Here is a 142,111-nt window from a genome sequence, read left to right on the forward strand (position 1 = left end):
CGTAGTTCAATAAATCATTGTGCATTTCAATACACACGTGTCTGTTTTTCGAAGGTATAACTCGTGTGACCTATTGGGCTGGGTTAGGTGGGTGTTCCCTGGGCCCTTTGTAATTCCTACGGTCCAGGTTTATGCTGAGGATGATGATAGTGGAGTGGTAATGGGAGAATTGGAAAGATTCCCGCCAGCTGGCTGCTAATGTTTTCAATCCGGGCTGATTACTGTGATCTTAAAAAAGTTTGTAGTTCTTTGCTGTACCGTCCAGAAGCCTGGACTGTGCGATCGCAGCCCCTCACTCTCACTCCCCCGTGGGCCCTCCCCACAGGCCTGGTGATACCATGGTAACAACTATGCTGACCTGAGGCTATGAGATACATATGAAACGGGTACAGACTACTGAAGATGTCAGATGAACATTGACATTTTAGAAGTAGCCACCATTTCTCTTTTTTTTTTAAGTATATATTTTTGGGCTTTTAGGCCTTTAATGATAGAGATAGTGGAGAGTGACAGGAAGTGAATGGGAGAGGGCGCAACAGCTGGGGCCAGGATTTCTCAAAATAAGCCTCAGGGCAAGATGAGTCAGACTCCCATAAACACCGCCGTCAGGAGGGGCACACCGGAGCTTGAAATCTCAGGGTTATAGCTCGTGTCCAACTCCGCCCCTGTGACATGTTTATTCGCTAATGCATCCTCGGACCACATTGCAATAGCTCTGTGTGACACAGGAGATTTGCATAGTCCAAGTGAACAAAAAAAAACTCTCTCCTTGTCAAAACATTAAAAGTGAGCGGAAATTGCAATTTCCCTTGGCAAACCACCTTGATCACATGCTCTGGTAGCAATTTGTGGTCAAGACTGTTGGAATGTTTGAAATGTTGCCAGTGTGTAAAACATTTGGACTATTAAAAAAAATGGATTGTAGGCCTATCTAGTCTTTTTTTCTGAGGTATCTAGTCTTGTCAAACACAACAGACCAGGTGTCGAGCAATGTTTCCGCGTTTAGCAGACCACAACCTCAACAAGGCTGTGTTATCACAGTACATAATCTAGGTTGTTTAGCCTGGAAAGCATGTGATCTTCTCACTTGCAATTATTTTTAGGGAGGGGTGTGACCGCTTAAATGGGCTGATCTCTACAGAACCTCTGATAGGGCAAATTCATGTGGTGCTGCATATGTTTTGTGTTGCAGTAAAGACGTAGTGCTATAGGTCAAATAAATAAAAAAGACGTTCCAGGTTATCAGATCTGAAAGAGGGAGAGAGAGAGAGAGAGAGAAAAAGAGACAGTGTGTGTGTGTGTGTGTGTGTGTGTGTGTGTGTGTGTGTGTGTGTGTGTGTGTGAGAGAGAGAGAGAGAGAGAGAGAGAGAGAGAGAGAAGACTCTCCCAAAATGGAAATCTTCTATCCTAACTCAAAAGCATTGTATAGCCAAAACAATAACAATGTCCTCATTGCCAGGTGGCCTGTAATTTATGTGAGATTCAAGTATGCAGGCTATATGTCCCTGTGCATGGATCATGCCTGGAAGGGATGTCCTGACTTGGGTGTGTTTGTACACTGGATGTGTTGTGTGTGAGTGTGTGATGGCTGTGGAATATCTTGATTGTCATTTGGGCACCCATGGTAAACAGTTAGATTTTGCACACTGCTTTCACGAGGCACATGATTGAGGTGTGACTTTTGATGTTCATGAAAAAAGAAGAAAAGGAGCTGTTAAACTAGCTGTGGGTTTTCTGAGGTAGAACTGCGCTGAGAAGCAGTTGAGAATCAGAGTATTTTACTCAAGAATATTTGACAGATTTGGAGACATTCAGACCAAATGAAAAGCCGGTTATGTAGCCTGCCATTTGAGAGGCATGTTGTTAATAGGACTGTTTGGTTTAATCTAAAAAAATAAATTAAAAAAATGTCTTGATTTTAGGAGAGAAAGCACCCTTTCCAACTACCGTTAGAGGACAGGCTAGTCGGTCACTGAGCACAAGTATCTGAAGGTCACAAGCACAAGTATCTGAAGTGGGCTTAATGTACAGTACTTATTCAGAAAAAGGGCAACAAAGGCTTTATTTCCTTAAAAAAATAGTTTAATTTGACAGCACAATGCTTAAGATGTGCAATGCCTTCATCGAGAATGTGTTCATTTCATGCATCATATGCTGGTTTGGCAGTTCAACAGAAGTACAAAGCACTCTCTCAGGAGGGGTCATGACAATACTGCATTAATTGTTACAGAAATGGAACTGACTGTTGGCCAGCGATGTGCGTCTGTATCTGAAGGGAGGTGGAGAGTTGACCGTTCAGCCACTGCCTGCCCAGCACGAGAGACACTGTTAAGAGAGTGAAAACAATGATGAGTCACAAGCTACCAATCATTGTCAGAACAATATAACGGTAAACACTGTAGACTGTAGACTGAGTCACTGAAGTCTAGAGCTACAGGTGTTATGTAGTCATTGGGAGGAGAGGTACAAACGCTCACCAAAGTCGAGGTGCAGGCAACCATGTTTAAAAGTAATGGAGAGAGAGAGAGAGATGCCGCACACACCAAGTTATACGTAAATCTTTAATAAAGCGGTAACGTTTCGCCCTATGGCCTTTATAGTTGCCTGCACCTCGGCTTTATTAAAGATTTACTTATAACTCAAGAGTGTGTGGCATCTCTCTCTCTCTCTCCATACAGTAAGTTATGTAGTCATCTAACAGGTTGGTTGAAAAACATTAATGGTCTGTCATAAATGCAATGATCATTGCATTATCATACTGTGGGTTAAATGAAAAGTAGGAGAAGAAAAGTTGTCTGGCAAGACGTGGTAGTTCTTAAGAGAGCCTCCAAGAACCGGAGTAACCGGTGTACATGGACAGCTTCCATTACTCAACCCAAGGAAATGCCCTCCTCTGCGTTTGACCCATCCCATCCATCAAGTGAGCACACACACACGCGCACACGCGTACACACACACACACGGAGCAGGGAACACCCAGTGAGTAGTGAGTGAGTATGTGAAGGCATTAGGGAAAGCTCTCCTCTCACTCTCGCTCATTAACTCTGACAAATATCCCAATGTAGCAGTGCTTAACACCACAGACCACAGTGTTACCAAACACCACAGTGTTAAACACTGCTACGTTGGGATATTTGTCAGATTTCACTGTGTGGGTGTTTCTTCAAACTCTGTATTAGCGTTTCAAAAACAGTGTCCCCACATCTCCCACTTCAAAACTACTTTACCCTTCAGTAGATCACTGCTGTGGTGAGAATCACACAGACCACTACAAAGAGGTAGTAGGCTGGATTAAAATACCTCTAAATTACATCTGCTTTGCGTTGTGGTCGCATTACGACCTAGAACGTGCATTATGTTCTGAATACTCGAATGCCGAGTCGTCCATTATTCCTTAATAGCATCCTGAATTCCGCTAACCCCAGAATATGCTCTGGAAACGCATCCCAGAGAGAAATTGTGTCTATATCTTTCAGAAATACAGTAATTCTTGAATTTCCCCTTGGAGATCAATAAAGTATCTATCTATCTATCTATCTAGTAGCCTAAATCAGGATATTATGGATCTCATGTCAGTCCTCCCATGACGTGAGAGCATAATGGCCACTCCATTTTATCACATACCGGTATGTTATCTTATCACTTTTTTCCACTTTATGATAAGCATCAAATCTGACAGCCGTATGTCATAGCGGCTTGGTGGTGATTGTTACTCCTTGCAAAAAAAAGCTAAAAGAAAACTAAACCTATGACACATGAGTGTAACCTATAGATTTAGGTATTATTCTTGATTGATAGAAACATCAAATATCATGATGTCCACATGTATTATCGATTATGTGTCAGGTGTAATGTTAACATCAGAGCAGAGACACATCAGAGGAGAGATGCCCAGTGCTTACAGACTGTTTTCTAAAGAAGACGTGTTGCTTCAGCTTTATTTTCAATTTAATATTAATATGAATATAACATAATTAATGATACTGAACTGCTGTTTTCTATCTGATGTTAGAGTACAATGCTTATAAGAAGTACAACAGATAATGTTAAGTATAAATGAATATAAAAAGAGCATATAAAAATGCTGCACAGGCCCGTGTAACATAATATTTGAAAGGTCATTAGGGTTGTCAATATACAGCCGTCTCCAAATGCTTGTCCTTTTATGTGGGCGTGGTTCCTGAAGGAATCAGGAATTTGTGCTGATCGTATTTCAGTTAGAGGAGGGAGGGCGGGGGGGGGGGGGGTTGACTGGGGATTCCCATGCTCTGACAAGATGTCTCTCTGGCACAGTTCATAACACTGTCCGAAAAAGTCTAGGCCATGACATGAGGGGACAAGTTTGTTCAATTCACTTCTAACATGAAAACAGATGTTTATAAGATTTAAGATGGGAGTCTGAAAATTTGAGTATGGAAAATAGTATGGAATTTTGAGATGGAAAATGTGTAGGAACCCTGTTTATAAGTTGTCTCCAATTAAGATAAAACTTCATTGCATGTGATGATATTAGGCAACAATAATCACTAAACCACTGGGCTTGTGTAAATGTGTACAACACAGTAGTAGGCTATCAGTCTGTGGCATCTTGGAAAAAGTGACTCATGCTACCATAACTGTAACCGTCTACCATAAACTTACTATGTCAGTCAGTGTACAATGAACTACAAACACAAACTAGAAGCATTGCAAAATGCACATAATATCGTTTTTGCATTGTTCAGGGTTGTGCCACTTACAGTCACATATTATGAAACCCAACAAAAACAATTCATATAAAAAATCTGCTATTTGCTTCATGACAGCTCTGTTCCAGTAAAATGTCTCATCTGTAGTATACTGTAGTAAAACAAAAGCAGACGCGTTTAATTCCCTGTTAATGAAACAACACATGAGTCTACTGCAGAGGGTCGAATGTGGTGACATACAGTAAGGGGACACAAATATACTTGGCTTGGTCTTAGTACGCAGACATCTGTGTCGCACAACAGGCCTGACGTCTGTGGACCATCGAAGTTTTCCGCACATACATATTTTCACACTGCCTGCATGAAAATCATTGCAAATCTGTCATCACGCACTAGCAATGCTTCCAACAGTCTAGGATCTCAGCTAGAAAAATGAAAAGCAGAGCCTTTCATTTAAGTACAGTGCATTTGATAGATTTGGATAAGATGTGTAGCTACTGTATCTGATTATGAGTTTCAAACTTTGTCCAGGCTGTTATGTGGAAAATGTACGTTTTTGCTGTGTCATTCTCTTTGAGCCTTGTCTGCAATTAGGTACTTTCCCAGACAGGCAAGCAAGGTGTGCACGTGCATCAGGCAGTGCAGCAGACCAGTCACCCCACCCACACTCCAGGGCAAGAGCCCTTTTGGTGCAGAGGAATGTGCATGTGGAAAATAAGACTGACAACTTTGGACCTAAGGAGTTGCATAAGCTTTAGTTTGATTTAATATTGAAATTACTATTGCAGAATTGATTACATTGAACTCCTGTTTTCTATCTGATGTCAGAGGGCAATGATAAGAGGTACAACAGATTATGAAGAGTAGAAATGAGTATAAAAAGAGTACATAAAATGTTGCACAGGCCCATATAACACAATATTAAAGCTCATTACTACAAGGCTGTCAATGTACAGCCTCCTCTAAATGATTCTTCCTTTATGTGTCAATAGAGACCTGAGGTAGCAGAAGAGGTATCAGTAATATGATATGCTGGTTCTGGGGGCATAGTTCCTGAGGTCATAACACACAAGTTCATAGAATTCACTTCTAACAGAAAAGGAGATGTTTATACGATAAAGGAAGTGTGCAATGAGGCCTCACAAACACTTCCCAGGGCTGATAGACAGGAAAATATCTGTGCCTGAAATTATCAAATACATTTAAAGACAATATGGAGAATAGCCTTTCTTGACATCGTACGTGCCGAGCTCAAGCCTGTACTCAGGCCGCACACCTGAACTCAATCAGGCCTGATTCCCTCTGCAAAGAGAGACAGATAAACAGATAGATAGAAAGATACAGTAGATAGAGAGATGGAGGGATAGATCGACTTTATTCATCCACAAAGGGTGCCATGTTGTAGCCTTGGCCTACTGTACAGTATGTGACTTCTCAGCTGGAAGCAAATGAAGGAGAGTAAGGTGTACCTGACGAAGACCAGCTTTGGTCGACACATTGTGTAAATAAATCACTTCGGGAGCAGCAGCAACAGTGTGTGGGTACTTAAAGTGAGCAGGTTATTAAAGTGTGTGTGTGTGTGTGTGTGTGTGTGTGTGTGTGTGTGTGTGAAGGGACAGGAATATTGATCCCATTGTAATGATGTCACTTTTCTGAACCAATGAAGGAACAGAAAGTGGTCGAAGGAAATATTCGTGAAGCATCCGCGCACTGTTGGAAAATATCAATTGATTATAAACCCCTGTTAAACCTAATAAATCTGACTCCGCTGAATATGGAAAGTTTCAGTTTAAAGTAAAGTCAATATCCATAGTAGGTTGATAAACCTACAGTAAGCTTTTTAATTAGAATGCCTAACTCGTTTTCTTATGACTCTCGTTTAGTCTAGGAATAATGTTTGTGGGTGTCATCCTCGGCCGGTTAATTCGGGCAGTTCCCATTCTAACACAATGACTCGTCCCAGTTCTGAAATAAGGCAGAGGCTACAGTGCTGACTCGGGCCGCTTTAGGATGCTATACTATACACAGTGTGGTGACCGGTCTACGACACCTCATGCTACAGAGGGTTTAGGCTGAGCTGAGGTGAGGCCGTCTCGTTCAGATCATCACTGGCAAACTGCCCATCGCTATCTCCCGGTACAATAGTCAGTTCTGCTGTAGTTTACTACTTCAGTTGATTTAACTTCTACGGCGGCGATGGTTAAATCCTAGTCATTCATTGCGCCAACACCGTTACCTATAACTACCACTCTGGTCTATAAGTACATAGAACGGCTATGCGGATCAGAGCATAACAATTTATTGGACAGGTACAAGTTATTCATCCAACACATTACAGAAGTACATCTAAATGCATAGTGTGAAAGTTACTTCAACAGGTTAAAGGAATTACTTAGGCTATCGTGCTAAACAGTCAGAGAATGAAAATACATTACCAGCTCAGAGGATTGAAGACTAACACACCTACGGTGTGGGAGCATCTGAATTACAGAATGACTCCAAGAATTATGGGTAGATTTCCCTTTTATAGGTTACCCAGTTTGCTACAGGTTAAGGACATTTGAGAGTAGTCACATGTTTGGAGGTCGACAGGTTAAGGGTTATTCCTTTAGGGATCACATGGGGGATGCTATGGGTGAGACTGAGTACCATTGTTTCCTTCAGTGCTAATCAAATACAACATCACAACGTACACTGCATTTATATTGTCTGTGGGACAGAGACCATTGTGTTCCTCAGTGGGTATGTGTTCCTCAGTGGAGACAAATACATTGTATTTACATTTCTTGCTTCCAAGTTAGTTTCTCATGTGAAAAGGTAAAAGGTTACTCAAAGTTGCTGTATAGGCCCTAGTGACATTTTTCATAGCTAATCAAGAGTCCACATTATGATTGAAAGAAATGTCATCAGCCTGAGAATTGGGATCCTTACACCATGATGCTCAAGAGTCAAGACTATCTGAATCTGTATCTGTCCTGCTCGTTCCGTTCCTTTTTTGGCTGCGTGATCTTTTCAACCCCACCACATGCCTCAAGCATAGGCATGCCGCCGTGCAAAGAGCGATATCTAAGAGACAGCCCGTTCTGCAGCCTCACAGCGCAGCGCAGCACAGCACAGCACAGCACACACCTTCCTCCTCGCCGCAGTAATAAGGCCCGATCAGATTACAGGCGGCATGCGCTATGAAACCCATTCATTTCAATGGGTTGAGAGCGCAAAAGCGGCTCTGCCGCTGTGCGCAGCAAAGCGCAGCGCCGGCGGCATTTTGCCTCTTTGCCGCTGTTGCGCTTGCCGCAGTCAAAGTTGAAACATGTTCAACTTTGACCGCGGCGCGCTGTAAGTGAATGGTCTTTTGCGCGGAGCTCAGCAGTAACCATAGAAATAGGAGCGGTAACAACAACAAAAATCGTAGAACGATCAAGGCAACTTGCAAACGTACCATAGGCGCAGTGATATCATACGCAGCATCTGAAAATAGTCCCCATAGACAACAAGCAGTAGTAGTGCCAGTAGTTTGCAAGTTGCCTTGATTATTACGCCAGATGAGAGTGTAGTTCCATGTCAAATCAGCCTAGAAAAACGGCAGGTTTCATTTTCAGTTGGTCTTACTGCACTTTCTAACTTGAGAGGAGACACGTTTTAAATGAGAAAATTACCAGAAATCTTTGTCACTTTTAAACATGAAGCTAGCAGGCGAGAAGCTAATGGTCTAATCCGATTCAATAATCTATGCTAGGCTGAAGCTAAAAGTTGTATCGCCAGACTCACAGAATGGCTGGATGAACGGGAACAAGGTAAATATCGATTGTTTTGCTCGAGGGGAGGTGGAAAATGAGCGTATTTCCAAAAATGGCGGAATATCCCTTTAATGCTTTTTAAAACATAATTAGCGAGATCGTACCGCATTGAACGCTAATATTTTGTCACTAGCAACCAAATCTGTCATCTGTCAAATAGCCTACAGTTGCATGTTCAGCTCTGAACAAAAACATTCAGGAGTTATTTCAGCAAAACCGAAACGTGCGTCCCCGTCCCGCCCGGTCGGGATGAATGAAACTGGCATGGGAGACAAGAAGCTACAGTTGAAGTTTAAACTAGCCTGTGTAACCTCAGACAATTTCAGTAGGCTATTTTACAACACGTGAATGAATAGCCGTCACAAGTTGTTGTTAGCTGTAGGCTAGATGGCACAAGTGTTTGTCACAACAAATTACAAGATGCAGTGGGCTATGCATTCATAGTAGACGAATGATAAAAAAAAAGATAAAGCGCTCAAAAGTGTTATGCCATTCATCCCATACATTTGGTAGATTCACCGGAGAACCATTCCTGTGAGAGTCGTCAAATCTAGCTAGGTTTAGGCTATTTGTGTTCGCAGTCACTCTGAGATATGCGTGGCAGTGGCACCTGATATCAAATACTCATGCTGAATGAGCGCGTCGCCTGTGCGCATAGGCCAACTCGATTTGAAAAAGTTTCTTTTTTTATGCGTTCTACAGAGAAGGGAGACTAGCGGCTACGGTTTGGAATGACAGGGAGAAAACATGACAGAGTAATACGGCGAATATCACTATACATAATATATTTATTTATTTATTTATTGAAGACGCTAGTTAAGGCGGCAGCCCTGTGTTGTTAAAGGCCGTGGCACAGTCCTCCGTCTGCGTCACGCGGCACTGGTGAGCGCGTGACGAGAATTGCGTCATTTTTACGGCATGCGTCGCGTTTTTGAGTCGACCAAAATTTAAGACCGCGCGTCTCTTTCACGCGTAGACTGCGCATGTGTGAAACGGAACTGCTGTAAAGACGCCGCTCCAGTAGGTGGAGCACGTACAGAAATAGCGCTTAAAACTCAGCAAACAGAGACAGAAGAACACTTAAACTGGCGTTTCCTACACGCTAACGTTGTTATATGATGACAAAACATTAGTCTTTGAGTATTTTAATAGTCAGTTGTAAACAAAGACCTCCTATGTAATCCAAGTTGTGTAAATGGACTGAAGTTCGCTCTAAATATATACTTTTATCGATTATGCTAACCGTTAGCATCTCTATGGGATTTCCCATACACATTAGCCATAAGCTAACCCATTAGTTTAGCTGTAACTTGGAATGCTAGCCTACGCGTGGTGTACTGTGCCTGTTCTGGTGGATGATAAATGGAGAGATGTGAAGAACCAACTCATCAAACTTTTCAGCAGACATGAGAAAGTACTCGTGGTGCTTCTCCTCATCTAACAGCTGCATCTTTTGTGTTTTTAAGTGTGGAACACTCCTTCCCTGGCTCTTCCTAGTTCAGTGGTCGCACATCCCAGAGTATCACAGTTAATTCGTAGTGCGCCGGCGCTAACCTTGATCGGCTGGCGCGCATTCAGGACACAGACATTGGAGTATGCCTCGTATACGCGTCTAAAATGACGCACGTCAAACGTCCAGTGCCGCGTGCGCGTGACGCAGACGGAGGAGCGTGCTAGAGCCTTAAGGCGGCCACTTAGCAGGAAAGCGCTGCGGGAAAGAGGGCTGGGGGGAGGGGAGAGGGGACTTAAGCGGTGGTTTCCTAACAAGCTGAGCCACCTCCCTGACCGACCGACCAAACCAACCAACCAACCACTCCAACTCTGTTCTCTCTCAGCAACACCCAACACACCACAAAATCACTCACCTGCAGCAGTTCTACCCAGCTCTTTTTTGAAAGTGTGTGAAGGCTTCTATTTCAACCCCCCGTATCTGCCATTGCCTTCACAGACTGAACACCACCACCCATCACTGCAGTCTCATACCAAACGTCTTCCATTGTGAGAATATGGCAACAAGGAAAATCTGACTAAAGACTGTGTCATTACATCCTAAAGATCATACTCTCTGTTACCTATTGAATTCAGGCCGTCAGCAGAGGTTTCCTGTACTGTAATGCAATGTATGCATGTATGTATGTGTGTATGCATGTATGCCTCCAAGCTCCGTCAGAAGTTGGGATTTTTATACAGAAACAAGTCCAGCTTTCCCATGATCAGTAGGAAGAGAGTTGTTGAGGCTGTATTTTTATCAGTTTTAGACTATGGTGATGTCATCTATAGGCATGCAACAGCATCTATTTTAAAGCAATTAGACTCTGTCTATCATTCTGCCCTTAGATTTATCACTGGGGATAACTATAATACACACCACTGCACTCTTTACAGTAAGGTTGGCTGGCCCTCTCTTTCTTCGAGGCGCAGTTTCCATTGGCACTTGTTTGTTTTTAAAGCTATTAGTGGTAAACTACCGCCCTATATCTCCTCCTTATTGCAATGGAACCTTGGATCTTACCAAACTAGATCTAACAACTGGCTCACTCTCAGGGTCCCTAGTGTACACTCAGAGCTTGGCAAAGCTGCTTTTCTTTTCGATGCCCCTAGCACCTGGAACGCTCTGCAACAAATTTTAAAGCTAGAGCTATTGCCTTCTGCTAATGTATTTAAGCAATTAGTGTCACATCTCTGCTCATCAATTTGTAACTGTTTTTAGTTTTTTAGTCATTTACTTCTTTTACTTCTTTTATTTGTTTTATATATTTGTTTTATTCATTTTATATATATATATATATATATATATATATATATATATATATATATATATATATATATATATATATTTGAAATGATGTATTTTTTAAAAAATTAAATGTGTTTATATGTCCCTTCTATTGTTTTATTTTTTATTAATGCACGACCTTTTCTTGTAAACTCGTCGTCATTGTAAATGAGGGAAACCTCAATGCCCTACGAGTATAAATAAAGGTTTGAAATGAAATGAAATGAAATGTATGATTGCACTGTCAGCACTTTCTGGTGTTATGTTATGTGATGTAGCAGCCTGTTTGTCCACGACAAATTTCCCTTGGGACATAATAAAGTAATCTAATCTCTATGTAAACATTAGCTATGTCATGATATGCTATTTGAGATTTAACAAAACACACTGAAATTATGCAACATCATTAATTGATGTCCCTCGTCTTTAGGTTCAATTTCCAAAAAGAAAATGAGACAAGATATTCATTGACGTCTATGCGTCTATGGATTTGACGCTCAAAAGAGAAGAATTTTCTTAACTTTGCCGTCATTGTGGCAGACATTGCTGGAGGGCTTTCCGCCGTTAAAAATTATGAGAGGGCTTTGAGCTGTGAAAAGAGAGTTCTAAACGATGCCTTCACTTCACTCGCGTCAAACGCCGCCAATGGGCATTGGCCTTAAGTTTTGACAGTTGACAGATGTCATTTTTTACAGCTTAAATACAAGTATGTACTGTATATTGAGTCATGTTCTGTGATTGATGTGCTTATTAGTTGAAGAGACTTATCATGAGATTAGTCTTTAGATGTTCTGAATATAAAATATAAATTGGCATTAATGCTGTCATCTTTCTCTCAACCACTCCACATTTTGCAATGTCTGTCTCTACGCCACAGTCACAGTCAGCTTCAAATGAGTCAAACACCACAACATAAAAACCAACCCCACACATGGGATGGAAGCAAATTCCAACTTCACCAACTTCCACATAATGCTTCTACAGCAGACACAACAGCCTGGACCAAATACTACAAGTTTGAAACTCATAACCAGATAACTATACAACTTCACCATTTGGTTGATAAAGTTGATAAAGCAGGCCTCAAAGTAATCATGTCATGTCAGCTGAGAAAACATCGCGATGTGGGCAGAAAGCTCTTTCACTATGATTAACAAACCAGTATGCTCTAGGGCTTTGACTTTTGGCCAAAAATCATATTCGAAGTTCGTTTGTTTATTAATGTCAAACTTCGAATGTATTCGAATATGTGTTATATTTTGACCATTATTTTTACGCTATTGAAAAACACGCAGCATTCATTAAGCTGAATTTCCTTTCCCTGCTCTCCCTCCGTCTCTCTGTCACTCATGCATCTGTGTCTCTCTCTCTCTCACACACACACACACACACACACACACACGTACACAGCCCCTCCACTCCGTGCACACCGCGTCTGTATGAAAACAAGATCCCTGGATAGGCTATAACGCTGCTCGGGTGGAGGCACTATGCGTACAACTTTACAAAACAGTATTTAAGTAGCCTAAACTCATTCTCCATGGCCCGCTTTCTCTCGTCCTCCCTCGTGCGCGCTTCCCTCGACATGCATCCTAAACATTCACAATCGTGAAAGCAATGACGCATAGAAGACAACATGCTAAATTATCCGGTTAGCATGATTAGCATGCTGCACAGATTAAAACTCTTGCATTCAAGTTGACTGACCATCTCAATACCAATGTCTTCCAACTCCAAGACTTAAAAGGGCCTGTCCCAATGAGGAAGTTACTAGCTTACCTTGAAATTTACACACACGTGGGGAAACTGAATAGGCTAGTCAAACCACTCGCTAACATCACCTACGAGCCCAGATGACTAGTAATAGCCTAATGAGATGATTCACGACTTTACCAGATGTGAGAAAGCCGCTGAATCTGAAAACAACGTTTGCATGCAAATACATGCACAAAAAATAATGCTCATAACAGGTTCGAATATTAAGAGCTGCCTAAAATTCGTTCGAATATCATATATTTTTCAAAAATTCGAATTATATTCGAATAACGAAGTTCGGAGTCAAAGCCCTAGTATGCTCAACAAGTATGCTCAAGCTCTTTAGCCCTTTTACTAACCAATATACAGCGTAGATATGAATGAGAGTATTTAAGTATTGGCATTTCATATTAAAACCACTCTGAATGTACATTTGGGGGCTTGAAGGGGAATGGAAGCTATGTGTGTAAAAGAGAAAAAAAACAGGTGGAACATGTAATGTAGAAGTTTGATGTACAGCATACTAAACTGTGATTTTGATCTTTCATCTTTACCTTTAATCTCTGTTCTCGTGGAGAAAGTTACAGTTAGGGCAGATGGAATAACAGATCAGGTTTATTAACACCGACAATAAGTATGTGTGTGTGTGTGTGTGTGTGTGTGTGTGTGTGTGTGTGTGTGTGTGTGTTCATTACTAATGGAAGGGCAAAATGCAGAGAAGAAATGAATGTGTGTGTGTGTGTGTGTTCATTACTCATGGAAGGATTAAATGCATTGCACAGAAGAAATGAATGTGTGTGTGTGTGTGTGTATCATACTGGCCTCTGAGACACAATTGAAATTTTCATTGAGCCCAGTGCCTGGTATCACTAAGTTGAAAGGCAAGAAAACAGAGGAAAACATCATGATTCTGCCAAAGATTTCACAAGCTTTACTAGAATTAAACATGCTTGTTACTGTTGTTTGAGTGGCCTGCAGAGAACACACTTCTACATGGGAATATTGACCAACACTCCAAACTATCTGAAGCTAGCATCCACTGAACACTACCCACTATAACCCAGTCACTGCAGTCTCAGCAAATATCTTCCATTGTGAGAATATTCCCCCAAAGAAAATCTGTCTTGAAAGATTTGGCTTGAAATACCGACAGTAACACATTGTCAACGGCAGGCTGGGGGAGGAGGCATTTCCTCACTGACTCACAGCTGCTACTAACATGGAGTCACATGCATTTCTTGCCTCGTACTGGCTTGCAAGTCAAGGGGCAATAAGGACAAAACTGCTACAGAGGGAGACCTACTGAATTGACACATCTGATGCAGTGATATATCCAGGTCTAAATTAAGAAATAAATAAATAAATCTTTATGAATTTCTTCAATGACCTAATCTAATTGTTATACTGTTGAGTGTATTGCTTTATTTCTCTGCATGTTTCTATGGTAGTTATATTGAGTGTGCATGTTTTTCAGCAAGGGACTAATGTTTACAATACATACCAACGTAATCATACCTAGTGATAATTTCACTCTCGAAACACACCCCAGTCATTCAGGTATTCCACACAAACGACACGGCTGAGGAAGGCCCAGAGGACTGTGTTTTTACTCAGTGTCCCCATCTTAAATTTCACAGATACAAACAGTGTCAGAAACCACACGAATAACAGCATTGACTAGAATAGAGCCATACTGTTCTTGCAGTCTATAAAGACAACTGATTCATGTGTTGATGACTCATTTAGAAGACAAATCGAAATAGCAAATTAATTGAACCTAGTGCTGGGCGGTATACCGGTTCACACCGAATACCGGTGTATATTTTCGTTATGATATGAATTTTTAATATACTGCCATACCGGTGTATTTGATTACACTGTGGGCGGAATGCTGCGTCGCGCGTAATTGTTTCAGACGGGACCTTTTTCAGTGTTGCGCTTCTAAACACGCATGGTGAAAGTAAACAGTGGAGCCTGTAGCACAAGACACCTCACGTTTTCCCTTTAATAATGATGCAGAAGGCTTATTTGTTCCTTTGGTAAGGGATTTATTTACAAGTGTTGCACAGAATACCTTAAATTGTTCCCCTAGTTAAAGAAAAGCGTTACTGGTCCTAATAACCTACATTGAAAGGGATTTTCCAGTAGGCAAACAAATAAAAAGATTGCTAACCGATGTAACTAGCTAGCTGGCTAGTAGGCGAACCCACCGAACACAGGAAAGCTTTATGATCTTATAATTAATCTTACCTTAATAACATTCGCTGAAATTATCCAAGTAGCAAGTAAAGCATGTTACAGACATGAACTGAACAATACTAGCTGGTTAGTTAGTCATGATCTTGACTGTCATCAGTGCACTGAAACGAACTTTTGTGTTTATATTTTGCTTAGCGAACCGTAACTTGATAGGCTAACAAGACATCCACGTGAATTCTGTAAACGTTAGCCTACCACTAACGTTATGTGTAGAGCACACAATAACAACACATGATTCTGATGGGCCTATTTGACAGAGTAGGCATATTAGCGGAGCAGTCTCTTCACTTAGTCACACTTGTTTTATATTTACTTGAAAACAGTGAACTTGGGCTTGAACTTGAAGCATGAGTATTTGCACTACTTTTTGTGTAGGTTTGTGCAATTTGCATAGTAAAAGTTCTGTATTTTGACTGCAATTGCCCATTAGAATCTTTGTAAACAGCATCATGGCCATGCAACCTGTAATACTACTACTAGTGTGGAATTATTCTACAATATTCACTCATCATGACAGTAAAATAGGCCATCCTAAATCAATCTACTGCAGTAATTCCTTGGTCAACCCATAGAAAATGTTGCGAACACCTGATTATGCATGGAAAAAAATACCGTCATATACCGTGAAACCGTCAGAATTTTGAAAAATACCGTGATATACATTTTTGGCTATACCGCCCAGCACTAATTGAACCAACTGCCTAAGTGAACCAAGCTTTATTACAGTATATCACTATCTCACAGTTAGACATGAGCAATAACACAGTAGATCAACATGAACAACCTCAGTGATAAAAGAAATAAGAGAAGGGCATAAAGATCATACGCTATGTATTAGGATATGTTATGTTGAGATTTGACAACAAGTTTTAAATTCTGGGATCCCCCAAGGTTGTGTTTTATCCCCAATCCTCTTCTCCGTGTACACCAACAACAGCTTGTGTACCAGTGAAGGTATGGCACCTTTTTCTTTTTCTTTAAAAAAAAAAAAAAAAAAAGTATTTTGGGGGGATTTTTTTGCCTTTCATATACAGTGAAGAGTGAGACAGGAAGCAAGTGGGAGAGAGAGATGGGGTAAGATCAGAAAATGACCACTCAGAAATGGCACTTTTTAAATATGCTGACGACATTGCTTTGGTTGCACACATGTCCAACATTGATGCCCTAACCCGCTACCAGGAGGTAGTAAAATAATCTGTCCCAAACTTCTGTTGACCGTTCCTTACAATATACAAAAAAGCACAACAATGTCTCCATCTGCTCAGGAAAAGATTGCCGCGTATAGTGGACCGTGCTGCCAAAATAACTGCTCCCCCCCCCCCCCCATCCCCCCCTTTCTGAGCTGTATAGCCCTGTGAGCTCAGTGATCAGGAAAGTCAACCTGATCACAGATGACTCCTCTCACCCCCCATGACTCTTTCCAGCTACTACCATCAGGCAGGCATTTTAATGTACCATTGGCCCGTAAAAAAACTTTTACAAGAAATCCTTCATCCCTTCTGCAATAGCCATACTGAACAACACAAAATGATATCACGCCACAGTCAGCTGACACCTAAACACCCCAAAATCTCTGTAACCCTGTGTAAAAGACAAAGCATTGTCTTATCTCATCTTATAACCTAATTCGGATCCGGCTCACAGGCTTTAGTTTTCCCAGGTATATTTGGCTGACAGGTTCAAAACTGAAGTGTCGGATCATTGACCCTCTGAATGCATGTTCAAAGGCAAGTTTCATGGAATTCCATTAATGGGGTGCCATATCAGCTGCACACGCACACACACACACTGAATCCACATGCAGATATAAAAACACACACACACATACACTCATTCATACACAAAAGTAGAGGATGGAGAAGGAGATGAAGACAAATTGACAAGAGTGATTTATTTATGTTGAGAGAATGTAGGCTACAGGACTGGGCGGCAGACATATTTTGAACATTACATAAGTGAACATAAAACATGTGTCTCAAATTCTAACCAGTTAAAGTCTTACGTCTTTTTATAGTTATCAGCAGAAATGTGTTAATTCAGTGTAAGCTACCTCAATTCAACAAGCTATAGCCTAACATAATCTGTAGCTCAGTACAGTATTGCGGTGTTTAGAAGAATGTTGCATCATCGCACTTCCCTGTCGCACCATTCCTGCCCAGAGGTTACTATGTTTCAACTTTTTTTTTATGAATGAACCTCGGCTGACACCCACTGCGTGCTCGGAGTGGCTTATGTAAATGATGGGGAGACGCTACAGCCAATGACGCAAGACGAGTCCGTGTTCTTCCTCTCTTTCTTGCAGAAAACTTCGCATATGCTACGCTAATGTATCGTTTCTGAATGTGAAAGGGGCTAGTGACTCAAGACTGTTTTAAACTAGGACTTCCTATCACCCTCTCAAAGAACTACCGTGTCATTCACATCTTGAAATCGGACAGATAACTCAATATCAGGTTCAAAAGACACACCAAGATGACCGCTGATAAACTTCACATATACGCAGTCACAGGTAGGCTACAAATGTCTTCTTATCGCTAGGCAGAGGACATCATTTTGTGGATAAAATGCTAACTGACTAGCCCACACTCTAAACTTCAGGTTAGTTTGCATGTTGCTAAAAGTTTCAATGTGTTTTCTAACTTAGCCTACCAGATCGTCAGAGAGAACGAGAGAGAGAGAGAGAGAGAGAGAGATAGAGAGAGAGAGAGAGAGAGAGAGAGAGAGAGATAGTGCCGCTGCTCGCAAGTGCATCACTCACATCACGCACTGTCTTTAGGGCATCAAAGGACAGGGGGCACCCACATTACCAATAGCCTAGTTTCTTTACTGCAAACTGCTTTTCTCATGAGCGTTTACAATGACGGAATACAACAAACACAATGTTTCATGCAATGATGATCGTTTCTTTAGGCCAGTGTTTCTCAACCTTTTTTCAGTCGCGGCACCCTTTACATGATTGAAAAATCTCAAGGCACCCCAAACTTTAAAAAAAAAAAAACCCTCATGGGCGCGCGCGCGCGCGCACACACACACACACACACACACACACACACACACACATACACACAGGAGTGTGACTTACACTCAGTGAGAGACTTGGGCCTGCAAGGATGAATACAGCTGCTCTATTCTCGCAGGAATGAATGACAGACACACTAGCTCCTGGTCCACAGCTCTAGGACGCTCTCTGTACTTGAATCCGAACGTGAGCTAGCATAATTGTCATCATACCGACGTTTCTCAAGCCGTTTTCAGACAGACGTGTTTTTCGCAATGTTCACGCCACATACTTTTTACTTTTTTTTTTGTGCTGTCTGAATTCTTATGTCCGTATATCTGCTACCGGAACTTTTCCTACTGCTGACCTAGTAATTTGGCCGTAATGTTGCCACCACAGCATGTGAATGCAATCGTGTAAAAATTCTGCACTTGTCAGTGATGATCGAGGGAAGTATTACGCGTATAAAGCGCCCTAATGCCACTTAACAGTTTTGCATCTTTCTAACACGCTGCTGGTAATGCAGCAAGGTTATAGCCTCCTCCATACTCCCGGTGTCTATGGTAAAAACTACAGTACACTCTTCCGCATGCACAGCAGACAGCGCGGCCGCATTTGTCAATATCTGCCCAGCAAAAGAAAGTCCTTGCTGACGGTCTCTACCTCCTTCACTGAATAACCACACGATGAAGAGAGGATGACGTTGAGGGCACAAGTTCAGATATTTTTTTCAAAAACCTGGCCATGTTGCTAATTAACCGCTACACAATAACGCTATGACTTAACAACTCATCAGATATCGCACGCAGTAAACAAAAGTAACCAATTTATAGACGTCATACAGGCTACGGATTGCAGCTTCAGGGTTAGAAAAAAATATCTATTTTCTCTGATGTGTCCGCAATTTACTTATCTGCGTGATAAAGCTAGAGGAAAGATTCCGGAAAGATTTTTTTTCTTAATTTGATTAGCCTAGTCAGACACGTTTCTGCGGCACCCCTGAGGAGGCCTCACGGCACCCCAGGGTGCCGCGGCACCCCGGTTGAGAAACACTGCTTTAGGCTACAAGTCATTTACAATATTAATGATGAAAACGAAGAACTTTTTAAGTGACTCCAAACTTTTAAACGGTAGTGTATATGTTTTTTTTTTTTTTTTTTTTAAACATCTTGGTCTGTTTTAGTGTTTATGCTTTCTGTGGTGATGGTCTACACACATCCTATTCAACATTCCACATGTGAGGGCAAGCAGCTGGCAGACAGCTTCTTGTTCAATCTCCCCACTAATCTCTTGAGGTCCCATTGTGAACTTCAGCTCAAAATTAAGGTAATGAATTTGTTCTGCAACATTACAAAAGAAACAGTCTTATTTCTGATTATTTGTCTCATGGCCTGTTTAGAGTAGACTATTGAGATGCACCATTGAGATACTCTGTAGCTACCTGAAGTGCTCTTGTCTTTCTGTTTTACCAAAGGGCGCTATCCGGGCTATTTACGAACACGGTAAAGCGCCAGTCGACGTGCAGCCACCAGTCCTGAGTGCTACACTTTCCCACTTCATCCTGGCCACCTGCCCTGCATCAGTTGCGTTAGACCTGGAGTGCCCAGAGATACCGGTAGAGTATAGTATTTTGTTAACTCATCTGACCACAGATATGACTTCTTAAGTAACACAACTGATGTGATTTTCATCTTTATTCTTTTCTAGGACCCAGTCATAATATATTGTTCTTGTAAGTAAATCGTTATGCCTTTCCTTGTCTGTTCTTTTTGTGCGAACATATAGTTTAGCAAAGAGCTGTTTCCCAGAATACAAAAGTCAAAAACATGATGTGTCTACATACACCTGTGTGTGTGTGTGTGTGTGTGTGTGTGTGTGTGTGTGTGTGTGTGTGTGTGTGTATACAAAACAAGTCTAGTGTAAAAACACTAGCAAAGTACCATTTTTGCCATAATCAGTGCAGAGAGCACAAAGCACTCTGTGTTTGAAACAGAGAGAAGGTTGTTACTATTTAACCTTGTGTGTTGTTAACTCTTGCTGTAGGTCTTAACTCTACTGCCCATCCCACCAACTCGACCTCCCTCCTGACAGGTGAGTCCTGTCCTAATGTTACATCAAACTAGGATGCTATGATAGTCTATAGCAGACTAGCAAAGTACCATTTTTGCCATAATCAGTGCAGAGAGCACAAAGCACTCTGTGTTTGAAACAGAGAGAAGGTTGATACCATTTAACCTTGTGTGTTGTTAACTCTTGCTGTAGGTCTTAACTCTACTGCCCATCCCACCAACTCGACCTCCCTCCTGACAGGTGAGTCCTGTCCTAATATTACATCAAACTAGGATGCTATAGCATAGTCTATAGCAGTGGTTCCCAAGCTTTTACCCCCGCGTACCACATTATGCCATGACTCGGCTCGTGTAGCCCCACCATCCGACACATTAAAAAGTTAAACATTCTATTGACGCATTCCAGGCATCATATTTAATAAGCTGAAAACGTAGCCTTCTAGAGTTTACAAATTATGTTCTTTAATGTCATGTTTCTATATCATTATAACCCGATTCAAAATGATGAATTTATTCATGAATTAATTACAGAAAAGTTGAAAAGTTAATTAACACCTTTCCGCCATAGCCCTTTTCATCTCGCGTACCCCCTAGAAGCAGCTTGTGTACCACAGTTTGGGAAACCAAACAGCCAACCAAACAGCTGTTTTAAACTTCTAGACATTGTAGCACACCAGATAAAATGATTTGTGTTACTGTACACCAAACAGTAGGTGTAACGTAACTCTTTTTGACATCTTTTTGTTCAGACCATGACACTCCGAAAGACAACAGTCCCTCTCCTGGTAGACATCATGCTATATACATAACTGTGGCGGTCATTGGCATTGTGGCCATAGGCGGCCTCATCATCGCTCTTGGATTGGTCATCTACAAGCGGAGGTTTGAGTGTTTTCTCTTCTGTTTTGTGGCTAAGTGTTGTTTTTTTTTTTTTTAAATATATATGTTTCAATGAGCTTTTGCTCAGTGAACTAATCCCACTCTATTTCACATTGATTTTGTTATCACAGGAAGTCAAAAGATTCACCCCGCGCGCAGAATGACAGCCCAGGCTCCTCCACCAAAGGGTCCAACGACCACCTCTTAGAGGTGCAGACCTTCATACAAAATGATCCAGAGAAACAAGATGATTCTTCATCTTGAATATGAATCACAAAGGGAGACCAGAACGTTTTTGACCACCCAAACCTGTTCAATGTAAATATAATTACATTACAGCACAAAAGCACCATGGGGAAAGGAATGTATTAACATGGTTTGGGTAGCCCCAGTGAATATAGGTCATTATTCTTTATGGGGATCCTTGGGCATTCCCTAACTCTGAATTTGGTGCTGTAGCCCTGTACTGCCCCCATAAATAGTTATGGATGTAAAACGAGCACTGGGGGGTCAGTGATGATATCAACGTTGAAAGGACACTTCATTGTCTCCAAGTTACCCATCAAGCTATGGTGCTTATGCAACCTGTACTGTGTGGACAGCCTAGTCCTGCACTAGACTGACAACCTCTGACATTAGAGGCGGGGTGCTACCTAGTGGGGGACTAAACCTCATGGGTGCTAATGTCTGTGGGTCGTACATTTCATTATTTATAATTTATTGTATTTATGAAATTGAAGGGAATTAAAAATGCAGTAAATTAGGGTCTTGCCACTTTGCATGAGAGTAATAGAAAAGTATATACTATAAATACTTGGAGTACTGCTGGGTGGGACTCTATAAGGAATTGGGTGTTTTTTTGTGTAAATAGTACCTTGCATTATTCATTTGTGTTGCTTTATTTCTTTGCTGTTTTCCTGTCATTGTCTTATAATAAATTGCTTTGAGTGAAAACAACATGTGTACTTGCTTGTGGTCGTGTAAGTTAAGCCCAGGCTTACTGCTAAGACTGAGGTATAATAGAATTGTCTAACATAAACAATCACAAAGATGTGTGAGACAAATCCGAATCAATATTTTAGCAATACAATTATATGACACATCAGCCTCGGGGTGCATTCCAGACAGACAGATAATGTAGCAGGGTAACCTTGCGGTCCAAGGTTATTGACAAAGGCCCTGACGATCAAGAGAATGGTAACACCAATGCAGCCTTCAATTTGACTGATACAAACGGTTCCAGAAATCACTTCATTCAAGTGTGACCCGTAGAGTCATACAGGCACTTTTCTTGCGGTCTAAAAAACAACTAATACAGTATGTGTGCGGTGATTCATTTAGATGACGAATCCTAATGACAAATGCACTGAACCATATGTCTATGGGTTGGGTATAGTAGGGGGTTAGGGCACAGGGACAACACTTTCTCACACCACCAATCCAGACATGTCTCTGCCTCAGGCAAAGGCCTTCCTATATCCCAGCTGCCAAGGCCAGTTTCCATTGTGATGCAATGCTGCTATTCCTTGGGTGTGGGAATGGAAAAAAGGGGAGTCTTACTAGACTGCCAAGAATGCAAAACCTGAAAGTCCAGTATAAAACCATTTTGGATCATCATGGGTGAAGTGTTTGTATGGCAATAATACATAGCTGCCTACATAATGTTTTGAGACATGTTTTCTTGATGGTATGTTTAGGTAAAATAGGTGCATGCACATCCCACCTCAATGGGGCCAGGTGCAGGACACAAAACATGTAGTCGTGATAAAACGAAGTAGATGTCCGCACACTGGAGACTCCAAAACCGACAAGGTTTATTAAAAACACATGCTAAGGGGCTAAGGGGCGAAACATCTATGAGCGGTGGTCCCCAGCTGATGACCCTGTACCTAGTGAACAAGGCACCGGTGGAGGTGCTGCATGCCTAGAGCAGAGCAGGAGAACACCTACCTGTATAAACAAAAGGGTAATTTGGAAATAGGAGATAAGAGATGTGTCAGTTGAAGTAATACCGGCATGTGGGCAGCAGGCCCAAGCTGTGTCAAGTCAGTCAGTGTAACAGTGCTTTCCACCGCAAACCACAAAGCAATGGATGAGATAAGAGTTCACAGCTTAGGGATTACTTCAAATTTTGTAAAAGCAACAAACAGCAAAAAACAAATAAGCTATCTAACTTCCACAGTACATGTCCCACATGTTTTTCTTCTTTTACACACAGAGCTTCCATTCCCATTCAAGGCGCTAAATGTAGCCTATACTCAGAGTCAGACTGGTTTTGAATAATGGCATTACTTTGGTCCTGGAGACAGTCACAGCCAGGTCTCTGAATCCCAGTCTGCCAAGATTTTGGAGTTGAGTACAGACTTTGAGAGCAAACAAAAAAGGGCGGGGAACAGCAGAGCAGTTGTTGAGATTACTCTACTACTACTACTACAGACCTCAAGACCAAGACCTTTCACATTAATATAACCTTTACGAAGCCAATTTGATGGTAAACCAACAAGTCACCACTGAGACAACCAGCCATGCAACTTCAAGAATGGTGGCTCGACAAATCTTGTGAGATTTGTGACAATCAACAAGCAATTTAACAGTGCACATGTATGTATGTTGTGAGAGGTAAAACCATGGCAACCATGAACACACACAACATGTGACAGCTTTGAGGTGGGTATGGAATTCACCCCAGATTACAGGAAATCATCCTTGGACATCTGTGGTAACTTCTAGGTCGCATCTAGGGTGTGTATGTTCTGTTGTTGCGCTGGCTGAGTTGTGTGTGAAGGGGCGTGCAAGGTGAGCTGTCTTCCTCCACTATGGAAAAACTTTGCTCCGGATGGTTTGTTAAGCAAAACTTGTGTCGGTTCTGCCCAAGTTCCTCTACCTTTTCTAGCATATTCCTGAACAAATTACTAATTTGTTTTGTCAAATTAGACAAATGTTTTTTTCTCTGAACCAGTAAACCAGTCCAAATGCAGAAAATTATCTTGGCGCTTTCCTAAACGGGGGTGGGGGGGGGCTTTACGGCAGAGCTAATATATAAAAACGTATATTTTGACGATGCACTGTTGAGCAGCCTGGCTGGGTCTTCTTCCATTCAGATCTCACTACAGTCATGGTTGTGTCATCAACGTCTCGTGTCTGCCACTGCTGTCAGTACTAACCCAGTAGTCCAAGAAGATTAGAAAGCATTTTGTCTTGCAGGTTTCCTCTACCCTTACCCAGTATTCCATAATCCCAGTTTCAAGCCAGCCACTAAACTCTGCTTTTCAACTTTGGTATACAGTCATAACATCCTACCCCAACCACCAAGGAAATGGGGGGTTTGGGGGGTTATGACTCACGGCTGCCCACATCCCTTTGCAATGATTTGTGACGTACACAATTATAACACCTAACTGTTAAGATCCTGAATTGCAAGAAGTGAGAGAAAAACATGAGCCTGACTCACTTATGTTTCTTATTAAAAAAAAAAACTCTCATCTAATTCTGTCAGATTACAAATCTCCCCTTCATCCTATCAGTAGCCTAGGCCCACTACTGCAAGGCATTTTGGTGCTACTTATGACAAACCTAAAATATGTTACTAGTGTACAGTACTATAATTCCCTTTCTACAGCAAAGACTGTGACAGTGTCTTAAACCACACCAACTTAGACCAACAGTCTAAGTTATGCAGACACCAGCTATAAATTTCTTGTTCTCATTTCACTGCGTATGAAAGAAAAAGGAGGAGCATCTGAGGCTACGCCAAGCGCGACAAAAACAATGACACGCTGATGCAACCATGTGTTTGCTTCCTGTCTCATTGCCGTTTGAATGCAACAGTACAGCAGATCTCTTGCTGATCTCTCAAGTTTTTCTCAAGATGAATAAATACACCAAGAGGATTTGAAGATGGTCTACAAGCAACGCACAGGTAGGCAAAATACACTTGTGCATACTTTGTTCCACAATCTAACTTCTGGAGAAGGCTTTATACTGAACACTACTGTGTACACGGTCACCTGTTACTGCTAATACATGTTAAATATCATTACACCAGGAATTTGTTTTTAGTCAAAGGAAACTTGTAATGTAGAAAATGATTCAGCATTCGTCAGATATGTGTGACAGCAATCAGGTCATCATCTGTGGTTAGTTAACCATAGCAATAAAATAAAAGTATGAATGAGTCAGGAAACAGGGGAAAGTCAGGTCAGGTGTGGTTTGCATGTTACAGTACTAGGTCACAAAAACGTCTGTTAATGACTAGAGTAGGTGTGTTTCAGCTGGTGGTGTCGCCAGAGGTTACTATGTTTCAAGCTGTGGGATAATGCCCACAGCGTTCACTGGCTTAAAATGATAACAAGCGAAGTTAAATTTCATAACTGATCTGATCAACACCCTACAGTCTACAGTGGGCCAGTCAGTACGGTAGTTAGAGCATTGTGTTCAAGAGTGCCGAGTCCTCTATTACCTACAGTATGTTAAGGTTAAAGCTTAAATCTATGTTTAAACATATAATGGAATTGAATTGAATTGACCATATCAGCAGCAACAAAACATCAATTTCAAAGAGTAATTGATTATCAATACACATTAATTAAGACACATTGGACACCGTTTTAACCAATCAGAGCTGTCCTGAATACCTCTACCGTGGTAATCACAAAACAAAATCTGAGAAATTAACACACCAGAAGATTATTGCTGATAGACTCTGTGACTACAATGCATAAAATGATAATTGACTCCATCCTGAATAAATAATAATATAAAGAATAATAATAAAACTGTGTGTAGGGTTAGAGCTGTATAAACCTGCTCTGAGCTGGTTTAAAGTTAATACACCTTGAGGTGTTTTTGGGTGTGGTGTGAGATGCTGCCTTGGCAGAGAACGATGTTGGAATTCCCATTTCCATCAGTTTGCAACACACTAGAAACCCATTTAGCGCTAAGGGGGTAAATTAATAAATGTAACTGTAACGAATTCATCTAAAACTGATCAAAAATGTTACCAGAGGCAATGTCAGTCAGAGACTCCACTCCCCAATTCGAGTACTATATCAGTGAGTGTTGCATCAAAAGGAGTCTAAAAGCTGTTATTTTAAGGCAAAAGAAATTGCCTATATGGTGTTTAAAGTTGTTATAAGGATATTGCTCAAAACTCTCCAGATTACTGAACTTTCTCAAAACTTCATGTTTGACTATATGAACATTTTTAAACGCTAGAACACTGTTTGTGTGTGTGTCACTGTCACAGCCTTCGCAGTGTTGATGTTTGCCATCTGTGAACTTCCTGCCCATTGTCTGACCTCTGCGTGTGAGGGGAGAGTCCAGCCCGATGGGTCCTACATCTTTGCCATTCCCCCCCATATCTCTGCTGTATTACAGCGCCCCCGCTGTGAGGGGCAGATCATCACTGATGTAAATATCTATTGGCCCTGATCTATCTGTGTTTTACTCTTTAGTTTATTTAGGAGACATCTTTTCCACACCAGCATATCTTTCCATTCCAGTTCCTATATCCCAACAGCTTACATGTATAATACTGATGTTCAAGACTTAACTGTTCAATTATTATTTTTTTAAGTATGCCAACTAGCCCACATTCTGATACTCTAACATGCCAGATAGAAAAGCCTAATTTTGGTGATTTTTTCTCTAATTGTTTCCTGATTCTTTAGGGACAAGTGAAGGCTCTATATGAATTTGGAACTATGGCAAATTCAACACACCCAGTGAAATTGGCCTTAATGGACCAGTTCATTTTGAATATGTGCCCTGCCTCGACATATATTCTTGCTGAGTGTCCAGAGCAAGACGTAAGTTATTTACTGTATTTCCTTCCCAATGCACAAAACAAAGCATTCGCTCATCTAATTATTCATTACTCATCTTCATTGTTTTTTGTTTGTTTTTGGCAGATCTTTCACAATGTAACTTGTGTCTGTAAGTAAAACCTGACCTTTAAGTTATTTTTCATAGCTTTATCTCGCTGTGTGTTCGTAGGCTACATTGGGCTATGGCAGTAAAAGGCCCCTTTCAGCTTAGCACTGACATTTGTCCAACGATCACTTTCTCTCTGCTGAGTCTCGTTCTGTCCTGTCCACAGGCGTAAACACTACTGAGCTGACTAAAGGCCCAAGCACTCTGACCCCTCCTCCACTGACTGGTGAGTCCTCAGTCATTAGGCCTACATTCAACACGCAAATGAGCCGAGGGGGACAACAACAACAAAAAAAACGAATCACCTCATCGTTAGGTTATGTCTTCGGTGCGGCAGTAAATCAACTGTTTGGCGTAAATTAGCCTAGGTATCGATACGTTGCTCTGTTACGATAGCCAACCGTAGCTTAGCTAAATTCTAGCCTACCAGATCGGATATGTGCCTTGCAGTTTGTGATTGACAAGTCACAGAAATACATTTAACCAGGTATATTTCAAAGAACAACAGACCGTTGGAGTTTCTTACTCTTTCACCCACCCCAAATATAAATCAGCTTTAAAACTTACCAGAGAGCGCAACCAGGCGGGCTTCTGGATTTCCTGAATCCTAAAACAGAAAGCTAAACCTAAGAAAGGGCCTCTGACGTGTCAAGGTCACGGTCACCACCTCGTTTACGGCGGATGGGAGGCTCCCTCTAGTGGATTTTGTCGTATCGTCTATCTATGATTTTGACTGCCAGTTAATCAGTTTAGCAGAATCCGTGCCCCTTTACTTGCTCAATAAAAAATGCATCAAATGATGCTTTTAACACACTTTGAATTGTAAAACCAGACTAGGGCCACAGACCACAGCCAAGGGGTCCTCAAAATTATTAGCTTAGAGTTAAAGTTGATTTTTTATTATTATTGCTTTGCTTAACATTCCATATTGTTATTGATTGATTGAAGGACTTGATTGTTTATTTTACTATTCTCCCATGTATAATTGTTTATTTTCATTAGGTTTGCTTGTACTGATATTGTTTAGGTTTATGATAGTCTGACCAAGTTTTTTCATTTGTTCACTGCTAAATTGATTATTGTATTTTTTGTTTGTAGGCCTATGTCGCTTTAGACAAAGGCGTCTGCCAAGTAGCATAACCAATAGCATAACCATAACCATAACCATAACCATTCCTACTGTTTAAAAAACAAAAAGTCCTCCGCGCTCCTGGGTAACTCTGGTGCGTCAACGGGAGAGGACAACTTAGTAGAGAAAAAAAATCATTCTAGACTCTGATGAAGACGTAACATAACGTCGAAACGTTAGTCTCTTGATGTTGGCACCTTAAATAAATATTTAAAAATCTTAACTTCTGAGTTGCTCCGGTGAACCCCTTTTTTTATTCCTACTGTTTATTTGGCAACTAGCTAGCTGATGAACGTGGAGAAATGTTTGAGTCAGATAATGTTGTAAAATAATGCAAAATCAAATGTTGACCAAAAGGTCACAATTTCAGAGAATACAAATTATGCTTAATTTTTGCGATGGAACCAAAACAATTTGAAAACCCCTGTCTTAGGCTAAGGTTGAAGGTTGGGTACGGAATTAGCAAAACGGACGGCAGAGTTTGAACATATACAACCTCAAGTCCCGCCCTCCATGCACGAGCGACAATTCAAATGCGCAGCGCGAGAGCGAGCCAGGCTAAATGAAATGCCAGCCTGGCGTCTACAGCACTATGAGCTCTAGTCTCCATACAATCACTCACATCAACTTCCCCAATTACATTCTTTATTCACCTCCAAAGGGTTGTAGTACATATGGTTCAGTAGCCATAGGTGTGTATTGAACAGAATCTGGTTTGTTCTTACCAGGGCGATTATCTCCTGAAATATCCAAGTTTAGTGCTGGCCCGTTGGTTCGCCTATTCCACCGTAGCTCCAAGCTGTTAAGTTTCGATTTCATGTTTACAGCACTCTTCGTGTCACGGTAAAATGTAATTTTTGCTACATAGCTTATTTATTGCGTGGGTGATTGAGTTTCCGTAGATATCCGCTGCCTTAGTTAGTTTGTATAGAAATGAAGTGACACATACAACAAGAGGGGAACATGGACGTGCAGCAGCAGGCAGTTGGTTTCGTTTCAGCACTGACTCGCGGTCACCAGCTTTCGAAAGGGTCGCGCGCGGTGGGGAGGAGGAAGAGGAGTAAGACGTTAGATTGACGAACGAGCTGTGAAATGATGGTATGGGGTGAGGAATTCTATTGGCTGGAGTTTTTCGAGCCCTGCCCGTTCCGCAGATGATTGACGTGTTTAATTTACATTTCAGTGCTTCCAACTTAGTGGCTATAAGTGGGTTAGGAATAGGATTTCAAGTGATTTTGCAAAAATGGCCAACAAAGCTCATTCCATACCCTACCTTTGAGGTAGTCACACTTTTGATTCTTGTTTTTGTGTGAGTGTGTTGTGTGCCATTTGGTCAGCAAAGAAGAGACTCTAGGGGCAAGAGTATGTCTTTCTTTCTTATTTGTGTTGTGCCATTTAATTATCTAATTGTTCTATCATATTTTGGTCAAAATATTCTATAAAAATAGTTATAGCTGTAAAGTAGGCCTGAATAACTTTTCCAGAGTCTCTGTAATGACTAATCTAGGCTTATCTCTCCTTTTATAGCACTTGAGATTTCAAGCAAAATCTCTGGTCTTCATGATAGGCATTATTTTATAAGTGGCACTATCATCTTGGGAACCTGCATCTTCGGTCTTATCCTCATGAGGTATGTGTCTCACATTTACAGTATTTGTAGTATAAGCTTCTACAGATTCTAGTGACTGTGCATTTAAGCCATGCAAGTAACACAGTGTTAAATCTGTGTTTTACTACAGGAAGTACATTGTCCACAGAATCAGGAGGGATTTGAATCCAGCCTAATCCACATCAAGCTCCACTGAACATACAGTATGACATCCATTTTTGCTTCATGGCCAGCAGCCTGCCACTGCATTGTGGGTGACTTGGTGGACATGACTTTGGGGCAGGGCAATCATTTTGACAAACACTGTCTGTGCACTGCAGTGCTGTTACACTGTAACTGCCTGAAGCTGCACTCTATTGGTCAGCAGCCCGATCTCCTCCCTCAGCTGCCATACCTCCTGCTGGTATAATGCAATGGAAATATGGACATTTGGCCGACACCCTCATCTAAAGAGAAATAAAAAATTACATGTAGGGAAACAGTTTATTTTAGATGTCAGATAATGAAAAGTTATTTTATTTTGAAGTTGTAAGAAGTTGCTGGGAAGTCTTCATCTGTCTCTTCGATTTTTGGAAACTGCTAAGCACTTTAGTATTCTCAGTGTGTGGATTTTGTGTTATGATGTAGCATTTCTCTCCATGTTTGAGTCAGCAGATACTGTAGGTCCACGAGCTGCAAGAAAGTGTCAGGGCCACTCGCCAAAGTTGTTCATTATGTATTTACCACACATTGTATGTTGCAAATGGTTTTTATTATTATTATTATTTTATATTTCATTTTCATTTTCATTTTCATGCACTTTGCCCACAGCAAATAAAGCTTCTCCCCCCCCCCCCCCCCCCCACAAAGTCTGTTCTTGCCTATCTTTTACTGTCTATGGTTCTTGCACTGCTTACGCTCGCAAAATGGGAGGGGTTACGGCTTGTTGCCTCGCAACAACCTGTTGTTTACCAGTGTATCTGTTGGTCCTGGAGTAATGGCGGGGTCAAGCTTCTTGGAGAATCTCGATATTGATGCACTGAGTCCGGAACAGCAAGACAAACTCCGGCAGTTCAAGGTATAAGTCAAACAAATTGACGTGAACGTTAATTCTACTAACATCACTTGGTTAGAGTAACCTATTTCGTCTGGTTTTGCAAAAACAAAATAGCTAACCATGCTTGAAGGCTAAGCATACTGCTAGTATGATAACTAGACTGCTTGGCATTTGCAGACAGCATGCTTGGATTATGGAATATCTTCATCGATGCATCAATTAGCGATATTGAAAATGTGAGTGGGGAGAGTAGGTAACGTTATCGGAAGAAAAGCACTCCACCTAGTGGATAAGTGCTAGACATTTGGGGGCCAAAGATCAAACCAAAACGCCACGGTACGCCCCTATACCAAAGATCCTTCATTACTTTATTTTCATGCCCATATCATGTTTCTCTCAGTGTGTTTGAGCTGAGAGGCATATGCTCAAATGATGTTGATTGAGCTTTTTAATGAAGAAGCTGTGTCAAAATGTATTTAAAATAGCCCGCTACATATTTCATGAGTTTGTAGCAAAGATCTGCTTAGCTCTAGAATCTTTGGTTTGTAGGCTATGCAGGGCTCGACATTAACGGTAGCCCAGTAGCCCCGGGCAACCAAATTATGACAAGTGGCAACCAATTCCTCACTCCTGGTTGCCCCTGTGGCAACCACAACATTGCCCCGTTTTTCCTGTAGTTTGATTATTATTTTCTTTTTTTTTTGTTATAATTATCAGTACATTTCAGCATTTCATACATGTGGTGGGCAACGTAAACTTAATTTCCTAAAACTCGGGATGGCCCGGCAAATGAACGCAGGTAACAGTAAACAAATTAAACTTTTTTCAAGTAGGCATGAAGATTATAGTGTTGCACGGTTCACCGATACTAAACTAAAAATGTCACAATGCCTAATGTTAGCCTACTTTACGATACTATAATGACCATGTTCTTCTGAAAAAGCCTAACATGCGTGTGCACAAGGCCTCTCCCCTAGAAGCTAGCCTGTGCGTCTTTTCCCCCTCACACACACACGCGCAGCAGTGCCATAAACAGCGAAACATGGCTGCTACTAGTTTAAGAGATGCTATTGTAACACATAATTATAGGCTAATATCAAGTTGATTTGCTCTATTGCATCTCTCATTTGTGTTGCTAACCTGTCTAAGCTATGGGATTTAGGCAATTTAGGCAATTTAGGCCTACTTTTGGGTTCATTTAGAAGGCTACGCAACCTTGGCAAACTTTTACATCTGGAGAGAGCCCCTGCCGCTAGCTCAGGTCATCGTCATGTATGTCCTTCGTGTAGTGGTCACTAAAATCATTAACATTAAAAGATACTTATCTCTTCTATGATCCCAAAAAGATTGTCTTCGACTTGTTTCATTTTCAAACATTTATTTAACCGAATGTTATAGAAAACAATGAATTGCACCTCTGATTGCATCCGTATGCGTTATGCGCAACTATTATTATTCACTAGTGTAGACTGTGTTGGCTAATTACTCTCACCACGTATTTCTTAAAGTGACAGGCACTCAATTACACCGACTGTACACACAACCAATGTGCACTCAATTAGCCCTACACACCATAATTAAACATATTGTAGATACAGACAGTATGTATCCAAGGCATTAAAGATATGCCTTATTTTAGTGCACATAGAAAACTGAAATAACAGGCCTTTAATAATGGGGCAACCATTTTTTTGTATTTGGCAACCAAAACCTCATGCCTGGTTGCCCAGTTGGCAACCACTTTTAAAAGCTAATGTTGAGCCCTGATTGGGATCCTCAAAATTCCATGGCCACCAATCCGCACTTGCACACTAGTGTTCCCCAGCATAAACTAGGTTGAAAACCACTGTCCTAGGTTAGGCCCATGAACAGCAGGGTGTGTCTCTGGAAACTCTCACCCTTTCAGCCTGAGTGAACCTTTTCAGTGATATGAATAATACAAATCCTGATACTAGTAATATGAATAATACAAATCCTAAGTTAGGACCTGATTGTGATTGCGAGTGATATTCTATGATAGGGACTGTTTTGTATTGTTTGTTTGATGTTATTTGAAGATAACCCTCCTATTTTAGCTATCAATTTTGTCATTTTAGGTGGGGTATTTGGCTGGTTCAGTGATCAAGATGGGCAAAGATAATGATTGACATCTAGCCTAAATCATGCATGTGTTTATTGAATGCATTTTGCAAATGTGAATTCCCTCCAGATACAGACACGAATTGCGAATGAGAAATATTTGAGAACTCATCCAGAGGTGGAAGTCTTGCTGAGTCACTTTTTGCGGTTGGTATTTATCTATCATCTTTGTTTAAAGCATCCTGACTGTCTACGGTATAGTATAGTGCAATAATGATAATACACATACATTTATGTGGTATAAATTATACAATGAATAAACAATAATAATAATTGAAAAAATATTTTTTGCCTCTCATATTTAGGGATGTGTTTTTGAAAAGACCTGCGGACATTCGTGAGTTTGCTGCAGGTTGGTCATCTTCACTTTAATCTACTGGGGCCCACAACAACTTTCCATTTCATTCTTCCTCTGTCCAGATGTTGCCTTCACAAAAGCTTTTGGGGCCTACTGAGCTTAATATGGAGGCTCCCAATAATAATAGATGTTTATGGTGATATGGTGATTCTGGCTGGATGGGGTCATTAGACTCATCTTAGCCTTGTATCCCATCTCCATCCATATGCAACCCAGGCTATACCATAGAAGTTATACATGTTCAACCTTGCCTTATAAACAAGTAACTTGGGCCTGGTGTATAGGCTGTCATGTTGAAATATTTCAGATACCGATATTTAGGGATAGGACTTGTCAAATTCCTATTGGTTTAAGAGGTCCAGGAAGGAAGCCTATACCTCACTGATACTCACTGGTTTTCTTTTCTTTCACAGAACATTTCACAGATCCAGACCTTCCTCAGAAAATTCAGTCTGAACTGCAGCATGATGACAAATGAAACATCTCAATAAAGTATTTAAAATATCTTCAACATCTGTAATATCTTTGTGTGTGAGCCACACGGCTGCTGTTCAGTCATTAAAAATAGGTTCCTTAATTGGCCCTATTAGATAATTATGCCAATTTACACTGTGGGAGTCTCAGGGGAAATAGGTTGGAGCTTGTTTGTCTGACTGGAGTGTATAATGCAGGTATCACCTTGCTCTCTAGGAGGCTGGGCATAAGACTTTGACTTTTAAAGCTGCCTAAGGCTAGGTTCACACATTACATATTTTTTTGACAACATTTAGATGTTTTAAAAAGTGTTTTTTTTGGGAACATGGTCTACTCCATATAAGATATATAATAGGATAATAACAATCAAGATGCCAGGTGTGAAGGTAGCCTAACTTCTGCTAGTGTTCCACAGCGTAAGAGACCACCCCTTACCATGTGTTTTCATGTGTTATCATGGATTTTTCTGTTCAAAGTCATTTCCCAAGGATGACAATCTCTTTTATATTTGTTTTAAAGTCACATTTCTTGAAGGTACTGTCTGTAATTCTATACACTTTGAGATCTTCCATGAAGCACTCCTCACTGTCCTGTGGCTCAAAAATGAATAAAAATAATAATTATTTGTACACAATTCTGTTAATGGGAAATAAACATAATGGCATGTAAGGAAAGGGTTTAGTTTGATTAGATGTTTTGCTCAAATGTGTTTTAATGAAATGTCAGACTTAATCACAGACTTCAAATTGCTATATGCTAGCCTCAGAGTAATGTTGTTAACTTAATGAATTGCATCTCTTGAGTAATGCTTGTCCTTTGAAATGGTTTAAGTTAATTGGCGAAAAGGTTACTGGTTTTCTTCAGTGGGGATGTAGTAATTCCACAGGGATCTTATTCCTTTATGGCTACTTGTGACATGGATGGTCTAATCAAAGTTCCATAGGTTGATTAAACTGTGTCACATCTCGTACGTACCCTTTGAATATATTCAAGAGTAATGTTAACACTATGTACAGTATGCCATTATTATATATTTGGATTTTAGATAGACACAGCTTGTGGTTTTGCATTGAAATTCCTTTAATTCACTTCTCTCTGTCGTACAGTACTTGGAATGTTAGTGTTCCAGATGGAAAATAGAGGTTAAACTGTGCCATCATGTTTTTACATTTTAATTACCACCAGGCCCGTCGAGTGATTGCCTACCAATTGACTTAACAATATAATCATATCATTTAATCTGCAGTGTAGCTATAGTAGTAGTGTAGCTGTAGTACAGTTTTCCCCACTGCTGCATGTCATTCTATCTATTCTATTATTATCCATTATATCATTATATGCCATTGAGGGTTGAATAAATTATATGAGCATAAATGTATGCATTGGTATAGAAAATAAGTCCAAATAATGTGGCCAGTGCTTAGCAAATATTCAAAAAGCGCAGCATTTACATGTCTGGTCTGCTTAAGCATGCCTTTGTGTGGCTACCATGGCTGTGAATATGTAAATAATATTCAAACCAATATTTTAGATATCGGTAACTTTGAGGTCAGAAAGATCACATTCTTTTTGTTTTCAGAACCTGATTCAATATTTGATCAGGACTTAGTTCATCATACAGAGGAGGACCATGTTCCTCACTTTGATATTCACCTGTTCTGCCACACCTGTTCTACCCAACCCATTCAGAGGGAGAGAGAGAGAGAGAGAAAGGTACATTGGAAGAGACATGCACACTCATCCTCTCAGTCCTCTATACACCTGCTGAGGCTCGAGGTGCTCATTCACTCACTCCTTGGACCCACAGCAAACGGTGAGTCTCCTCTGCTTCACTAGAGAAGATGGAAACTAAATGAATTAAGTGTTAGGTGCAAATATCCAATTTGAGCTCTAAATGCCTTGTTGTATAAATCAGAGATACAGAGAACAAACTGACAAAATGTGCATTTAAGTCACATTTGTAGAATTTGCCCTTTATTCTTTATATGCTTCAGCGAATATTAACAGTGTGTGTTTGTATTCTTGCATATAGTATTACTTGAGCACTCAATAGTTTGAAGAGTAAAATTCTGTTTTGATTATGAAGCACTGCACCTACAAGATTATAAGACCATCATCCCTCTGGATAATCTTACTGAGAGATGGTATAATGTTCATATGAAAGCTGACATGTGACGTGTTCACTGGGAAAGCAAACGAGTTTATTCTACTGAAGTTTATTCAGCTTTGGACGTGCATGTTTGTAATGGAACTGTACTTTTATGGTGAGCAAGCAATATAGCAAAAGGATGGGGATGTCAGAGAGAATAGAATAAGATGACCATGCCACCCATGAAAGAAAGAGATAAACAGATAGATAGAGAGAGAGAAAGAGAGAGAGAGATTCTAGGAAAGACTGTTTTTCTCGGTCTGCTCTCACTGGCTCCCACGGGGAGGACTCCCGACTGAGCGGTTACCCGGCAGCCGGCGTCCCAAACGCTCCAAGCTGCAGATGGGAGACAGAATGGGGCAACTTTTAGCCTCAGTCGACATGGGGACCAATACCTTGGTGACAGTGGAACAATTCTGACAGACATGGTTTTAAATGTTGCTACTTTGACATGATACATGAAACAGGCTCCTAAAAGCATGTAGGTGTGGTTTAACCACCTTCTTTCAGTAAAAGACTCATGGAAATCAGTGTGTGTGTGTGTGTGTGTGTGTGTGTGTGTGTGTGTGAGAGATGGCGTTTAGCCTATAAAAGACCCATGGAAAGCAAGTGCCTCTAATGCTGTAAGCTGACACCATAAACACTCCTTCGGCCCGATCTGAGCCACTCCCAAACAGGTCCAGCCCTACAGCTGGGATGATAGCTGGCTGAGTTACAGAGCATACATGGAGACAGAATAAACGCACAGGCTTGCGTTAGGATTGATGAGCCTAATGATCACTGTAGACTGTAGAGAGTCTGTTTGCTATTGTAATTTTGTCCAAATGTTGTTTGTTTAGGTCCCACTCTGATTTCTAAGGGGAAGTTGGAGTACACGATGCAAACTCAGAGGGGAAAAGCTCTGCTCTTTGTCCTTTTGGCTGACTTGGTTATCACAGGTACACAAGATACACATCTCTCATAGCAGAGCTCTACTGTACCTCTGTGTATACTGTAATTGTGTGGAAATGACGAAGTGTGTTTGAGCATGTCCATGTCCTCGCTCCACAGTCATGCCACTGGAATTGATGGTCAGTGTGATGCCAGGGGGCAACGACACCACAATGGGTATCCCCCGCATGACCCCTGAGTTCAAGGAGATGGCCAAGAAACTGGTACTCTGTCAAATCAACCGCTCAACTAACTTTTTGCACTATCTCTGAGTAAATGTATTCTAGGTCCCATTCAAAATTCAAGTGTTAAAACTTCACTTGTTGAGTGTGTGTTGGTTACTGAAAGGTTGGTCATTTAACACTAAAATAACAATAAAAATAACACTAATATTTCAATAAATCTAGAGTACTATAAATTAAAATGAAAACAGAATATTACCTTCAAATTTTACAAATGTTATGACCTATTTTGACCAGATCCATTCAGTTGAGTCATGAGCTCCCTGATGTGAAGGTGTAATTGAGACGCACAGCAGTGATTAGCAGTGGCCTCAGACCCCTGCAGAGGCTAATTGAGATAATTGGGAAAGAGGGCAGCTCAGATCATTACTCCTTCATGTCCCCCTCTGCTAATTAAGCTGTCCAGGCTAATGAGGAGCCATGGGGCAGCCAGTGAAGTGTGAGGTGACCACTTCTCTTTTTTTTCTCTCTCTTCTCTTCTTCTCCTGTCTTCTCTTACCTCCTTTTTAATAGATGCTCAAGTGCTCTAAAATGGGTGAGAAAATACTGTCTACACACACACACACACACACACACACACACACACACACACACACACACACAATCAAATTGTATTTTGTATCACATTGTATTTTTTTTACAAACTCCTTACTGCAGGATACCAGCCACCAGCTATCCCAGAGCTGGCACACGACAGGTACTTCACCGCATTCCCAGCTCCAGTTCTGCATACCCATGACTGTCAGTCTTTTCCTTTTTCACTGGTTCTTTCATTCTGTTCTCAGCTCGGCGGAAGAGGAGGGGATGATGCCACGGAACCCGTTCTCTCTCTTCCCCTCGCTCCTGTCCTCCCTCCCCCCTCCTCCTCCTCCTCCTCCTCTTCTTACGTCCTCACGATTGGCACGCCTGTCCAACAGTTCAGTGGACGGGCCTGACATGGAAGCAGATTGGGTAAATGGCTCTCTCTCTCTCTCTCTCTCTCTCTCTCTCTCTCTCTCTCTCTCTCACTCTCTCTCTCACACACACACACACATGCATGCACCCACTCCCGCAAGCACGCATGTGCGCACCTACGCAAACGCAATTATAATACATAGTTTAGCTTCAATAGCAATCCACAGGGATCATCACCATCACTAGAGGTTCACATCTTCTGTATCATCTCCTCAGAATGTCACTGAGCAGCTGTTGAACGTCACCACTCTGCCCGAGATGATCGACATCATGAAGAACTCTACCGTCAGTAACTTAGGCCCATTCACCTCATTAAGTTGTGTGTCTATTACTCTCAAGCCTCCCCCTCCAAGACCTTCTCTAACTGACACATGTCCATTCCTCCTCCCAATCTATCCATCCCTCTCTCTCTCTCTGTCTCCGTTTTGAATCCATCTGTATCTTCTCCCCGGTCCGGTCTGGTTCGGCTCCCAGGACCAGCCGCGCTGTTTCTTGCAAACGTTCATCTCCCCAGTGGCCTGGTCAGCCATCATGCAGAACGGCCTGTGGGTCCAGCCAGAGGACCTGTCCAAGCTGCTGTGGGCGGCCAAGCCCTATCTGGAGAACATGCCCTCTCAATACATAGACCTGCCCCCACGTCCAGACCGACCACGTCTGGCTGAGATGTAAGTGTGTGTGTGTGTGTGTGTGTGTGTGTGTGTATAAAATAATGTGAATGTAAACTGTGTCTGTGAATATGCGTTTCTCCCTCTCTCTTTCTCTCTTTCTCTTTGTCTCCTTGTTCCCCTCTCCCTCCACCCCCTCTCTCCGTCTCTCTACCCACCTCTCTGTCTCCCCCTCTCTCTCCTTCCTCTTTCTCTGTCCCTGTCTCTTCCTCCCTCCATTCTTCTCTCCCTCTCCTTCTGTCTCTTAGGATGAAGATGTTTAGTGAAGTGTTCAGCTCTCTGTCGGAAGAGCAGAGGGACCAGATCAGAGAGTGGGTGAAAGCCAGTGTGCTGGAGAATGAGTTTAACTGCGTACCAAACAACCCCGCCCAGAGACCCAAACCACCACTAGCCTGGATCATGGGAGCAAAACCAAAACCAGGTCGGCCTGGAGCACTGGGACCGGTTTGGCATGACCCAAAGTCCCTCTTGGACTCAGGTGAGTCTCACACTGACCAAAATGGGGTCAGTTCTCTCCATGCTTACCGTAGGTCCAGTGTGGTTGCACTTGTTCATCCTGCCCACTTGGGAAGACAACCTGGAGTCACATGGCTCAAGCTTAACTTTGTTCCTGTTTTTTTTTACAATTTGGTTTGCTCTTGGAGTCTTGGTGACATTTGACAAACTGAAGGAAGCCATATAGCTTTTTCCAGCCTGACACATAGACTATAAAATGTATGTTTCAGATCAAAGCTAAGTATTAGTGTGTGTGTGTGTGTGTGTGTGTGTGTGTAAAGTGTCCAAATTATGCAAATATACTGTATATGATGCACTAGTTAATATAGTTCTCTGAGAACTTACTCATTTGCCTTCACAAAGTGAAAAAGGTAACAAATATGTACAGCTGTGAAGTGATTTGTGAATATTCATTAATCCATTTCCCTGTTTGATCTAGAAGGACCCAAAAAGGAGAGAGGGAAAGGGCAAATGGGGAGAGTGGTAGATAAACGAGTGGAAGAGGGGAAAGTACAGAGAGGAAGGAGTCAGGGGGTGGCGGCCATTAATGGGGTCGGAGCAGGACAGCCCAGAGGGAGGGTTAGAAGGAGGACAAATAGTTTTTTCCAAGAACTGAAAGAAAAATGGAGTGATCGGCTGAAAGAAAAGGAAAAGGAGGATGAGGAATTCAGTGTGCAGAGTCGGGAATCAGACACCTGGGGAGAAGAGGGTGATGCTTCAGGCATCAGAGAGAGTGAGAAAGATGGAGAGAGAAAAGAGGAGACAGAGGGAGGAGAGGAGAGTTGGAGAGATGAAAAGAGAAAGAAGAGAAGGCCTGGAGGGAAAGCAGTAGAGAAAGAGAAAGAGGAGGGTGATGGCAAAGGAAAGCCAAAGGGACGGCATGACAGAGAGAGAGAGGAGGGAGAAGAGGAGAGGATGAGTGTCGAACGAGAGGAAGTAGGGGAAAGAGAGAAAGAGGGAGACAGTCAGAGGACGGAGGAGGAAGGTGGAAGGGGTGTGTGGGGGAAGAACAAGACATTTGGAGAACACGGTGGGAAGTCAGACAGTAAAGATTCGGGGACCGGAGGGATGGAAGAAGATGGGGAGGGCAAAGAGAAGAAGGAGGGAGGAGGGAAGAGCTGGCCAGGTAGTAGCCAATCAGGAAGCAGAGAGAAGGAGAAGAAAGAAGTGATCAAAGAGAAAAACGGGGAAGGAGAGAAGAGCTGGCCAGATAGTAGCCAATTAGGAAGCAGAGAGAGGGAGAAGAAAGAAGTGATCAAAGAAAAGGAGGGAGGAGGGAAGAGCTGGCCAGATAGTAGCCAATCAGAAAGCAGAGAGAGGGAGAAGAAAGAAGTGATCAAAGAGAAAAAGGGGGAAGGAGAGAAGAGCTGGCCAGATAGTAGCCAATCAGAAAGTAGAGAGAGGGAGGAGAAAGAAGTAATCAAAGAAAAGGGGGAAGGAGAGAAGAGCTGGCCAGATAGTAGCCAATCAGAAAGCAGAGAGGGGGGGAAGGAAGAACAGAGCAAAAAGAAAAAGGGGGAAGGAGGGAAGAGATGGGAGGATGACAAAAAAGAGAAGAGTGGGTCAGAAGAAGAAGACGGAGAGAGTAAGTTATATGTGTCATCAAGCCGAGGGAGGAGAGGAGGATGAATAGGCTCTCAGTCTGTTCATTGGACAGCCCACGTGTTTGTGGTTGTGTGTTTAGGTGTGTTTGAGTGTGTGCATGCCGTGGTATGCATAAGTCCTTTACATGTGTGTGTGTGCGTGTGTGTGTGTGTGTGTGTGTGTGTGTGTGTGTGTGTGTGTGTGTGTGTGTGTGTGTGTGTGTGTGTGTGTGTGTGTGTGTGTGTGTGTGTGTGTGTGTGTGTGTGTGTGTGTGTGTGTGTGTGTGTCTGTGTCTGTGTCTGTGTCTGTGTCTGTGTGCGTCTGTGTCTGCGTCTGTGATGTGTGTCTGAGTGTGATTTCATGTTCAACTCATCTCTATGTGATTGTGAGGCTATACGTTCATTCACAGGACAGTATGAATGACAGTATGAATGTTTGTGTGTGGGTGTGTGTGTGTGTGTTTGAGAGAGAGAGAGAGAATGAGAGAGAGAAAAGAGAGAGAGAGAGTGACTGAGTGTGTGTGACTGAGTTAGTGTAGGTGTGTGTGTGTGTGTGTGTGTGTGTGTGTGTGTGTGTGTGTATTAAAAGCTATTGCATTTTGTGCAGAAGGTCGAAAACGTGTCCGCTGCCCCCCGAGGCAGCCCTGGCTGAACATCACGGTGCTGAGGATCATGGGACGTTTCCTGTCTCGTCTGTCTCCACAGGAAGTGAGAGCCATCCCCTCAGAAGCGGTGAGCGCTCACCAGACAGTCAAACTATGCCACCACCAGTCTTCCCTGCAAAGCTTTTGGTTGATGAAATATGGTGGATGGTTAATAATTGAGTTCAGTTTTTATTGAATATTTATCATACATGTATATTCTTATTTATACCCAAAGTCTTGTTTTGGCATTAAAAAGCCTACAATAGATTTGAAGGGAACTGAAAGCCTAATTGATTTAGGACCACTTAAGCCCAATATATTTGTAACTTCATATTACATTTTAAAGGCACCCTTAACAAGATTGTTAATGTACTTACAATACGGGGGTCAGCTGACTACCAGTGGAAGATAGTAGTCATTTGCAAGAAGAGCAACAGTCAACCATGTTTTATCTCTCTGTCAATCCCTCTGTTTTCTCTCTCTGTCTCAGCTTTGCCAGTTCTTCCAGAGTCAAGACTTCCCTCCATCCTTCCAGAGGGTGGGGGCCATCAAGGCCTCTCTGGGCAGGACCATCATGAGCAGACTCCGAACATGCTCCTCAAGCTCACAGGAATTCCTGCAACATACGGCAAGGTACACTTGGGTCATTAATAGTGTGTGTGTGTGTGTGTGTGTGTATGTGTGTGTGTGTGTGTGTGTGTGTGTGTGTGTGTGTGTGTGTGTGTGTGTGTGTGTGTGTGTGTGTGTGTGTGTGTGTGTGTGCTGTATCAAATGATGATGACAATGTATGAGCATTTATGTAGGTCCACTTGTGGATTTCTTTGTACTGTGTGTCTGTATGTGTGTGTGTGTCTGTTAGTGTGTACTGTATCAAATGATGATGACAAATTTATGTTGACGCATTTATGAGTGCTGACATTGCATCTTGTCTTTGACCTTTGACCCCGGTGTGGTTCAGCCTGGGTTCGCTGGCCTGCTTCTATGATGGTAGGGTCGCGTCTCTGAACGCTACCATAAGCAAGCGACTCCTATCTCAGCTAGAGGAGTGCCAGAATTCAGCCAGCAAAAAGGTGAACATGCGCACACTCACCCACACACACACACATACAATCACACACAGAGTAGACACAGTGTCCCACTGAAATCCTTTCCATCCTTCTCCTCCACTAATCTTCCCTTTTGTCTATCTCCGCCCTTCTCCTTTCTCTCCCTGTCATCTCTCTTTCCACTTCTCTCTCCTCTCTCCCCTGTCCCCATCTCCTCCCTCTTTTCTTTGCTTTCATTCCTCTTCATCCCTCTATCCACTTGTCCTCTCGTCTCCTCTCCTCTCTTCCTATCCTTCCATCATCTCCTCATTCTTCCTCTCTACTGTACTATCCTGTCTCTTCTCCTCCCCTGTCCTACATCTCCTATCCTCTCCTCCCTCTCCCCTCTCCTCTCTTTCCCTCTACCCTCTCCTCTCCTCTCCTCCCTCTCCCCCTCTCTGTCCCTTTCTCCTCTCCTCTCCTCCCTTTCCCCTCCCCTCTTTCCCTTTCTCCTCTCCTTTCTCTTCTCGTTCCCTTTCTCCTCTCTCTTCACCCTCTCCGTAGTTGAAGAAGCAGCTGGTGCGTAAGCTCTTCTCCTCGGCCGACGCGGTCCCAGGCCCCGAGCTCCTGGAGTCTCTGGGCTCGGCTGTGTCCGCACTGCCCCCCTCCAGACTGATCCGCTTCTCCGCCAAGGCCCTGGCCAACACCCTGCCCAGCCTCAGCAGAGCCACGTGGAGCGCTGCCCAGGCCAAAACCCTGGCCAAGGCCCTGCTGAAGACCCAGGTGAGGCTGGGAGCGAGGGACTTTCTAAATCCATTTGACCCTTTTTTCTTTTAAATGAGCATTTCATCCAGCTCTTCTGTAGTTTTTTGCCTAGAAATGGATATTTTAGACAGGTAGAGAGGGGTATTCAGCAGGTTTTGAAGCAAAATGTTTTGATTAGCATATACTATATGTAACGAGTATTCACTCACAATCGTCATCTCATTTTTGACAGAGGTGGCGTTTAGAGGGTTTTGCTGAACTCTGAACTCTTGTTCAAATTGAATTGTAAATTGATGATGGGTTATAGTTTATTAATTTGTTACTTTACGGTGTGAGACATATACCAATTTGAATACATCAGGAACATCCACATCTGCACAAGGTTTAATATAAGCTATGCAAAGATTGAGCTGCGAGGGATTTACATACTAAAAGAAACTCTCGGTGTTCCTGATCTTGAGAGTTTGCATGTGCTAAGAGTCTTTGTTTATGCAAAACTAATGATACTACCCATTCACAAACAGACACTATTCTCCATCCTCTCCTCATCTCCCCATCTATCCGACCTTTGGTTCTCTTTCTCTCCTCTTCTCATTTCTCCATTCCCACTTTTTTTCTCTTCCTATCTTTTCTCTCAATCTTTGTCTCTTCTTCTCTTCCTTTCCTCCTCTCCTTTTTCCTCTCTCCTTTCCCTCTCTCTTTCTCTCCCTCCTCCCCCCCCCTCTCTCTCTCTCTCTCTCGTTCTCTCCACTCCTCTGCTGCTGTAGAACATCTCCAGCTCTGACCTGCTGTCTCTGGGGACGGTGGTGCGGGGAGTGGCCAGCTCTGTGCTCCAGAGCGTGAGGGGCGAGGAGCTCCTGAGGGGGGAGGAGAGGGAGCGCCTGGAGGGGGTCAGCCAGAAGATGTCCTCCCTGCAGAGGAAGGCGCTACTGAAGGGGGTGAGAGAGACCATGGATATGGGGCTGTCTGAAACATTGAATTCAACTCAATGGAAAACATAATAGGGCTGCCCATCGCTATGGTACCAGGGAATGACCACCTCTCCACTATTATACTATAGACTATTTCAACAAGAAAAACAAAAGCAATGCTTGTTACAGTTACAGTAACATATGTGTGTAACTGTATCCAGCTGTGGGGTTAACTTTCTGCTGCCCCCTGTTGGCTGTGTGTGTAGATGCGCAGCTCTGTGAATGTGTCGGCGCTGGTGCTGAACGTCCCCGCGCCGCTGCTCTCCAGCCTGTCCCTCAGCACCCTGGGCCGGGCCCGGCTCACGTCTATGGAACAGCTGGAGGGACGCAAGTGGACGCGCGCACAGGTACAGTACGCCACAGTGACAGAGCCGAGGCAGTGCACAGCTGCACTCGAGCTCAGGTGTGCTAGAATACAGGTGAAGTGCACAGTATTCTATACAACTGTAATGGTCATGTTATGCTTAGAGAACAGCGTTTATTGTTCACATCTGACGATCTAGAGGAAATGACTTCTGTGTAAGGGGTATAGTTTAGCTACAGCATGCAATGGATACATACTGTAAATCATATTAATATTAATGACTAATGCTCAGTCTCACCCCCCCCCCCCCCACCCCCTCCTATGCTCTCCCCTTACTATGCCCCTCTGCAGTCCGCTTTCCTGCTGAAGAAGATTCTGGGTCGGAAACTGAAGCGTCAGCATCTAAGGTACACTAATCCTGCATGGACCATGATCTACTCACTGATGTTCAGACTAAACTGAGTCAACACTTCCATATTATAGTTCAGTATTCTGTCATGAGACATCTGTACACAGACTTCATGTCTAGATTTGCTACAGAATAGATGATTATCTGTCTACTACAGTCTTCCTGTGTAGATTTGCTGTAGAATAAATGGTCTTCATGTGTAGTTAAGCCATAGAATAAATTAACTGGTGAATACGAGGTCCTGTCAGCACTTCCAGAAAACTGACGGCCATGTCTCTGAGCAGGAGGCTTGGTCAGGCTATACAAGGCGTGACCTGCGAGATGATTGACAGCCTGATCCAAAACGAGACCATGGAAAGCATGGAGGCCCTCTCTCAGTCCTTTGGCTGGCTCGACAAAACCCAGGTGGGCGTCCCACAGTCCCCAGACCCCAGTGTGCTCCATCTCCTAACCACCACACGGTCCCCTGTGTCATTCCCTTCCAACCTGCTTCCTCTGTTCTCAGATCAGCTGTGCTGCGCGTAAGCTCTTTGACACGCTGGAGCAGAACAGGACAGACTATTTCAGCAACGTCACCGAGGACGAGCTGCAGAGCATCCCTGCAATGATGATCATTCACCTTCCGTGAGTCCCAATACTCAGGCACTTTAGGCTGGGCTGGGCTGGGCTGGGCGACTCATTTCAGTAGCCATGTACATATAATCAGAGGTGGACACTCCTGGTTCCAGAGAGTGAAAGTCCTGCCATATATTCTTTCTACCTGTGCACTTAACCCAGGTGATATCATATCACTAATGATCTGATATACCTGGCTGCTAATTAGGATGAGCTGGTTTACCAAATGGTTGGATCAAATACTTGGCACTGGCAGGGCTTTTACTTTCTGAACCTGAACCATGTCCACCTCTGCATATAATCAGCATTGTGTTATCAAACCTTCCCAAATACCATCTCCATGATTCATTCCATCATCCTAACAATGAGAAGGAAAGCTATATGCTTGCGTCCGGACATTTTATCAAATGGCAAGCGGCAGATTCCCATGCAGGGGGTCTTGGTGTACACGGGCTGTGGATGCAAGTCTACCACTTTTATTATCATGGCCATATGATGATCGGCACTATCACTGCCACCCTGCTGCTTGTACTTACTATATGTATGTACCTTGTGATAGGGTGTTTTCACCCACCATTGCCGGTCACTTCCATAACTGTGTTCTCAGGGCGCGGAGGATCCGCGGTCTGCCCGTCTCCGTGTGTGGGGTGTTCCTGGAGAAGATGGCGGCGGTGAACCTCTCCTGCCTGCCCCACAGCTCCCCCTCACGCTCCGCCCTCACTCAGAGAGCACTGGACTGCCTGGTCAGACATACACACACACACACACACACACGCGTGTGCGAGCGCACACACACACACACACACACACACACACACACACGCCCGCACACGCACGCACATACACACATGCACACACGTACATACACAGACAGAGAGAGAGAGAGAGAGAGAGAGAGAGACAGAGAGACAGAGAGAGACACAGACACAGACACAGACACAGACACAGACACAGACACAGACAGACACACTGTGATTCATATATGTGTGTGACCTCCTGCATAGTACATGCAGTCCATACAGTCAAAACACACATATAAACACTCATCTCTTCACTCAAATAATACATTACACATTATATTACTTTAGTTATACATTACACTGTGCTAAATGACAGACAGTGCAGTCTGAATTTTGACACTGTTCCACCCCTCTCCCCCAGGGTAAGAACATGTCTGACGTGTCCACAGAGGAGGTGCTGTCCCTGGGGCCACTGCTGTGTGAGCTGGCCCCCCGGCAGCTGCGCTCCCTGGCCCCTGAGGTCCTCAACAGCACGCTGCTGGAGCTCGCCTCCTGCCCTTACATCAGACGCAGCTACAGGGCGCCGCTCTTCAGGATGGTCACAGACATGTTTGGGTAAGACACATACATAGTTATATTACATACGGTATATATTACATACATATAATCAGACAACGGGATATTCGTCATGAAAACTGGACCTTTGATAGTAACCTTTGACCTCTAATAATGTTTTCATATGCAGGCAACCATCAGACTGGTCGGAGGAGGATATGATGTCACTCAGGCCCTTCCTCCTGCTGGATAACTCCACTCTCAGAACACTCCCAAATAGGGTAATCATGTCCATATAAGGTTGTACAGATCAAGAAATGTTGTTATGTTTTGTTATATGTTAAGGCTTGTATTAGCTCGTTTTCACCTCTCTCTCTCTCTCTCTCTCTCTCTCTCTCTCTCTCTCTCTCTCTCTCTCTGTCTATCTCTCTTAGCCCTGGCTGAGATCATCCCTCTCTGATTTGATGGACAGCCTACCTGCCCAAACCTCCGCTATGGTCCCAGAGGAGTTCCGCCCCTCGCCTGACCTGTCCACTCTGCGCTGGAAGCTCTTTGTCCTGACCACCAGAGAGGACAGCCAGACCAGCGCTCCTGCCCAGCGCCGCAGGAGGAGAGAGGGTGCGGAGAGAGAGAGAGAGAGAGAGAAAGAGGAGAGGAAGATGAGAATAGATGGGGGAAAAGATAGAAAGAGATTAAATGTAGATGTTGGGGGAGACATAGACTGCTATGAGAGGAATAGAGGGAACAGACTAGAGACGTGGACAGGTAGAGATCCAACACTCATTTAGTTACATGCCATTATACGTGGAGAAGGAGAGTAAACATCTTGTGTTTTGTTTCCTCTTGCAATAAATAAATAAATAAACACATACATAAATAAATAAATAAATAAGAGTATTGTATGTAAGTGCTAATGTTCTGAGTGTTGTGAATAAGGGATAAATGTGTAATATTTGGCCATGAATTTTCACGATTGCCACATGATTATTTTCTTACCCTCCTCTCTCCTCTCCTCTCTGTTCTTGTCCTCTTTTCCCCTCTCTCCTCCTCTCTTTCAGCCATGGCAGCGGACGGGCCCACTTCGGACCTGATGGAGGAGCTGGGGGAGGACAACGTGTTCTGGAGCCCAGCACAGCTGGCCAACATGTCCAGCGAGACCTTCACCGAGTCCGCCTCCCAGCTGGGGGAGATACGGGACTTCACCGATGAACAGCTCGCCTCTCTCCGTCAGAAAGCTATAGAGGTACAGTACAGACATACACATTGGGTTTGACTTATGTGTTATGTCTTATGTATACTGTGTGTGCATGTGTGTGTGTGTGTATGTTTGAATCTTTGGATTTGTGTGCGTGTGTGTGTGTGTGTGTGTGTGTGTGTGTGTTTGTGTATGTTTATGTTTGAATCTTTGTATTTCTGTGTATATATGTGTGTGTGTGTGTGTGTGTGTGTGTGTGTGTGTGTGTGTTTATTGCAGTCCCTGGGCCCTGTGGAGCAGCTGAATGAGAGCCAGGTGGTGGAGCTGGGCTGTGTGTCTCAGGGCTTCAGCGCTGAGGAGCTGCGGCAGCTCAACATCTCAACACTGGACACACTGGAGCTGTTGTCCACCTGCAAATGGACCCAAGCTCAGGTGCCTGGACACGGACACACACACAAACACATACGCCGTCACATATACACATAAGCCCACACATATCAATAAAACCCCTACACATATCAGTAAGAACTTCAGTAAGCAAGTGTATGAATAAAACATTTAGACACCAGTTAGACAGGGTATGCTTAAATAAAACTAGACAGACTGGAATAGAAAAAAATGCATGCGTGAGAGAGCTCAGGAAAGGAAGAGAGAATAAGCAGCCAATGATCTCAGTGGATGCAAACAGTTCAAGAAGCTGTGGCGTGTCTGTTGCCTACAGCAATAATGCCGTCGCACATTTATCTGGACGTAATCATCTCTGGAGAGGACCCTGCCAAACATGGTCATTCTTAATCTGTGCGCAATGTAGACATTGACAGTGCGTATGATGAAGAGAACTGATTGATGCACTTACTACACACATTGATGCACTTATTGTGGTTGTCGTTTATTGTTGTAAAATTTGTGGTTAGAATTGCTCTTAAAAGCCAAAAAAATGTTTTTACCATGCTGTAAGTCGCTTAAAAAGGTTAAAAAGTGTCAGTCAAATGTATTGTAATGTAATGTAAAGATTCAGTGATTGGGCTTGGCCGCTGACCGTGACCATGTTGGTGGTGATGTCCTGCTGTGTCCAGAGGAGGGCCGTGTGGCAGGGCTTCACGGAGCGCACGGGCGTGTCTGCGGCCGGACTGGCGGAGCTGGACGTGGTGGGTCTGGGCCAGTTCATCTGCGGGCTCCAGCCAGACGAGGCCCAGCAGCTCGCCAACGACTCCTTCAGGTGGGACAGCGGCTCTCTCTCTCGGGGGATGGGGGGGGGATACCTGAGGTCTGAGGACATCATCACAGAATTCAGAAATGTGTGTGTGTGTGTGTGTGTGTGTGTGTGTGTGTGTGTGTGTGTGTGTGTGTGTGTGTGTGTGTGTGTATGTGTGTGTGTGTGTGTGTGTGTATGTGTCTCTGTGTGGTGGGTGTGTGTGTGTGTGTGTGTGTGTGTGTGTGCGTGTGTCTCTGTATGTTGTGTGTGTGTGTGTGTATGTAGGGAGGCTGCAGAGGCGATAGGCTGCACCCCATGTGAAATGCCACAGCTGGAGAGCTTCAAGAGGAAGGCTGTGGCCGTGTTCGGGGAGCCTCAGAGCTGGAGCGAGGGCCAGGTCATGTCCCTGGGAAACATCATGGGTGTGTTCCCTCTGTCCCGCATCTCATTGGCCTGAGCGCTAATGCCAAAGATGCCGCTTACCACAACACTTTAAGACATTGATGTTATGTAATTCTCAGAAAAAGGCTGTTTCAGACAAACATTTGAGGTGCAAAGTTGCTCAAGAAGGTTCACTTCACAATCACAAAGCCTTCAGAATGACATACTGTAATAATTTGTGGCTTTTTGAAGTATTGTCTGCATAAACTCTCGTCTGGAAGTAGTCCCGTTGGATTGTGGCTTTGAGTGTTTCACCGTCCTCTTCCTCTGTCTCTCTTCCTCTCTTCCTCTGTGTCCTCTCCATCAGCTGGTCTGGAGGCTGCAGAGCTGCAGAGTCTCAACTCATCCGTTCTCTCCTTCATCATGTCCTCCGCCATCCCCCTCATCCCCCCCATGCACTTGGCTGTGAGTTCCTGCTCAAAACCCCCTTCTAGGGTGCCTCTCATTCGTCTTTTTACACATCCTCCCTTCTTTCCTCGGTCCTCGTTCCCACTGATCTAGATAAAGAATGATGGGGCGGCAACAATGGGATACTCAATCCAGTGTTTAGATCTGTGGTAACGAGCCTGGAGGACCGAGAATCGAGGATCGAGGAGAAAGGTTGAGAGGCACCCCAAGTCTAGTTCCTCACCGCTGGGTTGCTGGGTCTTTCTTCAATTTCAATTACATTTTTCTTACTGTATAGAGTGCCAAAACATTACATGTCTCATGGCCCTTTACCGAGTGTTAAACATTCAGAGAGTGAACTTGACATACCCATTTTCTAACCACATTTAGGGCCGATATAAATTAGATAGGGTGTTACTGAGAGCATTGCTGTAGAAACATGAGATCAGTTTTTGTGTGTTTTCGATATTAAATTCCACACTTGGGCATCACACTCAAGTAGTCACCCCACACCTATATGGCTCCACTTACATACGTCACATATCAGCAGCATGTGTTGTATTTGGCAGTGTGGAAAAAATCTATTGACTCTTTTGGTCAGGCTCTGTCAGTCAGCCAGCTGCAGGCGCTGGGTCCTGACAACGCTGCCATGGTGACGGAGGCTCAGCAGGCGGAGCTGGGGGAGGAGCAGAGGAAGGGTCTGGCTGACGCGCTGGGAGTGGCCTACACGCGCACTGAGGAGCCCAGCTCGGGAGGCTCTCAGTCCGGCGCCAGTGGACAGGAGAACTCCCCCGTGCCCCAGACCGGAGGTGAGGCTGGACACCAGACGAGTCCGGAGCAGGAGGCATTCTCTTACAAATAATAAAATAAAATAAGTGCACTTTGGGGGGGCGTTTTGTTTAATTAGGTAGAACAGTGAAGATCGAGAGGAAGCGAGATGGAGATGGGATGGGATTGGGAGAGTGACACCGGCTCCTAGGGGGAATGGGGTCCTGGAAGTCATATCTGATACTAAACCATTATCATTATTTTTATAATATTCTTCAAGCACAACACAATTTTTCACTGTGCTCATTTTCATTAAACTGGAGGTGAATAACTCCAGCCATGGAAAAGATGAACTGCAGTGTAACTATAGCACTATTAAAGTGGCATCTATGGTATTAGGGGGGAAACACTTATAACAACTCACAAGAAGAAGATAAAAGATACACATCTGAATGAATAGTCACACAAGCAGTCGACTATATTAAATAATTGAGATGTTTGTATAATTCTAAGTATCATTTTTGTCTTGCAGGTTCCACCAGTCTCACCATGGGGGGAATTGTGGTCTTCCTGAAGCCCTTACTGTTTCTGCTACTAGGATTTATGTTAGATTAGTATATCATGCTGATTTCAATGGAAGCCCATTTCCGCCAGGGAAATAAAAAAATATGTTTATGCTAAGTCAAAATGTTGAGATAAAAAGTCAAAAATTTGACTTTTTATCTCAAAATGTTGACTTAGCATAAACTTATTTTTTTTATTTCCCTGGCAGAAATGGGCTTCCATAGATTTCAGGCTGCTGCATGCAGCTGAACATGGAACTTCATAGGTTACTTCGAGATACATATTTGGCAGTTGACATGTGACACATTTTGCACAGATTTTATGACATTGTTGTTGCAATATATTATAAAGCATACAGAGCATTACTATGTAGAGATCTTGAGAGATGCTATAAGATCTTGTGAGATTGCATAAGGTAGAGATCCTAGTCAGGGACTGGTTTTAGGTTGTTTAAGTCATGACTACATCAAGTAAAAGGATTTATATCAGGAAGAAAATCACATCAATTACATCTTCAGGGACAGCATGCCAACACACTAAAATATCATATAAGCTCTACTCTATATTCATACAAACGCTTCATGCATATATATATATTATAAATGTATTTAGATTTATATTCATCATTAATAACTCCATATTCAATGTTGTAATAGTTACAGTGTATGGAACACGGTTACCTTTGATGGAGCGCCAACATTAATAGTTTAGTTGATCTTTCGCACTATGTTAACTTAAGTCCTTAGTGTAGACACACACACACACACACACACACGTACACACTCTCTTAGCTGTGGGGATGATGGGAGAGGAGTTCAGTTTACCAGACGTGGGCTGACTACACGGAAGAACTGGAGCAGGATGTGAGGGTGTTAGCCGCACATCACATGCAATGAAAGTTTAGGACACACACTTAATAAGAGCCCGAATATTTTATTTGAGAACAGTTATTCAATTATTTCATATTTTATATTAGAAAGCAACTAAGGTTTCACAAACAGAGGAAAGTAGAGATCTGGAGAGAACTGTTGCTGGTGCCATTGTATACACACGCACGCACGCACACACACACACATACATACACACACACACACACACACCCAACATATACAATTTCTCTTAAGCATACCTGATTTCACAGACAAGAGAATAAAATATGAAGAAAAAAAATCTATGCATTTACAGTGATCTCATTGTTGTCTTCATAAACAGTTTTTTCTGTTAAGCAAGCAGAATTAACACCTTAACAGCTTACCAACGTCTCTGTCTCCCTCTCACACACACAAACACTCACAGCAGATATACATACATGCTAAAAATGATCAGGAATGGGATTCACCTTAAAAGGTGCGACACTCAGTTTGAAAAAGCTTGAACTTATGACAGACGGATGCTCTCCTCGCAAACACGCACAGACAAGCGCACACGCACAAGCACAAACAAACACACACACACACACACACACACACACACACACTTAGAGAACTACATTCTCAAAATTCCCAGTCAAGGGCACTTCTGTGGATCAGCCATTTTAAGACAAAATTCCTTAAGTGGCGAGAGACCATGGTGAGACCAGTGTCTCAAGCTTGCTGTAACCAAACATTCTACAAGACTCATGACAAATCAATTTGATTGCTTAAACTAAAAAAAGTATGCATACAATACAATGCTCTGATTGCTTCCTTCAGACTGTGATTGTCTGGTGCCTTAATGAAAGCGCTATACAGAACAGGCAACAGAGCGGACAGCTCTGGGGGTCCTTCTTCTACCTCTCAATCTCGTCTCAAAGTCCTCTCAATCATGGCTCCCCATTACCTCCTCTCTATGGTCCAGACACAAGATTTTTCTGTGGGAACCTTTACTTCGGACAGATGGTAATGGCTGAATTGTAAAAATGTACAACACCAACAAAAAAAACAAAACCAATTCATCTGGTAACAGACCAAAGGGGGTGAGTGATTCCAAGAACCATTTGAATCAATCAGGACTTGCAAACTGGGCCAAGCTACCTTGTCAAGGTGAACGAGTCTTTGATTTCATGTTATCTCAGAGGCTCCTGGGTGATAGAAAACAAATGGGTACAAGGCTGTTAGTCATTGTTTTTCTCTGGCGGAATTGAACGTCTCTCTCTGTGTCGATCTCAGACGGGTTTGTCGGTCTTGCGAGCGGTGATGAAGGCCATGCCGTGCGTGCGGAAGTGCGTGTTGAGGTCGGAGGCCTTGCCGAAGCGCCGGCCGCACACCCTGCACACGCATGGCCCCTTCTCGTCGTCGCCCTGCTGCGACGGCGACAGCGACCCCGGGGAGCCGCCGGACCCCAGCGCGTCCGCGCCGAGCTCCCCGCCGTCGGCCTGGCCGTCCGCGTCGGCGGAAGCGGCAGCGGCAGCGGCGGCGTGGTGGTGGTGGTCGGGCTGCGCGTCGCGCACGCGGTGGCTGATGAAGCGGTGGCGGCTGAGGGAGGGTCCCGAGGCGAAGCAGGCGCCGCACTGCTGACACTGCAGGGCCGCGTCGCCGCTCCCGCTGCCGCCGCCGCGGTGACTCGGGATGTGGGCCAGGAACTCCGCCTGGTCCTCGGTGGCGAAGCCGCACGGCATGCAGCGGAAGCCCGTCTCCTCCTGCTTGACCGCTCGTCCTCCTCTGCCGCCGCCGCGGGCCGCGCCTCCGGGAGGTCGGGAGTCCTCTTCCGCCGACGCGCCGCCCAGGGAACTCACAGTGGCGTCCAGTTCAGAGGAGCTGTCCGCTGCTTCAGAGAAGACAGAGCCGCGTTTCTACAGACGGAGAGACAGAGATTACAGACAGAGAGAGAGAAAGAACGAGAGAGACAGAAAAACAGAGGGAGAGAAATATTTAATTTTTGAAAGATATTTATGGTGGTTAAAGAACACGTACACTGTGTGTGTGTGTGTGTGTCTATGTGTGTCTATGTGTGTCTATGTGTGTCTATGTGTGTCTATGTGTGTCTATGTGTGTCTATGTGTGAGTGAGAGAGATGGGGGGGGTGGTGGTGGTGGTGGTAGGACATTAAACTCCTAGTATATTTGGATGGGTTTGGTATTACAGGTGTTCAGGCCAGTAGGCTAGTATTAATGCTGACAGTCAAATGAGTTGCCACCGTCTGATTGGGCAGAGGAGTGAAAAGGTGGGGTCAGACCGGTCGGTCCACTGGTCTCCCTGGCAACTGGGCTCCAGGTCCATGCTGGGTCTGTATGTGTCTCTCCAGGCTGAGACGGCTGCTGAAGGAACGCTTACTGTCCACACATAACCTACACACAAACACACACACACACACACACACACACATATGATTACAGGAAATCAGAGCTTTTTGGTAGTAGAGTTTGCCTGGAAGCTTTATAAATCCTTGTTTTAATGCCTACATCTAACAACATAAGCTTTGATAAGTCTGGGTCTTAGTACAGCGTATGTGATATGGTTCTATGATCAGTCAAGACCTGTTTGTCATAGTGTTATCTCTATTTATGTAGGTAAGTATTTACAAGAATACCACATGATGTGCTTCAGCATTATCACACAGCAGACTGGACATGTTGCTAGGGTGTGTGTGTGTGTGTGCTCACTGGCAGAGGAAGAGACGTCTGTTGTCTTTGTGTTTGAGGCGGATGTGCCTCCTGAGGCTGGAGGAGGAGGAGAAGGAGCCCTCACACAGATCACATGGGAACTTCTTCAGGACCTGCTCAGACAAGCACGGAGAGGAACACACACACACACACACACACACACACACACACACACACACACACACACACACACACACACACACACACACACACACACACACACACACACACACACACACACACACACACACACACACACACACACACACACACACACACACACACACACACACACACACACACACACACACACACACACACACACACACACAGACCCACACAAACAGACACAAACAGACACACACAGACACACACACCATAAGCCAAAATGTGACCACAAATGATTTCCTTGAGCAGAAGCAGAGGCTCTTGCTGGCACAGAGCACCTATGAGTGCAGCTCTTCATGCCCATCAAACAGGCCTCCACTCTTCCAAGGTCAGCTGACTGGACCAAGAGAGAGTCAGCTGCAGGAGCACTTGATTCGAGGGGCACCAGCTGACACACTTACAGGGCCACTGCTCGGCCAGGACTGATTAGACTCACTCTCAGGAGAGAACCACAACGCAACGATTATTCCGGACTGTTTTATTCAGTTACTTCCTTCAGAGAATGTCTCTTGCATATGCTCACCTCGGCAAACATGATATATTTGACTAAAGTGAGGATCACAATATGTAGAGTGAGATCACTGAGGAGTTTAGGAAACAGTTCTGTTTGTCAAAACGACATGTTTGTGATAAGAAGTTAAAGGAACATGTCGATTTGTTGGGACTTGTTGAGCTTATTAACCATAGTAGTCCATACATACCCTTCTTAACTCTATGCATGTAATTACTCGGTCTGATACACCCACTACTAGCCTAGCTTAGCACAGGTTTCTCAAAGTGGCCGGTTCCGATAGACAACATCTTCTAGACCCGAGTAACTACACGCACAGAGATGGGAAGGGTATGTATCACGACTTAGCTAACTCAGGGGAATACAGTTAATAAGCTACAGTCCCAAAAAGTCGGCGTGTTCCTTTAAACGTCCCTATTTCCATATGAAAAACAATTCAAATGTTACGTGTGTGGTCTATGGTGTTTGAAATGCCATGACTGAATGGAGATGAAAGAAAAGGGGGTTGACCTTGTCATGCTGCTCGGCCATATGGGTAATGTAGCTCTCCTTGTCAGTGTAGCGGGTCTGGCACTGTGTGCAACTCCAGCTCGGAGTGACCGGTCCGCCTCCGTTCGCTCTTCCTCCTGCCTTGCCGTTGTCCTCCTCCCCCTCCTCCTCGTGCTCTCGGCCCCACTCCTCTCCGTCCGAGCTCTCCATCTTCAGCAGAGCCTTCCCCTTCACCAGCGCCGGCGAAGAGGAGGAGGAGGAGGCGGAGGCGGCGGCAGGGGTGGGAGAAGCCACCGCGGCGACGGCCACTTCCTGCTTGACCGCAGAGCCTCTGTGCGCCGTCTAACGACAGGAAGAGGAAGTAGAAGAATGGGAGGGGGATAAAGACAGACTACAGATTAGAGACGGAGGGCAGATAGTGCAACGATACTACAGCTCGTATATAAACAGCCATTTACATATGCAAAACTAATGCAAAGCAATGTCATGTTAAACTCGTTCTCCGTGCTTGGTCTGTATGCACAGAAGGATACAGGGTCTATCTAGTGATTTTCCTGATTGCTTATTTCTTCTCATTATGTGCATCTAATCTCTGTGCTCTGTAGCTGCATAACGCATGCTTTCAATGTACATGGAACAAAGACAAGAATGAGTTTCTCTTAAAGGAGAAAAAAAAGGATTCAACAGAATGAGGATTGTGTGTTTCCAAAAATATGAGTTTAAAACAACCGGTTAAACCTAGTACATACAATGTCAACCAAGGCAAGAGTTAAATGAAATCTCTAAAAGCTCTAGGATAAACATTCGATAACTAACTTCACCTGGAATACTCCAAAGAAAAGGATACACTCATCCTCTGGTAGTAGCATTTTTGTTACCCAATGTCCTCTTTGAATGTTGCATATTATGCATTAAAAAACATCTGCTAAATGAATAACTGTAAACTAAACGACCTCAAATCTTATGTTATTGGGGGGGGGGGGGGGGGGGGGGGGGGGGGGGGTCAGATTATTACCTTCATGTGCTCCATCATGGAGGCCCTCTGAGCGTAGAGTTTGGGGCAGTCAGGACACTTGAACACGTGCACCTTCTGATTGGCCAGGTGAGTGTCAAAGTGCACGTAGAGCAAGGCCTTCTGGGTGAAAACAGTCTCACACATCACACACTTGTAGATCATCCTGGAGATCAAACAGAGTGGAAGACCATGAGCTACACACACAAACTACACGAGAGGTGACCTCAGTGCTGAAAGACTCAGTGTGTCAGCAGGTTTAGACTCTGAAGCAGCAGGAGCAAAGCAGATCTAGTTATAGACTCATGAGACAAAACAAGCTAGCTTAGCTACGTTTACCATGCCATTCATAAAGCTACAACGGACATGCAGACTTAGATCAAGCATTCCAAGCTGGACTACTGAACTACTTAAAAAATCCTGCGTAATAGTTACAGTAAAGATAATCATTCAGATTTTTCCATGTAAAATAAACAGCTCCAGTCTATGCCTGCCCTGTTTCACTACATTGTGAAATGTATTATGACAGGGTTTTTCATTTGTTTCATTCCTTTCTGTTTTTCACATACAGCGCGCTATACGCTCTGCACTGACGGCATTCAGAGGTGTAACGTTACACCGCCACCCACAGCAGAACTTACTTGGCCTGGACACTGGTGAGCGTTGGGTGTTGGGAGGAGATATGGCTCTGTGCGCTGGGGGCAGATTTGAAGGCCATGGGGCAAGAGGGGCATTTGTGGAACACCTCGCAGTGGGAAGTCTGGATGTGGGACTTGACCGAGTTCAGGCCACCAAACACCACCTGACAACTAAAACATCTGAGAGAGACACACATATGCACACACAGTCAGTACGAAATTCAACAAGTCACTAGTACGACATACAAACGCATGTATCCTCCCAGCAACCCCTACACAGTCAGCCTAACTTACACTAACACACCCCAGGGTATCTACATTCAACAATTCATTAGTTACACAAACAGCACATGACTTCAGAACCCCCACTGAAATGAATCACACACGCAGATATACATAAGCTTGATACTTATTTGCTGAACATGCAACAGAAGCAGACCTGCCAACCTTGAAAGAATTTTATGAGTACTACCGACTCGCAATTAATCTTTTATTTACATAGCCTTTGATATACTGATGAAGTTCTCTGTTAAAGTTGTCTGAATTCGCTGCACCGTTTGCACTATAAATTGTTCAAAATGAATGTATTCTTCATCACAGAATATCATTGTAGCCTACGTCTATTTTTACATATGCAAGACAACGACATAAAGTTAGCGGTCTAGTAGAGATAACGTTTGCAATATTAGAAGAAAACATGCTGCTACACTGCTATGCTAATTCACTCATTTTTAATATAATTGTCAAAGTTTAACTATACCATCCCTGTCTTCTGACATGTCAGATGCACCTGCGCTTGCACACACTTTCACTTTAGAATGGCGTGAATGACTGAGGGAGAACCGTGAACACACATTTCAAAATAAAAGCGTGTTTGTTTATTTTCTGAATAGACGCATATTTTCCCCTTGGGATCTGCAATAGCATGGTCTCTAGTGAAATTAGTTGACGTTGTAATAAGACATTGTAAATTATATATATCTATGGCTATGGCTCTGTAGCTCAGTGGCAGAAATCAACTTCAGTGACAACTTTAATGAAACTGGCGAAATGCGAGATCACATGAAAATGTGTAGTTTAGAAATGGAATCAAAGGTCAAAATGCGTGCCCGCTACGCAAGATGCGTTCATCTTGGCAGGTCTGCAGAAGGTGTGTGAGTGTCTATGTGAGCGTGTGGGAGTGTGTCACCTGTAGCCGATGCGGCGTGTGAAATGCAGACAGGCCTCCTGGAGGTGCGTGTGGAAGCTGGCCTGGCGTGCCACGCCCCCACACTCGGGGCACACGTGGGGCGAGCGGTGGCGATGGATGCGCTGGTGCGCTGACCAGCTGCAGGGGTTGGGCAGCAGCATCGGAGGGGTGCACTGGGTGCAGGCCTACACACACACACACACACACACACACACACACACACACACACACATCCAGGACACAGCTTAATCACCACCTTTACAAAAGTATTACAAGATTACTCAGTATGGAGGAAAGAGCTAGCCTGGCCGCCGCCTGACTACGTACTTCCGCTCATTTACATTTCTCTTCATACTCCGTCTGGTACAGCTTGGTTCAACTTTGTTAAGTCCGGCAAGTGCATCTCCGCCCAATCAGCGAACAGAGGGCGTTCCCAAGAGCAATTATATTTAAGTCTCAAGCCTATCGTTATCGTTGTGTGTCCCCCGTGGTTATTATAACGTCATTACCAAACGTTAGTGATTGAACTCCAATCAATTAAAACTTCAGACAAGCGTCCACAAACCAGGAAATTAACATTTGCCAATGGATCTAGGCCAGACAGACTCTCTGCGAAGAAGGCTAGGAAAGAGCAGCAATATGGGCCAATTTACTTTGAAGCCCAGGGCTGAGACACTTATGAATGACCACTGATGTTGGACAATCCTAATGAGTTATCTGCTGTTCCAGACTAGAAGCCTGTTACCTCTTTGCCATCTATCAGTGTTCCATCCAGGAATCAGACTACAGGGCTGCAGCATTTAATAAGTTAGTTGTCAACTAACGGCAACAATTTTGGTAATTGATTAGAGCAATTTTTGAAGGAATATACCCAAAATGTTCTGATCGCAGCTTCTTAAACTTGAATATTTTCAGCTTTACTTACTCTACGACAATAAGCGAAAACAAGGAATTTGAGGGCATAATCCTGAAAGCAGCACTGAAGGAGATTTGCTCTTGGTCTCTACCTACAGTTGAGAAGCGCAATAATAAACAAACTAAATAAGCGTCTTTGGCATTAAAGTATGAACATAACTCTGATATCATTTAGAGGGAATGCGCCAACAGCAGTCTGTAGAAAGAGATCTCTGAATTCCTGTAGCATACTGTAGCAGCTCTTTCCTATTTCGATTTCAGAGGAGGGGGGGCAGTGTTCCTGCCCGAACACAGACAGTTGTTAGGCCGGTAATCGCCTACAGAGGGCCACTCGGACAATGGCAGAAGTGGCAGAAGTGCCATTCGTCATGTTATGAGGCTTTGTGCCATCAAAATGATTTGGAAATGTTACTTTTAAGGTCAAACATCTTTAATAGAGCTTTGAGAAACACTGAAGGACATTCTTTTCACCATTTTCTGAAATCTTAGGCTAACGATCCAATAACTAATCGATTAAACGAGAAAATAATTGACAGATTAATCAGCTCTACTGGCTGGAACACCTTGTCAGACTGCACTTGATGCACATCTGTGCGTGTGTGTGTCTTTAATTCAGAGCTCATACACACTCGCGACACTTCAAGGTGACAGACAGTGAGCTTCAACAACAAACCAGACAAGGGTACAATTAGATTCATCTAAAAATAAGTCCCACGCGGTGTGGGGGGTGTGAGGCTCGACTTCACCCGTGTTTGGCAAAGTCGTGGATAATTCTCTACCTACAGTAACAACACAGGAGCTCAACTCAATCCCAGCCAAATAGCAGCAGTGAGGGAATGACAAACTCAAACAAAATACAAATATTAACATGACAAATCACTGAGAACACTGAGACAGACAGAGATTGAGACAAACACACACAGTCACAGGCGCGGGCGCACACTCACACACAGTCCCCACCCCTCACCCCCCGACACACACACACACCCCCAGACACACACACACACACCCTCACAGTACTCACAGTGTTAGCGGAAGCTTTGACCTCCTGGAAGTGGGCCACCAGCTCTGCTTTCCCGCTGAACTGGCTCTTGCACTCTGGACACCTGCCAGTCAAACTCAACATGAGCTCACCCTGGACCTGATACTCAGCATAGCACAGCCTTGTCTACATCAGGCTTTTACCAGAGCAACCACAAGCCATTTCAATGCATCAATGCTACACATTTTCAACCCTTAAAACATCCAATGATTATACAAGTAGCACTTTGTTATTGGTAAACATCAGCGAGCTTATACACACTCACATCATAAAAAGGCTCAAAGGTTCTAGACTTAAAAACCAGCCCTTTTGGCCTGTGGGTTGCTGGCTGGCTACAGTCCATGAGTACAGGTTCAGAAGACAGTACTGTACTGGGCTGATTTATCTACTGTTGATCAGTGGTTCTAATAGGAGTCTATTTCAGAGGGACTGAATGTAATGTGAACGTAGCAAACAATCCAAATTTACATCGGAGGACAGTGACTGACTTCATAGCGGTCAACCCAAGCTTCCAGTCAATAAATTTAATGTCACAAAGGCGTGCCGTGCCAGCAGGGGGCCACAGGGTTGTAAAGAGGGACGGCCTACAGGAAGTGCTAGCCACCATAGGCGCCTGCCCTATTGTCCCAGAGGAAGCACTAGCAGTAGCAGCCGTAGGTGTACGCACAGAGCAGCGCCCTCTTACCCCTGGTTTGACACAGCACCCTCAAAATATACCAACATTTCCTGACTATTAGCCGCGGCTTATACATTGATTTTGCTAAATTTCTTCAGCTATGAGGTTAATACATGGCAGTTAATATGGTGTTAATATGGTTTTGCTTCTTTTAACTTGCATAAAACACTGTCCTGCGGCTTATACACAATGCGGCTTACATGCAGGAAATTACGGTAGCTACATTGTTTGGTCTTGGTCCACCAAGCGTTCGGACCCTCTGAAATAGACAGTGGCTTGCCGGTGGGGGTTTACCTGTTGTTAGTGTACTGCAGGGGCTCTGCCTTCTTGCAGGGCAGGGGAAGCAACACCTGGGGGCCAGCGGGGCTCACATTCTCCTCCTTACCTGGGCTAGAAGCCCCCGGGGCGGAGGGGGAAGAGGAGACAGGGGTGGAGAGCATACCTGAGAAAAATGGGAGACAGAGGATACAATGAATACAACAGAGGGGAGGTCATGCACACTTCCCAAAACACGGCTAATTACATAGAATTAAAGAACACTTGAGATCAAATGAGATGTTAATGAATAAAACAGTCACTGATATTTTTTGAACACATGTACAGGCAATATCACCATGTTGCTAACAGATGCATTTCAGCTGAAATTTAGCATTTTCTGTTTTCCGTTGTTGATTGTTGATGTTAATCAACAATTTACTAGAACTATAATTACAGTGAATTATACACAGACACAGACCTATGGGTGTGGTGTCCTGCTGTCCAATCATCTGCTCCACGCTGACGGGCCGCATGACGAGGTGCGAGCACTGCATGACCAGGCCGCGCTCCTTGTGCTCGCGGGCGTGCAGCAGCAGGCTGCACTTGTTGAAGAAGGCCAGCCGCTTGGCGCAGTGGTTGCACGTCACCTCGATGCGCAGCGAGCGCCGGTCGTAGTGGCGCGCCAGGCTGCGCTCCAGCGCGAACGAGTCGCCGCACTCCAGGCAGCGGTAGCCGGCGGTGGGCATGGGCAGTGCCCACTCGGCCGGCGGCGGCGTGCTCAGGTCGGGCTTGTAGCTGGGCAGCAGGTTCTTGCTGTTGAGGATCTTGTTGAAGGCCTCCACCAGGCTGGACTGGGAGCGCGAGATGACGGCGCCGCCGCTGTTGACGATGGAGGCCGGCTTGTTGCCGGCGCCGCCGGTGGAGAGCGTGGCCACCGTGGAGGTCAGGACGCTGCCGTTGACCGGCTTCTGAGCGGTGGATCTGGCGCTCGCGGTCACAGACGACGCGGACGGGGACGAGGACACCGAGGGAAGCGTGGTGGCTTTGGTGATGCTCACCGCCGTGGCGGACAGCTTAGAGGGGCCGCCGCCGGCAGCCATTTTGTTTTGAGCCTTGCTGGCTGCCAAGAGCATGGCGGTGCTGGCGTCCTGCAAGGTCGACACAGGCAGGACCGTCGCGCCCTTTGACCTCTGGTTCTGACCAGGAAGTGGCGCGCCGGGTCTTTTGGGTCGGATCACCTTCTGGCCTCCCAGAGAAGATTTGGTGCCACTGGTGTCCTTGGCGGTGCCAGTGGCGGCCGTCCCATTGGGGGCTACCCTGGTCACAGTCCTTGTGATGCTCCCTGTGGGGGTCTTGACCGTTCTGATCCTGACCTTCATCATGGAGGGAGAGGGGGAGCCGTCGGCGTTGACCGCGGTAGGGACAGGGCTTCCGTCCTGCTCGTCCACCTCCATCTGCTCCTCCCCATCCTCCATTCGCTCCACTTTGCTGCTCCCTTCCGTCTCCATGGTCTGCTCCTCTCTCGTCGTCATCGTCATCATCTCCTCCTCCTCCTCTTCTTCCTCCTCCTCCTCCTCGTCATCTTCTTCCTCTTCCTCCTCTTCGGCCTTGTTCCAGGCAGCCCCATGGGCTGCGGGTTGCGGGGCAGATGTCTGTTCTGTGCTGGGGGCTCTCTGGGTGAGGGTGGGGAGCGTGGTGGTGCGCTTCCCCTGGGACGAGGCCGGCGGCTCGGGCTCGGGGCTTTCCGGAGAGTCGCGCTCCTCGATGACGTGCTCCGGGTTGCGCTCCTCCACGGGGGCGCGCTTGGGGGAGGCAGGCCGCTGGCGAGGGCCGCAGTCCGCAAGCGGAGGCGCGGCGACTGTGGTGGCGGCGGCGGCGGCGGCAGCTGCGGCGGGGGGTGCGGGGAGAGTGGTGGGCGACGGCGTCGGGGAGGGAGAGCTGAACATGCCAGAGGAGGAGGAACGCTTGCGGCGAGGGAACTTGGGAGGGGAGCACATGAGCGAGTCGGGGCTCTCCTGGATCACCAAGGGGGGACTGCCGAGGTCCGGCTCCGACTCCTCGTCCTCGGACGCCGCGTGCTGCGAAGCGGGCCCAGGGACGTCATTCCGCAGCTGAGAGCCAGTGGGAAGGGGCGACGAGGGGTTGCTCTCTCCTAGAGTGGAGGAGGGGAGAAGCGGACCTTCGAAGAGGGAAGAGGAGGAAGGAGGAGAAGGGGGGGTGGCGGAGCTGGAGAGCGGCGGAGGTGCTGGCGAGGAGAAGAACGTCGACACCCTCGCCACAGATGCGGTGGACACATGGGAGCACGGGGCGTCGCTGGAAGCCGGGATGGCGGCGGATCGGTCTGCGACATCGCCAGCGTGTGTGTCCTCTTCCTGAGGCTGAGTCGCACTGGGCTTCCGAGCCTTCGGCATGGTGTCGTTGGGACCCTGCGCCCCAAGTGGCTTCGCTCTGCCAAAGCCGCCAGCGCTGGTGGCGGACGCGCCCTCGGCGGCTGCTTTTGGGGAGGCAGGTGACCACAGCTGCCCGTTGGAGTGACTCTGAGTCTGAGTGGGGCTCAGCGGGAGCTCGCTGGCCTCCGCTGCGCACTCCTCGAACCCGTTATGGATCAGGGGCTCACCGCAGCCGATTCCCTGCATTCTGAGGCCAAGACGGGGAGCGGGGAGGGCGCCGACTGCCCCTCCCTGAGCCCCAGCTCCACCAGGGCAGTCTCTACCAGAGTCGCACTCTCCCTCTCCAAACGCATCCGTTCGTACCCTGTTCTTCACAATGACACTAACCCCTGGTGGCTCACCGCTTTGAGATGACAGGGCAGTGGCGTGGGGCTCGGGTGGGCTGGGGGGTCGAAGAGGTAGACCACTACCGCCGCCACCCCCTATCTTCCCCACCCCACCTCCAGTGCTGCTGTGATGGCCCTCCGAGTCCTCGGGCACAGACTGTATGGCTTCTTTGGCATCAATGTCTGGGATATCGAACGCTGCCAGCAAGTCATCGAAATCTGGGGTTTTCATATCCCCCATTCCCGTATCACAGATTGTTATCTGCAACAGACAGTTCGGGAAAAGGTCACTACTATTAGATTGCATGTGCTTTTTCAATCTTTCAAAACGTAAATATCCACAAGATATTCAAATGTACATATATATATATAGTTATGCAAGGCTATGGTAGTGATGACTCATACAGTATAACACTGAAACAAGAACACAAATACAGGGACTGACATCACTCGCCCTCAGAAATGTAAAACTTCATCATCATGGTAAACGCTGCAATGGTGACTAGTAAGTGTTGCGTGAGACTCTCGCTACAAAATTAAATCAATCAGGAAATTAGAATGTATTTTTGTTAGCAATGTCCAATGCACGTCAATACAGCTAGGACTAATCTATTTTGCAAAGACATGCACCTGTAAATGTTGGTAACATAAGTCTCTCAAGCTACCAAGACACTTTCGAAAATGTTAGCTAAATGTTGAGGCTAAAGTTAGCCTGCCAGCTAGCTGTAGTTTCTTCCGTATATTTTCGACGTCCTCTCTTGCAGGAGTTGGACGCTAAATCCATTAAAATTTCTCTCAACGATGGAATAAGCGTTTGCCCGCGATGCCATATAAAGTCGCCATTAACCATTGCACGCTACGACACGTAGCCTTACAGTTTAGGGAAATGGTTGTGCTCTCGATAGCTGACAGAAGCGTCCACCGAAGTAGCTGCGATGGCAGGCTAGCCGACTTGGCTTCTAATAGCTAACTAACGTCGAGCCAATGCAGAGGAGCGCCCAGCTAACTGTAATCGCTAAGACAGTTAGCATGAATATGCTGGACAAACTTTTGCAGGACAATGATAGCAACCAATTACATTTCCAAAGTATAACATTATCTGTTGTGTGATAGGTAAATTGGAAAACAACATTTGCAGCGCTTACTGTAAGAGGAAGTGTTAAGAAGATGTATTTCCTCTGTTTACCTGTCTCAGGATTCCCGACTGCCCCTGCCCGAATGGAGCTCATCTATGTTGTGTCGTCATGATCGAGGATCATGGGTTGGTTTTGCCCACGAACTGCGTGCTTACAGCTTTCAGAGTACGCTGCAATGTTGAGTTCGCCTCTAGTCCTGACTAACATAATCGTGAAAGCAGTTATTAAAGTAAACAAATTACTATTGCACTAAACAGACCAGGATTAGTCGTCTCTGTCAAACAAGTCATGCTCAAAATGTGTTCACTACAAAATTGGAAAGACTAGATCTTAGCGGTCACTGGCAATACCTACATTTGTTTTAAAAAGTATGCTAATTTATCAGTTGGTCAAATAATATACGAGATTACAAGAGCTTTTAAAATTTATTCAGGGTCCCAAAGCTCACAATATCCACTTTCCTACAAAAGTTTTTTTTCCCATTATAAACCATGCATTGCCACACCAAAGACACACACACGCACGCGCACACAAGGTGAGTCTGACCAGTGTGAATTGAACATTTTAGAGACAGACTGTCAAGATAACTATTTGAGTAATGTCTGGCATGTTACATTTGTTTCATTATCTGGACTCTCATTTTAGGTTCACGGGACAGGATTTAAGGCCATTTCAGTGCCATGCAATTCAACTGGACTTAAAGCGGATTTGCACTCTGTCATTTATAAACAGAGATGGTGAGATAGGTTTGTAGGTTTGTTGGTTCACTGGGTCGACTGAAGTGGCTGTCACATACAGTGTTAGATAGAAGCGAAAAAATGGAGGTCACATCATTCCTGAGGAAGCTTTCAAGGTCATACTTAGGTACTGGACTACATTCCTGGATACTTTGAATATGATCCACTTTGGATGGTAAAACAGTTAATATCACCCTGGTGAAACATCTCTCACAAATGCAACAGGTACTTGACTTTTTAATCTATAACAGTACGCAGTATACAACAAAGGTTTTAGCAGACAAAAAAAATTGATATCTGTGTTATGACATACAGTACATAGACCTGTAGAATGCCTGGAAAGCCCCCAAACAATGTATCACTCTCATTCCCACTCACTCTCATACACACATACACACACACACAGAATGTTCATTGCCAACTCATGTTGTGTCTATAATCAGTTTCCTGAGCGCCTATTTTTTCTTCTCCTCTTTTTTGTTATCAGGTTTGGGTCCAGTCTGGGAGGCCAAGGAGCCCATGGCATTGCGGATGGCCTCATTGTTGGGGTCAACACCCGGAAGATTCTCAAGGACACTCTGCAAGAACTCTGGGTCCTGCATCACATCATAGTCCTCTTCATCCTATCAAAAAACGGGGCAGAGCAAAGTACAGGGAATATGAAACTCCAGATATACACAAAGAAAAAGGATCCTCGATGCCTTAAGACCTAATGTCCAATGTCAAGTACCTACAGGGTTCTCACTCTATCAAATGTAAAATTCCTGACTTTTCCACGACTTTCCATGACCTACAATATAATGAATGGTACCAAATACCTACTGAAGATACCAGAGCAGCAGTGTAGTGTTCATGAATATTTTACTTTTTTTGAACGGGAGATGAATAAATGGGCATGTAATAACCTAAGTTGGGCAAGTACATTTTAAATAGGGATAAATTCCCTGACTTTTCATGTCTGAGAGACTTAAAATTCCACAATATTCCAGAAATTCCATGAACCCTGTAGCCATCTTATCTTACCTTAGCTCCTTCAGTGGTGTCCATGGCAGCTCCTGCGTCTACATCCATAGCCTCGGCACCACCGAACTCTGCACACAAGCACAAGTCGGGAGAGAGAGATTTGTCTCCAAAGTAAAAGTTCAAAATGTATATCTAATGAACTTTTAGAACAAAATGACTGCATGTGGCCTAGACTTCATCCCCCAAAATTCCTCTTTTCACAATTTTAAATGGGATATTTATTTTTTTCTTTGTTATTATAGCAAGAAGCTTTAGTTGTGTGAACCACAACTATGTTCTCTCCAGTCCCTCTAATGGGCATGGTGTAGTGTTCTATATTGTCACATTTTGATGAGTATATGAACCTTTATTTTTAATAGAACATAAACATGTTTTAACATACATAATATTTTGAATACCGGTATAACATATATAATGGTTTTAAGACATTAATTCTACTGACTACATACTAGGTATGTTTAATAAATGTAGACCTGTTCAGGATCTGAATGTAGCAAGATCCTGGAATGGTATGTAATGTAATGTACTGTAACGTATGAGTAATGCCTGATGGGCTAGTTGTGTAATGTAACCCCCCTAACTCACCTCCTCCTGCCCCCTGCATGGACATCTGCAGGGCGTAGGCGATCTGCTCGTCCTCGGTCATCCGGCTGAAGTCCGGCAAGGCAGGGGTGACCGCGTCGGGGACGGGCACGGACACCTTCAACAGGGCACTGTCCGACTCTGTGAGACAAAGACAAGTGATACACGCGGTTTGTTCAGATGTTACTTACAAAAAAAAAAAACTGCCCACAGCTCCATAGTTGAGCTTATTCACTGGGACACAATTGTTTGATCTAACTCAATGGTCTACCAGAGGTCCCATTTAGGAAACGTTTGCCCCAAAGTCCATAATTCCTCATGGCTGGCTCTTGGCTTTCTTACCTTCAGCAGTAGGGGAGGGCACCCCTGCCTCCCCTGAGGTCACTGTTGCCCTGCGTGCCTCATCCTCCTGACGCGCTCTTTGCTCTTCCATAGACACCCTCAAAGCCTGCCAAGAGAAGGAAGACCGCAATAGGGTTTTTCTTTTTTTTTTTATTTTTTTATGGAAAAGCTACAAAATTGTCCAATTATAAATATAACCACATGTCTTGAATGGGGGTGGCACATAAGAGAGGCAAATATACCTGAATCCAATTTCTACATGGACTTATGTGATCATAAAATGTGTATCTCTCAGCAGTGAGATTCTGCTGCTTACCAGGGCCAGCTCGGGGTCAGCACTTGGGTCCACCCCAAACTCAAAGTCGCTGGTGCCCAGTCCCATCATGGTGCCACCCTCACCAGCCAGGATAGGTGAGGAGAGCAGAGCGTCTGCCAGGCTCGGGCCCGGGGGCACAGTCACCAGGTGAGAACCGGTGCCCTCTTTGCCGTTCAGTGTGTTTATAAAGGCAGTCAGCTTCTCTGTGTTCACCTCCTGTGGGGCCAAGGTGATGCTGATTAGGTGGAGTAATATGGTGGTACAGCAGGATGGGAGTGAGGTGGGATGTGATCAGTGGGCAAGATTGGACAATCTGTCTTTAGTGATGCTATCAAAGGCACAAAAGGTCAAATTCAAATGCTTCACTACACAACTCACGCACACCATACATGAACTGAATAAGAGAACATTCACTGCGATGGAAAAACACTTCTTAAGTCAGTAGATATTAAAATATTACTAAAAGTGCCAATATATGCTGAGTATTACACTGGGTATAGTGGGAGCACAGCAGCATGTATTCTTCAGCTCACCTCTTCTCCAAAGTTTATGATGTCCACACTGACTTTTTCCTTTTTCAGACGCTTGGCCATCTTCACCAGCTGGGGAAACAAGGACCCAACAGACAAGCTCACTGATTTAGGGTGTACATTACAATGCACTTGACGCCCAAAGTCCAGTTCGTTTGAGTAATGTGATCGCTTCGTACCGTACCCGGGCACGGTGCGCTGATCCGTGCCTGAGACCGCTAGAAGAGGTGGACTTGGGCATGGTTTAGATAAGTGTGAGCGCAGGGCAGTAGGGGAGTGGAGAGTGGGGACGTGAATACGCTCTTAGTACGTTTTTCCAGAGGCAACTGAGGAAAACTCCCGCACTCACGCACCAGTCAACTCCACTGGCACAAAAAAAGTAAAATATGCCATGTCAAAGGCATAGATCAGCAACAACAACGATCAGCTTGCTCTCCTTCGTGCAAACTACACACACACACACACACACACACACACACACACACACACACACAAAGAAGGAAATGCTCACGTCTTTCTCAGTGTCCTCCACGGGGCTTCCCACAAAGGCGATGATCCTCATCTTGTGGTTTTTACCCTGTCTGTGTTTCAGAGCCAGCTGAGAGTGGAGAGGATAGAGTACAGTGTTTTTACATGGACAGTAGAGTGAAGTGTAGAGTGTTTTTACATGGACAAAATATGCTACTGCAGTATTTGTGTTCGTGTTTCTGAGTATGTGTTTGTCTTACATGGGCCACTCTGATGCCAGTAGAGAAATTGATGTTGCCAAGTGGCTGGACGGCATGCAGTTTGGACAGAATCCTTCCCGCATCAGGGGTCAGAGTTGTCAACACTTCACAGTTACTGAAAAACAAAAAAACATTGCCATTATGCTTGAGGTCAAGTCATATAAATAACAATGGGCAACGAGTCTCAGGAGTGAACAGACAGACAGACAGACAGACACCCTCTTACTTAGCAAGTGTGATGAGGCCCACATTGTTCTCCGGATTGCTTCGGGTCTTGGTATGGCACACAATGTTGACAGCATCCTGTTGGGCCTGTAGTCTGGTGGGTAGGAAGTCTCCATTTCGCATATACTCACTGTTGTCCACACTAATGTTACAAAAGAACACATTACCACATAAGTTGTGTCTCACCTGTGTAGGCCTACATATATGACACACTATTCGTGTTTACCAGAGAACAAACACTTGAAAAACAAGAAGCAAAAGTAACACCTATTTCGTAATAAATACACACACATCCTTAACAAGACTCTCTCACCTGTGGTTTGCTTGTCATACCCATATAAGAATAGCGTACACCATAACGTTAGCTTGCTAGCTATCTATGTTATTCTAGATGGAGCAACATGAATGTCCTAAATGTTTCAGTGTACAGATACAGGTGGCCATTCAACTAAAATGCCTTACAAAAACAGAACAAAACCCCCATTAGACTATTGAGGACTGATTTGTGCACTCTAATTTGTTCAAGCTTGCAAGCTAGCTTTATCCGTCAACCCATGACTCAGGACAACAGGACAATGATCCATCTCCAATTTCAGAACAGCCGGTTTCTTTGTACATTACATACTGAATAGGGCACAGCATCAACTGCTATGATTAGTTAAATGTTTATTTAGCGAGGGGATTAGGTAGCAAGAGTAATGAATCAGTGTAAATATCTTTAAAATGCATCTTTCTTACCAGACCATAGTACTTTCCAGCACCATCTTGGAAACGCTGCGTTGGTTACGTCGACGTCATATTTCAGAGGATGTGATTGGCTATCAAATGTGATCTCGCCGAGAGGTACTCTGGGAAATGAAGTTCATATTTTGATCTGACCGATGACTTTCATATTTTTTTTTTATATAATGAAAATATGACAGGACTGCACAAAACTGCAAAATGTGCAAATGGCAAAGTTCAAATGCTTCAATCAAATTCTGCAGATTTTGTGTAGGCCTATAGTTTGCTCTTCATAGTGCCGTCTGCAATTGAGCATGCTGGCATGATTTTATCAATTTCAGGACATTTTTGTCCAAAACAAAATAAAACACACCAGAGAGTTAGATCACCCCTCCCTTTAGTATTTTCAGAGAAACTCCGCACAATATTGCTTCTTTCTTGTCATATGGTATTTTGGGCCCCACCTTCGACTTGAAGGCACCTAACCTTGAACCCTGACCCCAGTGTCTTCCAGGCAGCACTGCCTTGAAGTCGATGGTGGGGACCCAAAAGACCATCAAGCACTTTTCTTTGGGGATAGGTTGGGTCCACCTTATTTTCACTGACTGCACCTTTAACCATCCTTCAAGTCAAGTATAAACAAAGTTTAGAAAATATTTTTGTCTATGTTTTATTTAAAATCAGACATTGTGAAAAAGCACCACCACCACATCACTGAAAACATGGCGATACAGAGGCAGCGAACACAGCGCAAGAAAAAAAGGCATTTCCGTGAGTGCTTATATACATATACACATTTTAAATAGGCCCAGTAAAAATATAGTCATTGAAGCTTTTACGGCATTCAGGTCTACTGCCTGGAACCGTGAGACATTCAGAAGTATAAAGTAGAAAATGCAAGAGGAGAGTAAATCACTTATTTGCAATGGGTAATACCGATCAGAACACGTTTCAAAACACTTGGTAATATAAAAGAAAGTTAAACAATCGTTCCCTCCCTACCCCTTGTCTATAATGCAATACATACTACTTAAGATTCAGAAATTATTTTCTGCCAGAGTACATGATACATACAATCATCTACGGTACATATATCATTCTTATATACCTACAAGGTAAAAAAGCGCAAAAAAAAGAAAAGAAAAATCAAAAACAGCCTCAATAAATACAATTCTTGAATAAGAACTGGCAAAAAGTTCATATTGCAATAATTCATTTGATCTGTAGTGTCTGTCTTGCCAGCATGCAACCCCTTTTGTTTGTGCTGGGGATAAGACGTGTCTGGTTGCCACAGTTTGTGCTCCAGTAATCCCTCTCGACAAAGAACATTCACATTACAAAAGATGAGAATCTTGACATTTGTATGTGGGTCACTTTACACAAGTAGGGCAAGTCTAGTGGGTAGGTTCAACTCGCAACTTTGTACATTTTAACTGATCAAAAATAGTCCTCTTTGCCACGGTGTCAAGACTTTTGATCACAATTTCAGCCCTATAAGGCTACATTTTGTCCAAGTAGGCTCCAACAATGACAGGACCTAATAGTACTTGTTTACAGAACATGAATTGTTTTGGAAAATAATAATAAAATAATGATAATAATGATAATAATAACAATAATAATAATAATAGTATCAGTCCTGTGGTGGATCCTGTAGATCCAAAACATTCATTACTTCATACAAATGTTTAAAGACAGACTGAGTACAAAGATTATAGCCTCAGATGAGAACTTTTGCATTTTGTGGACACCATATGGGGCAGTTTGTTCACTTTGGTGGCTGACTCTCCACAAACATGAGGCTATGTACGAGCTTTGGTGAAGGACATGGTAAAAAGACACATGCAGAAGTTGGGTGTGCATTTGTGTAATGGCAGTCAGCTGCGGAATGCCTGAGGAACACTGATTATCAAGAGGCAGAAGTATGATCCTGACCACAACATGGGGGGAGAAGCACTGGTTAACAAGAGAACTTTGGGTGGAATTGGGGATAGGGAGAGAGGTTGATGCCACACGGAGGGAGGGAGAGGAGGGGGGTCTGGTCAGGAGACCACAGCACGAGGCACACGCGACCATCAAAACTTGATCACCGGCTTTTTTTGTTTGCTTGTTTTTGAATGTGCTCATCCAGAACATGGAAGCCTTGGGGACAAAAACATTGTCTCATTGCAGCAGTTCAAAACGTGTTGCATCTGTGCACACACACACACACACACACACAGTGGCCACACTAGTAATGTGGACCAGAACAATGAACAGGAAGAGAAACTACTGAACAACTGAAATTACATTAACCATTACTTAATAACAAACAAGACATCCATGGGACTATAGCAACAATCTCAGCATTAGGTCTTTGCAGGAAGATGAAAAACTATTTATCAGACCAATCGTTTGAGTCTGTTCTGGAGACTATTGGATTCTGTGTATCATGATCTCCACATTCTCCAAGTGTCTTTGTAATCCCTTCTAGCCTTGAACACAGTAGTGTGCGAGAAGACCATATTGAGAGAGTTGGACTGGTATATCTAGCTCTTTGGTGGGTGTTTCATGGACAGGAAAGCCTGCTGTCCAAGTCCAGGCCTCCTTAAACCTTTACTGTCAGTCAGTGCTGTTACTGTGTGTATGAGGGATGGAACAATCTCGACTCCACTTGGGCAAAGTTTCTTTATGTGGATGAATCTCCGCAAACTCTACATCAACTAACTAGGCCAGACCCTGTATCCACATTTAAAAGGCTCAGGAACATGCAGTAAAAAGCACAGAATGCATGGTTTGACGTTGGCTGACTATGTCCAGAGTGCTTGTTAAGGTATGTATGGAATAAATGTGAACATTGAATGGAAAAAAAAAGAAAAAAGGGTAAGTAACTGGATAGGTGACATTTCGATCTGTTATTTTCACCAATCCTGTCAGTTTAGATCTGTTGTGGAAAGAAGAAGCAGGGAATGTAAACCTTCACCCAAGTCTGCCCAGTTGCTGGCTTAAAACTGGGTTATAGTCACGAGGGTCATGAGTGAGAACATTGTCTGACAGCACTCACACTACCCGCCTCATTCATGGATGGGTGAAGCAAAAGGATTAAACAGAACAGTGATTCAGTTTTCAAAATAATAATTAAAAAAAAAAAAAATTATAATAAATAAAACATTTTTTAAAAAAAGCTAAAAGTTTGAAAGGGTAAATATGCATCTCCTTTCTCCCGCTGGCCCATATCAAATAAATTGACATGTTTAATATTAATACTCTGGACTGTCAGACTGAAGACAGGGACATTAACTGCCAGGGGAAACTCACTGGTAACAGCGAGACCTAGAAAAAGACAATTGATAAATAAACAGCTGGGGTGAGTGCAGGGCAATGTCCCATCTATGCATTTGGCCATCTGAAAGCAGATGGGCATTTCACAAAAGACAACCATGACAGTGAGTTTTGAGTGTCTTGATAGTGGTCTATTTAAAAACAAAAAGAAAAAGAAAAAAAGGCAATATAAAAATAGACAAAAAGAACAACAAAAAAAGCAAAATTCAAAAGCAAACCACACTGGAGCAATGAAGAAAGCAGCTGATCTATGAACATGCCATGCTTGGGAAGCTCAACTGCACATACATATCCATGTATTCTCAGCACTACAAAATTAAGCTATAACAGCAGGAAAGCAATCTTCACCTGTGTAGCTAGCAGTGTTACACTTGGTCCTTCAGAGAGTGACCTCTCATTTCTGTAACCAGCAGAAATGGTGAGTGTACTCAGTGTCGTTTAAAACAGGTGTGATTATATTGATGTGAAATGAAGACCCATCAGCAATTAAAGGCAGACTTTGATTCTACTATCATTACTATCAGAACTAGCAATAACTGGTGCTCGTAAATCCGCAGTGAGAGTTAAAGCCGGAAAGTGAGAGGCAAACAGATACCTAAACATGAAATGTGTGCATTAAACCAACACTGATCTCTTCCCTTCATAAGAGCCCACCCCTGTAGAGCCCACTAGCTGATTGGTCCATTAGGTGTCTGGAGATACACACCATTGGCTAAGAGAGAAAAAGGGGGTGAGCTTATTAGACCGACAGGCAAACCATAGTCATGACAGCCAACAAGCAAAGGAACATAGACTTAAAAACAAACAAACTTTGCTTAAACAAGCAACAGTGCTAAAAACAAGCAAACGCAAAAGCCAACAAAAAGGCACAGCAACAAGCAGGACAACAGTGGTTTTACATCCAGGTAGCCCAAACTCAAAACTCGTATCCAACATGGTGTCTATGTATGACCTTTCATGCCAATTGTGCTATTTTGTAAGAAACCAGCATGTTTAAAGGAACTGGAAAAAAAAAAAAGTGTTTTGTTTTCTGTCCACAAAAAGCTGGGGACAACCAAAAACAGATCTCACCTGAGAAGGTAAAGACTGCATATCTCCGTCTGTTAGGGTCAAAGGGCACCCTAACTTTGTTTACTCGGATATATATGCTGAGGACACAGAGGGCAAGCAAGTCCATACGGGACTTCACCTCCCCCCTTACCCTCAATCACTGCTAAGAGATGGTACAGCATAGTCTTAACCATAAAGCTCTTTGAGTCAGGGCTTGGGTAAGAAATTAGCATGAGACCAAGAAAAATTCACAAAACACTGAAAGTAAAAATAAAAGAACGAAAACAGATCATGATCAGATATGAAGTATTATGCGATCAAAGGGCAAGCCTGTGATGGTATAATACTTGTGTTAGGTTTAAATAATAAAAAAAAAAGGCTACTCCTTGGTCATTCCATCCTCTAACAGCTGGGAAGAAGTAGCGAGGTGGCTAGTTGGTGGGAAGTTCCATTAAACCGGAAAGCAGGGCATTCCGATTCCAGTTAAAAGCAACTTTTGTCTGCCCCCGAACAGTCATAACTGCTGGGCCTCCCAGCACGCCTGGGCCAGTGCACACCGGCACAGCCAAGCACTCCTCGTCAGTCCTGCGCTCAGGCCAGTTCAATAGGTTTTAAAGTGGGCGTCTCAGTCCAGTGATGCAAGTTGAGAGTTGGAGCTTTAGCAGCATAGCCTCTGTGGGATGAGAGCCTATGGACTCCCACACACCAAACACACTTTCTTGTGTGCAAATATATAGATCCCCCCCCCCACCCCCATATCTCTTCTCCATCTCACTCTGTGTTTTCCTCCTTTCCTCTATTTTTAAACTAGGCGTCTGCATCCCTTGTTGCGTGCAGCCTGGAGAGCCTTTCAGAACTCCCACGCACGCGCGCACACACACTCGCACATACACACAAACATGCGCGCGCACACACACACAAAGACGTGGGGCAGGATCCTCCAGCTGATGCGGGGCTTGTTCTCCTTCCTTGCGTTTTTCCTCCTTCTCTTCCTCCTCCTTCCTTGCATCAGGTGTTCTAGAAACTCACACTTTTTTTACTGCAGAAAAGTGAGATAGATGTGTATGAGAAAGGGAAGATGGCTGTTTCCACATTGTAATGAACAACTGCTTTGCACACTTCAAAAATCTGATAAAAAAAAACAAAACATTATAGTTAGTGTAGGCTGGACTTACAAAACAAATATTGGTCTCGGGGATTATGTCTTTGAGTGAAATGGCATCTTCATCGCCTACTTCTTCATCTAAACCTTCAGCACCAGCACTGGAAAAATAAGAGAGGACTTATTACTTTCAAGTCCTACAGTTATGTAGACACTGGTGTGTGTGTGTGTGTGTGTGTGTGTGTGTGTGTGTGTGTGTGTGTGTGTGTGTGTGTGTGTGTGTGTGTGTGTGTGTGTGTGTGTGTAGAGGTCTTCAATCTCACCTGTGGTAAATAGTGTGCTCTTGTTCTGTGCTCGCAGACTTGTGCACTTCTACCCCTACTGACCTACAAATGAACATGTACAGTACCACACTCAGAAATGGTTGACAATCACACAAGAGGTGTCCATGGTAATAAAAATAAAACAATGGATTCTGCAGGTATTACCTGAGTGGGGGAGAGCTGGAGGTGAGGCCAGTGCTGCCAAGCGATGAGTTGGATAGATTTGTTTCCACAAACTCACCCGAGTCACCCGCCTGAGGAGGGGTCCTAGGGAGAATGTCAGGTCTGCCCAATTGCATGCCTGTAAATGTTTTATTTTTTTGTAAAGAAAAGAAAAATTAGGTCATATAAATGATAGACCCCCCCCCCATCCCTGTATCCTCAGAAGTTCATAGGGCTTAAAGCAAGGAACATTTCTGTACCAGTTATCAGAAACTTTCAAAGTCATATAAAGTTATCAATTCTCAAATGCACAGCCCTGACTTTACATCTCTCTCCCCAGCCCACCACCACACACCGCTGTCTCCATCCATGTCTGACTGGGATAAGTGAGGCCTGTACACCAGTCTGGCATCAACCACAGAGTGTCCCCCAGCCGCACTGGACGTGGATGCAGGGGCGCCGGTCCCCATGGGCAACCTCCGCACGATGCTCGGACATCCCCCTCGACTCTTCTTGGAGGGGGAAGGCTTCACTGTGCGGAGGAACAGGCAGAGCAAGGGATGGGACGCATGGATAGGAGACCGTAGAACATCTCAAAGTATAGTAGATGTTTATTTTTTCTGTCATATGGTTCACCAGATTAATTCATTTAAGGGCTGTTCACACCAACATATTCTAACAATAACTGATTGTTACAGTTTGTGTGGACGTTTTCAGTCATATTAACTAGAGCGATACTTTTTTGCCGTTACATTTCTTAGAGTGAACATCACTTATATCTCCGGACACATTCCTCCACATGAGGACACTTACATGGGATCTTCCTGAAGACCGTGTTGCACATGAATCTCTGAAAGCGCTCAGCGTAAAAGCCAGGCCTGTGGACGGAGACTGTGTCCTGCAGGAGAGACAGCCAGAGGTATTAGCCTTCGTAGCACATTCCTAATGTAGCACAATGTGTCAAGGCTTGCAATCACCAAAGTCAGAAATTAGATCATGCAGCTGGACTACATACCCCATCATGCACCAGAGCTTTCCAGGAATGCTCAATCTTCTTGATGAATCTGTGGAGCGAAAGACAGACATGGCTTATCAAACATGACCTTGAAGGCCTGTGCTTTAAAGTTACGATTTGCCAACTACAAATTCATTTACCATCAAACTTCGTAAGGGTGAAAATCTTACATAGTATACCTTCAAAAACAAGCTTAGGGGTCTTACACAATGAAAAATAAACATCTTGTTTACTCAACAAGAGCCACAGTGCCACCACACACCTACTCTGCTCATCAGTGGCTGACCACATACACAGATCACACACAAACAAATACACAGATCACACACAAATACACAGACCACACACACACAAACAAACAAACAGACCAAAGCCCACAGACCAGAAAAAAAATCACACACACACACCTGTAGGACTGAAGAATGTCAATGATTCCGATGTAGATGAGTAGCCTCTCTCCTTTGGAGGTTCGTGCTGGAATGCCTCCCATGCTGCGGATTTAAAAATACATTTTTGTTATGACTTAACACACCGTGTTGATGAACACACACACACACACACACACACACACACACACACACACACACACACACACACACACACACACACACACACACACACACACACACACACACACACACACACACACACACACACACACACACACACACACACACACACACACACACACACACACACACTGAACAAACAGGGAGTGAAAATGGGAAACAGGCCACAAGACAGAAAAGGCAAAATGAACAACCAAAACGAGTTTCCAAGCATAGCCCAGACACAGCAAACAACACTCTGTGTTGTCTTCGACTGTCACTCCGGCATAAAGAGCAAAGCAACTCTAGACAACAGAGGAAGAATGCGATCCTATAAAAAGACACGCAGACAGAAAAGGAGACATAGCAACAACAAAAGACAAAAGATCAAAGTGGAGATAAAAAAAAAGATAAGAGAGATTTGTTGGGAGACCAGATGAGACAATAGCAGAGACAGTTGAAGGACGGACACGGACACACACACACACAAAAAAAGACTTACTGGTCCTCAGTGTCCATGGCTCCCTTGCCGCGGGCTTCACCCTGGATGGACTCCATGGCGGTGCAGTAGAGAGATTTCTGTATCTGGGGGCGCTTCTGGTCGGGCGTGATGGGGCCCTCTCCAGCCGCACTGTGGACCCCGAGCCGCTCCCGCAACGCCTGGTCCACATTGTGGACGCCCATCAGCAGGCTGTAGTCCATGATCTTGAAGCTCTGCAGCAGCTGGAGGAGATGGATGAAGGTCGATTATTGATTCGACGTACATTACATCACCTTTCCCCCCCTCCCCCATCGTTTTTATTTTCTATTTGTATGCGGTGTCATCACTAGACGTAGGTTCAAACTGGAGAGTTTCCGTGTTCTCTTTGTACTTCTGATAGAGTGGAATTTGTTTTCAGACCGAGTCTCTTTGACAGTTCACAAAGAGAGACATCTATCCTCAGTGACCGTGACGACAAAACCTTTCCCTGACTTTTCAAAGACCTTCAGTGACATTTCCTCGACTTTGTACGGCCTATAATTACAAAATTACTTCACGCCACCGGTTGGGGCAAATTATGAAATGTGACTTAAGACATTAGATAAAACTGGATTTCTCGGTTTTCTTCCCTAACGGACATGGTAAGGCACACAAAGTGCCTGTAGACCTACTGTGTATTGGAACATGCAGATGATGTTTGCCATTACATTTCTGAAGTCTTCAACTCCTGATGTTTCAAAGTACTCGACAGGTTTGACTTTGACAAGGGTGTATTGTTTCTATGTGCCATTTCAGTTTAGATGGTTACATGCGCTCATGCACTCATGTGCTAGCAATTCACTGCACACCACTCACTGGGGTGAACTAAGTGAATCAATATCCTCGCCTACCTGAAATATGCAGGGTTGCAGCCTACTTGCACTCACTACTATAATTATGTCTAACATGAACGGTCACATAAACATTGTCTATGTCCATGGTAATGATTGACATTGGCTACGAATAAAGTGTGTTAAAATAAAAGGTCCAATATTAGATCCGATAAGGTAGCCTTTTTTAACCCACAAGCTCCGCGACCCACTTTTGGGTCCCGATCCACTAGTTAAGAAACACTGCTCTAGATTCTTCAACAAAGAAATCGTTATAGTTTGCATCTGTGTGTTTCATTACTTAATAAGCACAAAACCTGGGCCGCCAGGGACATGCACTCGCGCACACACACACACAGTCTTTCTGAAAGCACATACAGTCATTTCCTGCATATCAGCCGCTTTGTGTATAAGCCGCAGGACAGTGTTTTATGCAAGTTAAAAGAAACAAAACCATATCAACACCATATTAACTGACCCCCTGTATTAACCTCATAGCTGAAGAAATTTAGCAAAATCAATGTATAAGCAGCGGCTAATAGTCGGGAAATTACGGTACCAACACAATATTTACAGATACACAGTCTGTGCCAGGCTTGCCATTTGGACAGGCAAGCACACACACACACACACACACTGTACACACCAAGCAGTCCCTCTGGATGGTTTTGCTGAGGGCGTTGTAGTTGTCGGTCTCCATCTGCAGACCGTCGGGCAGGTCCTGAATGAAGTCCAGGTCCTTGTAGGTGGGGACTTTCTTGTCGCGCTCCTTAGCCGAGGCGCGCCGCTTGTAGGTGGAGCCCTTCAGATCGAACTTCATGTGCATGGGGATGGCGCGCGGCAGCAGATTGTTCATCACCACGATGCGGATGTTCTTGCCGCCCGCCTGCACACAGTACAGGCCGTAGAACTTGGGCAGCAGGGTGCGTTTGTTCTGGTTCAGGTTCTACAGGGTTGTGGGTTGGGGGGGGGGGGGGGGGGGGGGCAGTGAGGGAAGAGGTAATGGACGTGTGAAGGTGGAGTGGGTTACAGGGAGAGGGGTGTTCCCAAGCACAACAACAGATGTGGACAGATGACTCGGCTCAGTTCCCGGGCTAGTTAATGAGATGTGGGTTGCCAATGATAGCCTAGAACCTCTGTGCTGCATTTAAATGCCTTGACATTGTGCTGACGTCGGGACAGACCTGTGCCACTCTTAATGCTATTGTGTACTGGCTTTTCCCAGCCTGTTTTGGGATAAGAGGTTTAGAGTTCTGAATAGTAATCGGCTTGTCATGGGAACCAGAGCCAGCAAACTGTCCACCTCTGAGCACAACAAGGGTACACAAACAGAAAACAAAACAGAAATCGACATACTTACATTATAACTAACTATTTATTCCATCTGGCCAGCATGTAGGAACACTAAAATCTCAATTGGTCCCCCATCTCCCACAAGTTTTTCAGTACAGAGCCATATTTTATTAGCCATCCATGGAAACTAATAATTTATCTGTTACCCAGTATAATTAGTTGGATAGCAAAGTCAAAGCCCCCCCAAAAATCACCATCACCACATGCACCCGGTCACTCACCATGAAGTATCCGGGTAACAGCTTCTGTAGAAATTCAGCTTCTTTGTGTTGCACTGTTTTGATGATGAATTCGTCGTCACTGGAGACGTAGAAGATTGAGCCACTCGCTCCCGGATTTGACAGTTCGATGAGTGGATCATTACAGAGAGAATACTACACACACACACACACAGTTAATATCAAAACTGTTTATGTTTTTTCTGTTTATCATAACTCTCTAACCTTTGTTATCCTAAAAAAACATACTGTAGTAAAAAGTATCTGAACTTTACAGTGTATAATGCATCAAAATTACAGTCAAGAAAATGTTTACATCTCAGAGACGCCATATTTCCTCCTAAGGGGACTTAGTGACCTTAGTTAATTGGGTACTAAGTGCGTGTATGCGGAGAGGGAGAGGGGTTGTGGGAGGGGTGGACAAGAGTTATGTGCGTTGTGCACACTCCATTATGGCCTGTGCAGACTACACAATTTCAGCCCGATTTTGCCACGATTGTGTCGTGACCGACAAATTTCCATTGTTGTGTCCGAATATTAAAAGTTGAGAACGACGTTCGAAGGAGGAAGTGTCTTGTAATGTGACATGTGACATGTGACAACGACCCGCGATTTATTGTCTGTGACATTCTACGCCGTTATGACCAAAAGTCTAGCATGTCAGAATTTTTGGGGAATCTCCTACGACTCCCATGTTGACAGTGACATGTGACGACACACGACGAGAAGGCTACGATAGATGATCTTGTAATGTGGCCACTCTTGTGACCAAGACGCGGCAAGATTGTGTGGTTCTCTGATCGCCTAGTCTGACATGGTCAATCGTAAAAGACAATCGTGAAAGACAAAAAAATCGTGTAGTCTGTACAGGCCATTAGTGTGTTTTTCCAGAGGCAACTGCGGTAAACTCCCGCCATTAGTGACACTCACCAAGTAGTCATCGGGTCGGATGCCAAAGAGTTCTCTGAAGTAGCGGAAGGCAATAGGAGCGTACGTTTTAAATCTGAAGTCGCTGTAGTGGTGAGCTGGGGTCAGGTTACTCCCCTCACTGAGAAAGAGAAAGAGAGGTTTTTTTTTCACAAACCCTTTACTAAAGCAGTGGGGGATATGAAAACCGAAACCAAAACATGCCATACAGAATGTTTGAATAGAGCATAAAATGGATCAAGATGCCGGTTATGCCCGTTTCTCTGTGTGTGTGTGTGTGTGTGTGTGTGTGATGGAATGTTAATACATGCTGACCGAGGTCTGTAGCCTAGTAGGCACAAGCAAAAATAAACATAGACAGAGTAAACACTGAAACATGGAGACAGGGCCAGGAGCACATTACACGTCCAGCTCAGGCGCGCGCGCGCGCACGCACACACACACACACACACACACACACACACACACACACACACACACACACACACACACACACACACACACACACACCTCATTCCCACAATGCTTACTCAACTCATGAATGTCATGAGTCTGTTTCCTCATTCAATGGAGTCATTCTCTCGGAAAAAAAGGATGAACATCCTGTTCACCTGTCTTTACTCAGGCAATGTCATCAAAATGATTCTGTGTGTGTTTCTTTAGCTCACACAGACAGTATGTACATAACACCTTTGTCTCCTTCCTTAAATCTACCAAAGACACCAAGTCTGGACCCACCTGGGGAAGAAGATGCTCTCTACGACGACAAAGTCCTGCATGAGCACATCTCGCTCAGCCTTCTGGCTGAGGCTGCCCACGGTGTACGTGATGCCCAGCTGGATCGCCCCCTTCAGCGCTGAGGAGGTAGTCTACACACACAGACACACACACAGACACACACACACACACACACGTCAATCAAGGGCAGTAACACACACACACACACACACACACACAGCAGCACATACTTTATAATAAACGGCAACGCTAGAGGGATAGACCACACCACAGCATGACTGACATTCACAGACGCCACTTAAGAGCTCTTGTGCGGCTCAGTATAGTTGACCCAGGCAGAACAGACCCCATGAACACACCACCCGGCCCATACGGTCTGAAGTGGGATCACCTAATCTGAACCAAGGGAAGGGGGACAGGACGGAGGAGAGTGAGTCAGGAGAGGAGGGGGTGACGCTGGGACAGAGGGAGGAAGTGATGCATGATGCATTATGGGTGTTGAAAGATCAGGAAACGGATGTATGCATCATTCTCTTAGAGAAGTTGCAGTTTTTTTTATTATTATTATTATTTTTAATTGAGGACACATTCATTTCAACGGGGACCAGCGTCATGGTTGGTGCTCGATTACACTCAGTGCTGCTTAGAGACGACATTCGAGACTCAAAAAGAGGTCAACATTGACTTCCATGGCAGCCAAGCCAAGCCAATCCAAGCAGGAGAAGGAAAGGCTGTCTCAGTGCCTGCTCATACCATACCATACACAAAATAACTATACTACAACAGGCAAACAAATAAGATCATGTCTGTATAAAAAAAACAAGCTAGGTCTCCCTTTTCACAAGAGAAGAAACTACAAAAGCTTCCAAAACAAAGGCTGTCGTGTAGGAAGCAGCACAAAAAGAATACTGGGCACAGCCTGCCACACCCAGCAAGGAATTAAACCGAAATTGCTCTCCACTCTGTATGAATTACAAAGACAGTAGCCCTTTTTCCATTAAAAAAGTTACATCGCTTAAAACGATGCGCATCAAAAAGTTAGTGCGACACAAAAATGTGACAGAAAATGACAGAATTTTGATTCGCTAGAATCATTCTATTGAATGGAAAACCGTTTTGATGCTTCTTAGATCACTCAAAATGACATCGACTTATGAGTTAATTCGCTTGAAAATCTTATGGAAAAGGGGCTTGTGACAGACCGCAAGAGGTTGCACATAGTACCGTCAGTCTAAGATGACCGTTTGCAGACATTGTTGACTTGCTTTCTGGGCAAAAAAGACATTTGGAAGGCACCTCTTAGGTTCAACTATAGTATATTGAATAAACAGCAAGCCTGAGCATTTTTAAATGCATTTGACTGCCTATGGCTAGCTAGCTAGCTAGCTTTGCCTACAGCAAAGGTAAACACATTTTCTGCCACTGCTGTTTTAAGCTCTGTCCGTGTTGACTGAGTGTTGCTTTTCACACTAGAATCACTGCATCACGTTGAGGAAAACAGGGAGGCGCAAACGTCTCTGAAAACCAAGTGAAGCATCAAACATTTCCAAATATCAAATGCATGCAATATTTTCCCCAACTAACTGAGGATACATTTAATGGAATGGCTTTTAAATGACATATACTGTGCACGTCACACTGGAGTCTGAGAAACTGCGGACGTAAAACAGAGTGTAGCCTGGTCAGCACAGTATTGGCGCCTGTCATTCCACCCCCAATAAACGGCCCCTGCCCAAACTCCCCCTTAATAGTGCCGTCTCTCTCTCTGTCTTGACGTGTGACCCCATTCTGACCTTTTTGTAGGTGGTCTCTCCAGTGGGGTCCACCCCCCTGTGTCCGATGGTTTTCTTCAAGGTCTGGGAGGTGCTCGAGGAGCCCGGAACCTGGAAAGGAGGAGGAGGAGGAGGAGGAGGAGGGAGGAGAAATAGGGAAGACAGGGAGGAGAAAGAGGTCAGCAGTGAGTGAGTGAGTAACACAGATGGCACACAACGAGTTTTGGTCTTTACCTCACACACCCTCTCTCACACACACACACACACAGACAGACAGTGCATGCTTTCCGTCCACACCCCACCCTAAGCCACATGGGACAAAGTGTTGGTGTTGGGTGTGTTAGCCTGACTGGGTCAACATTTGCCTGGGCAATGGTGGCTTCCTCAGTGATGTTTGAACAACACAAACACATGACAACCTCATGCATACACATGCGAATACACTCACACAGCCCTAACTACCAATGTAGGTGCCTCATATTGGCTGAGCACAGTGAAAGCGAGAGCTTCGGTGGGACTGCAGCCTATTCCCCGATTAACCATAGGGCGATTAACCATATTGTGGTTTTCACCTCTGCCTGGAGCATGACGCACAAGCCACATGTACCCGTAAGATTTACTTCCACTCTACAAACTACAAAACTAGAAGCTACAAACAGCTGCTTGTTTCAAGTAGAGGTTTTCCAACGTACAGCGAGAGTGTGTGTAGAAGGGGACGGGGTTGTCACTTGACAATAAAGTTGAATCTAATCTAGTCTAACTTGAGCAAAAGAAAAATGGATGATGTGTTTTTACAGCCAACAAACAGCTCTCGGCACACTGTCCATTCTTCAAAGATGCGCTTTGACTTACCTCAGGTGAGGCCAACTTCCGGGATCCACTGGCCCCTAGAGAGACAGGAGAGGAGAAAGGAGAGAGAAGAGAAGTTATACGAGTCCGTGAATGAGTTTAATGACGTCTAAATCATATTGTACACACATCAGTGCATGATAACAACGAAAAAACGCAAAGATCTCTTCCGTCTTTGCTGTTGAGAAGAATAATCAACAACATAATGTTATCAGTACAGGCTGCAGTACACTCACATGCCATTCAAGACAGGCTTACATTGGCTTATTTGGAAATGGTTAACACACACACACACACACACACACACACAATCAGTCTAGCCTCCATCTATAAAAAGGTACTAAGAAAGAGTGTAAGAAGAGCTAAATAGCAGAGGAATGCGAGTGCCACAGAACAATATCAGCAGCATTAACAGTGGTGCTCTATTGATCAGCTGGTCTGGTTGAAAGAGACCTTAGCAGGTATGTGCAAGTGTGTCAGAGAAAAAGAGTGCGAGTGTGAGTGAGAAAGATTGAGAGAGAGAGTGTGTGTGTGTGTGTGTGTGTGTTTGTTTGTGTGTCGGTGAGAGTGAGAGAGAGAGAGAGAGAGACTAGACTCTTCACCCTAGAGACAGCAGGCAGACCACTTTAATTAAGTGCATGCCGTCTACACACACAAGCACACACACACACACACACACACACACACACACACACACACACAAATAGCAGCCTTCTCTCCTGGCACGTAGGCTTACTGATTGTGATTCAGAAGGCAGACTGCTGCTGCAGTCTGTGGAGGCTGCAACAAACACGTGAGTGAAATGTCTGCAGGTAGCCAAAAGGCAGTCTCACTGTCTCACACCTAGGGATGTAACGGTATGAAAATGTAACCCCACGGTTATAGTGACCAAAATTATCACGGTTTTCGGTGTTATCGCGGTTTTAAAAATTGTGTGTACAATATGTTAAGAAAGCGCTGATGGGTGTAGACAAGCTGAACTATTAGTTTAAAAAAGTGTGACAGTGTTTATTACATTAAAAATATAGGCAAACCCTCATTGCCTTCAGCAGGATACTGATCATTCACAGCAGTGGCAATCCTAGTCTCTGCTCAACCCTCCACACACACAGAAAATGGCTTGTCTTGTTTCTATTGCATATTTTGAATTCATAAACTTTATATATTTTGCTAATAGTTTAGAATATGTTAGGATCTGCATAATTACTTATAGCTAAAAATATTCAGTAATTTGAATACTTCATATTGATTTTTAAACTCTTACACTTGTCTTTAATGACTTTAATGTTGTGTAGGTCTAATTGAGAGCCTGTCACTTTAAGAGATACGCGAAGAAGGCTAATTATATTAACCTTCATTCAGTTTTTGGAAAGTAGTCAAGCATAGTTCAAGGATATCCGTTTTCATTGAATAAAATGAATGTTCAAAACATTAACAAGTCAAAGAAAATATTGCTGGGATCATAGAAAAGATAAGTGTCTTGCAATGTTAACTTCTATGATTTTGGTGAGCACTAGGCTACTGTACATTAACGATAGACATGACGCGTGAGCTGACGGGATAGTTACCTTGATGGAACTCTCTCAAGATGTAAAAGTTTGCCAATAGGCTGTGTAGCTTTTTTCGGAAATTGAACTAAACACTACAGTAGGCCTAAATGAACTAAATTCCATAGCCTACTGTAGGTAGGTTACCGTGGCATTGTGCTCACTTTTTCCTTGGTTGGAAATGTTGGCTGCTTATAGCTTAACTTATGATTTGGAGTTTGGTATATCTGCTATATCCAATGAGTGACACCCAGCGCTCAGCATTCTCCTGATAACGTTAGTGGAATAGCCTAGATTTAATGTGAACGTGTAGGCCTACATAAAAAGACGCAGAGTGGCTACATGATACAGCGCACGTTTTGGGGTGAAAATGTTGCGCCCTTTAAAAGCAGGTGTAGCCTTATGAATCATGGTTAAATCCATCAATTAGACAACAGAATTAGTAAGGTAAAGTTTTGTTTCATAGTTGCCTTCAGCTTGTGCCAAAATCAGGCTCGGATGAAGCTGGGAGGAATTAAACACGCGGTTACCACACCGTAGTATCAACCGTGATAATAATGATATTCGAAATTAACACGGTAATTGTTATCGTCAACATTTTTATCATGGTTTACCGTCACACCGGTAATCGTTACATCCCTACTCACACCTGGCTGCATCAATACTACATGCTGGACAATCATATGCAGAAAAAAAGTGTGTGTGTATGTTGTTACTACGCACATCAACGATAGACACACATGCATGATAACGATAAACATGCGTCAGTTTCAATGGAAAAGAGTTTAAAGTCTGAAGGTGTGTTTTTTATGTTGTAGGTACATTCCTGGGCACCCACTGACATTACTTTGGGCTAATATTACAACAGAGTTGCCCTGTGTCTGGACTGTGTGTGGGCTGAGACAGAGCTAAGTATGAAGGCAACAACTCGACAGACGTGTCGGCAGCACACGCAATCCCACCCTGACCCCAAACCCCCCCACACACACACACCTCTAAAAAAAGACATAATTGCTTCCAAACCACAAGATGTCTTAGTCATGCACATGGGTATAAACAGAGAGGGAGAGAAAGACGACAAGGTTGAAAACTGGCCAGGACGACAAGATAAATTTACATGCAGACAGCAATACTGCTGAGTATGTCTGCTTAAAAACACCATGATGCACAACATGTTAAAAAAAGACCACTAAATCACAAAGACAGACAGACAGACGGTATTGCTCAAGCCATCAAAATTTGCACCGGCCATAACAAACACATGAGGATATCTGACAACATAAAGTATGCCTGGCAGCTAAAAAAAAGGCAGGCACACGCACACAGACTGGACACACACACACACACACACACACACACACAGCTCACTCCTGTGCCGCCTACCCACTGAACATCCCCCACATTCTGGCTGTGTAACCCATGGCAACGGCTATTTTCGCAGGGGAGCCGAGTCAGGCAGCACAGGAGCTACCCAGCTCAGGTGGGCGACTGGGGGCAAAGTTAACCCAAGGACAAGCGCTAGCCTTGAGTCGTCATCCAACTGCCTGTGTGTGGCATAACTTATCTACGCAAGAACAGCGCAGCTGCACGCTGCATTGATATAGTTCTGGTTACTGCCGAGAACACAGCATTGACATGCCAACTTGTGTGTCCAGCAGATCAACATATAGGCTATAACAACTACTTAAATCACAATATCACTCCATCTGGTAAAGTATATGAGCTGAGAATGCCATAACAACACCCATTTGACGCATCATGATCAAAAGTCTAGAACAAATCAGTCATAACCAAGACCTATTTGGGCATGGTAGGACCGTATCCAACCTCAAGGTGAAGCTCTCACATCTAGAAGGCGGGGTTCTAGAATAGATGTGTTTTCTATACTAGCCCCTTTCACATTCAGAAACGATACATTAGCGTTTAAGAAATAGCGGGTTCAGGGGATTTCGCAATGTGAAAGGTAGACGTGTTCTGGTCCCGGGGTTGTCTGAAGCCGGTTTCAGAGGCGAGTTATGGGAGGCGTTGCCTAGCAGCACGTCACACGCAATTTGGGAGTGAACAATGACGTTAAGCATGCCTTGGACCTCGGAGATAAACTGATAAACACAACTGTCATGCTAGTTCTACGTGGTTTAGCTTCCAAATGATGGCGGGCCACTTGTTATGTTATTTGAATGCCAAATGAGGTCCTTTTGTCTGTCGAAGTCATATTTCAGTGTGCTGAGTCCTGAACAACTTCTGCTCTGACAGTTAGCTCGTTGGCTAGTTAGCTATCATTAGGCAAACTTTCTAAAAAGACGTGCTGCTGGCAGCAGACGGTTTTGGTAACCTAGCAACAATAAACACTTGACCGAAGTGCTGAGAAAAGGAGGTTCAGGGCACTCTCAGCATAAAAAAACGTGATTGTTGGACACACATATATCTATGGACACAGCAGCTAAAGTTATCCTAGTCTCTTGTGTGTTTCCTGTATTTTAACCTCCTGCCTGGCCAAATACGTCATCAGTCACACACCCCTAATAGCGGGGTTGACCTCTGTTCCTTTCATATTCAACACGGCTCGGCTCTGATACTACCCCCCGAGACGGGTTGGATTGCCGAGGCGGGTTGACTCCCCACCCCGTGTCGTCAATGTGAAAGGAACAGCCTTAACGTTAAATTCGGCTGATTTAGCGTTAAATTCGGTGAATGTGAAAGGGGCTACTGAGAGAACACGTGTCTCTATCACAGCAGAGCACACAGCACAGCAGCACCATGCATGTACCTCTGAGAGAGGCCCGGGAGGCCAGCATCCTCCAGAAGGGAGTCCTCGGGTCTGGGAGAGAGCAGCGTGGGGTGATACCGGACAACGTCAGGAAAAATGCTCAATAAATCAGGCTAGTAGGCTAAACATTCATGGAAAGAAAAGCAGTTGACCCCAACACAAGGTAACGTCCTTCTGCCAAACAACCATCTCTGTCAACTGCATCAGTGCCATTGCTGAACAATGTCAGCAAGACAATGTCAAAAAAGCTGTCAAAATAAATAAATACATATAAATAAATAAAATAAATAAATAAATAAATAATAATAAATAATAAAATATAATTCAGCCTTCACCATACATACAGACACACTCATCCATCTCAGACAGACACACTCATCCATCTCAGGCAGACCTCCTTCACCTTCCAATTCAAACTTGGTGAGGTATAGGCCAGCACTGCAATGAATAAAAAGCATGCATGCTAGCCAGCATATTCCTGGACCAAACTACTCACAAACAATCGGCCAAGTGTGCGCCTCGATAAAAACTACTTTACTCATGTGCAATCTGCATGCAGGAGAAAACACATATTCACATATATGCTTATATTAGTTTGGATGGCAGGAAATATCAATTAAACGTCAGTTTTAGTACAAGCTGGCTGTGTGTGCGAAAGTGAGTCATCCACACATTTTCCATCAGGGAGATGAAAAGTGTGCCGCTTCTCGACCCATTTTATCCTTTATATATAGAAGCAGATTACATCGTGTGACGTCTGTGTGTGTGAAGGTGAATATAAAACTAACAAAACTACAGCCTGGATACACAATATTGGATTTCTGCTGATATTCAATATGCTGATATTGTCATTGGATGAATGCTGATGCCAATATACAAACATCTTTTTCTTTCCTTTAAGGACCTCTCCTGTGTTTGAATTAAGGTATTACTCTTATTATAAAGGCCTAGGCCCAGTTGTTGCCGATACAACACTTTCACTATTATTCACTCTACCCCAAATACTTTAAGACATGTAGTCTCACATGAAAAATAAGGAATTAATTGAGGCATTGTGTAAATTATGCAATGTGACAGGTGACATTTTCAAATAAAAATGTAGGCTTAGATCATGAATAATTGGCAGAAATGCAATATCTGCTGCTACCGATGTCATACCAATTATATTGCGCTAATCCCTATTAGTGAAGACCACGCACTGAAATCTCCCAAATCTACTAAGCATGTTTCAGAAATGGGGATTTATTAACAGGAATATTGGACTGAGATAGATATGTTTGTGTGTGTGAGTGAGTGTGAGTGTGTGTGTGTCCATTTGCTAAAACGCCTCCACCAGGTTTAAGTTGCCATAAAGCACCCTACTGTTATTTTTACAAGGCATTCAGAGTCACCGTGCACAGTCATTCTTAGCTACAGGGAGTGTCTTGATGAGCCATAACTTCCCATCTAACCACTGCACTGAATGTCTGGTGCACTTTATTAAAAAGGTCTCTCAATTCACAGATTCTTAGCTTGAGGAAATTTCCAGCCATAGCTTGACCTCTGGAAATGATAGGAGACCAGAACCAAAACAAGCATCACGTCCTAAATGGTCATCACAAATAGCCACATACTCTGTCAAGAAGATGGATAACAGGCGATAGACATGGCCAAAATATTAAACTGGTTGTTCAGAAAACCATGACAAAGGCACTTTTGATTGGCTAGTGAAGTAATTTGGCCAATCTGAATCAAGCTGATATGATCTTCGTGACAAGTCATGAGCTTTGAAAGAATGGAATGGGAGTCAGCATTGCCTGCTCATTTAAGTATATAGAAACATAATTTGGCAAACTGGTGTTGTATTGTGCTAGAGAAAACGGATTGTTCGTAAACACATCACAAAAAATTCAACATAGCTGACAGAATGGCATTGACAGACTAGTGGGAAAAGCTGATGTTTACGCTGTAGTGTTTGTCACAGCACAAGACCTTGCTGCTGATAGCTGTTGATTCCAAAGGCTGAGAATGCCAAACATGACACTCTACAGGAAATAATACTAGACGAAAGCGTACTGAGGTTCCCTGAAATAAAAGAAAATGATAATAAAATATATCGTCACCCCAAACAAGGTTAACTATGTTCGCTAATGACACTCGACTGACAATATTAACGTATCGTAGCCTACCTGAGAACCAAAGTCTATTGCAAATTAACATGGAAAGCTAATATAAAGACAGGTTTTAGTTGGTTTAGCTACACTTGTAACCCCAATTGAAATACGCGACATTAGCTAGAACTACATATAGTTTAATGGTAATACTGCCTAAGTTAATTGAGGTAGCCATAGTTATACCTAACCATATGGACAACTTTTTAACCGTAACAATTATTGTATTATTTTTATTTGTATGTCGCTTTGTACAAAGACGTCTTGCCAAATAGCATAACTAATCCATCAGTTCCTTGGTTAGCATATCTGCCTGAACGAACCATAACGTTACGTTCACGTTAATTTGCCAATTTAGCAAACAAGAGCAGCTAGTTTAAGATCTTGAATCTAGGATATTTTAAGTTAGCAATAAATCACTATGAAAAAAACAATATTTCTCATATGACTATTCACATTTACTACGTACATCAGACTGCCATACAAGCCTAAACCACCGTAAACTAGCAATTAAGTTAAGCGATCTCAAATTTAGCGACCGCTAGCAACTACATGTAACGTTAACATAACAGCATAACGTTAGCTTAGATATGACTGAGTAAACAATAGAAATAGGATAACCTTTTGGCCAGCGTTAACTGAAAACATGTATTTCAAACATTACTTGCTTGGAAACGTCAAGAGAATTCCTACCTATATGAACAGCACTTCATCATTATCGTTAAACAAAACATTAGCCAAGCTAACTGTTAATTCGAAACTTTGCTTATTAAGTTATCAGCCAAGTTAGGACAGTAATCGACAGCTAATTACTGACAACAACGAGATATAGCTATGTGGTCACATAACTTAACAAGATAACGTTTGCTGCCTCCGTAACCCAGACATCACAACATTTATCGCTAATGGTACTATTGTAAAACGACAAACTAGCTAGCTAACCGCTGTGCTGCCTTGAAAATAATAGCAAAGATTAGCTAACCACCTGACTAGCATACTAACGACCGAAACCAACACATAACGTTAGCTCTGTACCCGTCGTGTTCCTCCAAAAGTAGTAGTTATTCGTAGTGTAACTTTACAATACAAATGACATCTTACATTCTTTCCATATTACAGATCTACATATACATGTGAGCCTTTTGTTCCTTTAGTTACCTGTAGGAGCAGTCGAGCCCGAGTCAGCTGCACCGGCTGTCGCCATTTTGCTTTGACTTCGTTTCCCACACTGTTGACTACGCTTTTCTGTAGCGCATATCTGCCCCCGACCATTCAGTTAAATTTAACCCTTCCCCCACTGAACGTTTTGCAGTGTTACCGGAGTACCCAGTTTGTATTTTTTGTTTAGAAATGGTCTGTTTCGTGGTTTTAAAATATAGCCTATGGACAAATGATCCACTTGAAGACATGGCTTGTTGAATTTATTCACAGTAGGCTAGCCTAAACTACAGCAGTGGGCCTACAGATGAAATATCACTATTCTGGCTTGCCTTACCTGTTCTTTAGTAGTTAATTATCACAAGAGGGCACTTGGCCTGTCTTAAAATGGTCATGGTAGCCCTACAGCCAGAAACTATACACTGCATAATCATAAAGAGAGAGAATGAAAGATTATGACTACTGTCAGTAAAAAAAAAACTTTATTTGTCAATCATGAACATTTAAATTCCCAGGGAAATTACAAAGACATTGACTCAGTAGGCTAGGCTATAGCTAGACTACCACACCTTAATAGGCAACAAAGTTACGGCCTATGGTGCCTATTTTGTTATTTTAATCAAATTTGCAAGTAAGAACTAGTAGTGGTTCTGCCAACAACACCATTAAAAGATGATCATCAAAGTAAACACCTTTCTACATCTATAAGTTGAAGAAAGGTCTCGTTGCTCATGTTTCCAAAAGTAGGTGAAAGTTGTAGGCCTATTTATTTGTGGAAAGGTGAAAACCTACTGAACTGGCCATGCATTTTGAAATAATTGATAATTGTTTACATACCTATAATATGTAATTGTGATGTACCCAAAATATAACAGAAATATAATTTCAAAGTGTACAAAAGTAGTATCAAATATAAATTGCAGTGTGTCAGTGGCTATAAGTGTCATATTTCATCGGCTACTGAACTCTTTCTACTCCAACGTTTCTGGATGCCAGGATTTATTGATAGAGAGGGCACCTTCTTCTCCTGAAACTTGGAGTCTCCATAGCTTTTGTGATGGACTCAAGCAGCAAATCCGAGAAACACTTGCTGGGATTTGGTCCACAGCAGTCTGGGGTCACCATGGGAGACGGAGGCTCTTCTGAGCATTTCTCCCTTTGCAGGCTGTCCAGCTGCAGGGGAACAAAATGGCAGTCAGGAAAAATACAAGATTTTGATTCAGATGATCATCAACTTCATTTTAGATATCAATAAATGTATGAGAGTGCGCTGTTAGAGGATGCTACAAGGGCTGGCATTTTATGACAATTTCCTTCCTGGGAAACACACCCATAGCTTTCCTGAAATGTGGGCTAGATGAGCTACAGTACACTGCGCTGAAAATAAATATATCTTCAATGAGCCAATTTCACAGTGTCCAGGTGCCTGGCCTAGTTGATGTTAATGATGCCTTAATTGGCAGGGTAAAACATCTTCCTGTTTCTGTCTTTCCTATAGACTGAGCTGTTCCAGAGGAAGTTAGTTTACACAGTGGCGACATCTTGTGAAATAGGCTCATGGCAACATAGAATACACAGCAAATGAACAAGAACATATTGAGAAGAAATGTTCTCTGCTGTTGCAAAAATAAAAAAGTCTCATGTTATAAAGTTTAGTCTATTTTTCCTCAGAGTTCTTCACAATCACTGGAATTGTCCATATCCATAAAACAACTTTGTTGGCTGTTAGCTGAAGGCAAGACACAGGGATGATGCAGTACTTACCGTGTCCTGCAAACATGCATGTCTCTGTTCTGGCACAAGGTGGCAGCACTTCTTCACAACACTGGCCACAGGAACATTATTCTGTAGCCTGCAAAGCAGTCACACTAGTTGTTCACAGTGCTATTGTCATGTTTGTCTATGATTCATATCCTTTGTGAAAACACGTTCTCTATAATCTCAGTGAGACAGTGAAACATGAACAACAGGATGTTGCCATCACAAAACATGAACCGAAAGTGCCAAGCAGCCACCATTGAGTCTTATAAACAGTACAGAGACACCCTCTCATGCATCATGCATTTTCTGTCAAATATCTCACTTCTTGAGGATCTTGTGTGTTTCACAGACAAGTTTAAGTTGAGGAAAAGGCGGGGTTTGTATCATCATGCTCATCATTTCAGCTTGGTAGTGTGGATGTGGCGCTTTGGAGGAGAAGCAGGATAGGCGCTCCTCTCCCTCCGCCAGTCTGCAGCACGCGTGGTGTTTGGTCTTCACACCATGCTCTTCCTGGCAGAAACGGTTCATCTCCTCTCTCCACTACAGACAATAGAGAAGAGGGGATGAAAGGAAGAGAACAGAGGTCAGAAAGAGGAAGGATGTTAGTTTTTAGACTTTAAGTACATGCATCATAGCGATAACATTTACATTTACAGTACACTATGTTGTAGTTATCAGATCCAGTGAAGTTAACATACATGCTCACACAAATGTACTGTGTACTGTAAACCAAGATGCTTCAAATAAATACATTTCAAAGAAACACAAACGCATAAACACAGAGACACTGCTAAAAGCTGCATCTTTTACAACTAAGAGATGAATGAGAGCAAGGTGATCCTCAAAAATGTGTAAAACCTGATGGACAATCTACAGAATGCACTTCTGTATAACCAGAGTCATTATTACCAATAATGTGTAAATTAACTATGAAGTGTATTTGTTATAGCACAGTATTCATTCAGACAGTGCACCTCAAGACACACAGGAATATCTCAACCAATGCTGACATACATGTAGAGAGAAAATGGATGAGTTTCAACATGCCCCTGTAACTACCCCAACAGGATTTCTTTCTGCAGTAGCTGTGGTGAGTCATACTGTACCTCACCCTTTCTCCAAAAAATCATTTCCATTATAATTACAAAAACAAGCCCTGTTGCCATGACAGGAATTTTCCCACGGAAACAATGGCTGGCATTTGTAGAACTTCCCAAAAGCAGGAGAGAGTTCAGCTTACTGGCAATCTCCATTAATATGTTTATGGATAGATAAGGCCATATCCATTTCAGAAAGGTGACTTAAAATGCACACTAAACATTTTAAGCATCATATTTATAAATTAAATTAAGTTAGAAGTGCTGTCATGCTGTGTGGACCATTTTCCAATGTAGTGACTGTCTTTTGCTTAATATGACACTCCTAAACCTTGTGAAAAGCCTTCCCAGAAGAGTTGAAGCTGTTATAGCTGCAAAGGGTGGACAAACGTCATATTAAGACCTATGGATTAAGAATAGGATGTGACTGAAGTTTATATGGGGGTCAAGGCAGGTGACCCAATACTTTTGTCAATATAGTGTATGTTTGCCAATAGGTTCATAAAGGTACTACGAAAGCATTAGCATTAGCTAGTAGAGCAGTAGTGTATTGTATCATTACCTTCTCATCAGCACAGGCCAGCACTTCCTTTTTCCCCTTGCAGCAGCGCTTCAGGCCCCTCTCAAGGCGATTGAAGGCCTTAGACTGACGGGCTAACCATCCGTAGCCACCACGAGGCAAGCAGCTGGTAACATAGCGTGGTCGCAATTTCCGCAGCTTACAGACCCACTTGATGTTGGAGGAGGTGGGTCGGCCGGGTGGAAAGCTGATGTCTGGGACTATTGTTTTTTCTCCTCTCAGGGTCCGTGGAGCAGCAGCAGCAGCAGCAGCAGATTGCCTCGTGTTGTGTCTGGATATGACAACACCATAAAGCATTGTTAGCCCAGTTACTCCTGTTCTGCCCTCACACTGTGTGCTTTACAAGAATGCATTTATATTCTTAGTACATTACGTACCATAACAGTGTCAGATATTTTCCTTTTTCTGCTATAATCATCTCACTTGCGTAATCTCTAGGGTATTTCAACATGCTGATGTCTAAGTTCTTGACCTTCACTTAATTTCTCCCATTACTTATTTTTCTCTCATCCTTAGCAACCTCAGTTTGTCCACTGTACTTAGTTATCCCCCCCATGCCACTAACCCACTCTATGAGCTCTCGGCCATTAAGTCAGTATGTTCCCTTTGTCCAGCTAACCCCCACCTCTTTGTCTCTCGCAATCTCTCTCTTTCTCTCTCTCTCTCTCTCTCTCTCTCTGTTTCTCTGACCTTTTGCAGTTGTTGGTGAAGGTGAAGGCTGAGCCCCTAGGCAGAAGTTCAGGTCCAGTGTAGCGCGTGGTAGACTTGTAGGAGGGATTGGGTGCCTCTCTCTGAAAACAGTTCAACCTGGCGTGGCCGTTCAGCCTACAGCAGTGGTAGTGGCGGGTCTTCACTGAGAACTCGTCATTGCAAAACTCTTCAAGGGCCTTCTTCCACTGTCAGACACCACACAAAGTGTTTGTTAATGTCTGTGTTTCTTGACCTTTTGAGCTGATTGTTATTACTAAGGATGCTTGGTTTTGTAGCTTTGTAAAATGTTTTGTTGAGGTTATGACCTTGGCTATGTTTTACACTATTACTAGGCCTATAAGCAACCTTCCAAATATCAATACTTTTCCAGACCTGATATTTGGGTAAAAGTACCCTCAAAGCATAAAGCAACAGCAACAAAAAAACAAACTCAAATCTCAACATCCCAGCCTTTATTACTGAGCTGTTTGGTCTGAGTTTCCACAGTGCTTGCATAGTGACCCATAAGCTGATAAGAACCAGGGTCGCCAGCTGTTTCATCTGACTGTTTCTTAAACAAGTCAAAACCATGAAGAAAACAAGAATCCTGATTGGCCATCAACCAGGAGGGGGATATTAAAGTGCCAGATCATAGGAACGCATTAGGTAAGGCAAGATGCAGGGCACTTTAACATCGAACACCACAGCTTGTTATTATGTCTGTTCAAATAATAGATGAAGGTCTATGACCAATAAAGGATTCATATCTCTTGCTGCACAACTTAAAGGTATACTATGCAAAGTTTTTGAGTTAATCAATTCGTTCCATACTGTTATATATGATTAAATGAGTCATTACCGGTCGAACGGTGTTTTTTTTGGCCGCTCTAGTGGTCTGTAGCGGTAAAACCACACTTGCAACTTCAGGAGACACCGGGCACGCACCCATGCTCTACTCCAGGAAGTGTCATGTAAAGTCTCATGAAAAGGCACGGCAGACTGGCCGATTGAGGAGTTTTGTCAAATATACATGCTAAAGCTGTAGGGGAAGCTCTGCAGAGAAATATGCAAGCATAAAACGAGCGAAAATGAAAAGTGAAAGCGAAACCGGCGATGAAATCGCCAATCCTGCATAGTTTACCTTTAACTAAAACACATAAACCACATCTACTCCATTTCCTTATTCTAAATTGCACTATTTTACCTTCACCTCACCTTTAAATCCCCAAAGCTTGAGATTTATGGTCAAGAGTATTTTATGTTTGTGCACTGTGTGTGTGTGTGTGTGTGTGTGTGTGTGTGTGTGTGTGTGTGTGTGTGTGTGTGTGTGTGTGTGGATGTCCGTCTGTGTGCATATTTTCAGCCACTGATCACAATTACTCACTGCCTGATGAGCGCAGCACAAGGTCCTGTCTATGTTCTGTTGCCAGCTGCCTTGACAACACTGCTGACTGTACCAGGCCTCTGTGCGGTGAATGGCATCAGCTTGGCGGCCTAGGTAGGTAAGGCCAGTACGAGGCAGTAAATCTTGAGGGTACCGCGGTCGCCCAGTGCCATAGAGGCAAATTGCCTGGATGTTCTCCGATGTGGGGCGACCAGGGGGAAATTCAATACGAGGATGAGGTGCATAACCACGCGGGCCAAACTGAGCAGGACCTATGAGAGAGGGAGAAGGAAAGAGAGAGACAGGACCATATTTAGCAATGATACTCAGGTTTGATGTTGGATCTCTAATTTTCAGAATCACATGATGGTGTCTACCTCTAGGGGGGAGATCCACTTCAAATTCATCTGTTATCTCCCTCTGTGTTATATCTGGTCCAGAGTAGTTGGAAACTACAAAGAATAAGCAAACACACGCAATTACACAATGTGTCTGTGTCCAGCATACTGTTTGTACTCATCTCATGTGAGCTAATTTCTGTTTTGTTTAGTTTTGTCGTTTTAGATACAGTTGTTAAGACCTGTCATTATGGACAGTAGTCATTTCTCCTGACACTCCCTGAAGTTGTTTCATCATAGTACTTACTTTTCTCCTTCAGGAAGTCAGGTAGAGCAACGGTTACCTCCTTCTGCATCAGGTCGTCTGTGTCTAAGGGAAAAGAGTGGATGCTCTTGTCAAGCTTTTGGGGGGACAATCACAGTTTTGCAGTCAAGCAGAGTCAAATCTTTTTATTGTTTTTTTCCCCCAAAGAGAAAACTATGACATTCAATGTCATACTGATTCACCCAGCCCCTCAAACTGATTTCTTTTCACATTCTTCTAATGCAGAACTATCAGACAATTTCCAATAATTATGCCCACCCAAATTATATCAAACAAAGATAAAATAGGATGTACAGAAATATGACAATTAAGTGAAACGAATAGTACCTTCCAGACCCCAAATATCAGCCAGATCAAATGTAACCTCTCTCTGGGACATGTCTGGATTGGGGTCACTGTGACCTAGAAGAGGATGACATGACATTGAGTCAAATAGTCTCTCAAGCTTTTTAGATGTTCTTGCTCTGGGAGTCTTGGGATCATTAGTTGCATTAGTCAAATGAAATGAGATCATAAACCCATTTAAAACAAATACTTGTTGCAAAGTTAAGAACTGAATGATTGCAGTCTGCCCTCTGTAGTGAGACATTTTAACACTGAAGTGGCAGTCTTGTAAATATCCTGTCTTCCTCACATCCTGTCATAAATCCACAACATGCATAGGCCTACAACTAACCTGCTTGTCCAAGAAGTTCACTCAAGTCAAACGTTGCCTCCCTTTGACCCATGTCTTCAGCATCTGGAGATGAGCATGTGACATAGTCTATTTTACATCTGCGAAATAGGTTATGCAACAGCAAAGGTATCCTGGTAGAGGAGCGAGTGAGGCAGGGAATCGTAACATTTCATAACAATTTCTCAGTAGATTAAAACAAACATAGATCAGGACAGATAATTATTGCAGTATTCCGCTATGCGTATAACCACTTCAAGAACTGTTAGTGGCCGAAGAGCAAAATGTTTAACATTACAGTTATGAGTATAACCAGTCAGTTGTATCATGTAACATGAGCCATGTTGTAGCCTAGAATAATTATTTATAGGACTGACCTATCGAATGAAAATAAACAGGCCCACGAAAAATGCAAACTAGATGAAGAGCGTTTAAAAACAAACACTACATACCGCTTGAAGCACTGGCCGAAACCCCAAGCCAGATGACGACTAGCATATGTCCCAACATCTTTGTCTGGGCCATAGCTTCGTAGCAAAACACAGCAAACTGTTGGGCTGCCGTTCAACGTGACAGACGTAGCCAAATGAAAACTGGTCCACAGATATCCCAAGTTCAGGAAACGGATATAGGTCAGTCTGGTGGCACGTCAAAGCAACCGACGTCTGATTAAACTGTTCCCTGAGTCTGCCCCAGAGTGCACGTACTTAGAGCGCGCATTATTTATAAGTTTTTGGTAGAGTTGGGAGGTTAAGAGGAGGAGAGTTTTCGGTGGTGAGTCATAGCAACTCCTCCAAAAATGTATCGTCAGATGAGCCTGTAAAGGTCTCCAGATCTATTACAGGTTGACTCACAATAAACTCATCCACAGCGGGTTAGTCGACAAAATTCCCATGCATTGGCGGTTACATATAACAGTTGTTTCCCCACAGTATTGACTTTAGTATATCATACTAACCATACATTTTTCACGGCTCAGAGATAAATTCCCTGATGGAAAGTTGGTCCCGTGTAGGGCCCATATGCTACCGCATTCCTTTCGACCACTTTTTTCTTCGTGGCAGCCTTAGTCTCATCCATAGGCCATCACGAGGAAAAGTCAACTCATCTTCGTTCTTCGTCATTATTTACCTAAATGACCTTGTAATGTGACAGATGTTCAAGCGTGTTATGACCACACCAAATGAAATATGACATCTTTCACTGTATTGGCTAATCCAGTATCATTTTATCAACTGAAATTGCGCAATTTCTTGCGCAATTTCTCTAGCTGCATGTCAGAAGTGTCAACCAATGAAAATGACTGGAAATGCATACAGGCGCAACAATTGGCAACAGAGCACCCCTTGTCAACAACGTAAATTGAAGACAAGCACTGAGAGGATGAGGAAGAGTAAGGAATCGGTCGCTGATTAGACCTTGTGGAGGAAGAGGAATAAGGTATCTCTAGGAAGAGATAACGGTACCTGGAGGAGTGCATGTGCGTAGGAGGACCAAATGCTATGCGGCCTATCAGATGAGATTTGAGCAACATTGGTTGCACATTCATGTGAGGAACTTTGGGTCTTTGAAAGGATGCTTAAGTTTGTTTTTATATTTATGATGTATTTTCTTTCTTTTTTTGTTGGATCTTTTTTGTATCCACATACACTGGGTTGAAACTGTAGGAGAATAGGTGGTGGCCAGGGATTATCCTCCATCGTCGACTACATTACACACGTTGGCACACCAGTTCAAACCAAAGATACCAAGCCTATGCCATTTCAGATGCGGAGCTAAGCTTCAAGCCCCATATCAATGAAGTTACTCAGACAGCCCATTTCTACCTGAGAGACATTTTAACAACTTTTTAACTCAACAAGATGCAGAAAAAGCAAGACTATGCCTGCAATGGACTTTTTACTGGTCTCCCCAAAAACATAGAGAAATTGGAACTCATACAGAACTCTGCTGCTAGACTTTTAACTGACCAAGAAGAGAGAGCACATTCCTGTTAGCTGAATTGCACTGACTCCTATAAAATTGATTTTAAGGTTATGATAATTACTTGCAAAGCTCTGAATGGCATATAACCGTATATCTCTGAGCTTTTAAAATCAACCACAAAGGAAACTTAGATCTTATGCTCATCTTCAAAGTGCTCCACAAGCTTTGTGGATCACTTTGCAATTGAGCAGTGATTATATTTCAGCCTGCAAGCACACTAAATAAACAACAAACACTATTGAGAGATTCTCCTCATTAGCAAATGAACATCACTAAAACACACTGGCAATCGACTGCACAGTGTAAAAAAAAAAGAATACTCTTTAACCCCACTCTGGCATTTGCTGTGTATATTATACAACTAGTCTTTTGTTTTAGTGTTGCTTACAGTATCAAAGAGACTTGTCAGATCTTTGAAAAGCCTCTTTGTTATTGCTAAGGGCAAGACAGTGATTTCAAGGCACTATTGCATATTTAAATGGACACCTACCACAGACTTTAACTTGTCACTAGATGGCAGCACTGTTGAACAACACTACCTGCAGGAAACCCAACATAGTTGCCTATACAAATAAATACAGTTTCTGATGCTAAGTGGTTAGTAGGGTGCTGCTTAATGTTTATCTGGGCAAATCCTTTGAGAGGAAACTTAGGCATAACATTAATCTTAGAGTGAATCACTATGAAGGAAATCGTATTTCAAAACACAAAATGTGGCAATCACACAAAGGGAACTGAAAGTGCAAATTTTGCATTTCTCTGAATGTCTTGTCAGATGCCTCACTTGTATGGTTGTTTTCCCTTCTTCCACCAAGAAAGGAATGAAAATAACTCCTTACATGGTGATTTCTGGTTTTGTGGAACGATTACAACAGCCTATTTAGTAGGCCTAGCTCAAAGTAGCCCTCCGCAAGACATAACCATAATGATAATCAACCATGATCATTTTGCCAACAATGATAAAATAGAACGGTTTTGTTCAGTTTCTAACTAGACCAACACACTTTTCCAAAACATTCATATTCTGTTAGATGCACATCTCAAGAGCCTTTCCCCAAATTGACTTTGGGAATATTTATACTGGTACCTACTCCTATTATTAAGAATGCACTGCTTCTCCTCATCAGAATAGCAAATGTTGCATGCATAAATTGAAACGTAGGCTGCAGAGCTTGTGCCTTCTGACGTATCATATCTTGACTCTCACTCACTGAGGGCCTTTCACTTATTATTTCCGTCTCTTCTCCTAACTCTTTCTCCTCAACTGCCTGATTCTCTCCTGTCTCCTGAGTTGGTGTAGATAACTGACCTATAATTTATATAATTTTACACTGGATTATGTTTGGACCATGCTTAGATAATAGGCTATCCATCACCAGGGACGTCGGCCTATTTAATCTTTTTTGGGGGGTGGGCAGATGATAACGTTGGATTTAAAATTAACGTTGGATTTCATCACATTCTGCACACAGCCCTCATTCATCCCCACCTATTACTCTCGGTGGTATATCTCACAAACGGTTCACTCAACACATGGCAAACTAAGAGGTATTCCTCTGTAGAGTAAGCCAGTACTGAGTAATATGGTTTTGAAATTGCAGCAAATTTCTACATGGTGTAACTTTGGAGAGAAGCCATAGCAGCCCAACATAATTAACTTGGTTTCCAAAAGTTGGCACAGACTGTTTTTAAAATAGATATTTCTACCAGCATGCTTCAGGTAACATGAATACAAAAACAATCATGAGACACAAAGTATTTTTCTTTGAAATAAAGGCTGACATAAGATAAGGATGATTATGTCATACATTCACAGATATGGGTACAGCCTATACTGTCTTGAAAGCAAAATAGCTTAGAAGAGCTCTTTTTCAAAATGCTATAACTGTGCTCAAGCAGGGTACTCAAACACATTGCCCTTTTCCCCTTTTTGAGAAGGCCCACCCGTGATCTTCAATTTAACAATTAGTGCAATTGGCTTTGAAAATGTAATAATAATTTATGAAATAATCCTTAATGCTAAAATAAAAATACCTGACTGCCATCAGTCAGTTTACGTCACAGCAATGTGAACTTTTATTTGCATGATGCATACTGACCACAGCGGTCAAGTTAGCCTTCATTTAAAATGAGGTCTAGCTATGATCTGAATTTTAGGCTAATGTATTTCAGTCTAACTTTACCACAATGTTGGGAGGAGATGTTGAACATAAGTTCACGGTTCACTAATGGTTACAGCATACATATTTCAAATGTTCTTACTCATGCCTGCCATTAAATAGATTATTATTATTTTATTTTATTTTGTTTTTGGGGGGGGGGGCTGCCTTTATTTGTATAGGACAGTGGAGAGAGACAGGAAGCAAGTGGGAGAGAGAGATAGGGTGGGATTGGGAAATGACGGCAGGCCGGACTCGAACCTGGGTCCCCATGGGCACTTGGAACCATACATGGCACGAGCGCTGTAGCCTGTTGCGCCACAGCGCCCCCTATTAAATAGATTATTAGATACAGTACATACATTCATAGATTATTTTCCACCAGAGGGACATTGCTTTCAGTCTATTTATTTATAGGCCACACAAAAGTAACTTCACATGTTTATACTGAAAAGATATTGACACTGGATGTCAGTGTTAGGAGGAGAAAATATCCAGCTAATGCTTGATTTTAATTATTTTATTCATCACCTGCTAAAAAGATTGCACAAAGTTTAAACGTTGTGCCCAGTCAGAGAGAAGAAGAACGTATCTCTAACTGTGGGAATACACTCCAGCCTGAAGTAAATAAGTGGTCCCTGAGAGTCCTGAGAATGTTTGTGTAGATCCAGGAAGAACAATTACTGTTAATTGTTCTTTTCCTGCAGCTTGAACAAAGTGATTTAACCTTATAATAAACCCTTTGCATGTTGTCCTGTCTGTAACTTTGCACTTGTCATCTGTGTTTTTCTCCTGTGTTTGATCTGTGTCTGTCTGTTTTTCTTTTTTTTTTTTGTCTTATTTCTTATTTTACTCTGTACAGCACTTTGGTCAGTGAAAGCTGTGTTTAAATTTTACTTACTTACTTACTTACAATACAAAATGCATAATTACAGCACACACAAAAATATTACTTTTAAGAAAGTTTCTCATCAAGTGCATGGGGAAAAGATATCTTGATATGGTAAATTTCAACAGCCCGATCAAAGAAACACAATGCCCTCTAGTTGGGCGTGGCAGTGCAGGAAAGAAAGGGGAAAAAAACACGTCAAGCACCATTAATATTTCCGACAGGACACAAGGTGAAAAAGCATTCAGAGCTACACTATCTGCTTATTTGTTGTGTGTGAATGTTGCGCTGATGAAGATGTTTTGCCTTGAGATGGAGCCTGCACCTGTAGCTCTTCTCATTCTCCTGAATATCCACTTCCAGCATCCTGCAAGACCAGAGGGACTCCCGCTGCCAGATGCGACAGCAACACGCAAAGCAGAAAGTGAGTATAGTCTAATTTGTGCCATTTGAAAACAGGCCAGTAGCCTACAGTATATACAATAAATCCAACTTTGTGGAGAAATGTCAATTGTTTGGTAAGTTGATTTGTACAAAATTATGATGACATCAATTGTGCCAACTTTGAAGGTTCGTAAGACCAGCATGACAAATGACATACATACAGCATTGCCAATAATTGTGATTTTATAATTGAGACATTATCTCCCAGAACACAGTGATTTATTGGACATTTTTAGGTACAAGACAAGACATAGACAAATATTGTTAGCTAGATGGGGCCTATGTATGTCTCTCCTCTGGGGCAGTCTAATTTGATTAATTGCATGCAGTATGGACATTAAAGTGATTTAAAAAAATGAAAATAGTTTCCTGTTTGTAATATGCACATTTTGGGTGTCCATGTTTGTGTATAACTCATCCTCACAGTTTTCTGTCTTTTGGTACTATAGGACCTCCGGATCTTGATCTCGGTGAAGTTACTTTCAATATTGCAAGTCTATCAGGTACTGTAACTCCACCAAATAGAAAAGGCCTACACGATTATTCAAATTTTCCAAAAACAAAAAGTGAAAAAGTAGATTTTGGAATCTCACATTCTGAGACAACTCTGCTGTGGGTCCCATTCCGTGACACTACAGATCTTGAAGTTGGATACAAGGTCAAAATAAAGGATTTTGAGCAATACGTCTGCAGACCCACACTCCTCCGTCTGTCGGGTTACTTACAGCTGTCAGATGGATATTTTTGTATATATGCACTGGGAGGACATGTCTACACAACAGTGGATTTCGAGCTTTTAGTGAATACGGATGACTTTGAGTTACTGGAATGGATACCTGGTGAGTATGGATCCGTTCCTGCTTACAGCATTAAGAGTAGCACCTCCAATTTTGTGGGGAGAAATAAATATGGCCTGGGAAATGTGAACACTGACAAAAAGGCATTCTATCTGCCCTGGATAGCAGATAAAAAAGAATACCAGTACAGCAGTTATGAAGTCCTGACTGTTGTTCATGAGCCCTACAATCAACATTTATCTCAGGTCTTTTATTTCTCTGAAAAAGCAAATATCACAAGGCACCATCCGCACACACTGAAGAAGTCCCGAGTAACAAACAATCACAATCAGCAGGTCACTAAGACAGTACGTCTGGCAGAGTCTACTGAGACTGTGAACACTTGGGAGATAGGATTTTCGGTGTCCCTCTCGATGTCTTATAGCGTCTCTGCCGGCATTCCAACCATTTCCCAGACTTCGGTCAGCTTTGGGCTAGAAACAAGCTTCTCCCTGTCGAAAAGTAGCTCAAAGAGCCAATCCAAGGAGCACTCCTTGACCGTGGAGGTCATAGTCCCCGCTGGCCAGACCTGTGAGGTGAGGATGGAGGGCACTAAGACGGAGGCAGCCATCCCTTTCAGAGCACACCTCACTAAAACCTACAAGGACGGCAGAGAACATCACGCCAATATCACTGGCATGTACAGAGGAACTCAGGTGGGGGAGATAAATGCTGTGGTGGAGCAGTGTGTTTCAGTCCTGGTGAACACAGACCGATTAGTAAGAGGGGCTGCAACTCCCTCCACACAAGCCCCTAGCCTCACTTGGTCTTTGGTTACGTCGTCTCTTGGTGTGGCATGTCTGGCTGCTGCCATCATTTCATGAGGACTATTTATCCAAAAGATTTGACATTGTCACATATCAGATGATATACTGTATACTATGATTTCCTTTGTCACATATAAGATGATGTATGCTAATGATTTCCTTTGTTTGAATTTGAATGTCATGCACCTGATCTGGTGTTGATCAAAGGTTCTGAACTATAACTAAAACTATATTGACAACTAATAGTATTTTGCTAGCTCTCTGTTTTGTTTGAGACATCGACAGAAGTGACGTTACACAATCGTGCTTGGAGCACCTTTAATTAATTTCAGATATGACTGAATATAGACAATTTATTAAGCCAGATATTTTATGAATTTTGACATCCTTAGAAAAAAAATACCATAGCATGGATTATTGACACAAGTATAGCCACAATATAGTCTGAGCAGAGCATTTGCTACATTTTATATAGGACTAATAACTCCAAAACTATACAACCAATCACTCTATACTGTTGAAATTGAAATTGTACAGTGACATTATTATTTACCAACCACATGGGAGATATTCTCCTTTGTTAGCAAGTATGAGCAAATATTATATATCTATAGTCTTTTGTTTTAAGTGTTGCTTATTCACAGAATCTTTGTAAAGCCACAGTTAATGCAGAGAGCAAGTCAGTGATTTTGAGGCACTATAGCCACGGGGTAAGCAAATGTTAAGACAGTGTACCCCTATTAGGGGAGATTATATGAAAAATCGTTAGGCGGTGGATAAACATGAAATTTAGTAGGCTTCATATGTTCCTTGGGTGATCCAAAGCAACCTTGAAGGGATGGCCAAAAATGTCTCAAACAGGAAGTGGTTTTCAAGAAATTCAGATGGGGGAGATAAATGTTGTGGTGGAACAGTGTGCTGCCATCCTGGTGGGCAGAGAGAGAGTACACAGGGGAGCTGCTTCTCCATCCACATGAGCCCCTGGCTGCTCGTCTTTGGTCACATTGTGTTTCTGTGTGGCATCTCTGACTGCTGTCACTCATGAGGAGTATTTGTCCAAATATGTACAATATAACACTGTCAGGCACTGTAATAGACAATACATTGTATGGTAACTAGCCTATAATGTTCTTTGACATGCATGTTTGAATTAACAGCATACTGATGGTGTATTAAAACAATCAAAATATAGTACAACATTTACAGGTATTATGTGCATGTTTCTTTTATGGATTGCAACAAACAATATGACACAGCACAGCTACATTTTTGAAGTTTTGGAATGCTTCCTGCAGTTATTTATTTGATGAATCATCTTCGAAGATTGCAGGATTTGTGCCAAATCATAGGGAAGAAAACAGGTCTGATTATAGCAATCACTGCAGTTTGAAGAAAATAAATGGTCCCTCAAAATCGTATATGCTATGTCTTTTGGTAACGGAATCAGGAGAAAAACAATTATCGTCAATTGTTCTTTTCCCTCAGCTATAAGTTAACCCTGTCTACTACTTAAATTACTCAAAACATAATGCACAATGTGGCTATGTATTCTGTTTGCATTTTACAATATAGCAGAGCCATAGTGCATGGTAGACATCTAGTGGTAAAACGTATTATCGCACATGTAGCCTATCTGCATTTAGTTAAATTGAGAATATGACTTAGTAATCAGCCTCCTAGGAAGTTAGTTTGCCCCTGTTCAAAGGAAAGTGTGAAACCTATACAGTTGTTCCTTACATTTTGGTCCTGGTGGTTGCCTAGACATGTCCCCTAAGTGTTATTTTAATTGCTGTTAAGAAATATCATGATTAGGCTACATGAACACTTCATATGCCCTATAGCCGATGGCCTTTGTATATTCGTTTATTGAGTTTCAGCCTTATTGCAGGTATGACATGACAGCATACAAACTGTCATCATAAACACTGAATTATTTGTGCTGTAACAATAAAACATATTTTTCAAAAGCATCATGTAGGCAAAAACAATATGTCAAATAGGTGACATCTACAACCGGTTGTCATTCAAGAGTCCACATGGGATTGGTGATTTTCTGTATCTGTCAGTTCTGCATCTAGGAATGGACCGTTTGTTTGAATTTCTTGTGTATAGATCTGTGATTTTCTGTAAGAGTAGGTAGCCAGTCTCTAGCTGGGATTCAGCAGCTTTTAGACAAAGCCCAGACCATGTGTGCTTTTCTGTTAGTGCACAGTCCAAGAAGAGCCTCTGAGTGAGGAGCCTACCTACCAAGGATGATTTCACAAGCCTGTTTCTGGATACTTATAAGGCCTTTTCTTGTGTTGTTGTCAGTAAACTGTGCCATATGGGGCAGCATATTCCAGCACAGGCCTCCTAGCATGTAAAGATGGATACTAATACTGAGTCCTGGACTCCAAATTTCCAATTAGCTGAAGTGCGCTTATGGTCAAGTACAGTGGTTCTCAAACTTTTCACAATGAGTACCACCATTATGACCAGCATTAAAATATGATTGGCATCATTTTGTTTTGTTTTTTTTCCTTACATATATTTTATATAATTTGAAGTGATTATTTTGTAATTATGAAATAAAACATCTTGGAAAATCACAGAGTAGCCTACCACAAAGTCCGCGTAGGCCTATTTTGAGAATCACTGGCCTATAGGCTACTATGAGGGCCTAGTAGGCTAGGCCTGTCTTAACGAAGAAAGACAATTAGCATGCCTAGCCTATTCGTACACGTGTGTAACTGTATGGTTTATTTTGAGTTTATAGTAGGTTATTAGGCCTAGGCTAGAGTTTCACAATAAGTGTGATAGGCTAGCCTATCTTCATTCCTTCCTGTTATCGACCATGCTCATGCCATGATGACTGGAGACTGGGCCAGCGCCAGAATAAGGTGTCGTCTACACTTTACATGAAAAGAGAAGACTTTGGACATCTCTAGAATCTCATCACGTCGCATCATAAAAGCAAAGCTAAAATTCAAAGGATAGCTGCGCGCTCACCCTATGATGACAGAGTCTACATCATGCAGAACTTGGCCCCAGTCGTGGATGCGCGGGTGCGGTGAAAGCGTAGCCAAATCTAGACGCCCCTAGCGGCAAGGTCTGGCTTGTCAGGCTAGTGAAAGCTTGCAGAAGGGAGGGGTTGAAAACCACATGATAAATCTGAGAGTGAAACGAAAGGAACGGAGGAAAACGAAACTTATAGGTCTCCCGGTGATGTGCTGATTGTAGTCAGTGTCAGAGGATCATTAATACATGTAGCTTGCAAGCAGTTAAAAGAAAGAAAGAAAGAAATAAAGAAAGAATCAAGGTCTACAGATGGAGTCACGGCAGCCTTCTTTGGTAAGCCTATACATGTACTAGTATAAATGATACTGTCAGGGTTTAAAAAAATAAACAACTTTATCCGGGTTGGGCTATCTATTTATCTGTCTATCTGTCTATCTGTCTATCTCACAATGTATCTTAAACCCAATAGTCTTATTGTAATGATATGATGGAATAGGAAAATCGTTTTATAGAAAGACATGTAGGCCTTCTGTGCTCTGTGCTGATGAATGCTATATTTCCAAGGTTATTGTGATATCTTTTCTACTAATGATCTGGAGAAGCCTTGCACCTGCAGCAGAAGCAGCCACACTGGCCACAAACATGTCACTGGATAAAGAAGGTCCAGAAGGTATGGGTAAAGGTCTGAATCTGATACACTACAATAAAGAGATGTGATGTCCACTTTGATTAAAGCTCATAGTTTCAGTGTGGTGTCCCCATGAGCAATCTTATGAGTTAGCACACAGGATACGGACCATACAGCATACCCTTAAAGCGGCACTAAAGAGCTTTTCGTACCTTAAAATAATGTTTCCAAAATCATTTCAGTGGTTCATCAAGTCGTAATAGGGTGAACGGCACTTCTGCTTTCACTTTGCGGGACTCTAGTTGAAGTTGATATTCATAACATCTTTTCCCTCTTGTTACAGGACTCCTGTTAGGCCCATCAGGTTGGAAAGGTGTAGGCCCCCCTCCAAAGACACCTAGACAAACTTTGTCTCACAATCCATCAGATGCTGATGAAGCTAAGCTGACCAATGAAATGGAATCCTCAGAGGACACTTCCAATCTCCATTAAAAACAAACAAATTCCTAGTGATGCAGTCAGCATATTTAACGACTACACGTCTCGAAGAGATTTTGTCTGCAGGGCTAATGGCTACTGTACATTTGGCTTCCTCAATGAAGGAAGGGGATACCTTTGTTTTTTTCCATTCCGTGGGTATGAACTTCACACCGACAATTTTGAAGTGCTGGTGAATATTGACAGCTTTGAGCGGCTGGAGTGGATGTCTGGCTCGAAAGTCTCTGACCCTAGCATAAAGTTCTGTCAGGATAACTTTGTTGGAAAAAACGAGTATGGCCTAGGGGATATTTTTAAAGGGTACTTCTATCTTCCCTGGGAAGGGAAAGAAATCTGGTACAGTTCTTACGATGTGCTGAGTATCAACCGTGACATTTTCGATGTGCATTACTCAGATGTGACATATAATGTCGACCTGGTCAACAGAACACGCCATCCTCCATACACCATCAAGACGTTTCGCGTTGAGAACCGTGATTCCCGGGAGGTGAGCGAGACAGTCCACATGGAGGTGAGCACGGTGAAAGCCAACTCGTGGGATAGCACTTTCTCCTCGTCCCTCGCTCAGTCCACGTCCATCTCTGCGGGGATCCCCGATTTCGGAAGCGCCAGCATCAGTATCGGCGCCGTGGTGACCCTGGCGCTGTCCGACGGCCATCTGGAGAGCGAGGCGATCACGCAGCGCCAGGAGGTGCAGGTCACAGTGCCCCCAGGCTACTACTGTGAGGTGCGGATGGAGGGGTATAAGGTGGAGGCGAGCATACCCTATGGAGGACGAGTCACCAAAACATACAAAGATGGCAAAAAGATGACCACTACTATCACTGGCATGTACGGCGGCACGCAAACAAGTGGGATCGACTCAAAGGTGGACCCCTGCCAGCCGATAACCACTCCAGCTCCAGGACTCAAATTGAGAGTTAGTTCTACCACTACTTTGAGTGCTGACGGGCCTTATTTGCTAGTGTTAGGTATTGTAATTGGTGTTATATTGTTTTCAGTGTTGGTCTTTGGTGCACTTTGGACTCTCAGGAGGTACCCATTCAACATGCAGCAATATTTCACACTGAAGGGAGAAGTTATTTGAATTTGGTATCAATTCATGTGTAAACTGTTGTTCAGGAAGCACAGAGTCACTTTTGCCTTACAAGCCACTGCTGCATTGGCACAAGCCTGTTTCTGGAGACTTTGTAAATAATGCCTTTTCTTGTGTTGTTGTCAGCCATACAGAGTCAGCATATTCCAGCACAGGCCTCATAGCATGTAAAGGTAGATACTAATTCTGAGTCCTGGACTCCAAATTTCTTCAGATGTCGAGGGGCAAAACTTTTCCAATTAGCTGAGCTGCGCATATGGCCTATGAAAGAGAGGGCCTACCAAATTCGCTAAATATTAGGCCTGTCTTAACGAAGAAAGACATAATTAGCATGCTTAGCCTATTAATTCACGTGTGTAATTGTATGCATTTTGGGTTTCTTTTACAACTTGTATGGAGAGTTTCACAATAAGTGTGATAGGCTGGCCTACATCTTCATTCCTTCCTGTTATTGGCCATGTTTTGTTATGCCATGATGACTGAAGACTGGGCCAGAATAAGGTATTGTCTACACTTGAAGACATGGAAATGACAATTAGAAATTACTGTAGTTGTGTGTTAGGCTAGGCCTACATGTATGTGATGCCTCTGTTTTCTCACAGTCACTGAGTGCTTTTCTATATTTCTTTTATGGTGGTATCAATTTGGGAGAAATTTCACTGGTATCGACTGCTACATTTTTGTTATCGTGACATCCATATCCAAGTGTTCACATACTGTATCTGCCTCGTACTTTTGCGAAAAACACCAAATAAACCACCTGAATTCTCAGTCTAAAATTACTGCTACTTTCCTTCAATGTTTTTAACTAAGTACTATGTAACAGCAATGTCCTGGGTTAACCTTTTTGACTTAGCAACAATGCAGTCCGAGATCCAGGGAAGATATGAAGTCAGAAACCTTGAAGTACTCAGGAACAGGGATGGGCATTATGATAGGCCTACATCTATTTAAAATATGTATTTCAAATACAGAATAATAATTTGTCATTTTTATTGTATTGGGTTGAAGAAACTGGCTACGTATTTTGTATCAAAATACTTTGTAGGTATTTTTATATTTAAAACAATTTAAAACCAAGTAGCCTATTTTTGGTAAAAAAAAATTAATACTTTTGGTGATGTGATCACACCTTAAATGTGCAAGACAATGAATCTAGCCTCTGACTGGTGTTGATTTAGTAATTTGCCCAGACTTGATCAGAATATTGATAAATCAATTAATAAATATATTAATATCAATAAAGTATCTATCTATCTATCTATCTATTAAGATTCTGGAAGATACACCACGTAGTTACCCCACGCAGACCACCTAAAGCAACACGATGAAAAAAACTTACCAACTGACTTACGAAGGAAAGTTGAGATCTCAAGTCACATAATAATTATAATCATATTAAAAAGGTCAATGGTCGAGTTAAAAATAATCTCCTTAATTTTTAAGTAACAAGAAATCAAATGACCACAGAGGCAGCTAAACTTTATTTCCACTATGATTTTATCACACATCTCATACTGCTTACATGGTAAATGCAACCGCCTTGTCACTTATACAAAAATCATGCAGGCACTGAAAATTCTGGACAAAATAAAACGTGGTGCATTTCTAAGCAGGCAAAAGGGATAACTATATTGTGGCGGAATAACATTGGGAGCACTTAGCCTCTGCGCAGTAATATCCTCACTCCAAAGTGAAACTGAAAGTGTAAGAGTGGGGATATTACTGCGCCACACAATATAGTTACCCCTCTTACCTGCTTACAAATGCACCATGTTTTATTTTGTCTCACCATACTTGGTCGTGTGACTACTCGTGTAACTGTAGTTTAATAGGGGAAACATGGAGGTGTTTGGTCGCTTCTAACTTCATCTCTGTTTGGATCCTAGTGAATGCATTGGGCTAGTTAAATGCTATCAAAGTTGCGCCACGCGCCAGAGCCAGTGAGTGCACTCATTGAAACGTGAGAGGTATGTATCAACTTGTCTTAATTAAGGGAATAACATAGTTTAATATGAAAAAACGGTGAAGTGTTCCTTTAAACAATTTGTGAGCCTATGCAGACCCACAAATAACATGACTACAAGAGCATCATCTAGGGGGGATTGCATAAGGGTGTTTAAGCATTCTACTTTTGGACAATCTGCCTTCTCAATAAAAACGCTGGGTTGTGGAATATGCTTTCCTGTTAGTTTTAGGCAAAGCGCCACACTCCTTTAAAGCACCTTTAAACTAGACCTTAAGAGATGGCTGAAAGCAGAGCAACATTGTAAACATTTCTTTCTTTCTTTCTTTTTTTTCTCCCCATAATTACTGTGTTCATATTGCTGTGACATGTGCGTTGGTCATTGCTCCCACTCATTGCGTATTATTATTATTATTATTATTATTATTATTGAACCTTTTATAACATCAACTCCTGTCCAGGGACTAGAGATGTAAATTGGCCTTGTGGCTAAAATCTGGCTCAATTATATATTGTGCATTGTCCCTGTCAAATAAACATAAATACCGTAAATAGTTTCCGTCAGTCCCCCGACAAACCCCTTGAGAGGGTAGGGCGAACACAGTTTAATGTGAATATCTTGAGAAACACATTTGTTTTGGATGTTGGTCTCATGGGGCCATGTCAACCCATCCCATAACCACTCATTTGAACCCTCTGAATGCATGCCAGGTATCGTGGAATTCCGTTCACGTGCCCTCAGGCACACGCACCCATACACAAGCACACAAACACACCTACATGCACACACACACACACACACACACACACACACACACACATAAATAAACACACACAGAAGCACTCATATACACAAAAACAAACACAAACTCTATACACACTCATTTACATACACAAAAGTAGGGGACATGGAGGGAGATGGAGAGAAATTGACAAACGTGATTTATTTTTGTGTAGAGAATGTGCTGGACTGAGCTGCGGTCATATTTTGCACTGATGTGATACATCAAGTCGGTGCTTCATTTTATGTGTAGAGACCTTGAGCAAGCTACTGACTTTAACTGGTTTGGTGCTGTTATGAACAACATTATTGGTACTAGCTAATCCATTAGTAATTTGGGGCTATAGAGTATACCGGGACAAGCTTGTTGATCAACAAAAAAATACTGTCTCCACGGCTTATTTGATGTGTTTTAATGCAGAAAAAAAACGTGGGGTCAATTTTCACCCCTTAAAAAGGAAGGAATCATGAAAGACTCACTAATTTGATTCTACTAAGGCAAAGTAGTAGAAGTAGGGCAGCACTATTTTTGCCAGCTTCAAACAGTAGGCTATAATGTGTGCAGGGCAGGGCAGGCTGATAACAAACCTGAAGCATAACCCCACCACTCCCTTGTACTTGTTGCCTTTATGAGTTCCTTATAACTTTCTAATGCAAATATGAAATGCAAACAATGCCTAACCCTGGAACTCTCTCTTGCTCTCTCTTTCATGGATACACACACTCCAATTAGCCTATACGTTCCAAATTATGTATAGAAATGTTCAAGTTGCATCTGCTGACTGCTGCATGAAGTGAAGTGAGAGGGCACATGTGTCTTGCTTGTATGTTTGATTAGGTCCTTCTCATCTTAAAGTTTCAATGCACGGATCGGAATAACGGTTTCAGTCAACTTTGCAAAATACATTCGAGGGTCGCACTTCATTTATAATTGACTTATAAATAATTGATGGCTGATTTCTCTGTACTCAAAGTAATCTGGTTTAAGTGTGATATTCAGATGATCAGAGATGTGCACAATATGTCCAGAAGCTGATCCCATCAAATCTTAATATATGTTCCTGCATTGTTTTGGAGAGCACATATTGAAAGACAGATTTGATTTCATATGGGAAATTCCCTCAAGTTTTGTTTCCCTGTTCCTGTTCCCTGATTCCTTGTCTCAATTTCTCAATAGATTACCCCCCCAAAAGCCTCAAAAGGAGGGGTGTGTTGTGGGTGTGGCAAGTGTGTAGTTTATCCTTTAAATGTTGGTGTAAACCTTCGGCCCGTTACACTGTTTTGCAGTTGTTTCTCAGAGGTATGTACTGTTTTTACATTTCAGAATTAATATCATATTCTGATTTCAATGCTTGTTATACTCTCATACAGACTTATTTTTATAAGCCTCTGTGCCACACTTGCAAAACATTAGCTTAGGTTCCCATTCTTGTTTCATCATAGAGTGGTGTACACAGCTGATGCAAATGTCAGCATAAGTGTGCAGATCGTGATATTATTTTTAGAAGGAGCTGTGTGCATCTCACTCTCTTCCCGGTTTAATTTATTTCATTTAAATGGCATGTTTACTGTATACTGTATGTTGTTGTGATACTTGATACATTGCTGGACAACAATCAAATCATTTGATTATATTCCTGAAATATAATGCCTGAATTTCAATGCATTGACAATAATATAAATCAAGCTAAAATATCAGCTAGTCAACAATTAAGATACAATCAACCCAGCTGAACAATATACTGAAACACCCCTGAGGGGTATTCCACGAACGGAGGTTTTACAAACACAGAGTTAACGCTGAACTCTAGGTTGATTGACCCTGAGCCGACTAAACCAGAGTTGTCTGTTCCACCGCGCCGGTTATGAATTAGTTTAATCAACACGGGGTTGGTTAACACTGGGTTGTGCGCGTACACGCCAAACCTATAAAGACGTGATGAATGGAGCATGGAAATCCTGATCAAAAGGGCGAAACAGGCTAGCTGCCGCTAGGGGCGTCTAGATTTCTAAGCGAGAAACGGGCCGCATGTTTCACAGAACTCGAACGCAGGCTGTAATAAATTTAAAAAGTTTTAAAAAGTAACACCAAAGCCTCTGCCATTCAGAGAAACCCTGTTAGAGGATCGCTGACTGCGTTAATGCATACGTTTCATGACAAAAGCACGTTCCTAAATATCTGAACTATGAATCTATTCGTATCTCAGTTAAGTTTTCTTAGCATTCCTACCACATAACCTGTTATTTTATAAAGATGTAGGCTATTCCGATGGGCCCAAGCGATTATCTGATCAAGTAAAGATGAAACACTACGATTCATGGTAGTAATTATATTATTTTTCCACATACATTTCTACATCTCTTTGCGCGGAATGGCTATATTGTGGAGGACGGCGCATTCAACAATTACGCAAGCCCGTTCGGGCATACTAGGCATTGAAATATGGACTTCAATATCCCAAATGTGTTTTCAATCGCGGGTTCTGCTGTGTGCCAGGTTAAATGTTGCCTGTGGTCCAGGAGCGGGATTAGGGTAGCCTACAGGGTGATGAGCGTCGGGAGGCATGGATACCCTCGATCCCAAGGAGCTACCCATCGAATTGCGCTGCGACCAAATACAAACTTTTAGCTATCTTGCACAAGCACAACAATTATATAAGGTCTATGATATGTGCATAATGCAACGCAGTCTGTTGAAATGTATAGCTCAAATTACATCCTGCATCGTAGACCAACCAGGCAAAGTAATCATGTACGAAGCATCATTGGCTATATCCTCTTGGCTAATGATAAAAATCGACAGCGATTAACCATCTCGAAGATATGAAATGGGCAATATAGGCTGCGTATACCTAAACATTTGTGATAGCCTTTCCTGGCCTCATATATGGCTGGGGCCCTTGTGCCATCAATGCACCCAAGACATAATATTGTAACCGAATGGTATCAGAGGGGTATTCCACGAACGGAGGTTTAACCAACACAGAGTTAACGCTGAAGGTTGATTGACCCTGAGCCGACTAACACAGAGCGGCCAGTTCCACCGCGCCGGTTATGAATTAGTTTAATCAACACGGGGTTGGTTAACACTGGGTTGTGCGCGTACACGCCAAACCTATAAAGACGTGATGTATGGAGCATGGAAATCCTGATCAAAAGGGCGAAACAGGCTAGCTGCCGCTAGGGGCGTCTAGATTTCTAGGCGAGAAACGGGCCGCATGTTTCTCAGAACTGGAACGCAGGCTGTAATAAATTAGAAAAAGTTTTAAAAACACCAAAGCAACTGCCATTCAGAGAAACCCTGGTAGGGGATCGCTGACTGCGTGAATGCATACAAAAGCACGTTCCTAAATATTTGAACTATGAATCTATTCATATCTCAGTTAAGTTTTCTTAGCCTTCCTACCACATAACCTAGCTGTTATTTTATAAAGATGTAGGCTACTCCGATGGGCCCAAGCGATCATCTGATCAAGAAAAGATAAAATATTACGATTCATGGTAGTAATTATTATTTTCCACATACATTTCTACATCTCTTTGCGCGGAATGGCTATAGTGTGGAGGACGGCGCATGCAACAATTACGCAAGCCCGTTCGGACACACTCTTATACTACGTAGGCATTGCAATTTGGACTTCAATATCCCAAATGTGTTTTCAATCGCGGGTTCTGTTGTGTGCCAGGTTAAATGTTGCATGTGGTCCAGGAGCGGGATTAGGGTACAGGGTGATGAGCGTCGGGAGGCATGGATACCCTCGATCCCCAAGAAGCTACCCATCGCGCTGCGACCAAATACAAACTTTGAGTTATCTTGCACAAGCACATCAATTATATAAGGTCTATGATATGTTCATAATGCAACGCAGTCTGTTGAAATGTAGGCTATAGCTCAAATTACATCCTGGCATCGTAGACCGAACCAGGCCATTTTGCCTCCACATAAGTATAATCATGTGCGAAGCATCATATAATCTAATGATAAAATCGACAGCGATTAACAAACTATCTTGAAGATATTGGAAATGGCCAATATAGGCTGCGTATACCTACCTAAACATTTATACTGTAATATCCTTTCCTGTTCACATAATCGCATAATGGCTGGGGCACTTGTGCCATCAATGCACCCAATGACATAATATTGTAACCGAATGGTATCATCGTGATACCCATATGAAAAGTCAACAGCAAGGATAATTTCCGTGCCACTTGGGGACACTTAAAGCATTAGTGACCTGTGAGACGAGTTGGTGTAACTCCATTTTAATGACCCTCGTGAGTTGTGGCCTGGAAAGAGGATGAAGTCGCGCACTAACCGCTCCAGTGCAAGACAGACTTTACGCACTGATTGGCAGACCGTAGCTTTCACTTTGCTCAGCATCTCAAATACTGTACAGAAAACTACACTTCGCAAATAAATGGAGAGCTATGCAAATCGTTTGCAGTGAACTGAGGCAGGTTGACGATTGGTAACGTAGGGCTGGAGAAGGCTATTTAAATATATTAAAGTTTAATGTGAAAAACGATATCGCTTCAGCCAAAATTCATCAAAATGTCGAGCCGTGGTCTTATCAATCTCTCTCGGTGAATTGCTCGAATTATTTGCGCTCCGATGTCAATAGGCCTCTCAGCATGCCATTGAACACGAGAAAGCTGCGGAAACGCGGGTTTAAATAGGCTACCCTGAGCAAAACCGGGTTATCTTTCAAACTTAACCTGTGCAAAACCTGCTCCGACCAGGTTAGGTTCAGAGCATATGTTTCTATAGTAACTAACATACCGTGTTCATTTTGGAACGGAAAACCTACAGTTACCGCAAACCCTGGGTTAACTTACCCGGTTTTGTGATAAAACCGGCTTTGTGGAATACCCCTCAGATACCCATATGAAAAGTCAACAGCAATGATAATTTCTGTGCCACTTGGGGACACTTAAAGCATTAGTGACCTGTGAGTTGGTGAAACTCCATTTTAATGATGACCCTCGTGAGTTGTGGCCAGGAAAGAGGATGAAGTCGCGCACTATAACCGCTCCAGCGCAAGACGGACTTTACGCACTGATTGGCAGACCGCTTTCCCTATGCTCAGCATCTCAAATACTGTGCAGAAAACTACACGTCGCAAATAAACGGAGAGCTATGCAAATAGTTTTCAGTGAACTGAGGCAGGTTCACGATTGGTAGCCGGCTGGAGAAGGCTATTTAAATATATTAAAGATGAACGTAAAAAACGATATCGCTTCAACCAAAATTCATCAAGATGTCGAGCCGTGGTCTTATCAAACTCTCTCGGTGAATTGCACGAATTATTTGCGCTCCGATGTCAATAGGCCTCTTATCAATAGGGCATGCCATTGCGAACACGAGAAAGCTGCGGAAATCGCGGGTTTAAGCCTACCCTGAGCAATAAAACCGTGATAAAACCGGCTTTGTGGAATACCCCTCTGAATTCCAGGACCTACTGATCTAAATGGAACACTGATTATCAGCAACTGGATATGTGTGTATTTATTTACAATGGTTAACTTTTGTTTTTGTTTTTTACGTAATATGACATTTATTTGTGTGAACAGGGGGTATTCCATCAACCTCGCTAAACAAGGCGGCGCTCAACAGAAATAGCCTGGCATGAACTAGTGTAGACTTCCACTTGAAGCTAAAGCCGTTCCATTAACTCAAGTTAGCTGCATCTTGCCCTCGTTTATTCAAACGAGGCTAAAATCAGCTTCATGTCTGCTCGTGCACGAGGTAGAAAAGTAGACCAAAACCATAGATTGACGAAAAGAGGATACATGTCGTAAAATTAAGGCAAACTAGAAGAGTTCAGTTCGATTTACAAGCGCCATCTACAGGATTTTCATCGGAAGTAATCAAATTGAACACGAGAGAAAAAAAATAGATACAGTAGTTGCCTAAAAAGGAGAATAACGAAATCGTAGGCCTACTGTAAATCGCTAAACAGTAATTATGATGGTTTGAATTGGGACTTTGATTGTCTTCACTCTGAACAAAACGAGTGAATAAGTAGGCCTAGGCTATTTAAACTCAAAACAACTGGCAGCTATTCAACATTGATAACGTTTGTAGATTAAAAGGGTTCACTCTAAAATATTTTTTCGGTGGTCATAAAATAAATTAGTATTGTCCTGGGAGTATTGGGAGAAAACCTATTGTCTCATAGCCTAAGCATATAGTTCTGCCAAAGTGTTTGTGAAATATAATTATCTGAAATGCAATTTGGCTTTAAATATGTCATTTCATAGGCCTAATTTTATTTGTGTAATACAGTTGGTTTGATATCCAATACCATAGGCCTAATCAATAGACTATATGAAGCGGTTTTAATTATTATAGCCTTTACAGAATAAGCTGTAGGCTGGCTTGCCTCATCGTATAGCCCACTGACAGCCTCCCTACTGTCACTGAACAAGCTACTGTACATGACCCTTTATCAATAGTGATGCCTTTCATTAAAGAGTATAACTAAACATGGCAATATCAATGTGTTAACTTAGCCTATGTAAATTCATGGCATGGGAACCGAACCTGAGAACACGCAAAACATATCTAGATTGACATCCTGTTACGCTGCGCATGACACCACGAAAGACGTAGCCTACTCTGTGCAGAGCCGCAAGATTCCTTGGACCAAACACAGATTCATCATACACGGGACATGATGGTACATTGTCCATTGTGCCATTGGATGGTAACAACATGAGTTGCCTTGATGTTGAGAGTGGCGTGGGGTCATGGGGAAGATGTTAATTTTGGGACACATCATCAGTAGTGTACCTTTGAATCAGGGGGTGTTTCGGCCTTTCAACACTAGACACCCTCATCAAAGGTGGCCAGCTACAGGTGGATCAAGCCTGAGCTTGTGTCCCATGCCCAATCGCTGGCCCATGGGACTATGCATGGCAGGGACGTCCTCTCCCCTGAGTCAGGCCTAGATCTGACCGCATACCTTGTTCTCTCCCTTCCTGGAGAGTTCTGGAACTGCAGGTGGGAGGTGATGCTGGGGTGGGGGTGGGATGCGGGATTAGTGAATGGGTTCTGAAGATGGGAGATGATGTTGGGGTGGGGGGTGGAGTGGGGGATCAGTGACTGGGTTCTGAAGTTCTTTGAGCCCAGCACTGGTCCCTCCTCTTCAACCATATCCACTGGCTGCTTCTTTCGGCTGTTTCAGAGACTGATTTAATTGTCTGTCGCAAAGTCAGACCTTGGATGCCCAGGTGTTTGAGCAGCCTAATGGTGGATGATGCCACAAACCCTCTGCATCCCACCTCAACTGGATAGACATTTGTATGCCACCCTCGTTGTTGCGCATCTGCAGCTAATTCCGTGTAGCGCAGTTTCTTACGCTCATAGGCCTCCTCAGTTGAACTCTCCCATGGGACTGTGAGTTCAATGATGTTAACAGCTTTGATTGAGGGGGACCAGAGCACCAAGTCTGGCCTAAGGGTGGTAGCTGCTATCTCTGGTGGAAAAACTAGTTGCTTCCCAATATCAACCAGCATCTTCCAATCCCGGGCCCTTGCTAGCTTTCCGACTTCTGGCTTGGCTGGGGGGTGGTTAGGCTTAGTTTGTCCCTCACGGATAAAGGTTGGCGCTGTGATGGAGTTGACTAACCTTATGGGCAAGGAGTTGATAGCTTTCCTCTTGGTCTCAAGAGCCGCTGCCAAATCCTTGAGAACCTGATTGTGCCTCCAGGTGTAGCGGCCCTGTGTGAGGCTGGTCTTACAGCCAGTTAGGATATGTTTGAGTGTTGCCGGAGTTGGGCAGAGGGTACAAGTTGGGTCTTCACCATACCACATGTGGAGGTTCTTTGGAGATGGGAGCACATCATAAGTAGCTCTGATAATGAAGCTGATACTGCTTGCCTCCATTTCCCAGAGCTGTCTCCAGCTGAGCACCCTTCTCTCCAGGCCTTCCCACCTCATCCATTGTCCCTGTTTGGCTAGGGAGATGGCTTTTGCATTTCTTTCTGCTTCCTCCTGACGGCGAACCTCCTCCACCACCATTTTCCTCCTTTCTGCCGATGACGCCTTCTGCCAAGTTGGTTTACTTGGCACAAGGCCAAAGCCTCCTCTCCCCAGTTGGACATGGCCCACAATGTCACTGTGCTTCAGGGCTGACATGGCCTGCTGTGCCGCAGCGGATGGTGTCCATTTCCGTCCAGTCACCAAGGCTGGTGCAGCATTGCTGATGGTCTGATCTCTGGAGTCCCTCAATGTCATCAGGAGCCTCACTTTAGAGCACTTGTACTCTTCAGTGAGGCCCGTGATGGGCAATTCAAGGACCCCCTTTCCATAAAGGCTGATGTTGGTCAGACAGCGTGGGACACCAAGCCATTTTTTCACATATGAAGACACAGTTCGCTCCATCTTCTCCACAGTTGTTATTGGGACCTCATAGATGGTAAGTGGCCACATCACTCGTGGTAGAAGCCCAAATTGCAAGCACCAGAGTTTGAGCTTCCCTGGCAGAAGAGTCTTGTTGATGTTTTCCAGACTGTTAGTCATGTCCTGTTTTATTTGTTTCACTTGGTCTTTGTCCCTGAGGCTTGCGTTGTACCATCTGCCCAGGCTCTTGACAGGTTGCTCGGACACCGTTGGTATGGGGTCATCACCAATACAGAATCTCACGTTTTTTAGCTCTCCCTTGACTATTGAGATGCTCCGTGACTTGCTTGGTTTGATTTTCATCCGGGCCCACTTGATGTTCTCCTGCAGTTTACCAAGTAGCCGCCTGGTGCACGTTGCAGTAGTGGTCAGAGTGGTCAAATCATCCATATACGCTCGGATGGGTGGCAGGCGGATCCCGTTCTTGGTTCGTTCGCCCCCCACCACCCATTTTGAGGCCCTGATGATAACCTCCATTGCCATAGTAAAGGCCAGGGGCGAGATTGTACAGCCTGCCATGATGCCTATCTCTAGGCGAAGCCAAGATGTTGTGAAGTCCGCTGTTGTGAAGCACAATTGCAGGTCTTCAAAATAGGCCTTCACCAGTGTAGTGATGGGTGATGGAATATGGAAAAAGTTGAAAGATTCCCAGAGCAGGTTGTGGGGGACGGATCCAAAGGCATTGGCCAGGTCAAGAAAGGTGACATGGAGGTCTCGTTTGTCCTTCTTTGCCGCTTGAATCTGGTGCCAGATCATACTAGTATGCTCCAAGCAACCAGAGAACCCAGGAATGCCGGCCTTCTGTATAGATGTATCAACATATTTATTCTTCTCTAGGTAAGCGGAAAGCCTCTGTGCAATCATGCTAAAGAAGATTTTCCCCTCAACGTTCGGAAGACAGATTGGCCGGAATTGACTGATGTCTGATGCATCCTTCTCCTTGGGAATTAACACCCCTCCAGCCCTTCGCCATGCCTTAGGTATTATCCCCTTCTGCCACACTATTCTCATGAGCTTCCACAGATGCCGGAGAACATCTGGTGCATTCTTGTAGAGCTTATACGGCACCCCATTCGGCCCAGGGGCTGATGCTGATCTTGTACGCCGTATTGTGTTCTCCACTTCCTTCCACTTTGGGGGGCCAGTCTCCAGGTTGCATTCAGGAGGCTGGTGGGATATCATGAGGGATCACGAGCTGCTCGTGCCTTCTTGAGTCATGATGGACCGTTTCCAGATGTTTTTCCAGCTCCTGTTTCGAACTTTTCAGGATTCCGCTTTTGTCCTTATCGAAAAGGCCTTTAACGAACTTGAAGGGGTTTTTATAGAACTGTGCTCTTGTGTGTTCCTTCCTCTTGCGAAGTTTCCGCAAGTTCTCTGCTCTACGCAAGGTTGCAAGTCGGGATTTGATGTCCCCCTGGAGTAGCATAAGACCATCCCTAGCTGTATCAGAGGCCTTCTTCCACTGCTTCCTCAGCTGTCTTCTCTCCCTGACCAGTCTTTCGATCTCTTGCTGCCTCCTAGATTTGACTGGTGTTGAAGTTGCCTTGCTGTTTCTCTGTTCCTTCACTCCGAATCGCTCCTCTCCATACTGATAGATGATGTCACCCATCCTTTCCAACTTTTTCTCTGCAGTGCCCACCTGTTGTTCCAGGATTTTTGTCAGGTCATGGTTGACCGTTTCCCACTCTCTTTTTTCAACAGCTTTGGGCCACTTCACTCTTGGTCTGTGCCCTTTGATCTTCTCCTCCTTAGGAGGCCTCTGTGGCTGGGTAGGCTCCTCCATCAGCATTTCTGTGCTTGTATCCTCCTCAGTGGCAGGGGTGTTGATGCTCTGCGAACTTTGGTTTTTGTCCGGTCGCTGTGCTTCAATCGACTGACTTGACTGGGTACTCCGTAAGAAGTACTGGTCAACGCGAGGCCCTTGTCTCTGCCCCCTCAAGCACCCTCTCTTTCCTTGATGGGTCCTTAGCCCTCTGAATGATATTACTTTCGCCCAGCCACAGGGGCACACCTGAGGTGAGAGTCCTGTTGCTGTTGTGGTCATCTCATGTGCTGTGTTCTTACTCGTAGTCATGTCCATTCCAGGGTCTATGGCCATATTGTCAGTCATTGAGCCATCTTGCGCCCCCGCTCTCGCAGGCTCTAGGGGTATTTTTTCCTGTTCACTTTCTGTAGCACTTGGCGGGTGCCTCCAACAAGCTGAAACAGCGTTGGAGATTGCCGTCATGGGTAGCTGGCCCATGACAGCCCCAGTGGGGTCTATTCCCTCCAGTCAGCTGTCTCTCCATGCTGTCACATAGACTTTCCTATGTTGTCAGCTGTCCTTTCACAGCGGTCACTGGACGGGTCCAGATATTCAGATTCATCATACACGGGACATGATGGTACATTGTCCATTGTGCCATTGGATGGTAACAACATGAGTTGCCTTGATGTTGAGAGTGGCGTGGGGTCATGGGGAAGATGTTAATTTTGGGACACATCATCAGTAGTGTACCTTTGAATCAGGGGGTGTTTCGGCCTTTCAACACTAGACACCCTCATCAAAGGTGGCCAGCTACAGGTGGATCAAGCCTGAGCTTGTGTCCCATGCCCAATCGCTGGCCCATGGGACTATGCATGGCAGGGACGTCCTCTCCCCTGAGTCAGGCCTAGATCTGACCGCATACCTTGTTCTCTCCCTTCCTGGAGAGTTCTGGAACTGCAGGTGGGAGGTGATGCTGGGGTGGGGGTGGGATGGGGGATTAGTGAATGGGTTCTGAAGATGGGAGATGATGTTGGGGTCAAGTTCAAACAATGTAGGCCTAAGTTGCATAATTTTCAGAAATTCTTTGAAACTAGCGAATAGGTAGCCTTAATCAATGCTTGCAACACTGTCGGAAAAAAGTTTCTCCTTCTATTTGTTAAGTTGTAGGCTACAGGTGACGAAAGCACAAGTTGACGGAACCAATGGTTTGGGACTCGTTTTCCGACTGGTGTTTTTTTTTGCAACACAGATTAATTTAGCTCGGCAGTTAGCCTGCCACCCATAGGTTAGTTCAGAAGCATATGTTACCCCAGCAACTCAGCTGAAATTCCTGTTAGCGGGAGTAATGGAACCGAACTCTCTCTAAAATTAGCGAGGCTTATCAAAGTTAGCCGCGATTTACGGTTAGCTCGCTTGATGGAATACCCCCCTGGTATAAGATGTTGAAATAAAGCAGTGAAAACAGCAATACAAATAATGGGTTTAGAAAAATAGCAATTAAGCAATTAAATAGACCTCTGAAGTTCGCCTACAAAAAGGATCCAAAGCTGCCATCTTTGCCCATATAAGGAGATCCGGGAGTTAATTGCGATCGCGAGCAAGTGATGAATGAATGGGTAGCAATGGAGCTGAACCCCCCAATACCACATTTGTCTTTATATAATTTTTTCTCCTGAAATTGCATTAATGCATGCGATGCAGGATAACTTGACTTGACAATTAGCTGACCAGGGGGGTATTCCATCAACCTCGCTAAACAAGGCGGCGCTCAACAGAAATAGCCTGGCTTGAACTAGTGTAGACTTCCACTTGAAGCTAAAGCCGTTCCATTAACTCAAGTTAGCTGCATCTTGCCCTCGTTTATTCAAACGAGGCTAAAATCAGCTTCATGTCTGCTCGTGCACGAGGTAGAAAAGTAGACCAAAACCATAGATTGACGAAAAGACGATACATGTCGTAAAATTAAGGCAAACTAGAAGATTTCAGTTCGATTTACAAGCGCCATCTACAGGATTTTCATCGGAAGTAATCAAATTGAACACGAGAGAAAAAAAATAGATACAGTAGTTGCCTAAAAAGGAGAATAACGAAATCGTAGGCCTAGGCCTACTGTAAATCGCTAAACAGTAATTATGATGGTTTGAATTGGGACTTTGATTGTCTTCACTCTGAACAAAACGAGTGAATAAGTAGCCTAGGCTATTTAAACTCAAAACAACTTTGGCAGCTATTCAACATTTAAGATAATTAAATATTCTTTCGGTGGTCATAAAATAAATTAGTATTGTCCTGGGAGTATTGGGAGAAAACCTATTGTCTCCCATAAGCATTAGTTCTGCCAAAGTGTTTGTGAAATATCTGAAATGCAATATTGGCTTTCAATATGTCATTTCATATTTAATTTGTGTAATACAGTTGGTTTGATATCTGAACTATAGGCCTAATCAATAGACTATATGAAGCGGTTTTAATTAAATAGCCTTTACAGAATTAGGCAGGCTGCTTGCCTCATCACTGACAGCCTGCCTACTGTCACTGAACAAGCTACTGCATGACCCTTCATCAATAGTGATGCCTTTCATTAAAGAGTATAACTAAACATGGCAATATTAATGTGTTAACATAGCCTATGTAAATTCATCGCATGGGAACCGAACCCGAGAACACGCAAAACAGATCTCGGCTGATATCCTGTCACGCTGCGCATGACACCACGAAAGTTGTACTTGGAGCAGAGCCGCAAGATTCCTTGGACCACACACAGATCAAGTTCAAACAATGTAAGTTGCATAATTTTCAGAAATTCTTTGAAACTAGCGAATAGGTAGCCTTAATCAATGATTGCAACACTTTCGGAAAAAAGTTTCTCCTTCTATTTTTTAAGTTGTAGGCTACAGGTGACGAAAGCACAGGTTGACGGAACCAATGGTTTGGGACTCGTTTTCCGACTGGTGTTTTTTTTTGCAATACAGATTAATTTAGCTCGGCAGTTAGCCTGCCACCGACCAGGTTAGTTCAGAAGCATATGTTACCCCAGCAACTCAGCTGAGATTCCTGTTAGCGGGAGTAATGGAACCGAACTCTCTCTAAAATTAGCGAGGCTTATCAAAGTTAGCCGCGATTACGGTTAGCTCGCTTGATGGAATACCCCCCAATGCAATTTTCAATATGTGTTGTTATTCCTAAAAACCCTTTCAAAGTTTTCATGTCACGTGACACAAAAGCGAACCACCTTACGGCCATAGACCTAAAAGAAGGTTCAGCTTCACGACGGTCGTCGTAATCGGTCGCGATTTCTCGCTGACCAATCAGCATCCATGAGCTAAATGCTAGCATGTTACACGGAAAGCGGCCCATCCTATGAAAAGCAGAAAGGACATGAGTGACTTTTTATTTCATTTCCAGTGGAAAACCTATACTCAGGTAGCTACTACGACAATGTACATTTAGAAATGAAGTTGTCAACTGTGAAAAAAACGAGTTTTAGCCGCTTAGCTCCATAGACCACAATTCATTTATCACTTGCTCGGCAGCGCCCCTAGCGGAATTTCAACAGATTGCAGGAACAATCCGGTACAATGGAGTTAATAGGAAGTGGACCGGCTCTCCCTAAAGGGGCTCTGGGCCATGGAGGTATTAGGTGCGTTTGACTTGACGAAAATCTGCGCAGATCTGACTTGATGTGATGCATGCTGGGTTAAACAGAGTGCATACTGGGACAGACGAAATGCAAACTGGTTAGAAATCATGTCCGACTTCTTGCAGTCGCGGTGGGAGTTACCCCCGTGACATCATGTCACATGTCCTTACAAGATCTCGGGAGACTGCGTCTTAGCTCAGCCAGTGCAGTTCAGCGCAGTTGGTTTTTAAGCAACTGCGCTGGCCAAAACCCACCCCAATGACGTCAGTTCAAAGTTGTGATAGGGCCGTTTGGAAGAATCTCCCCATGACGAGATGTCTCGTTCTGCCTCCTTACCCAAGACACTAGAGCGGACCAAGACGAATCAGTTCAACTGCACTAAAACCAGCGTCTGGGATGGCGCTGGAGCTTGTCCCTGTGATCCATCTTGCTCTGTTCTAGAATCTTTGCTCCTTATGTTAGAATCTGCTAAAATGAACAGAAATCGAACGGATACCTTCTTATTTGTGATTTCTGGAACAACGGTAGGCCAAAGCCATCGATATCTCAAAGTTGCGACAGCCGTTGACTTCCATGTTAAAGCCAGATTAGAGCGGTCACGTGGTTAGTGGGTAGACTCAGTAGTTCCCTCGGTCCCTGGTTTACTACGGGATTGACAGCAGCGATCGCATTAATATTTACGGTGAATACTCGATGAAAATTACTATAAACTGCATTTCCACATACATATACATTACTCAATGAAAATGCATTATTATGCACACGACTATAAGTCATGTAGAAAAGTCGTATTATATTCATTCATTCTCAATGGAATAGTTCCCGGAAGTGCCGCCATTGTTTGTTCACGAGAGTCAATAGGTGCGTTTGACTTGACGAAAATCTGCGCAGATCTGACTTGATGTCAGTTCAAAGTTGTGATAGGGCCGTTTCGAAGAATCTCCCCATGACGAGTATGACAGGTGTCTTGTTCTGCCTCCTTACCCAAGACACTAGAGCGGACCAAGACGGATCAGTTCAACTGCACTAAAACCAACGTCTGGGATGACGCTGGAGCTTATCCCTGTGATCCATCTTGCTCTGTTCTAGAATCTTTGCTCCTTACGTTAGAATCTGCTAAAATGAACAGAAATCGAACGGATACCTTCTTATTTGTGATTTCTGGAACAGCGGTAGGCTAGCCTACTGAAAACGTAAGGATACTCTGCTATTTTATGCTGTTGGTTAAATATACACACGGAAAACACTTGATATTTAATTAATGTGCTGCAATGCAGGCCTGTTTAACTGTATGACAACCGTGGTTTATTTAAACACATCATATCAATTTATTTCGTCAGTCACCATGCTCATTTTAATGAGTAAGAATAAAAGTTGTACTGTATTTAATACAAAATCCCGCGATATCTACCGCGATATCTACCGCGAAGTCTCCAGCGAGGTCTCTCGCGAGTAACTTCAGGTACGTAAGCTCAGCTCAATTTTCAATATGTGTTGTTATTCCTAAAAACCCTTTCAAAGTTTTCATGTCACGTGACACAAAAGCGAACCACCTTACGGCCATAGACCTAAAAGAAGGTTCAGCTTCACGACGGTCGTCGTAATCGGTCGCGATTTCTCGCTGACCAATCAGCATCCATGAGCTAAATGCTAGCATGTTACACGGAAAGCGGCCCATCCTATGAAAAGCAGAAAGGACATGAGTGACTTTTTATTTCATTTCCAGTGGAAAACCTATACTCAGGTAGCTACTACGACAATGTACATTTAGAAATGAAGTTGTCAACTGTGAAAAAAACGAGTTTTAGCCGCTTAGCTCCATAGACCACAATTCATTTATCACTTGCTCGGCAGCGCCCCTAGCGGAATTTCAACAGATTGCAGGAACAATCCGGTACAATGGAGTTAATAGGAAGTGGACCGGCTCTCCCTAAAGGGGCTCTGGGCCATGGAGGTATTAGGTGCGTTTGACTTGACGAAAATCTGCGCAGATCTGACTTGATGTGATGCATGCTGGGTTAAACAGAGTGCATACTGGGACAGACGAAATGCAAACTGGTTAGAAATCATGTCCGACTTCTTGCAGTCGCGGTGGGAGTTACCCCCGTGACATCATGTCACATGTCCTTACAAGATCTCGGGAGACTGCGTCTTAGCTCAGCCAGTGCAGTTCAGCGCAGTTGGTTTTTAAGCAACTGCGCTGGCCAAAACCCACCCCAATGACGTCAGTTCAAAGTTGTGATAGGGCCGTTTGGAAGAATCTCCCCATGACGAGATGTCTCGTTCTGCCTCCTTACCCAAGACACTAGAGCGGACCAAGACGAATCAGTTCAACTGCACTAAAACCAGCGTCTGGGATGGCGCTGGAGCTTGTCCCTGTGATCCATCTTGCTCTGTTCTAGAATCTTTGCTCCTTATGTTAGAATCTGCTAAAATGAACAGAAATCGAACGGATACCTTCTTATTTGTGATTTCTGGAACAACGGTAGGCCAAAGCCATCGATATCTCAAAGTTGCGACAGCCGTTGACTTCCATGTTAAAGCCAGATTAGAGCGGTCACGTGGTTAGTGGGTAGACTCAGTAGTTCCCTCGGTCCCTGGTTTACTACGGGATTGACAGCAGCGATCGCATTAATATTTACGGTGAATACTCGATGAAAATTACTATAAACTGCATTTCCACATACATATACATTACTCAATGAAAATGCATTATTATGCACACGACTATAAGTCATGTAGAAAAGTCGTATTATATTCATTCATTCTCAATGGAATAGTTCCCGGAAGTGCCGCCATTGTTTGTTCACGAGAGTCAATAGGTGCGTTTGACTTGACGAAAATCTGCGCAGATCTGACTTGATGTGATGCATGCTGGGTTAAACAGAGTGCATACTGGGACAGACGAAATGCAAACTGGTTAGAAATCATGTCCGACTTCTTGCAGTCGCGGTGGGAGTTACCCCCGTGACATCATGTCACATGTCCTTACAAGATCTCGGGAGACTGCGTCTTAGCTCAGCCAGCGCAGTTCAGCGCAGTTCGTTTTTAAGCAACTGCGCTGGCCAAAACCCACCCCAATGACGTCAGTTCAAAGTTGTGATAGGGCCGTTTCGAAGAATCTCCCCATGACGAGTATGACAGGTGTCTTGTTCTGCCTCCTTACCCAAGACACTAGAGCGGACCAAGACGGATCAGTTCAACTGCACTAAAACCAACGTCTGGGATGACGCTGGAGCTTATCCCTGTGATCCATCTTGCTCTGTTCTAGAATCTTTGCTCCTTACGTTAGAATCTGCTAAAATGAACAGAAATCGAACGGATACCTTCTTATTTGTGATTTCTGGAACAGCGGTAGGCTAGCCTACTGAAAACGTAAGGATACTCTGCTATTTTATGCTGTTGGTTAAATATACACACGGAAAACACTTGATATTTAATTAATGTGCTGCAATGCAGGCCTGTTTAACTGTATGACAACCGTGGTTTATTTAAACACATCATATCAATTTATTTCGTCAGTCACCATGCTCATTTTAATGAGTAAGAATAAAAGTTGTACTGTATTTAATACAAAATCCCGCGATATCTACCGCGATATCTACCGCGAAGTCTCCAGCGAGGTCTCTCGCGAGTAACTTCAGGTACGTAAGCTCAGTCAGACTGTCCGGGATGAGCTGCGTGTGCTAGTCGCCCCTCCTTTTTTTTTTTTTTTTTTTTTTTTTTGCTAGTCGCCCCTCCTGCTAAGACTCTGCAGCTCTCGTTGACGTATGAAGCCAGCCTAAGTCAGCCTAAGTCAGCCGCAGTTCATCGCAAACGCACCTAATAGGTGCGTTTGACTTGACGAAAATCTGCGCAGATCTGACTTGATGTGATGCATGCTGGGTTAAACAGAGTGCATACTGGGACAGACGAAATGCAAACTGGTTAGAAATCATGTCCGACTTCTTGCAGTCGCGGTGGGAGTTACCCCCGTGACATCATGTCACATGTCCTTACAAGATCTCAGGAGACTGCGTCTTAGCTCAGCCAGCGCAGTTCAGCGCAGTTCGTTTTTAAGCAACTGCGCTGGCCAAAACCCACCCCAATGACGTCAGTTCAAAGTTGTGATAGGGCCGTTTGGAAGAATCTCCCCATGACGAGTATGACAGGTGTCTCGTTCTGCCTCCTTACCCAAGACACTAGAGCGGACCAAGACGGATCAGTTCAACTGCACTAAAACCAACGTCTGGGATGACGCTGGAGCTTATCCCTGTGATCCATCTTGCTCTGTTCTAGAATCTTTGCTCCTTACGTTAGAATCTGCTAAAATGAACAGAAATCGAACGGATACCTTCTTATTTGTGATTTCTGGAACAGCGGTAGGCTAGCCTACTGAAAACGTGAGGATACTCTGCTATTTTATGCTGTTGGTTAAATATATACACACGGGAAACACTTGATATTTAATTAATGTGCTGCAATGCAGGCCTGTTAACTGTATGACAACAGTGGTTTATTTAAACACATCATATCAATTTATTTCGTCAGTCACCATGCTCATTTTAATGAGCAAGAATAAAAGTTTTACTGTATTTAATACAAAATCCCGCGATATCTACCGCGAGGTCTCCAGCCAGGTCTCTCGCGAGTAACTTCAGGTACGTAAGCTCAGTCAGACTGTCCGGGATGAGCTGCGTGTGCTAGTTGCCCCTCCTGCTAAGACTCTGCAGCTCTCGTTGACGTATGAAGCCAGCCTAAGTCAGCCTAAGTCAGCCGCAGCTCATCGCAAACGCACCTAGTGGTAGTGTCGCAACTTTGAGATATCGATGGCTTTGCGGTAGGCTAGCCTACTGAAAACGTGAGGATACTCTGCTATTTTATGCTGTTGGTTAAATATATACACACGGAAAACACTTGATATTAAATGAATGTGCTGCAATGCAGGCCTGTTAACTGTATGACAACAGTGGTTTATTTAAACACACATATCAATTTATATCGTCAGTCACCATGCTCATTTTAATGAGTAAGAATAAAAGTTTTACTGTATTTAATACAAAATCCCGCGATATCTACCGCGATATCTACCGCGAGGTCTCCAGCGAGGTCTCTCGCGAGTAACTTCAGGTACGTAAGCTCAGTCAGACTGTCCGGGATGAGCTGCGTGTGCTAGTTGCCCCTCCTGCTAAGACTCTGCAGCTCTCGTTGACGTATGAAGCCAGCCTAAGTCAGCCTAAGTCAGCCGCAGTTCATCGCAAACGCACCTATTCAGTCAAATCCTGACCCCCTGCTCTGGGCACAGCTAGTTCAGGCAGGTCACGGAGTCTCGCTTCCCTGGTTGGCCCAGCTGACTGTCAATCTAACAGCTCAGCTGATTGCCAGCTGATTGGCCAGGCCCTGCTTTCATTGGCCGAGATCATTCAGAGCGGTTATTTAGGTGCTGTGTCCACCAAACGCGTTTTTTACAGCAAGAGCGCCCACAACCTCCTCTTCTCGGCGCTTCGATAAGTGTTTATTGTTGCTAAGTTACCAAAACCAGAGACGGTTTATAACGAGAAGTGCCATTGACGAGCCCGGCGCTGTTCTAAAAGTTGAACAGATTTCAACTTTGAGCGCTCTGAGCGCTGCGACAAAAAAGGTCGGCGCCGACCGTTTTTTTTCGCCGAGGGCGCTCAGCGCTGTGAGCGCTGAGCTACATAGACTTTACATAGAAAATTGTCGCCGTCGGCGCAAAAAACGTGTTTGGCGGACTACCTTTACAAATTTGCTTCCAGTGGCTTTTTCTGCAATTTTGCCACCCACCACCTCCCCTTAACCCCCTACTTCTGACATACTGTCTTGTCATTGATGTTTGTTCTGTTCTGTACCCCATCGGGGGTTTATTGCTGCTCTCCCTGCCTTGGGCTTTCCATGTTTGAACATGGAAGGGCAGAGGGCCCCCAGAACAGAGCATATACCGCCAAAATGAATATCATGCAATAGTATAATGCTATCTTAGAGACATAGTGGTCCTGACTGAATTGAGTTAATTAAATAAGAAATAAATATACTTTTATATTTGCATATTTCAGATGGATACAACGATTCTTTTTGTTTCTCTTCTGCTAATGATCTTACAATGCTCTGGAAATGATCAAGAAAATCCACTGCCAAAAGGCATGCAAAGTCTCAAAGGTATGTAATTAAATATAGACAAACAAGTAAAAATTGAGAATGTTGAAAGAAAGTGTGTATACCTCTAATGCTTCAGGAGATGTTAACACTTTCAACATGAAACAAATGCCTCCTGGAAAATAATCCATAAAGGTCTGCGGATCCCAATAAACATCACCACCTGTTTCCTGATGCTGCAATAGTGTTCTGGGTGCACACTGTCTTAGATTTCATTTTACACTTTCCAGTTCAGTTTATAGTCCTATATATTACCTTTTGGAATGGGACAACTAGTACAACACTTTTGCACATTGACTGACTTGATGAAATAAGGCCTATTTGTTTCATGAGGACTGTTCAACACACAGAACAGTGCATTTTGACCAACATGACAGTAGTAACTGAAAATGTAAAATGTAGGCTACAATTGAACGATATTGAGTCTGAACAAGTAGTTTTGAGGATTTCTGATCTGAGAAATGCATCAAAGTGACTGTAATAATAAAAACTGTAATTCCTTTAAGTCTGACGTAGGGCCAGAGCACCTTTGGTTCCATGCCTTGTTACTTTTGTCATCCAATGCACTCAGTTGTGATATGTGCATCAAATGCGCATGTTTGATGTGTGTTCAAGATTTCACAAGTGAGTACATTGGAAGTAGAAGGCTACTTTATAGGTTCATGATGGTGCAGGTGCATATACTGCTGACAACATAAACATTATGACATTACATTAAAGAAAATACATACTTCAGCTTCAGGCCCTAACGGTGCTTCAGTTGGATAAGGGGCTGGGAATGCTGTCACAACAAACTGATGCATTCCAGTTCCAGTCAAAAGAACAATGTAACGCTTGTTAGCAGTTGTCTGTTGTTGCCGATTGTTATCAAATACCAATACCAGTTTATAACCTACCACACAGTATTATATGCTAGCAAACTTCTTAGCAACATAGCAACAGATAGAAGTTGAGCACTACTGTTTCTACAACTGATTTCATGAGATACAGATCGGACAGATCTGCTAAAACAAGTGCATATCAGTGGCTCACATTTACTGTTAATGGGCGCAGGCATCTTTCAAATTTCGCAAACATAGGCAAACGTTTGCAAACAGTTTTCTGTCATGAACATATTGATTGCTTCCTTCCCTTCCTCCCTGTTTTTTTTTCCATAACACTCTCCCTCTCTTGATAGAGCTTTCTATTGGACCACACGGGGAAAAGGAGTCTTCTCAAGTGAACTCCGAAACATCAAACCTCATCTGGGTCCCAATTAAGGGCACCCAAATTCCAAACAACACGGTCAGCATATACAACGACTACTCCTCCCGACTAGAGTATGTCTGCAGAGCTAAGGACTACTGCACATTTGGCTTCCTCACCTTAGCAAAAGGATTTTTCTGTTATTTCCCATTCCTTGAGCAAGTAGCCTACACAAATGATTTTGATGTTCTAGTGAACAAGCATAACTTTGAGCTTCTGGAGTGGAAGTCTGGCTCAGTTTCTAACCCCGGCATAACTTTGTCAGGATAACTTTGTGGGAAAAAATAAATATGGCTTAGGGGACATTTATAAAGGCCACTTTTATCTTCCCTGGAAGTGGGAATTGTACAGGTATTCACATTATGATGTGCTGACAGTGAACCGTGAACCTTTCAAAATGCAATACTCAGATGTGACATATTTCATCGATCAGGCAAACAGAACAAATAGCCCCCCATATGCAATGAAGATGTCTAAGGTCATAAATGAAGGTACTGAGGAAGTGATGGAGAATGTACGCATAGAGGTAATGACAGAGAAATCTAGCCAATGGGAGTGTGGGCTTGACCTGTCTCTCAGCACCTCGACCTCTATCACAGCAGGCATTCCAGATATCTTCAGCGACAAGATCACTGTCTGCGTGGACGTGACTGTTTCCCTGGCTTACGGTCGCTCCAAAAGCCAGGCTGTCACACAGTCTCAGGAGGTCAGTGTCCGAGTGCCCCCGGGTCACTCTTGTGTTGTGAAGATGATAGGAAGGAAGATGGAGGTAGAAATTCCCTTCCAAGCTAGCGTCACCAAGACTTATCAAGATGGCACGGTACAACAGAGCACCGTTTCTGGTGTGTACACTGGTGTTCAAGTAGGGGAGGTAATCGTGGAAGTGGATGCCTGTGATCCTCTGGGAACCACAACTCAGAAGGCATAAGGACATAACATTGCCCCCTAGTGGTAGTATGCCATCCTTCTTCTCTTGGCTTTTGCATTTTGGTGTTGCGTTATGTCATTCACTCAATTCCCTGCCATTTATTATGTATGGAAAATTCATGATTTGTGTAACATTCCCTGTTGGAGAAATTATTGAAACATGTATTCTCATTTATATTGATAATCTGAAAAAGCATATTACAAGTGTGATTGGGTACAATTGTTGATCGGGTATTTATGTTCCCCTACAGTGATTGATGGTATGTGTGTTCCTTTCCATTGGATGGGGGAATTGTTGGCCATCGTGAGTGGGGAAGAGTGTAGTTGCATGTGTAGACTGTGTTCTGTGTGGTCGTGCTTTGTGGCCGAGGGTTCATCTTTTTCATGGAGATGTCTGTTCATTTGTATCTTAATGTGCCAATCAGATGTTTTTGTAATCTTTGTACTTTTGTGCACAAGATAAGGTTTCAACACTGTTGTGTAGTCCCTTTTACCTGATTTATCTAAGGGAACCGAAAGTTTCCCTAGGCCCAAGTTCTTGACCACAAGTTCTGTATTTGTTGTTGATTCAGAAGTAATGCTCTGTTTGAAAGGTTCTCTCGGACACATGTTTGGTGGGACAAAGGCCAGGGCTTATTGTCCAAGTTTTAGCCATGTGATCATGTCAAAGGGCAAACTAGAGACCCTAGATACGTAAACTCTTGTATAGATAGTACGTCAACCCTGGTATAAAAGGAGGCCCCAGACTAAAATGATCAGAGTCTGGTATGAACCATTTTGTGTTGTATCATTCTCTCTCTTTGCAAAGATAATACAATTGTGTTGTCCTTGGAATTCACTGGTCCTTGTCTTTATTTGCGCACAAACATACAAAATTATTTATCAGACATAGTAAAATTATCTATCATTCCCTCAATAGCCATGTCACTCTTCAGGGAATGTATTTTTAAGGCCAATAACCTGCTTTCTTTAGTTAATTAGATGGACATTAGTGTACACTGCCATGAAGTTGAGGACACAGCTTAAGACTCAGCTTACACCTGTTTTTTTAAGTGTTTCCTTAAGGGGGCTACGTGCGTGATTCAAGTCGTCTTAAATGCATTCCTCGCACTGACTTCATTTATAAGAGTAATTCCAAAGTTATTTCTTGTAAACAAAGTTTTTAATTATATTAAGATTGGTTTAAGGATCACCGCTGTAATTCAGCCTACTTATCTATCCTCAGACAGTTGATGCCTACCTTTCTGCACACTTAACAGTTACATGATCACACGAATCTTTGCTTCTCAACAATCAAGGTCTTGTCTTTATAGAATTTTGATTTTGATATGTATAGTAGCCTACATTGATTAATTATTAATGTTGAGTAATTATAATTTGAATTAATTAATTAATCAATTAGGTAATTTAATGTATTCCTAACATGATTCTTGTTTTGTGTGCTGCCTGTTTACGGGTCTGTTTCCTGCATGCTATGAACAATAAACAGCTAGGTCTGCATGTGCAGATAGCACCTGTCTTTCATCATTGCTATGACTTGATCAGTAGCTGTCACAGACTGCAAAACTAGAGGGTTTAAATACACAGGGATTTAACAAGGATAACAGGGCACAGGTTAATAATGAGGACTAATAATGAGGAATACAGTAGGTGTGGGGTGGAGACAGGGAACAGAGATATATACAGTATTAGGCTATGTTCACACATACTGTACACAGATATTTTGATAAACAAATATTTCCTTCCCTCCGTTTTCACAAATAACATCTACTTGTCAGTTTTCAGAAAAGTTAGTAAGTAAGTAAAATGTATTTATAAAGCACATTTAAACACAGCTTTCACTGACCAAAGTGCTGTACAGAGTAAAATAAAGAAATAAAGCAAAAAAAAAAACAACAACAAAAAACGGTCAAGAGCACAGCCATGTTGGAACAGGAAGGGGGCCATCTCCAAACTTTCCACAAAGTTGGGAGCATGGAATTGTCTAAAATCTCTTGGTTAATGCTGAAGCATTCAGAGTTCCTTTCAATGGAACTAGGGACCAAGCCCAGCTCGGGGATAGCCCCTTCCTGTTCCAACATGACACCAGTGCACAAAGAAAGGTCCATAAAGGCATAGATGACAGAGTTTGATGTGGATGAACTTGACTAGGCTGCACAGAGTCAAATACTGAGAGCCTGTCTCCTCTTCCAACATCAGTGTGTGACCTCACAAATGTGCTTCTGAAAGAATGGCCAAAATATCCCATAAATCCCATAAACACACTCCTAAACCTTGTGGGTCTTCCCAGAAGAGTTGAAGCTGTTATAGCTGCAAAGGGTGGACCGACGTCATAATAAACCCTATGGATTAAGGACGGGATGTGACTGAAGTTCATATGTGAGTCAAGGCAGGTGAGCGAATAGGCTACTTTTGGCAATATAGTGTATCTACTTATGGCAAGTTGCATTTAGCTCTAGGGTAGTAAAATCAAAGTTTGCTGTCTTAACGTATCGAAAAATCCTCTGCAGAGGATTGTGAGGACGACTGAAAAGATCACAGGTACCTCTCTTCCCTTGCTCTCCGACATCCACAACACCCACTGTCTGCACAAAGCCACGAGCATTGTTAAAGACGCAACATACCCGTCCCATGGACTGTTCTCTCTATGCCATCAGGGAACAGGTACCTCACACAAAAGATGGATGTGAGAATAGATTTAGTATGACTTTTTCAAGGAAATATCAACATGTAAAAGAAGCTATCCAGTGTTTGACTGCTTTGCATATAACTATGTGTGTAACACTTAAAAGTTCAGATTCTTGTTTTTGTTTTTCATGGCATCACCGCTTGAGAGCTCAATGGAATGAGTCTGTTGGAAAAAATGACTTGCAATGGCCTTTCCTGTGAACATTGGGGAGGACGCTGTCATTGTGCGATTTCGACCACTGAGTGAATGTTTATGCATTTGCGCAAACTCCTAAGAGGGGCCGTCTGGAGAGACTGCCACCCAATGTGTGGACCTGAAGTGACTACATCCTCCACTCTGAGGGGAGCTTTGCCATGATATTGTCTACTGTTGGCTCTCAATCTGGAAAACTTGTGTAATCATGGCTTGATATCCTTCCTGTGCTATTCAACCTCAGAAGGGCTGGGAGTTTCCTGCTCGAGCTCCTTGATGCCGAGGGTACAATCAGCATTCGCCTCGAATGATCCGCTAGTACGGTAGGAAAAGCATGTTTACTGTAATGATAATGAGAATCCTTGTTGTAGCGTTTCCTGCATTAATGTCATTTTCTCACCAGTCACTGCTGCTGCTGGTAGAGTTGTGCTGTGTGTGGCAGCATTTAGTTGGCACTCATACAGAGTCTGCCTAGGCTGGGCGAGTCAGCCTGTGTTTAACCATAAACATCTGTTTTAGATGGAGCTGGTGGACGTTATGATACTGTCTCTTCTGCTGCTCTGGGCACACCGTGCAAATTCACAGGAGAATGCCACCACTGAATTGGAACTTGATCGTAAGTTACGACTAAACATTGAAATGGAAGAGACTTGAAGTATGCTTGAATGTACTGTATAGTGAGAGGAGAATGTTAAAGCTGCCCAGGTCATAAATCATCAAGTACTGATGATGATGATGATTAGCCATGATTTAACTAAGTAAATGTAATCTGTGGTCAACAAGCAGAGAACTAATGGAGATTATTGTACTCACTTGTATATATTGATAGTCTTCCCAATGACTTGAATAATGATTGGCTGTCCATGTTGTGTGGCTTATGAGAGAATCGGTTAAAGACCAGTTCCTCTCGCAAACCATAATGACATGCCTTTGGTTGTACTTTCAGATGCCTGCAGCGTGGCAAGTTCCTTACTTATAGCTCCATTAGTGCTCCCAACCTCTTGCTAGCTACTAATATTTCATTGAGTTATATCTTTATAAATGCTCAACCAAAGAATTTTGACCAAGTATAAGGAAATAGACCTGTCATTGTCAGTGTAGTCTATGTAGCCTGATATAGTCTCATCATCCCAGGGCTTCTTTAAATATTGTAAGGATTTTAAAAAGATATTTTGTAGCCTCAGCTTTCACTGTCCGTCTGGACGCATACCATGTACTAGAGGAGTGTTTAAAAGATCCAAATGGAAAAACTCTCATAGAATGCTCCAGTGGCTAGGGGCTAATTTTAGATCCCGGACATGCTCTGTACTGCTGTGGGTAAAAGACTTGGTGTATCTCACGGCAGTTAGACAGACACATCCATTACATATTCCAACCATTCTTCTATTTTGCTCCATAACTATGTAAACACCATCTGCTGTAAAAGCTTTCTATACAGTAAGTGGACATGTTACATATACAAGGTTTGTTAGAATGGTGATGATGATGATGATGAAGTCAGAATAAAGCGAAATGAGGCTTATTGTTGTGTAGTACATGAATGAATTACTGTTATAGTAACTGTACCAATATACTGTATGATGATATAACAATTTAATAAGAACACATATACTTTTTTGTGAGAGTGTCTATGTGGGTGTGTGTGTGGTGTGTGTGTGTGTGTGTGTGTGTGTGTGTGTGTGTGTGTGTGTGTGTGTGTGTGTGTGTGTGTGTGTGGGCGCGTGCGCTTAGATAGGAGGATGCTATAACACGTTACAACATGTCAGCAACAATGATAA

The 142,111-nt window shown here is 43.3% G+C and overlaps 11 protein-coding genes and 1 long non-coding RNA gene across 19 annotated transcripts in view; 7 read left to right on the plus strand and 5 right to left on the minus strand.

The window, feature by feature from the left end:
- Window positions 1-2,060: 2,060 nt before the first annotated feature.
- On the minus strand, window positions 2,061-27,842 carry LOC134082132 (uncharacterized). The gene is made up of 2 exons (XR_009939573.1): window positions 27,720-27,842; window positions 2,061-2,325 (listed from the first exon to the last, which is right to left on the minus strand). It is a non-coding gene; the product is annotated as an uncharacterized LOC134082132 (long non-coding RNA).
- LOC134082131 (uncharacterized) lies at window positions 17,631-22,137 on the plus strand. Of its 2 annotated transcripts, XM_062537778.1 has the most exons (8): window positions 17,631-17,784; window positions 19,457-19,599; window positions 19,748-19,888; window positions 19,981-20,005; window positions 20,317-20,364; window positions 20,536-20,583; window positions 21,092-21,224; window positions 21,353-22,137. In XM_062537778.1, the coding sequence occupies exons 1-8, from the start codon at window positions 17,748-17,750 to the stop codon at window positions 21,483-21,485; spliced, it is 708 nt and encodes a 235-aa protein (XP_062393762.1). In that variant the 5' UTR covers window positions 17,631-17,747; the 3' UTR covers window positions 21,486-22,137. The 2 variants fall into 2 exon arrangements, with proteins under 2 accessions (XP_062393762.1, XP_062393763.1); XM_062537779.1 differs by lacking the exon at window positions 20,536-20,583.
- Window positions 27,843-30,847: 3,005 nt separating the features above from the next.
- On the plus strand, window positions 30,848-33,934 carry si:dkey-71b5.6 (uncharacterized protein LOC100294632 homolog). Its single transcript, XM_062537781.1, has 4 exons — window positions 30,848-30,947; window positions 33,136-33,212; window positions 33,371-33,417; window positions 33,837-33,934. The coding sequence occupies exons 1-4, from the start codon at window positions 30,867-30,869 to the stop codon at window positions 33,899-33,901; spliced, it is 270 nt and encodes an 89-aa protein (XP_062393765.1). The 5' UTR covers window positions 30,848-30,866; the 3' UTR covers window positions 33,902-33,934.
- Window positions 33,935-35,663: 1,729 nt separating this feature from the next.
- On the plus strand, window positions 35,664-51,561 carry otoa (otoancorin). The gene is made up of 29 exons (XM_062539744.1): window positions 35,664-35,710; window positions 36,886-36,984; window positions 37,097-37,200; window positions 37,732-37,753; window positions 37,876-37,915; window positions 38,004-38,169; window positions 38,389-38,457; window positions 38,647-38,837; window positions 39,086-39,315; window positions 41,523-41,647; window positions 42,050-42,192; window positions 42,518-42,629; window positions 43,149-43,367; window positions 44,117-44,287; window positions 44,527-44,667; window positions 44,976-45,031; window positions 45,318-45,438; window positions 45,539-45,657; window positions 46,256-46,391; window positions 46,810-47,003; window positions 47,134-47,224; window positions 47,378-47,561; window positions 48,002-48,186; window positions 48,418-48,570; window positions 49,215-49,357; window positions 49,619-49,755; window positions 50,082-50,179; window positions 50,763-50,970; window positions 51,462-51,561. The coding sequence occupies exons 2-29, from the start codon at window positions 36,924-36,926 to the stop codon at window positions 51,542-51,544; spliced, it is 3,702 nt and encodes a 1,233-aa protein (XP_062395728.1). The 5' UTR covers window positions 35,664-35,710; window positions 36,886-36,923; the 3' UTR covers window positions 51,545-51,561.
- An 845-nt stretch (window positions 51,562-52,406) lies between these two features.
- LOC134083045 (zinc finger protein 687a-like) lies at window positions 52,407-66,020 on the minus strand. Of its 5 annotated transcripts, none has more exons than XM_062539155.1 (11): window positions 65,934-66,020; window positions 62,450-65,009; window positions 62,008-62,155; window positions 61,020-61,101; window positions 59,081-59,265; window positions 57,895-58,071; window positions 57,257-57,419; window positions 56,263-56,583; window positions 55,074-55,186; window positions 54,647-54,758; window positions 52,407-54,263 (listed from the first exon to the last, which is right to left on the minus strand). In XM_062539155.1, exons 2-11 carry the CDS (start codon window positions 64,986-64,988, stop codon window positions 53,637-53,639), a joined length of 4,467 nt encoding a protein of 1,488 aa, XP_062395139.1. In that variant the 5' UTR covers window positions 64,989-65,009; window positions 65,934-66,020; the 3' UTR covers window positions 52,407-53,636. The 5 variants fall into 5 exon arrangements, 4 of the variants coding, with proteins under 4 accessions (XP_062395139.1, XP_062395140.1, XP_062395141.1 ...); XM_062539156.1 differs by having other exon boundaries at window positions 65,893-65,965; XM_062539157.1 differs by lacking the exon at window positions 65,934-66,020 and adding an exon at window positions 65,623-65,684.
- Window positions 66,021-66,837: 817 nt separating this feature from the next.
- On the minus strand, window positions 66,838-71,149 carry LOC134083047 (26S proteasome non-ATPase regulatory subunit 4-like). The gene is made up of 10 exons (XM_062539159.1): window positions 71,105-71,149; window positions 70,368-70,508; window positions 70,142-70,256; window positions 69,925-70,011; window positions 69,417-69,485; window positions 68,884-69,099; window positions 68,568-68,673; window positions 68,229-68,366; window positions 67,644-67,711; window positions 66,838-67,243 (listed from the first exon to the last, which is right to left on the minus strand). Exons 1-10 carry the CDS (start codon window positions 71,128-71,130, stop codon window positions 67,076-67,078), a joined length of 1,134 nt encoding a protein of 377 aa, XP_062395143.1. The 5' UTR covers window positions 71,131-71,149; the 3' UTR covers window positions 66,838-67,075.
- Window positions 71,150-76,205: 5,056 nt separating this feature from the next.
- Window positions 76,206-93,538, minus strand: pip5k1ab (phosphatidylinositol-4-phosphate 5-kinase, type I, alpha, b). 2 transcript variants are annotated; one of them, XM_062539160.1, is made up of 16 exons: window positions 93,440-93,538; window positions 85,821-85,855; window positions 84,990-85,079; window positions 83,197-83,327; window positions 82,462-82,579; window positions 81,535-81,687; window positions 80,607-80,906; window positions 79,113-79,333; window positions 78,470-78,553; window positions 78,063-78,111; window positions 77,861-77,945; window positions 77,403-77,579; window positions 77,051-77,186; window positions 76,886-76,948; window positions 76,636-76,723; window positions 76,206-76,499 (listed from the first exon to the last, which is right to left on the minus strand). In XM_062539160.1, the coding sequence occupies exons 1-16, from the start codon at window positions 93,483-93,485 to the stop codon at window positions 76,497-76,499; spliced, it is 1,779 nt and encodes a 592-aa protein (XP_062395144.1). In that variant the 5' UTR covers window positions 93,486-93,538; the 3' UTR covers window positions 76,206-76,496. The 2 variants fall into 2 exon arrangements, with proteins under 2 accessions (XP_062395144.1, XP_062395145.1); XM_062539161.1 differs by having other exon boundaries at window positions 80,607-80,846; window positions 93,440-93,509.
- A 364-nt stretch (window positions 93,539-93,902) lies between these two features.
- Window positions 93,903-101,030, minus strand: ecm1b (extracellular matrix protein 1b). Its single transcript, XM_062539162.1, has 11 exons — window positions 100,740-101,030; window positions 100,291-100,353; window positions 99,942-100,016; window positions 99,597-99,659; window positions 99,329-99,403; window positions 98,952-99,223; window positions 97,568-97,773; window positions 96,860-97,148; window positions 95,523-95,740; window positions 95,204-95,291; window positions 93,903-94,612 (listed from the first exon to the last, which is right to left on the minus strand). The coding sequence occupies exons 1-11, from the start codon at window positions 100,810-100,812 to the stop codon at window positions 94,439-94,441; spliced, it is 1,596 nt and encodes a 531-aa protein (XP_062395146.1). The 5' UTR covers window positions 100,813-101,030; the 3' UTR covers window positions 93,903-94,438.
- A 4,577-nt stretch (window positions 101,031-105,607) lies between these two features.
- Window positions 105,608-108,603, plus strand: LOC134083050 (natterin-3-like). Its single transcript, XM_062539163.1, has 2 exons — window positions 105,608-105,745; window positions 106,215-108,603. Exons 1-2 carry the CDS (start codon window positions 105,613-105,615, stop codon window positions 107,423-107,425), a joined length of 1,344 nt encoding a protein of 447 aa, XP_062395147.1. The 5' UTR covers window positions 105,608-105,612; the 3' UTR covers window positions 107,426-108,603.
- A 1,789-nt stretch (window positions 108,604-110,392) lies between these two features.
- Window positions 110,393-113,369, plus strand: LOC134083051 (natterin-3-like). 2 transcript variants are annotated; one of them, XM_062539165.1, is made up of 3 exons: window positions 110,393-110,698; window positions 110,930-111,047; window positions 111,337-113,369. In XM_062539165.1, the coding sequence occupies exon 3, from the start codon at window positions 111,445-111,447 to the stop codon at window positions 112,576-112,578; it is 1,134 nt and encodes a 377-aa protein (XP_062395149.1). In that variant the 5' UTR covers window positions 110,393-110,698; window positions 110,930-111,047; window positions 111,337-111,444; the 3' UTR covers window positions 112,579-113,369. The 2 variants fall into 2 exon arrangements, with proteins under 2 accessions (XP_062395149.1, XP_062395148.1); XM_062539164.1 differs by having other exon boundaries at window positions 110,930-111,035.
- A 21,898-nt stretch (window positions 113,370-135,267) lies between these two features.
- Window positions 135,268-138,459, plus strand: LOC134083420 (natterin-4-like). Its single transcript, XM_062539745.1, has 3 exons — window positions 135,268-135,283; window positions 136,458-136,687; window positions 136,791-138,459. Exons 1-3 carry the CDS (start codon window positions 135,268-135,270, stop codon window positions 137,451-137,453), a joined length of 909 nt encoding a protein of 302 aa, XP_062395729.1. The 3' UTR covers window positions 137,454-138,459.
- Window positions 138,460-140,515: 2,056 nt separating this feature from the next.
- LOC134083054 (natterin-4-like) overlaps window positions 140,516-142,111 on the plus strand; it is a 3,710-nt gene continuing 2,114 nt past the window's right edge. Inside the window, exons 1-2 of the mRNA XM_062539170.1 lie at window positions 140,516-140,656; window positions 140,853-140,949. Of these exons, the coding sequence (XP_062395154.1) occupies window positions 140,853-140,949 (97 nt within the window). The 5' untranslated portion in view covers window positions 140,516-140,656. The remainder of the gene's footprint in view (window positions 140,657-140,852; window positions 140,950-142,111) is intronic.

The sequence above is a fragment of the Sardina pilchardus genome, chromosome 6 (assembly GCF_963854185.1).
Source record: "Sardina pilchardus chromosome 6, fSarPil1.1, whole genome shotgun sequence".
NCBI classification, from domain to species: Eukaryota; Metazoa; Chordata; class Actinopteri; order Clupeiformes; family Clupeidae; genus Sardina; species Sardina pilchardus.

Bases quoted from the DNA above. Each gene is read 5' to 3' on its own strand.
- LOC134082131 (XM_062537778.1), top strand. From the start codon at position 17,748: ATGACCGCTGATAAACTTCACATATACGCAGTCACAG. The intron at 20,006-20,316 runs GTAAGTAAATCG...CTCTTGCTGTAG, and splicing joins AGTCATAATATATTGTTCTT to GTCTTAACTCTACTGCCCAT. The intron at 20,365-20,535 runs GTGAGTCCTGTC...CTCTTGCTGTAG, and splicing joins CTCGACCTCCCTCCTGACAG to GTCTTAACTCTACTGCCCAT.
- si:dkey-71b5.6 (XM_062537781.1), top strand. From the start codon at position 30,867: ATGGCGGGGTCAAGCTTCTTGGAGAATCTCGATATTGATGCACTGAGT. The intron at 30,948-33,135 runs GTATAAGTCAAA...AATTCCCTCCAG, and splicing joins ACAAACTCCGGCAGTTCAAG to ATACAGACACGAATTGCGAA. The intron at 33,213-33,370 runs GTTGGTATTTAT...TCTCATATTTAG, and splicing joins TTGCTGAGTCACTTTTTGCG to GGATGTGTTTTTGAAAAGAC.
- otoa (XM_062539744.1), top strand. From the start codon at position 36,924: ATGCAAACTCAGAGGGGAAAAGCTCTGCTCTTTGTCCTTTTGGCTGAC. The intron at 44,288-44,526 runs GTGAGAGAGACC...CTGTGTGTGTAG, and splicing joins GGAAGGCGCTACTGAAGGGG to ATGCGCAGCTCTGTGAATGT. The intron at 49,756-50,081 runs GTGTGTTCCCTC...CCTCTCCATCAG, and splicing joins GTCCCTGGGAAACATCATGG to CTGGTCTGGAGGCTGCAGAG.
- LOC134083045 (XM_062539155.1), bottom strand. From the start codon at position 64,988: ATGGGGGATATGAAAACCCCAGATTTCGATGACTTGCTGGCAGCGTTC. The intron at 57,420-57,894 runs GTAAGTTCTGCT...TTTGATCTCCAG, and splicing joins CTCACCAGTGTCCAGGCCAA to GATGATCTACAAGTGTGTGA. The intron at 54,759-55,073 runs GTGAGCACACAC...GTTTGTGTGTAG, and splicing joins AGACGTCTCTTCCTCTGCCA to GTTATGTGTGGACAGTAAGC.
- LOC134083047 (XM_062539159.1), bottom strand. From the start codon at position 71,130: ATGGTGCTGGAAAGTACTATGGTCTG. The intron at 70,012-70,141 runs GTAAGACAAACA...CTCCACTCTCAG, and splicing joins CTGGCATCAGAGTGGCCCAT to CTGGCTCTGAAACACAGACA. The intron at 68,674-68,883 runs GTAAGCAGCAGA...TTCTCTTGGCAG, and splicing joins CTGACCCCGAGCTGGCCCTG to GCTTTGAGGGTGTCTATGGA.
- pip5k1ab (XM_062539160.1), bottom strand. From the start codon at position 93,485: ATGGCGACAGCCGGTGCAGCTGACTCGGGCTCGACTGCTCCTACAG. The intron at 85,856-93,439 runs GTAACTAAAGGA...CTGTCTCTCTAG, and splicing joins GGGCTCGACTGCTCCTACAG to GGGCCAGTGGATCCCGGAAG. The intron at 78,112-78,469 runs GTGTGTGTGTGT...TTCGCTCCACAG, and splicing joins GACATTCTTCAGTCCTACAG to ATTCATCAAGAAGATTGAGC.
- ecm1b (XM_062539162.1), bottom strand. From the start codon at position 100,812: ATGGCCCAGACAAAGATGTTGGGACATATGCTAGTCGTCATCTGGCTT. The intron at 100,354-100,739 runs GTATGTAGTGTT...GCTCATCTCCAG, and splicing joins TTCGGCCAGTGCTTCAAGCG to ATGCTGAAGACATGGGTCAA. The intron at 100,017-100,290 runs GTTAGTTGTAGG...ATCCTCTTCTAG, and splicing joins TGAACTTCTTGGACAAGCAG to GTCACAGTGACCCCAATCCA.
- LOC134083050 (XM_062539163.1), top strand. From the start codon at position 105,613: ATGAAGATGTTTTGCCTTGAGATGGAGCCTGCACCTGTAGCTCTTCTC. The intron at 105,746-106,214 runs GTGAGTATAGTC...TTGGTACTATAG, and splicing joins AGCAACACGCAAAGCAGAAA to GACCTCCGGATCTTGATCTC.
- LOC134083051 (XM_062539165.1), top strand. From the start codon at position 111,445: ATGAAATGGAATCCTCAGAGGACACTTCCAATCTCCATTAAAAACAAA.
- LOC134083420 (XM_062539745.1), top strand. The intron at 136,688-136,790 runs GTAGCCTACACA...TAACTTTGTCAG, and splicing joins ATTTCCCATTCCTTGAGCAA to GATAACTTTGTGGGAAAAAA.